General features: G+C 46.1%; 2 protein-coding genes, 1 non-coding gene and 1 pseudogene across 3 annotated transcripts; 2 read left to right on the forward strand and 2 right to left on the reverse strand.

Annotated features, from left to right (window-relative positions):
* The first annotated feature begins 3,752 nt into the window (after positions 1-3,752).
* LOC142570336 (uncharacterized) lies at positions 3,753-14,316 on the forward strand. The gene is made up of 2 exons (XM_075678725.1): positions 3,753-4,446; positions 14,233-14,316. The coding sequence occupies exon 1, from the start codon at positions 3,753-3,755 to the stop codon at positions 4,443-4,445; it is 693 nt and encodes a 230-aa protein (XP_075534840.1). The 3' UTR covers position 4,446; positions 14,233-14,316.
* Positions 14,317-26,136: 11,820 nt separating this feature from the next.
* Positions 26,137-27,765, reverse strand: LOC142570337 (uncharacterized; annotated as a pseudogene).
* A 10,803-nt stretch (positions 27,766-38,568) lies between these two features.
* Positions 38,569-66,118, forward strand: LOC142570865 (uncharacterized). The gene is made up of 4 exons (XM_075679174.1): positions 38,569-38,912; positions 40,230-41,005; positions 49,246-49,532; positions 65,052-66,118. The coding sequence occupies exons 1-4, from the start codon at positions 38,678-38,680 to the stop codon at positions 65,371-65,373; spliced, it is 1,620 nt and encodes a 539-aa protein (XP_075535289.1). The 5' UTR covers positions 38,569-38,677; the 3' UTR covers positions 65,374-66,118.
* Positions 66,119-89,676: 23,558 nt separating this feature from the next.
* Positions 89,677-89,749, reverse strand: TRNAR-UCU (transfer RNA arginine (anticodon UCU)). The gene has a single exon. It is a non-coding gene; the product is annotated as a tRNA-Arg (tRNA).
* Positions 89,750-144,179: the final 54,430 nt, after the last annotated feature.

Here is a 144,179-nt window from a genome sequence, read left to right on the forward strand (position 1 = left end):
GTGATAGGCGCCTGAAATATCGACGTAGAAGACGTGTTTCTAAGAGCCATAGTGGCGGTGCAGGGCATCCGCCCGCGCCTGACGCCGGCCATTATGGTCTTCCTTATTCATCTTAGTTGGAAGGGGTCGCACGTAGAGGGCGCGTCTCCACAGTTCGGGCACTCGACGCTTTCCATCGTATGGTGGTCATGTTTAATATATAACCAGTCTAAGAGGCAGTGACCGGACACGGTCTGGGCGAGAAAGCGTGTATTGGTTAACGAGATGCATCTCGCGAAGTTCCCGATAGGTGTTTACCACTCCCAACGCGAGAAGACGCGCGTTGGAAGTGGAGATCGGGAGGTCGAGGGCTCTCTTGAACATTTTGCGGAGTACTTCCTCCAAGCAATCTTCGTCATGTTTCCGTAAGCGTAGGTATGGGGTCGAGTACAGTACTTTACTAGTTACGAAGGCATGTGTGAGCCGCACCGCATTCTTACTTCGCAACCCCCCTCGCTTGTTAGAAACGCGGCGAACCATCCGGCCCACCTGGTCGCCGACCTTGTGGGGTTTGGCAAGAGTTGTGTCTGCCTTGCGGTGTTAATAAAGAGACCGAGTATTCGAATCTCCTCCACTTCTCGGATGGGGCCACTGGCGAGAGAAAGCTGAACTGAGATTTTGCATTTCGGGGAAGTTCGAATATGCACAAATTGAGACTTGGACGGGGAGCATTGGAGGCAGCAGTACGTGGCATAGTGGTCTACTATGCTCGCCGCTGCTTGCAGACATTCCTCCATCTCTCCTGTTGCCCGTAGTGGCCCAGATGGTGATGTCGTCGGCGTACAGGGCATGCTGAACACCATCGACACCCGCTAGCTGTGCCGGGAGGTGTGCCACGGCAATGTTAAAAAGAAGCGGTGATAACACAGCGCCTTGTGGTGTGCCCCGTGTTCCCATCTAAAATGGGCCGTACTCAGTCTATTGTTGGCGTATATAGGCCAAGTGGTCCGTTAAGAAATGTTTGATATAGTTGAATGTACGAGCGCCGCAGTTGGTCTCGCTAAGGTGCTTTAGTATGACGGCGTGCTTAACATGATCAAAGGCACCCTTGAGATCGATCACCCCTTCCCCTTCCCGAGAGGACTGGGAGGCGGCCCTACTCGGCTGCCAAGAACTGTCGGCCCAACAAGCCCTAGTTCGGCGGACCTGTGTAGCAGTCAACACCAACGGGGTCCCGGAATGAGACCCCGTTGGTGTTGCAAGGGGCGCAACCAACTAGAGGTCGCTCCCCGAGCACCTCTGTATATATAGCCCAATAAATGCTTTTCACCACCACCACCAAGACAGCACCGATTCCTTGGCCACTTGTGTCGGTGCGCACCTGTGTATGGGCTGAAGTATCAAAGTGGTCGAGGATAAGCGAGGTGGTGAGCAAGGTCGTGAGACGCGAGGAGGTGGCGGCTTGAGAGGAGCCTGATGCAGAAGGCACACCTGTTTTGAGGAGGTCGGTGAGTGGCAGTGTTATGCTGGCAAAAGCTTTAAGAAAGCGGCGGAAGAAAAGATGCCTACGAATATATATATATATGGCCACACCTTGCAACAGGCACCGCAGAAGAAAACGCGCGCAAGTCCACGCGCCATGCCACGGCACCTGATTGACGGACCCCAGGGAAGGTTAGAGACGCAGGCACAACGCTTTCACTAAAGGTAGCCGGTTTTCGTAGACACCGTGACAATATATATATATATATATATATATATATATAAATTAGCCATCTTTTTAAAGGCCTCACACTCTTTCCAGCAAGGGGTAAATTTAAGATATCTGAATTTTATCAGGATTTGGATAATTTTGCCAGAAATCTTCACTTGTGGGAATATTTTCATGACAAACTCAGCCGAACAGCCTTCCACGGGGCATCAGAAAAAAAATTGGTTGCCACCTGATCAGAGGGACAGACATTTGGACATATATGTATACCTGCCGTCCAAGAAGATGTCATGAGGGGATGCTCAAAATTTAAACCCTTTCGACAAAACTTCTCGTGCGAAAAGCACAAGCCGTTAGGGTCGCTGAGCCGCCGATCAAGTGTGGTAACAATATCTATATATACATATATTTTCTGTAGTGAGCACGATTCTAGCACCATCTTAGCTGAGGCTGAAGATACGCTGTAAAGACGTCGTTCTTCAAGCCCTCTACGCTGCTGTACCTCGACCGTGTGCACTAAGTCTAGAGAAGATCATGGAAGTATGGCGATATAGGGCAGGCGATGAAAGTATGAAAATAGTGCTTATTTCCTAACTTCTCTTGGATACTAGGCGGATATTTCAAACTAACGAAATTTGGCTGCCATAACTCCAGTCGAGCGCTGCGTAGTGCGAAGCACTGTTTTTTGGTAGTAGGAGGACACTCAAGAAGCGCGGTAATTTTTTGAAGCGAAACGTACGTTGCAGGTTGGGATAGCGAACTGTTTATATGACATTGCATTCTGCAACATGATGGTTATGCACATTGTTACGCATTGGCATCCGAGTATTTCCAAATGTACGTATGTATATCACTTGACATAGTTACTCAACGTCCATCAGTTCGCACATTGCAGTTATGACCGTGTCTTGAGCGCTGACATTACTGGTGGTTTCATTGGCGGGTTAACCAGTTAGAGCAAGCCCAATGAGCGCTGTTGCTGACGTCAGTCCGCACTTATGGAAGAACCCTGGTGCGCTATATGCTCAGAACCCGAGAGGGGATGTGTCGAGCGATAAGTGATTGCACATTCCCTAGTCGGCGCTCTACCGGGTCTGAAGGTTACATCGATGGCTATCTGGGCAGATAACAGCTCTGCGGTCTGAATGCAGATCCAGGTCATTGTTTGAGACGCTGTGCTAGGTTTCACTGCCTTCGGGATCGGCCTTTCGAAGATGGTAAGGTACCCGGTAGGAAAGACCGGTGTACATCTGACAGGAATGCTCTGCATTAAAAATTTATCAGCACTTTCACTCTGTGAAGAAGCACGAACAGCGAAGCTGTTGTGTATTTTACCTCAATCGATGCATCTATGTATATTATTATTATTATTATTATTATTATTATTATTATTATTATTATTATTATTATTATTATTATTATTATTATTATTATTATTATTATTATTATCGAAGGACGCGGACAACGAATGCATCTTTTGACTGTGGCGTGATTTATTCTTATTTTATGAAGTAATGACGTGTGCATGTACCGCTGCATGGCAGACGGGAATTCCTCAATATTTACATCTTCACTGCGAACTCCGTAATTAAGAAAAGTAAATGAAACTCGGCGTAATATTAGAGCAGTCCTAGCGGCCAATTTCATTATGAGTTTTTCCATGATATCTGCATTAGATTTATAGCTGTAAAGCATTCGCGATAAAGTGGAGACGAAGGCTTTTTCGGGTCGACGCGATGCGTAGACGGGCGGACATCGACCAGTGCCAAAGTGTAGCGATATGCAACTTTGCTGTAAACGGAATTACTCCTCCAGATTGTTGCAGCGGACTACTGCATAGTTAATCTTGGGCATGTATTCCGCAGACAATATTGAAATGTGTTTGTGGTTGTATGGACAGTAAATTTGAGTGTCCTGTGTTGCTTGCAGCTGACGCACCGCGCGTGCTGTTCGTGGAAGAGCGTCCTGCCGCCGTGTCGCCGTGGTCGGCGCTGATGTGGCGTTGCGTATGCGCGTGTGCTCTGCTCCTGCTGCTGCTGTTTCTCGTCTTCTCGTTCATGCTATGGGCGTCCAGGGAAGCGGGCGCTCGGCGCGGAACAAAGCCTGGGATCTCGATAGGTTTACCCTTGCCCAGTGTTTTGTCCAACAAGACCAGTGTGGCGGCCGCTACCTCATCATCCACCGCTGCGACCCCGATGTCGCCGCCCACTCCAGCGGCAACTTCGCCGACTTCTCCGCCGATCCCGCCGACTTCTCCGCCGACCCCGCCGATTCCACCGCCGATTCCTCCGCCGACACCACCGACCCCGCCGCCAACTCCGCTGACTCCACCGCCTACTCCGCCGATTGCTCCGCCGACTCCGCCGCCGCCGCCACCAACGACAACGCCTACCACTACTACCACTACCACCACAACTACAACCACTACAACTACTACCACTACGACTACAACCACTACTACCACTACCACCACAACTACAACCACTACAACTACTACCACTACGACTACAACCACTACTACCACTACCACCACAACTACAACAACTACAACTACTACTACCACTACTACTACGACGACGACGACCACAACCACCACAACTACTACTACCACTACTACTACAACGACCACGACAACTACGACTACTACAACTACCACAACCACTACAACGACCACTACCACAACTACAACTACCACAACTACTACTACAACTACTACTACGACGACGACGACTACTACTACAGTGCGCCCATATGACGTAAGTACTCAGATAAATATGTCGATTTTTCCGCTAGCAAGGTATAGGAGCTCTAGGGCCGAATTCAGAAAGCTTTTCGCTCGTCGTAAGTGCTTTTTGCCAATGTCCGGCTGCAGTAGTTAATTCACTTAGCACCGAGATTGGCTAAGCATTTTTTTTACGAACGATTCAAGCGTAAGACGTTCTTGCGAATACGTGAGCTGCTATTCCACGCTGGCAAGAAAATTTATCTGATTGAGAGTTAGGCAGCAATACCGGCTTTGGAGTATTGTGCAAAGATTAAAGAAAGCTTAACCTAATATAAAAAATGTAAGCACAAGGAGCCCTTTGGAGCAGCACATAGAACACAGGCTGACGAAAAGAGGCTGGACTAGACCAGTCTAATAAATGAAGTTTATCACTTGTGTTTTCATCGTCGCGAGTGTGGCAGAATGCCGTTTTCAGTAGTAATTATTACTTTTCTTGATCAACACCCCCGTGGAAGCACTTATACGTACTGTATTAAGCATGAAATACTTGCGAGCTCCTGTTGTCGGCGACCTTCAAGTCACCTTGAGCCAAAAGGCAGAGTCGTTATCTGGGTACTGAAACGAGAACGTTTGGGGCAAGTTGCAATAACAAAAGGAGATCATCCGATCAACTAGTCAAGACTGTATTACATACGCTAGTTACTTCCCAAACAAACAAAAAGTATTGCTTCCGAGTTCTTTCCATTGTTTGTTCACAATACCACTCAAGCTGTAACTTCTAGTACGGTGAAGCTTTATTGTCATGTGCGATAGGCGATGTTCAAAAGGCAGGTGCAGTGAACTACATACTTGATTGTCATCCTTTGGCGCTGAGTGCTCTGTTCATAGTGGCCGCTGCTGATTGGATGTAACTGTACGAGCGAGGAGACGACGAGCGGCCCTAGCCAATCAGGAACGACCGAAATGGGCAGTCCACTAGGTGGAATCTTACAGAAAACCTCCACTGGACGCTGCCGGCGCGTCACCCAACGCCAGCGGCACCTCTGGGAGTACTGGCGTCGGCTCGGCGGTTAAAAGAGCCCTAGAAGACGCCACAAGCGAAGAAGACAAGGTTGGCACGCGAAGCATCGAGGGACCGCTTGCGAAAACTTCAACGGGTAGGCGCACGAACCTCAGGGACAAGGCCTGGAGGCACGACGGACAGGAAAGTTGTCGACAAGCTCCTACCGCAGAGTGGTGAGACCGTCCTACCGGGCGGTCTCGGAGGCGTCTAGCATTGAGCTAGACGCGCAAAGTAAGCGCCATGCTCCGGGCCTACCTTCTCCAAAAATCAACGTTGGCTCCTCAGCCGTTACTCACACTCGCCACTTTAAATGTTAGAAGTCTGGCCTCTGGGAAAAAAAAAGAGTGAACTGTACCTATTTAAGGAAGAGGATCTTGACGTCTTGGCCGTGCAGGAGACGAAAGTGGAATGGGAAGAGGAGACTGCGAACATGTTGCGGAGGTTCGCTGCACGGTGCCACGCTGTTCTGAGCCGCGCTATTGGCAGGTCCGCAGGGTGCGTCCTCCTTGTTAGGAAGAATCCAGGACTGGCAGTGCAAGATTTTTCTTCATGTTTTTCCGGTAGATTTGTGGTGTGATGTCACTTATAGCTATTTGCATGGCGTATTATATTTGTTTATGCTCCAAGTGTGGCACAGGAACGCGTAAATTTCTTTTCTAACCTAAGCCAGTATATGTGCATCGATAAGCAGCTTGTTTTGGATGGGTATCTTAATTGTGTTTTGAATTCAAGTGATAGGTCAAGTGGTAGAATGGTTAAAGACAAAAGTAGTGATGGGTTATCATAAATGATTGCAGAGTATGAGCTATAGGATATTGTAGAATGCCTGGAGGGTTCCCGAGCTGTGAAGTACGCTCATTTTCAGGGCAGCAGTCATGCCTGCAGAGACCAACTGTACATGTTTGGGGATACGATCACAAAGTGGTCGCAGTTATGGTGTTTCGTCGATTTCGTTTACTGATATAACACTGTCTCGTAAAATGTCAAATCGGATCAAAGAAAGAAAGTAAGACTTTTGCATGGGAGCAATGGAAACTGAATTCAAAAATATTAAGGAATGAGTCTTTCAACGGAGCAGTGATGCACGAAATTAAGAAAATTATGAAGATAGCGTAGACAAAATAGGAGAACAGTGGTAATTTTTCAAGCAATAGATAAAAAAGCCAAAGGAAGATCCATCATTTCACTGTTTGAAAACAAAAAGAAAGAGAGAGGTCTTAAGACGACTCATGAAAAGCTGACAGAGCTTGAATGCGAAAAGCCAGGTGCGGATGCCGAAGATCTGCGTAGTATCAAACAAACTGGAGGTTTATGATGAGCGGTGTCGTGGAGCGCTGGTAAGCGCTAGAATAGACGCGATGGCTGTAGATGAGTGTCCAACAAAACGCGCCCTTTGACTCGACAAAAGTCGCGCCCGGCGGAGCCATATATATGTTATTGAATATAGCGGGGTAGAAATGACAATCACAGCATAGGACGTGCTTTTGCTCGACACTACGAAGCGCTTTTTGTTTCTAGACCTGTGAATGCAGATAGATTTAAAGAAGAATTTCTTGAGAAAAGGCCATGGCTGCACGATGACACTAGAACAGTGTTGGAATCGCCCATGTCACTAGCGGAAGTAGAAAAGCATATAAATAACCTGAATCTCGGCAGGGGCCCGACAGCCTGAGCGCTTCGTTTTACAAGACATTTAAAAAAGAATTATGTAATGTGCTTACATTTGTTTTTAATGAGGCACATGAACTAGATGTCCTGCTCCGGTCAATCGGGGAAGCACATACTGTACTAATACCAAAGACAGAATGGACAGAGATGTTAAAATTGCTTTCCTCATACAGGCCTATATAACCAACTAAATGTGATTATAAAATCTTGATGAAAGTACTATCGAGGCGACTACAGAAAGTAATTAAGGAGTTGGCTGGTCTTCACCAAACATGTAGAAGTATAGAGCGTTCAACTGTGATTAATGTACATAAGTGCGATGCGTTATGGAGTGTTGCGACACTTTGCAAACATAGGTAGCAATTCTACAGCTCGATCTTGAGAAAGCTTTTCATAGTGTACTTCGCGGTATTTTGCTTGCCTTCCACGTTAATGTCTGATCTATCGTCAGGTATGGGTAGCTTTGGCGTGCTGAAACTGCACTATGCGTTTAATGGTTAACAAGTCAGTGGGGGCTCCCATTGCCCTAAAGCGTTCTGTACGCCAAGACTGCCCCCTGAGCCTCCTCATGTCCAGTATATATAAAAAAAACAACGTGCCTAGCGATCATCGGAAACCACAGTATTCACGGTTTCAGATTACATGCATCGGAAGTTAATTCTGGCGTATGCGGATGACGTCGCAGACTGTTGCACAGATAAAGTGTAGCTGCAGCTATCGCAATAGTGAAGGATTTCGGTAAGGTAAGTGGAAGCCTGGTAAACTAGGGAAAGCGTCTTGGTTTCTGGCATGGAGAATAGCCTTCGACCCCAGTCGCTTGCGCCAACGTTAAGCGGCTGACGACGCCCGTTAAATATCTGGGCATTTCGCTCGCGTATCACAAAAACAGCGATGAGTATTGGCAAGAGCAAACAAGAGAAACACAGAGAAAAGCGAACCGGTGGAGAGGTGGGCATCTGTCAGTGTTTGCAAGAGATACAGGTTTGCAGTCTATATTTTGTCGCAAAACTCTGGTATCTAATGGCGGTATTGCATTGTTCAAGGGTAAATATACAGAAGCTGCACCGAGTCCTTGCAGTATTTGTGTGCGCTTCGAATTGGGAACGATGCAGCCGCACGAATTTGTTCAGACGAGTTAGAGACCGAGCTTTGGGAATGACGCGCCTCGTTATACGAAATCTCATGAACCGGTTCTTGATTTTCCTTGATTTAAGCGATCCTTTCTTGCGCACGGTGCGCCAAGTAAGGCTAAGGCGCACGTTACCTGGCTACGTAGTCTGTGCAGAGAATATGTGCGATCCTGTTTGTGGTTTTATTAAAGAAGTTATTTTAAGTGCGCGGTTCTTGTCCGTTAGATTTTCGAATGAATACCTTTTGTAAATCAAACGTAAGAAAACTACAAAGATGTATGCGATGTAGTTCTCCCTCTTGCAATGTACAAGGCCATATACAGTGAAGGCAAAGGGAAAGACGCGCTTAAGCGGGTGAAAATAACGCAAGCACCACTAGGGATGAAGTCCTTCTTTTATTAGATATTTATCTGTATAAAACCAAGATGGACTGCCGTTTGACCCTATTATGCTAGTTGGTCTTCACTGTTTATGGATCGCCCGTATGGCGGGGTTTCACTGCGATCCGGATGCTCTGCTCGCATGAATGTATTTTTCAGAATGCATGTACAGATTAGTAGAAATTCAGAAAGCCCAAGGAAGTGTACCTGCGTGGCTGTCGAGGATGGAACCCTTGATTGCATTCTAAGAAATCTAAAATAGTCAGCCCAGTAAGGTTGACACTTGGTGTTGAAAACTTACTATTATATCTGGTTTTCCCCACTGCCATTTGTTGTTTGATACAGTAGTACAAAACAGGCAATAAATAGAAGAAACTGTCCCTGGCGTAATGGTTTCCATATCGTGCTTCTGTTTCAGAGGCCCTGTGTTCGAATCCTGCCGTCGGACAGGTTTAATAACGTTTATTTAATTATTTATTACATAGTACTAGCATTACATAGAGCTATGGAAAGAAGAATGGTGGGAGTAACGTTAAGGGATAAGAAAAGAGCAGATTGGGTGAGGGAACAAACGCGAGTTAATGACATCTTAGTTGAAATAAAGAAAAAGAAATGGGGCATGGGCAGTACATGTAATGAGGAGGGAAGATAACCGATGGTCATTAAGAGTTACGGACTGGATTCCAAGGGAAGGGAAGCGTAGCAGGGGGCGGCAAAAAGTTACGTGGGCGGATGAGATTAAGAAGTTTGCAGGGATGACATGGCCACAATTAGTACATGACCGGGGTTGTTCGAGAAGTATGGGAGAGGCCCTTGCCCTGCAGTGGGCGTAACTAGGCTGATGATGATGATGACTTCATAGAAAACTACGGTTTTACAAAGTCACGAAGCCATTTGAAGCCAGAAGGACGAAGTTCAGTCAAATCCACGTGCTTGCCATAATTCTCATGCTGTCTGAACCGCCCAAAGCAGCTATTGTAGACACTAGCGCCAGAGTTCCCTCTATAGTAATTATTGTATAAAGCTCTGTGGTATAAGTATCACGTTATCTTAGACGTACGTGAGAAGGTATGTAAGATTAAAAAAAAGAATTGAGGCATTCCTCTCTTCGAAGTTGGTTCACCAGCGAAGCTGCTACGGTGGTATAAATTATGTTGGTATAGATCTTTGTGGGCATGTAACTATACACATAAATATGCATCTGTCATGCGAAATGCAAAGAAATATCAGGCACTCACTACCTCACGATCTACGCCACACATACACAGAGCTACTTCGGAAGGGCTTTTACGACGCCGCCCTAAAGACGCAGGCGTTGTCGACGCAGGCGGCCGTTAAACCGAGCCTCGACGCGAGCGACTATGTTCGTTGACCGGGGCGCAGTCCAAGGGAGTGCACGAAACAAAACATGTTTGTTTGTAATCTGCGATTGAGTATACTTCAGTTGAATGAAACCTGGAAAATAAGTTGAATGAAACCTGGACAGACTCGAGTTTTATTCTAGTGGACAAACACGGGGCTGTACGTTTTCCTCTCGTAGAAGCCCATGAATCGACAGCCGACGGGCATTCCACAATACATACAAGTTCACTGTGAACTACGTAATCAAGAAAAGTAAATGAAACTCGGCGTGATGTTAGAGTCGCGCTAGCGGCTAATTCTCATTTAATATTTTGCAGGATAGTTTTGATTAGTAAAACTAGAGTTACAGCCGCTTTCTATAACCGTACCCTCTCCGAAGATGCCCATGTACAGTGTAGGAGTTGAGGAGGACTTCGGGATGAAAACTTGGGAGGTTTATTTTACATTATTTACAGTGAGCGTATATTAACAGTCTTAGAGTCATTACGGGCCGGCAGCAACTCGGACGCTGAGGCCCGTTCGAAGGAGATGAATCAAGGAATGCTCTCGGAATGCTCTCTGCTGCTCCCGGTCTGCGTCTTTTAAGCCCTTCGGTGTCTCGAAGACACGTCACGTTCGGCCAATGGGCGAGCCCGCTCAGATGACGCCATTTTCGGCGAATCAGCGAGCCCGCTCAAGTGTCATTTTCGGCCAATGGTAGACGCCCGTGCCCCCAATTATCAAAGGGCTTACTTCTCCCTGCAGTCTTGCCTTGCTGACTTGCAATGCGCCGTCACAATAGCCGGATGGAGGTGACGCGGTCGTGGCTTCACGGTGCATTACAGCCGTCTTGCCTTGGGACCCACTTTAGCCGCAACAGTGCCAGGCTCTCGCTTCACTTTCGGGAAGAGTCAAGCAGTGAATAGCTCCACCGGCGGCACACGAAGTGGGGGCCGCCAACTTGTTTGCACGTGCCACGCCTCAGGAATGTGGTATCCGTGCTTCTGCGCTCCTTAATTAGTTGTGGTGCGATTCGATGTGGTCTGGGGAACTCGAAGTAGGCTCAGGAAACGGCCCCGTATCTAACAATAGACAGCAGAGGGGAATTCTGTAACGCTTACAACCTCACTGTGAACTTATTATGACAAGTAAATAAAACTCGGCATTGGCTGCTAAGTCGCCTTAGCAGCCAATGTCATTCTGATTTTTTTCCTGGATGCCTACATTAGATTGAGAGCTACAAAGCTGTAGCTACAAGCTTCCTCGTAGCTACAGAGCTACGAGGAAGTTGGCTTTGCCGCAAGACATTTCCTGTTCGCCGCCGAGATTTTCCCGAAGGGTAGCCATAGACAGCATCGCTGTAAAAACGAACAAACCATACAGGGTTAATAAAACTGTTGTGTGCATTATAGCCGTGCGAAATAGACCGAATGTTATTCAGGTATTGTATACTGAAGTAGGAGGCCAATTTCGTAATATCGCTGTCTAAGGTGCACAGTATTGCTCCATTTTGGTGGCGTAGTTTTCTTGGCATGACGAACAAACGAGCTTGAAACTGACAGCCGTTGTCCTGACGAATCTAGGCCACTATAAGCAATGGTCGATACGACGGAATAGTAAACTAGCTACCTCCTGCAGTAGAAACCGCCTCTACATGAAGCGCCGGCTGTAATTTCGGCACTGCAATATACATAACTTCTGTGGAATTAATCTTTTGTTTTCGTACTCTGAAGACTTCCCTCGTGCAAATTTATTAGCACAGTCTAGACACGTTCTTCTGTGCCGTCTATTATTGTCTTATTAACATTCCTTGGACTTGCGGCTTTACAGTGTCAACCGATTTCTGCTAAGTTCCCGCTGTTTTTCACCTGTCCGCTTCCTGTACCGTAGTACTGAAGTTATGCCAAATCAAAGTGGCTGACGAATTTTGTTTTAACGCAGGAAGTAGATTTCGCATAGATGAATGGTTGCGTGTGTAAGAAGAAAAAATAATTTTAGAAGGAACGGCCGGTCATTAAGTTCGCTAAATTAAATTATGTGGTTTTTCGTGCCATAACTACGATTGTATTATGAAACCCGCCGTAGTGGGAGAACCGATTAATTTAGACCAGCTCGGGGTAATTAACGGAAACCTAAATATAAGTACGCGAGCGTTTCTGCATTTAGCCCCCAACTGAATGCGGCCGCCGTGGCCGGGATTGACTTCGTAACATCGAGCCCAGCAACGCAACGTCATAGCCTCTCGGCTACTGCGACGAGTAAGAAGGAAATAAGAAACGCACCCACGGACTAAGCGGCATCTAAAACGCGGACTATGTAAAGTTCATCTTTAATAACGTTTATTACACTTGTACTTCTTGGTTTGTGGCCCTGGTCTGGCTCTTTTTGTTGTGTCAGAGGTGTGACCACTGAGTGCTATACATTGGATGCGGTGTGTAGTTTGGTATTTACGGTACGCAGAGTTTGAGTCATAGAAGCGAAAGCACTGCCCTTGGAAAGCCACTTGGCATTCAATCGCGTCAGTAGAAGTAAAGTCTGAGGGCCTGCAGCTCGTAGTGTTTGTGATTGTGCAACAGCAGGTTTTGGGCCTTCGGGGCCACGCCAAAAGAAGTTGCCATCGAGCTACTGGGCGACAAGTAAAAAAAAAAAAAAGAACGCTCACTAACTTAAAGCTTCGGACTCTAATGCCGGGCTAACTACGTACCATAATCAGTCGAGACGTGCGCGTTGCTCTCAAAGTGCAGGCTTCCATTGTATGGTCATCACCGTTCTTGTTAAGGTTGTTCCTTGTATTGTGGTTAATTGGTATTCCATCAGTCACTGCTACATTTTTGCAGCGGTGGTGCTTTAACAGTGGGCAGTTGGCTGGATTGTCATTTATCGGAGGTTGCAGGTTATATTCCAGTTTTGGTGCCTTAGTTTAAACGAACTTAATTTTCGCTTTCTCGTCATGACCTTTTGATGATCAACTCTTGCATTGTACAAGATACAGATGGACAGAAAGTTCTCGACATTGGCGCCTGTGCGTTGTGAAACGCGAAACTAAAGCCGTTGAGGACGTGGTCTCGCAGTTATATGGTGCATTTCGCGGTATATATGCATGTGCAGGTTCTAGTAAAGGAGCAGCCTGGTAAATTCTGAAACTGCTTTTTTTTTAAGTAAGCGCAGTTTTTAAGTAAGCCTCTCTTCCTTTGAATTGACAGTTTACTAACCTTCGCGAGTCCGTTACAAAGTAAAACGTGTCGCGGATAGGAGCTGCAAAAAATTGAAGGCACTTTTGCTACCAGTACTTTGTTTATGTCGTTTCTCGCATATCGATCTGCCTAGTAAAAACAATATTTTTGAAATAAAAAAAAGTTTTATACCGGTGCACATTAACTTGATATTTTCACCAGTGTTTTTCTGATAATTTCATAAGTGACATCCCTTCTTTGAAATATGCTTGAAATGCGGGACCAAAATCGTTAGATTTTACGAAACCCTAAGAGCCAAGTTTAGAATTATGTAACTCAATATTAAAAGGAGCCATCACGATTCTGCTACGAAGATCCAAATAAAATATGCCCAATCCTTTAACTACGCATAAACAAAAGGTTTGTGTAGAGCTCGCGTATAGCGCTTGACGCGCACCGACACTTTATGTGAGTGAGTGTGGCAAACTACACAAGCGACACCGAGTAAACAAAAAAAAACTTAACATGATAATTTCAGTCAAAACTGCGATATATTTCTTGTTCTAAAGTTATGAGCTGTAAACACGCCGTCATTTCTGCCGTTGACATTTTTTTACGGAATTTTTCTCAGGAAGCCTTGGCTGTTGCTACAATATAAGGTTGTGGTACGGCGCCCATCAGGGATCTTTACGGTTCGCGAAGTACGCGTCAAATTTTGTGTACCCACAAGCGGAGCCACTTTTCATACAAACTAAAATAAGTACGCTTTCAGTGCAACAGTGCGCATGGAAACCTGCTGCCAGCAAGGGTATCCTATAATGTCGACAAAGATAGAACAACACCGAAGTAAAACGGGCGTAGAACCTTGAAAGAGCGACGATAGGCACGATGTAAACTAAAGCTCATATGAAGTGATCACGTAGTCGTCAGCGCCCTTTATCTTTCTCAATTTCATTTTGATTGTGTACCAAAAAGTACCTTCGCGCTCCGCGTCGCTGGTTTCTCAGTCGCTTGAACTGCACGGTGCCCTAAGCCTTGCTGTTTTTGTTCTTTGCCTTGCAGTGCAGATACGATGCCGGTATCTATAACCTGTGCGTCAAGGCCAATTCTGGATACTACTACATAATGGAGGAAGAGAAGTGCCGGCACACAAGCAAAGATGACCATTATTTTTGCTTAGATTCAATGAACAGACATTCCAGCGAAAACATCTGCAATTTCAAGTGCGTGGAGAACAGAGAGCACGACTACTGCGACGTGTTGCCAAGTTTTTTCGAGTGCACCGACATGTACATTAAGAAGCCCTGGTGGTTCTTCAAACGAGACGAAGGACGGTGAGTTTTTCTTCATAGTATCGGAGCACTGGAATATTGACCAGTGATTCAATTAAATAAACATAAAGTCTTTGAAGATTTGTGAAAAAATAGTATTAATGTTGGTTTTTGCATAAATTAATAGCAACATTGAAGAATACAGTATACCGAATCCGTGGAAACGTTTCGCGATGGCACCATCAATGACAACTCTTTTAAAAGAGACTGCCTATTTGATAGACTGTTAAATCTTGCAAAAAACAAAACTTTGTCTAGACCTGGAAAATTACGCAGTTGAGGAGCCATCAAGAGCTTTCGTAAACAACAAAAAAAAAAATGTTCTCAACGTCGGTAAGCTGGGAAGTGCGCCGATCTCGAGCAAGGAAGTTCCAGTGCGCGAGGAGAAAATATATTTCGGAGATTAACAGTGGCCACTCCTACACTAGGTTAGGTGATGCAGGTTATCCTAGCGTATGAGTGGCCATTGTGGCTGAGCGCCTAAAGAAGTCGGTTTCGAGGGGGACGGACCTGATTACAGAAAGTAGTAATAGAAAAAAAAAGAGTAGTGGCTATTCCCTACATTCATTCAGTGTCGCACAGGCTTAAAAAAGTTGCAAGTAGATATGATATTAATGTTGCTTTCACTGCTCCTAATAAGCTAGGTAAGATATGCGCTGTCGTGCAGAGGAAAAAGAAGCAGGTAAAAGGCAAAGAAAGAACAGATATTTGTCCAGTGAAGCACAATAAGAACAACAGGTTTACTGACCGTCGTATGGGTGTGGTTTATAAAATTCCCCTTAGCAGTTCTTTGCCAGTTCTACGTAGGGCAAACGGGGCGGTGTATCAATCAAAGGCTAATGGAGCATAAAAGGTCTTTAACCGGTGGATCACCTTCTGATCTTTCCCTGCATTGCCAAGATTGTAACTGCACGCCAGAGTTAGGTGAATGCGCGATATTGTACAGGCATAAGAATGACCTAACGCGTCTTATGGTAGAGGCATGGCATATCTATAACGGTGGAAGTGCGTGCGTGAGTCAGCCTTCGAACACAAGGAAGATATTAAGTGCTTTAACAGTTATCTCTCACGCAGACCGACACATGTACCCGACTGACACGTGGTTATACCATTCCTGAGCTTGTGCAGATGAGTTTTGTGTCTTCTTTCTTTTTTCGCCTCAGTGCTCCCTTCAGTTGATAGTCGGCGTTCGTGTTGTCCACTTCTCGGCTATTGTGTCCTGTCTGCAAGCCTCACCCCTTTTTTGCATAATGCTTTTCCATGTCTCTTCGGTGAACCATGCGAGGAAGGTTATATTTTATTGAAATAGGAAGGATGTTTTGAGTGACGAACGATCAATGTTTAACCTAGCTGTGTAGGTTAACTACAGCCTTTGTAGAAAATGTCTTATACAAGCGTACCAGAGTGTCATATACTGTCGTTATCCACACTGTTTCCCAGTGTCCTAGGTCGACTCTACAAGACACCTTGTTCAAGTTCAGCGAAGTGTAATGCTTGGCGAAACATTGTTTGCCTAAATACACGTGCCGTTAATATTGTCACAGTCTGTAATGTGGGAAGGAGACGACGCTGATGGTGGCCTTGGAGATAACGAAGAAGAGTTTAGTGTTTCTGCTGTTTACGCTTGTTGGCTCCGCCACTAAAACGCCTCTGTGAATAGATGTACGCTTCTTCCTTCATGTGACATCATTGGTGGAGTTGCTGGGTAATCACTTGCGCAAGACGGAGCTCCGCAGCGGACGTAACCTGGCCGCCATGTCATCCGAAGGAGAGTTTTCAACCACGGCTCCATCGTCGCCACCGACGGTCATTCTGGCCCAGCCTCGCAAACCCGGCATGTTTTCAGGGATTGACAACGTCGAGGTCGACGGCTGGTTGCAGAATTACGAATGGGTCAGCGCACACAACGGATGGGCTAACAAGCGTATGGTGGCTAATATAATATTCTGCCTAAAAAAATAAACAGCCCGGGTCTGGTTCGAGACAAATGAAGAAGAGATTACAAGTTGGGATCAGTGCAAACAAAAGCTTAGAAATTTGTTCGGCAAGGCCGTTGGCCGCCAACGTGCTGCTAAGAAGGACTTTGGGACCCGTGCACAGACGTCCATTGAAACTGACGTGGCGTACGTCTAGTACGTCCTCGCCTTTTCCGCAAGGTGGATAATATGGCAGAGGCAGGCAAGATCAGCCACGTTTTAAAAGGCGTCGTGGACGACGCGTTTAACCTGCTTGTTTACGAGAATATAACGGTCAATGAGATCATTAACCAATGTCGCCGCTTTGAAGACACGAAGAGCCGCCGCATAGTTCAACGGTTTACGCGTCTACCCAAATAGCGCAGCTTCATCGACGTGCGAAGACATTTGTCTACCGCGTGAGACCACCTACTCCGAGAATGTCGTACGTATCGTCCGGCGAGAAATCGAAGCAGCGTCTCCTGCAACGCCAGTGAGGCAGTGCGTTGACGATCCTCGGCCGCTCGTGTCTCTCATTCAGTCGGTGATTCGCCGAGAACTTGCTTATGTAGGCCTTCCGTCCATCTGTTCCGCCAACCATCCTGACTTTGCTTCATCTGCTGCCTCTACCCCTGTTCGCAGGAGCCAATACGGTCCATTTTGAAGCTATAGCAACTCGGCCAAATGGCGCACTCATGATAGACTCATCTGCTTTTATTGTGGACGTGTGGGCCACATCTCTCGCCACTGCCGAAGTTCCTGGCCAGCCCACTCTCGACCAAGCTTTCCCGCCTACCGCCGCTCCCCACTGAATCCTCGCCCATCTGCACTCTCCAGTGAGGCTGAAGACGCACCGGACAACGCTCGAGCCACTGCGACTAGCCGCTCGTCATCGCCACACAGTCGCCGCTCCCGTTGGCCCCAGATGCGTCGCTCCCCGTCCCCAGCTTACCGTTGCCGCTCTCCGACGCGAAACTAACGGTAGCTTCTCGTGGTGACGCTGCTCTAGCAGCCCGGCCTGAAATTCCTCTGCTGATTCTGTCTACTGATCGCTACCTTCTTGACGCTGACGTGGATCATTTTCCTGTTACAGCACCCATCGACACTGGAGGGCAAGTTTCCATCAGGAGTGCGGAGCTTCGAACGTGCTTGAAGAAAGTACTTACTCCTGCTCCGACTCGACTGCTCCAGGTTGCGGACGGTCACGGACGGGCGGTACTTCGGCTGCGCTTAGAATGTGTACTGCACGTGTGAGTGTCGCCGGCCGCCGCACGTCCGTTTTGTTTAGTGTGCTCGAACGCTGCCCTCAAAATGCGATCTTCGGACTCGACTTTTTGACCGCCCATTTTGCTCTGATTCACTGTTCAGCCGGTGTTGTACAACTTGACCTACAGCTTCCCGTTGACCTACCTGATCAAACTCCAGCTCAGCTTTGTTCTGCAGATTTTATTCGATTCCCGTCTCTAGCAGCAACCTGCATCACTGCTTTAGCCTGCCCACCTGTACCTGACGGAGACCATGTCCTTCCTCCCGTGACTTCAGTCCTGCTTTCTCACAGCGTCTCCTTTCCCCGCACCATCGTTTCTGTAGCGGGCAATCAGACATGTCTTCCCATCCTAAATTTCGGACAGTGCCCACAAGTACTTCGTCAAGGCATGTCTCTTGCCACGTTGTCACTGTAGCGCGAGTGCGCTACGCTCTATCTACGCTCTATCTCTTGCGCCGTCTTCGACCAGTGCTCATTCTGCGCCTTCTGCATCGGCCCCACCCCTGTGACTTTACAAAGATGATTGCACCAGACCTCTCAATCCAATAAGCCGCAGAGCTCGGTGGCCTCCTCGAGTCGTACTCCGACATTTTCGACCTGAACGATCGCCCTTTGGGTCAAACTACGGTCGTGACGCATCACATAAATACCGGTGATGCAGCGCTTGTTCGCCCACGCCAATACCGGGTGCCACCCTCTGAGCGACAAGTTATCCAGAGCGAAGTTGAGAAAATGCTTGCCAAAGAGATTATTGAACATTCTTCCAGCTTATGGGCTTCCCCTGTTGTTCTCGTCAAAAAGAAGGATAACAGCTGGAAATTTTGCGTTGACTGTCGTCATCTAAACACGATCACCAAGAAAGATGTACATCACCTTCCCCACATTAACGATGCTCTAGATTGTCTCCACAGTGCCACTTATTTTTCATCGATAGACCTTCACTCTGGATATTGGCAAATTGCCGTGGAGGAAACGGACCGTGAACAGACCCCATTCGTCACACCAGACGGCCTATATTAGTTCAGGGTAATACCTTTTGGCTTGTGCAATGCCCCGGCGACCCTTGAACGGATGATGGGCATGCTCTTGCGTGGCTTGAAGTGGTTCATCTGTTTGTGCTACTTGGATGACTTCATCGTATTCTCTTCAACTTTCGCAACCCCATCATAAAAGACTTTCATTTTCTTTCTGTTTTTCGCACAGCTGGCTTGCAGTTCAACTCGTCCGAGTGCCACTTCGGTCACCGCCAAATAATCATGCTCGGACATCTCATCGATTCGTCAGGCATTCGCCCCGACTCCGCTAAAGTTCATGCTGTGCAGAATTTCCCCGTAACAACTTGTGTCAGGGATGTTCGAAGCTTTATTGGCCTTTGCTCTTACTTCCGCAGGTTTGTGGAACATATCGCCCATGTTGCCCGTCCCCTGACTGACCTCCTCAAGGAAGACGTTCCTTTCTGCCGGGGCTCTGAACAAGCGTCTGCTTTCTCGCAGCTCAGCACGCTCCTCACCACTCCTCGTGTTCTCGCCCATTTTGACGTTTCAGCTCCGACAGAAATCCGCACAGACGCCTGTGGCTACGTCATCGGCGCAATTTTAGCTCAACACCAATGTGCGCACAACCGCGTTATTGCCCACCCAGTTGCCTCCTATCCTAGCCTATCCTAGCCGAGCGCAATTACTTGATTACCGAGCTCGAGTGTCTTGTCCTCGTTTGGGCGATGGGGAAGTTCCGACCTTACATGTGTGGTCGACCATTTACAGTTACAACCGATCACCTCGCCCTTTGTTGGCTTTCTTCCCTCAAAGATCCCACCGGACGCCTCGGTCGCTGGGCCCTACAGCTGCAGGAATACGCATACACTGTGGCCTAAAAGTCAGGTAGTCTACATCAGGAGGCCGACTGCCTGTCTCGTCATCCCGTGGATGCACCGGACGGTTTAGTGGATGTCGCACTGGTCTGCCTTCTTTCACTCTCCGCCTTGAAAGACATTGTTGCCGAACAACGACGCGATGAATCGTTACAGCACATTATCTAACGCCTGCTCTCTGATCCGTCTGACCGATCCCTTCACATGTTCATGCTACGAAATGACATCCTGTATCTCCGCAACATGCACCCTGACGGGCCCCAGGTCCTAACCATCATTGCGCCTCATCTTTGACGGATTGTACTCCAGCAACTGCACGACCTTCCCACCACTGGACACCTTGTCGTCACTCGGCCCTATGACCGAATGCGGCGACGGCTTTTCTGACCCCGTCTCAACGACTCCGTCCGGCACTATGTTGCCGCGTGTGAGTCGTGTCAACGCCGGAGAAGACCAGCTGTGCATCTTGCTGGTCTGCTGCAGCCTTTGGATATACTGGCCGACCCTCTTTTTAGCGTTGACGTTGATCTTATCGGACCAATCCCTATATCAAATGACGGAAATAGGTGGATTGCAGTCGCTACGGACTATACAACCCTCTGTACCATTACTATAGAGCCCTACCAACCAGTTGCGTTAAAGATGTCACTGACTTCTTTCTTCACGACGTTATCTTACACCAAGGTGCACGTCAACTTCTAACCGATCGCGGACAATACTTTCTTGCCAGAATCATAGACGACTTACTTCGATCATGTGCTATTAACACAAGCTTACTACCGCTTACCATCCTCAAACTAACGGTCTTACCCAACGCCTGAACCACACATTAACTGACATGCTAACAATGTATGTTTCCTCCGACCATCGCGACTTGGACACTGCTCTACCATTTGTCACGTTCGCTTACGATTCCTCGCACCACGACACAGCTAGCTACTCATCCTTCTATATCCTCTTTGGCTGTGAGCTGACTTTGCTTTTCGAGACTCTCCTTTCGACCCAACTCGACTCGCTGACAGAGTACAATCGCAATGTTATAGCCAGAGTGACCCAAGCACGCCAGATTCCCGCATTCGTCTTTCTGCTTCACAGACACGCCAGAAGTGCCGTTACGACCAGCGCCGTCACGACGTGGGGTACGAACCAGGTGCTCTTGTACTAATTTGGTCTCAAACTCGGTGTGTTGGTCTTTCGTGGAAACTCCTCTCGCGATACTACGGCCCTTACCGTAGTATCTGGCACTGGCATTTCCAGTGACCGCTGAATTTCCTCTCAGACAACGTCAGCAATCGAATTAAGTTGGGGCTAAGACACTGGGAACAACTTCCAGAGTTCTCTCACTACTGCCCTTATCGTCAATCGCGAATCATTGGAGCAGAGTGCTTGAAGGTCTGCGTTGTCTAGTATCGAGCGGTGGTTGCACTGCCTAGTACGCATTTCGAGAGGTTTGTCAATCGTCGTGGCCTTTGTCGAAAACTCAGCTATACGATCTTGGGCGGGCTGAGGATCCGTCCAGCGAAAAGCTCTTGCTTCGCACCACGCATCAGGAAGCGAACTTTCTTTTCCTCAGACATGGCCCTATCAGCGTGGCGGAACAGGCGGTTCATCTCTTCTATCTGGATCGTAATGCTCACATTTAGGAGCTGCGCATGGAATTCCAGTATCCACCTAATCGTAGCAATTGCTACAAAGACAACCAGAAGGGTTGCTCGAAATAAAAAAAAAGACCTCGCAGTTCAAGAAAAATTAGTCATGGTCTGGTGCTTCTCTCCGCCTTGCGGATTTCCGCAGAACTATTACGTCATTCCAATATCGCTTCAGCCCTCTTCTTGCGGACGGCACTCGTGAAAGTGTTGAAGATGCTGACGCGGAAGAGGTCCCGCGTTGTCAGGGTGGACTCGCGGTTCTGAAACCACGTCCTGGCGGAGTCTTCCAAGCAGAAATAAACATGGCGCAGCTTGTCGTCGTAGTTGCAGTTTTTGAACGTAGCGACTCTTTCGTACGTTTTCAGCTAGCTTTCTGGGTCTCCAAATGGCGATCTGTAGAAGGTCGGTGGTTCATGGGCTGCTGCAACGCGATTTGTTTATGCGGAACTGTAGCTGTCATCGTGGCTGTTGTCGTAGCCATGCACTTCCTGGTTTCTCCGGTAGAAGTCAATGCTCCGGGGGTAGGTGGTATAGCCTGCGCTTGCTCGATGATCTGGACGACGTTGATGTTGTCTTCGCTGTCCGGGCTTGGATTACGGCTTGTCGGGGGCGTCCGGTAGATGAACGCAAAGCACCACCCCCAGATTTCACGGGGCAGTGACGCAGATGTCAGGTGGCAGCGACAGTCTAGGGCACAGAAACAAAAGTGTGAATGGCGAAACTAAATTTAATAGGCGGATCAGTGCCTAGAAAAACAGGCTACACTTAAAGCTCAGCAAAAGCGACGAACACAGTCGGCAATCGTCGAGAATCTATTCTATATGCGCGTCGACTTCAATGCATGAGTCATCGAAGGTTCCAGAAAAATCGCCGGTGCGCGCGTGTCTTCCAGAAAGTTCTACACAATACGCGTAGCGCATACAAGCAATCAGATTATACAAGGTTCAGTGACAACATACAGTGGATAGACCCATCGACAGAATTCGAGAAACTTCGGATGCATGCAGGCGCGTCCTGCACTGAGCGATAACATTTCTTAGACGGTGAAAAGCGGTCACCGGAGAAATATAAACAAGTACACGTGTCAATATTTACTTAACTCCTGTTTTTTTCGCCTCTAAGCATGTGTTATACGAGGTTTGTAGTGAACGTTGGTTGTTGTATTCTCCTTCGTCTTCGTTGTACTAAACAAAGCAGCTTGTTCGTATTTCGCTTAAATAAGGGGCGAATTTTTCGTTAATGTTTGCGCCAAATTGGAAATGTTCGAGTTAATTTGCTGCTTTGGCAAGGAATTACGTATTAAAGTGCTCTGGAGCATCGAGGGGGTTTTCCGAGCGCCGTAAAATTTAGAACGCTATATGGCCTCGCAAAAGAAGACAGGTCATTGAGATAAAACATAAATAGAAGGAGGGGGGGTTCTATATATGGGAAATTAGTACCTGAAGCTAAAATTATGTAGATCAGCTGCAGTTTTTACAAAAATTTACTGATCAGCTGTTTTAAAGCATCATACGGCCTTGAAGAAAACATTTACCAGCGCGAAGAAAACTAGTCGAAAGACCAGCAACACGAAAAAAAAAAAAATACAGTTGAGCGATCGTTTGTGTTTCTTCGTGTTCCTCGTCCTTCATATCGTTTTCTTCGCGATAGTAAAAGTTTGCTTCAGAATCGTGAATCCACTAATTCGCACTAAAGTCCTGCTAAGTCATAGGCCATTGTCGGCTGTTTCCCAGTGTCCCGAGAGCTCTGCGTTGCACCAAATTTATATTCAGAGAAGATGAGGTCATCTTTCTTAGATATAACCTGCAGCGATAGTTTGCTATTTTTGGCTTAACCATGACTGTCGCAAATAAGTACCAAACCCGTGTTTTTTGAATGTTTTCATGCGTTATGCGAGGCTCGCAGTATGGTTCCTCAGTGTTCTCGGTAAACTAAACGGGACAGCTTGTTTAGGTTTTGTTCAAGTATGGGCCAGGTTACGAGATGATGCGTAGGGAAATTTCAAAGTGCATGGGTTAATGGAAGGCTTGGCAATAACTTACGTATGCAAGCGCTCCGGAACGTTGTGAGTACGTTTTATAAGACAGGCGCACAATTTCGCTCGTTCGCCTAGTATAGACTCTTACTTATGTTTACAAACAGAGTTTTCAAAGTACTTCCGGTTAAGCACTCTGAATGCTCTGAAAGAAAAAGAGGTACAATAACCGATAACTATATAGAACTCTCCAGCTGACACTAGCTTTGCTGCAGAGTTAGATAATCTTTGAAAAGTGAATTTTACTGCTGTACAGCAAGAAAGCTGCATGCACGAGCTCGACACATGCAACACATTCCTCATATCTGAACACATTAAGAGCTTGTACCTGCAGTATACTGTAGGACAAAAAACTTAGATTGGCTTTATTAAGTTGAGTGTCAAAAATTTGTCACCGGAATTTTTCTAGGGTCAGGATCGCACTGCTGCTTGAGAGCGGGCAAAAAGGGTCGCTGCAGATTCCACCCAGAGTAAATTAAGCGAAAGAAGAGGTATCGACATGGCAAACTTGTAGCGAAGTTGGTCTGGTTGGATGAAATAGACTCTGCGAAAAATTCGTTAAGCAAGTGTTCGAAGGGATCGTACTGCCGTTCTCAGCTAAGCTTCCCAATGCCCCGAGATAATTCTACGCATGCGAAATTTATATTTGGTAATGGGGCCATGTTAAATGTGTCATATGCCAAAACGATACCGTTCCTGGCATATTTAGCAGCCGTGTAAATAAATAAATAACCTCACTTTTTTTAATGCGTGAGCCTTACTCTGTCTACACAACAAGGAAACCCGTCAGTCCGTCCGTCCGTCCGTCCGTCCGTCCGTCCGTCCGTCCGTCCGTCCGTCCGTCCGTCCGTCCGTCCCGTAAGACGATCGCTTTCAAAATAGGGCCCACAGCAGCGAACGAACTGACCTTGGTGCTGCCTCTCGCTTCAACGCGAACTGAGTGGCGAGAATACAGCGCACACGAAGCTGTCGGCACCCGGCGCACTTATACAGATGTACTATCCGCCAAGGTGGACATCATGCGCAAGAAAAGTCAATGCAATCAATTCACTAGACTAATTGCATCAACTACCATATTAATAAAACCGTTTACGGCGCGCGCATATATTGGAAAGTTAAAGCGAATAATCACTAAAGTCTAGCCCCATCTATTTACATTTAGAACTCGTCGCAGTAAGCAGAAATAACTGGCGTCAAATTATACGTCTACTTTACCCGATTACGCTTGCGCTGCAACCCACATGTGACTACTAGACGGTCGTAAAATAAAGTCATACCAGTGAGGCGGTCTAGTTGGTTGCTGTACTTCGCATTCACGTTTACAACACGGATTTGAAGAACACTTACACAGAGGGAAACAAGTAGTCCGGACGAGGGCTAGTCCAGTCTATTTGTTTTCCTGTCTGTAAGTGTTTTAGAGCGCATATCTTAGGCGCCCGTTCCTGCGGCGAGCGTTGGCTTTGTCCCTCGTAACCTAGCGAACGAGCACACCGAAAGGTGAAAGCGAACGCGGTGCGCAGCGGGACATGAAAGCCATCGATAGCGAAGAAGGCGCGAGGAGGAAAGCGGAGGAGAAGAGTGCAGCGGAACCACGAGGCGGATAGCGGAGGGGGGTTAGGCGAAAGCGTGAGAAGAAAAGCGCAGTGCTGCGCAAGACGCGCTCTCTGGAAACGATCGCTACGAGTTGGCGACGGAGTAGCACGCATCGTCTGTTCACCGATGACACCATCGATGCCACATACGTAGACAAAACGCTGAATGAGAGGTCTGTCAGCGGCGGCTGCTGCGAACCCATCATCCACGCGCTGCCTCTCCCGATATCCCGATCAGCGAGGCGTTCGCGCCACACTTCGCTCAGTTTGCAATGTGTCGCACGAGACAGATAGTGCGTGCCAGCTAATATATCACGAAATGAAAACACGTACAGAGCTGCGCTTGAATTTCGCATTAGCGGGTATTGTAATCCGCCCGTGTCGCAGAAAATCTGGTGTCAGTGGCAGCGGCGGAGTTTCCGGCCAAGAAAATCAGCTCGAACCATGCATCCCAATCCACGCAGGCCCTTCGCGTGGCGCATAAACGTTACTGAACTAATTGAAGTTCTCAAAGTAAAATGCGTAAAAAAATTCATAACGTACGAGTAACACGCAACCTACCAACATAATAGCGTGCGATTGTAATTTGAATATACGAGAAAATATAATTCTGTTACGTGGCAACTTAAGCACCTCTTCTAACGCGATAGCGTTTTCAAGCTGCCGTTTGATGTCAGTCTTAGTAGGATCGCCGTGGCCCACTCGGTTCCTTGCAACACCACAAAAAAAAAAAAAAAAAAAATGGGGGGACGTTTAAGCTTCGTCTTTAAGAATGTAACTCGATAGAATTCAAAGATTACTGGCTGCTTCTGACGCTTCCCGACAACTGAGCTTATGTAACCGTAATGTTTTCTTGGAAACGCTGGCGGCGAATGATAGGCACGAAGGCGAGCTTTGTGGTTTGTTTTTTGACTGTGTATAATGATTGTAAAGGGAAGAAAGGTGATGACTGGCGTAGGCACAGAGAAGCACGCCACATAACATGAAAATACATTATAGGATTACGTACCGGCTTTGCCAGAATGGTACATACACATTCTGAAGGATGGACCACGAATGTGTCCATACACAGTGGCAGACACCTATGAGTGAATAGCCGAAATAAATTTAAGCAAATGATAGAAGCCGTTGAATATGATGCGCTATTTCATTAAGAGGTCGCCGTGCTTTAGATGTATGTGTGAGCCTAAATTATACACTGAAGAAAAGTCTTCGTCAAAAATCTCTGGTTTCAACGACATGCCTTGTTCTTGGACATTGCCCTTCGTTATATGTACAGGTTGTATGCATGTCGTGATTTATTGCGCAGAGCCTTCTGCATGCGCTGGCGGTCTCTGGCATTGCAAGCTCCTGTCGTGTAGTAAGTACCCTGGTTCAATGCCAGCCTGCTTCAGTATGTCCAGGGTGCTTATGCTACCATTATTAAAGTGTGCAACAGCGTAATTCAAGGCAAACAGTATTGTAGGCAAGCTGACATACACCTCCTTGGGAGCCTGCTACCATATAATTCCACTGAAGTAGGCATTTGCATTTTGTGTCTTGCCATGAAGATACTTTGATAAAAGTTCATCTGAGCACAGATCGCTGTACACAGCTTTTACTCTGCTACGCTCATCATTCGGAAGTCCTCCTTTGTGGACGTACTTCCCTTGGCCGAGTGATTCTACCTTTTTGTACCCGCACCAGCTGTTCGGTTCTACACGGCACAGGCTGTGTTTTGTTTGCGCATCTGCAGGGCTGCAGTGGAAGAAGCTGGCCAGGGTGGCTCGTTTCATCTCTGAAAGGTTTCCCACGTTAACTCTTATAGCGATCCCACAGTAGTTTTGCAGGCGTTCAATAAGGGCATCAGTCAACTTTCCTTCCCCACCAAGCCCCCGCACTGTTTTCTTGAGTTTCCTGAGGCGGCAGCCGACACGCTTCTGGACATGCTCAATGCATTCAAGTTTCTGCACGCTGTTTTCTCCATACATGCCCTTTACAGTGGCATAGCTCTTTCAATCTCCATCACCATAGTACTCCAGCTACTTCAAGCCTCGTGTTACTTGTGATCTCTCAAATATTTTCTACAAACCAACCGTCTCCATACTACCTGTACTTCCTTAATGGTTTCCTTGGCAGGAAGTGTGACTTGCCTTCCAGTCCCCGTATGAAGCACTTGTTGAGTTCAACTTTCGTTTGGTTTTGCAAGCCATGCATGTGCTGGAAAGTGCCTCAAGATCAATAACTTTTCCTGTGTCCACAGAAATCACCGACACACAGCTTTTCAAAGAAGAATGTCCACGCTTCTGCCACGTTCCGTCACCTGAAACACCACACTCATCACTCCTTATGACAAGACAAACTTCTGCAGCAGCATCAGTCATCGACTTCGATGCTACTTTTTCAGCTGCTGTAGACAGTTGAGATGATTTTCTGTCGTAGGCGGAATGGCGCGCAGGGGGAGGCATGTTCGTCACTTTAGAGAACGTTGTCGCACCTTCATGCCCTTTCCCGAACTGGCGTATTGCATACACCAGTCGAACATTGTTCTCATTAGCAGGCACCGTTCTTTTCGATGTATTGAACGAATGCTCGAAGCCACACACAGCACACACAACCGCACAGGTAGAGCAAATCCCTTGATGAGAGCGTTCTTGCAGCTTCAGTGATGAATTCTTGCATACAGGGCATGCTAGCACTAAAAAAAAACTGAAGAAAGAATATCAAAGTCAACTATCCTGTTCCCTTGGAGACCAGAATCAGGCGATATAGCTTCGTAGCTTTTCTCGATGTTCCCAAGCTTATTTGCGCTTGCTGAAACGCCCGCGTCCACTAGCTCAGGAGACGGACGCTTCGTCGTCTCTTGGTTCCCGGCAAACTTACGTTTGCGTCTTTTCTGCTCTCTGACCTTTGCCATACTACTCAAAAAGTGGTCTAAGTGATCTACTTTTTATGTCTTCGTACCTGCGAGCATTGCGAAAACGCAATTTGCAATTTAAACAGCAGCTAAGCGATGCCTAACCAAGGTAAACAACAAACGTTCTTCGAGCGTCAGGATCCACCTTGTGGTCGTTTTTACAAAGATTTTACAAGAATAGTAAACGCATGACCAAGCATAAGAATACCATTTAATAATACAAACAGCTGATAATGAAAAATACTTAGAATAATAATTACAAAAAGGAAATATAACTGATTTCCGAAACCAATGCAGTTTTGTTTCGGTTTCGCAATACGAGGGTAAAGGTTCAAAAACACGCTGTAACACCCAAACTAATTGCGATAGGGACATACTGTATTTTGCAATATGTAGCTAATGTTTGGGGTATCTTAAAATATAAAAAACAAAAAATGTGATATTTGCAAAAAAAATTTACTTTTGTGTGTGGCCTCCAACAAGGTGGAAGTACACAATCAAAAATTTTTTCTTTTAATTCAGCAGTCAGGATTATAATATTATTTTGTCCGGTTAAGCACATTTTAAGTAACATATTTCACTATTTAAAGTGCAAGAAAGAGTTCAAATTTCTTTCAGGGAGTTAGTTATAGTAAAGAAATGCGCTAAAATTGGTAGATGGGGTGGGATCGCAGCCACGTGGTATTCATCATATTTCGCAGAGTTTATTTATCGGTCGAAAAAACATAGTACGCAATTAGTACGTCGCTGAAGATACCACAGTTAGATGTCCCTTGGCTGTGCCTACATATGCCTCATAGGTACTTTGATAATTATGATAGCAAGGCTCGTGTTCTATAATCACAAATACGTAATTAAATCCAAGTAGTGAAATAATTGCTGACAGCTTTTTTTTAAGTCTTGGTACATAATAGTTAATCGGGACACCCTGTATATACATATGACATGCAGGCGACGATGTTTCCATCCCTAAAAAATGTAAATTATTAGAAGTGTTTTTTTAATTAGTCGTTAGCTTTGCTTACTGGAAAGAGAAGCGATACTGAGACACATATTATTCACGTGCATTTCACACGCCGCTGATAAAGGGTTCTGCCGAAGGGGTCACGAAATTCTGTAGTTTTATTTTCCAGGGTAAAAAAAAAGCACGCAAAGCATTTTGAACCGAGGGGAACATACAGCAACATATTCATTCTCTAGACATAAGCTATGCATATATTTAGAAATAATTGTTGATTAGCTACCTCCTTCTCTTTAAATATACAATAAACTTTGTTCTGTGTATATAATTCAATATATTGTGTACGTGCATGGTGCTTAAAGCGGAAACTTAAAATAATGTTGAAGTGAGAAAATACGGATTAGGGAGCCGCCGTTGGCATTTCTAATCGGCTTGCTCTCCTAGTGCCAGAATTTGCCGAAATAAATCAAAGTAAGAATTAAAAGTTGTGTTTATCCGCGCGAACAATGATGCAGTAAGGCACAGTCAAATTTTAAGTGAGAAGGTCGAGGCAAGTCAAAAGAACCTCAAACGATGCGGGTGACAAAACTCTGGCAATGATAAGTTAGGTGGGATGGGGAGGGTTAGGCTTCGGCATCGCCGGGGGGGGGGGGATTTCAGCCCCGCCCCCCACCTGTAAAACTCCTGAAGAAGCTCGGCCCCCCCCTCCCCCCCGCCGTAGTCGGTGCCTATGGTCGTTCCGTTAACTTTGCACACTGCTTTGCATAACATCGATCTGCCGGCTTTATTTTTTCGTTTCGGTTTCCCTCCGTAGTTAAAAAAATCGTAATGTTGCAGTTCAGTTCCATTTCGACTAAAACTAATGCTTTTTCACGGTGTACGGTTCAGTTCCGGTTCGGTATCCTGGTTGCAGGTTAGCGCTGGACAATGCGATTTGTCGAGGATGGCTCTTTATCGCCTTTCTCTGCTGCCAAGTATTTTCTTGCCTTCTGATCGATGCTCTCAACATGCCCTATTCTTCCATGGGTAATACCGTTTGAATTCTATATTTCAACTTCCCCTATTCCATGTTTCAATACCATATTCTTGGAAACCTAGTTTCCGCTAGTTTCAGTATTCTTATGTCACTCAGTGATCGCGACTTCTGCAATACGCGAGTTTGATTCAGAAATTATAGTTCTATTTTTTTTTACTGCTAAAGAAAACCGTAGTGTGTGTAGCTATGCATACATGGTGGTGATTCTGTGATTTTCCTTCGTGTTCTTAGTGCCTGGTCTAATTGTTAATATTTTATCAAAAAAACAATATGAAGGTACTGTGATCACTTCTGGGAGTCAAATGTGCTTCGGAATAAGGGTGTATATTTAACATACAAATAAATATAACCATCTGTATATTTTTGCGATAGTTTACTTTCGTAGTTGTTCTGTACTTTAACACGTGCGTATGCTGTCGGTCGGGGTGCACCTATTGAAGTTCAACGCATCTTTAGCAGGCCTTATGTATGTGATCTGTCTTCTTTAGGGGTCGCATTTAGAACACCCTAGGTCTTGTCTGTCTTGTTTTTCCCTTTGCTACCATTCAAGTGCATGTATACTCATCCACAACTTTTGTTATACGCCATATAATAGCGCCGGCTGGTATTACAGCCTTCAAGGCTTCACGTAGTGGTAACACTAGATTGTCAAGGTGTCCATGCCACTTGCGTAATGAGATTTACAAAGCTTCTTTACTCCGTAACACTGACTTAGCCCGAGCAACAACTGCTTAGTCAACCAAACAAGCTTAACGGAACATTCCCTTCTGCTGTTCATATTTTTTTTCGGTGTGCAGCTGCGAAGAGTGGAGATTTCCGGAAGGCTCCTGTCCGAAATTGAGCGGCCAAGAACAGTACAGAAGCGAAGCGGACTGCCAGAGCAGCTGCAGTGGCTCGGATGCCAGTCAGAAGTCGTCGTGTCGATGGCCGGACAAGCTGGTGGCCTGCCCTCCGGAAGAGATGAATTTCCCTGTCTTCTTCGACAAGCTGTTAAAACCGCCGCGGTGTCATAACATAACGCATGATTATGTGCGCGCTCACCGATGCCATAAGGAGATGAACCTGTTCGCTACTGAGGAAGAGTGCCAGAAGCTGTGCTCCGGTCCGGTAAAATGCCACTACCCGAAAGGGCCGATAGCAAACGATAATCCCTGTTAGAAGCGTGGCTGCTGACAACCCTGATGCTGCGTTGAGGCTGATTGAGGTGCTGCGTTGCGCCTGCGTCAATGATTTACTCTGCCGAGCACTGCCTGATCTGCTGGGCTACCTTAGCGTACTATGTTTCATTTCTACACCATCCATGGATGTCGCCAGACTGTGCTCGCCGACTTTCACCTGAACAGATATTATTTCCGTGCTTCTGTACGCCGGCCTTCTACCGTCAAGGTGCATAAACTTAGGAGGACGTTTTACGTTTCCAGGACGCATAACATGGCGGATTCTTCGCGATTTAAGTTTATGATACGTCCGTAGCAAAGCTTGTGAATGGAGGCATTAACTCTGAATCTTTGAACCTCACAGTTTGTCGAATAAAACACGTAATGACTAGAGGGCTGCCTCCTTATTGAAAGTTTACTAGCAATAGCATTTTTGCTCGGTTGGTAGACCAAAAGCATGGCCACAGGCTGTTTTATGCGCAGAAACTGGAATTATCCAGCGGCCAAAGAGGGTATGCAGAGAAAGGTGTCATACAAAGGGTAGAAAAGGGGTAGATGTTCTCACACGCCAAGAAACGGGTTGGCATCAAAAAGATCATTCACTGTAACTGGGTCAAGAAAAAAAGCGCGAACGACCGGAGGAAACGCGTTTGCGTTTCTTGAACAACTGCTGCATCGCACTCACATATTTGCGGGCTGCATGGTGTTTAGCGTCTACTGAAAGTTTCCGACAACTTTAACGCAGTGAATCTTCAAGGGGTGGTGTGTGTTCCACAGTCCATGATGATGTGTGGGTTATGAGAAATTGTGCTGTGGGGGTTTATAGAATATTTAACGGTAGGAGACAATCAAATTGATGCTTTTTGGGGTTTTGTCATGCTCACCCAGGGTTTACAACATTTGTCCTGTAAACTAATTTGAGCGAAGTGGTGCGGTTTACCGAACAATATTTTTTTTTCCCTATAAGAGAAACACACATAAGGAAACAAACGCAGCCAGAAAATGCCACTTCCAACTTATAAATTTAGACGGTAATATGATTTTAGACGCAAATGAAATGTTAAATAAGGACTAAGCATTTTTAATTTTTTTCTCCTTTAGTTAGGCCAACCGTTCAGAGTAAGGTCAAAGTAGGCACATGATGTCGCGAGCCCGAGCCGTTGTCATGTGCCGTCCACCACTGGCCGATCCAGAGCATGCTGCCTTCTGCTGCTTGCATAAACATTGTGCGTTTACAAACATTGTCGTTCCTGCTTAAGCAGACGTGTGCGTAACACGCCACGGTGCATACAACGGTCTGAGCAAAATGGACCGTAAACTTCAAGCTACGAATGCTGTAGTTCAGTATTCTGTTACATGGCTTATTCTGAAGACAAAACGTGAAAACCGAAGTGATATGGTTGCTAGGCATGCGTTTGATGGAGAATTGTGGCGTTTGCTTTCTTCGCTGTGCGTGCGCTTTATTTTGCATAAAAGGAGCGAACACTCAATAAACGCGAAAGATGTTAGTTGAGCGCTTCGTTGCGTCTGCTTCTTGCCATCTATGTTCCCTCTTCACGACGTGTATTCAGAACACGAACGCTACAAATGCCGACGGTATTCAGCTAGGTCGCCTCTCATGCACCATCGAGGTGCGGCACCTGCAACGCCACTGGTGGCGCCCCTCCCCTTGCCAGCGTAGGGTGACTCGATGGTACCGCTTGTCGCTGCTATCGAAGCGCCCTACGTCAGCGTTTTGAGACGACTAACAGCCGCCAACGCGACGTTCCTTCTCTCGAGCAGCGGTCGCATTGCGGGCTGTGTCGCGCCAACCTGTCGCACCCACGTATAGTTAAAAACACCGTCCGAGGATTAAAAGCGCATCTTTAAGCCTTGCTATCGCGGTCAATGTTACACGCTTCGAAAGTGACAATTTGTTGGTCTTGCACCGTCTATGTTGTTGAAGGGCACGTGTGCAAGCAGCGACAGAAGTTGAAACGAAAAGCGCAACACAAATGCCAGCCAACTATCAACTGAATAGTCGCAGAATGGTAGAAAAGAACTACGAGACAAAACTCTTTTGCGCATGCTCGAGGAAGGCAGCGCCAAACGGTCAATCTAGGACAAGTGCTGCCACGCGCGAAAGATAACTTTTTGGTATGACAATCATACCTGTGGGAGATGACTGAGGACGAGGAGGAGGAGGAGAAACGTTTATTGAGCTGTAGTAAAATTTGATGAATTTCGCGGAGTCAGATGGTGTCTTCCATCTTCTTAGCAATGGCCGTCTGCCCCTAGTCCAGGGCTCTGCTGGATGCCGCTACCAGCTGGGCCCGTCGGATAAGCCCTAGTTGGACGTCCTGATGGTCGCTGGAGAGCATTCCTTCCCATTGCTCCGCACTCGGGTTTGGTATTATTGGTGCCGCATTTGTTTTCTGGCAGGCCCACGTTATATGGTAGAGCGTGGGTGCCCCCTGGCACCATAGGCATTTGTCAGGGTGCTGTGTGGGTTGTATTTTACTGAGTGTGTTTAAGTTCGGATATGCACCCGTCTCTAGCAGCCTCCAAACTGCGGAGTCCTCTCTAGTGAGAGAGCTATGCGGCGGGGGGTACCGCTTCCTGCTGCCCTTATGGTGGTTTAGGATAGTCGAGTATTCTCTGGGAACTGGCTCGGTTTCATCGAGGTCATTGGCGGAGGGTGCCCGGTATGTAGTGTATCCTCGAGCTACCCTGTCCACCTCACGGTTGCCTTCCACGTTCGTGTGCTCCGGCGTCCACACTATCGTGTGTCTAATTGGTTGTTCTTTTTCTGGGTTTTGTTTGTGGTGATCTTCAGAGTGTAGTATGTGGAGCGCTCTGTGACCTATTCTGCCTAACGTGTAGTTTCGGCATGCTGTTTGGGAGTCGGTTAGTACTGTTAAGGACCGCCTAGTCCGATAGCTCTCCGCTGCCGCCAGAGCGACGGCCGCTTCTCCAGCCTCGACTAGCGTGCAGTCCCGTAGAGATGCGCTGACGATTTCTTGCATGTCCGAGTTTATCACCGCCGCTACTGCGTTGGGGTTGGTCTGTCTCGCCCTTCTGGTATATGTGGCGGCGTGCACGTATACCGTTGTTGCTTGGGAAGCTAGTGACTTTTGGATGTATTCTGCTCTCGCCTTCCTGCGTTCTTCGTGTAGGTTGGGGTCCATGTTCTTGGGAATGGGGCCACCTTGATTGTGTTTCGTATTTTGTCCGGTATAGTCGCAGTTCCTTGGATTTCTTGCATCTGTTCGCTGCATCCCAACTTCTGCAGAAGCTCCCTGCCAGACGGAGTCTGTTGTAGTCTGCGCAGCTGAGCAACATGTGCCCTCTGAGTTCTTCGAAAGTGTTATGAAGTCCTAGTCTCAAGGGCTTCTCCGTGGATGTGCATTGTGGTAGGTGGAGCGCGGTTTTGTATTACTTGCGTATGATCGCGTCTATCTGCTGAACCTCGCTCTTGATTGGGTTGTAGTACGGGAGACTGTAGGTAACCCGGCTGATCACCAGACTCCTAACCAGCTTTAGCGTGTCTTCCTCTCGCATGCCTGAGCATCTGTGGGAAATGCGCGTTATCAAAGTCACTCAAGTACGATCTACCGCTATTAATGATGTGCCATGCCTGAACCACAAGGCGCACTTAGTTCTTAGGCCTATATAGAACTATATTTGCGCAAATATTGAAGTGCACCTGCTATCTAGACCGCGTAACTAAATGTCAGTGCTTCACGGGTCAACGAGTGTTTGTGTTCAACCTCCGTTCGGTCAGTACCCCTCTTGACATTCTGGAGCAGGTGTTCTCCTACCGCAACAGTGCTGCTAACCTCCAAAGTCAGTTTTTTCCATTAACGCCGATAAAAAGATTCCCTGGATTTCAGAATTTCGTTAGGTGATTCATAGTTGATTCATAGATAATTCATAGTTCAGTTTGTACTGTAAGTTTTGTAAAAATATTTGTTTTTGTTATTCATATAAACTTCAAACATGTAACTTAGATTTATTTGTAAGCTGGTTTTAAAATATTCAAGTAATAAAATATGATGTCACACTGCAAGTAGTTGTGCTAACAATGCAGCATCCTGCTTGAAGCCATATTCAGTAAGAATACTTCAGAATGTGTCTATTTTGTTCTAGGTGCCAAAGAAGTTTGGACAACAACAAAGCGTCCGGATTGCTTACGCATTTGCACGTTATTTCATATTCAAACATCTTTTTCAGCACAAGAAACGACACGGATGACAGTAAAGCACGCACGGACAGCGCTGTCCGTGTGTGGTAGTTCGTCATGCGTGTCGTTTATAGCGCTGAAAAAGCTGTTTGAAGTTGAATCAAGACCAACTTACTCGACATTCAGCTCTACTACACTTCATTTGCAGCAAGGTACGCAGATACAAGGTCAAATTCTTAAACTCAGTGTCAAAACTCGTCTCAACTGGTGACTACGGGAACCCTAAAATGGGACTCTCTCCAAGGTTGATGTGCATTGGGGCGGTTGCGGGTAACATTACGACCTTGTCAGCTGCGCAACGCCACGACCGCACGGTAGCCCTGAGCTCTAGGTATTTGTGTCCGTTTACGTCGATATTTGTCTGTGCTGCTTTGTTTGGGTAATAAATCGTGCGTTTGTAGTGCTTGCTACAGGTGTATGTTTAACTCAAACGGCACAAATAAATCGACAGCACAGCTGGAGGTCAAAACGCAATATTGCCATAGCTGTGCTCCGTTAGCGAACACAGGTCATCCAGGCCTTGTCGTTTACTTGGCGATATGAGTTCATTGTGCTGCAGTATTATTATATGACATACTTCTCATGCGAGTGCGAAGGTAATCTGTGGTAACTGAAAAAACACGCCACTCCCTCAGCAGTTGCACGTATAGGTCATCATGAAGTCGCAGTAGTAGTTTCTCACGTCCCTATTTTTTCATTTTTTTGTGGGAAGAATTCTTCACGCCATTCTATACTTCGTTTCACAAGCTGTTCGCAGCGCTGTGGAAGGTAGGGGCCTCTTAGCCAATCAGGGCTGCAGGAGCACCGCAAATAGTCCGTCAAATGTTTGAGCAGAATAGGACTAGGTATAAAACATTGAACACAATAATTTAAAACAGTTTGCAGTGACAATTTTAAAGTAGAGAGAGCGCTTTCAATCAGTCGCGAAACTGATAGCAATGACCCGCACGAACACAGCTCCTCGGAGGCCTGTTAAAAGGTGGTGATGCCTATGGTGATGCGTCGTCTTTCGGCAACATGGCGTCTCCCGATTCGGTTGTGTCCGCTCTGTGCCATCCGTCGAATGTGCGCTGTTTCCCCAAGCTGGCGAAGCAGATAGCTTTAAACGTTCTTGAAGGGCTTCGCGTCGAGTGCGCAGGCAGTTTAAGCTTGAATTCGCTTATCAAGAGTACTGCAAAACTCACCCAGATGAGTGAGCGAACGCTCTATCAGTGGACAATGGAGACGGAGAAGGCGGGCAGAGTATTGTCACCGAAGAAGCGCTGTTGTGGAAAAGGCGGTGAGTGAACAATGAAGCTGGACTCCGGATTAATTTTGGCAGCTTGTGCGTAGAAAAAGAAACGGGGCCGGTCCCTTTAGAACGAGCGTCGCCGTCCAAAAAAAAGAAAAGAAAACCAATCAAAAGGACACCAACGCCACAGTTACAAAAGTAAGCAAGCTATATATTAGTACACTTCTTTTAACATAGATGGAGTCACCTGTCATTATTATCACGGGGCGACAAGCGCGTAGGAACGCAATTTTCTAATGCGCTCCATCTTGATTGGTTAAGCTGCCCCTGCCTTCCACAGCGCTGCAAACAGCTTGTGAAACGAAGTATAGGCACTTTGCAGTAAGTAATTATGCTACTGTCTCGCCTCGTTTCAACAAAATGGAATTTGTGGCTGATGATGGAATCGAACCTCTGTCTTCCAGCACGGCAACCCCGTGCTCTAGTAGGCCACGATGGCACGCAAACTCCTCTCGCCCCAAAGCCACTAGCTCTATGAGATCCTAGGCCTGTTTCTCGAATTTTTCCTTCGTGTCAGTTTGCACTTTTCTGCGCTCGGTTAGACTGCATCATCTTCGGGATGGGTTGACATTCCCTAGCCCTGCTCTCGTAGCAGCTATACTTATTAACTGCGATGGTGTACCGCCTTTATGATCGGCCAAGAATGATCGTGGTTTAATGTTTCTTCGCTGGAGTATAAACGCCACCGTCGTTTTAACAAAGACCACGTGACATCCGCGTAGGTATCTACGATTCTGCAGCACTTAGTCGCAGATCAAATCACAGTACACTTTTCTCTCCCTTATACCCATTCAGTACCTATATGCAGAGCCCAGCAATCGGCACGTCGTATATATTCAGGTGGAACAGCCGCAGTAAGAATCGTGCCGTTGCCGTCATACGATTGTCGTCATCGTCTTGCTGTTGTCGTCACACTCAACCGCCCGATTTACACAAACTTGTTGGCCCCTCTGGTAACACTTTGCGGAATCCTAAAATATGCTCCAGCATTGTTTGGTAGCCAGCAAATGCTTCGCATACCACTGATTGTCACCGTGCATGGAATCTGTACAATCTTTAACGCGTTAGCATTATTAGGATTGTCTTTAAGATTGCCTGATTTTGCGCCTGTTTTTCTGGTTGAGTTTATAACAATAATTCTAGCTTTACGTAAGTTACACCAAACTACTAGAAGAGCTGTTACTATTACTGATTCACTATTTATGTGCCCCTCCCTTACCCCTACTAGTGATTCGCTCAAGGCAAAACTAATTCCCTTGCTAGTTCCTGAGGACATACAATGTGTTCATTTGATTTGGGTACCCACTCATAAATGTTTATTTTTCAATGAAACTGCCGATCCACTGGAAAAAGACATCACTTTTGGGGCCCGGTCCTTCCTGTTCTACCAGATATGTGAAAGCACATATCAATGAGGCCACATTTCGTATGCGAGCAGTTAGAAAAGCCTTATCAAACTCAGTTCTGACTGTTTCTTCAAATTATAAGCACCTGACATTTTACTGGAGTAATGAATCCTGTACACAAAGATGCTTGAGGCCTCGCTCACAAAATTACGTTGCCGCATTCCTTTCTAAGCTTCAACGTACACATGTCGGGTTTGGTTCTCTCCCCTCTCTGCTCGTTTTGTAATGAGGAAGAGACAGTTCATCAGTTCCTTCTATCTTGTTGCCACTTTTCTGCGCGCAAAAAAAAAAAGAAAGAATATTCGAAGTATTTCGAAGACTACGCCTGGACTTACAGAACTTCTTTTTGTATGCTTTCCTTTGGGGCCTCCGCTTAGGGATTCAGCCACAGGGACGCTCGCTTCGCTGCCCACAAATTTTTTATAGAATTCAACCGAATGTCCTGCTAAATTCTATATTTCCCTATTGTGTACTTCTAAAGTAACTGTTATTCATTCGCTCTGAATTTACTGATTTTATTTTAACACATAATCTTACGTTATACAGCGCTAAGTCCATAGATATCCGGAAATCCATTCATTATAACTTGGGATAATCCATTAATTCTTGGCCACTTACGTGATAGGAAGAAGAAGAAGATGAAGCGAAAGAAGGCTCGCGCGGTCACGCGCTCTGTCGAATGCAGCCAGCTTTCCGGTCTGATCTGTATCATCCGAGATTCATCCTTCGCATTAGAGTGCCGCTTTCAGGAAAGTTTTTCGCTGCTCCGCCTACCTATCGTCAACATAGGGAAGGGGACCTATCCTACAGCCTGGTCTGAAGATCCCGGAGATCCTGTCATGAATGTTGCGACAGAGTCGACCGCGCTCACGAAGGGCCACGACGCGAGCGTCCTGGGAACGTCGTCACAGTGGTCTCGACGCCCTGACTTCAGCGCGGGGGACACTTCCACCACGCAAACGAGGCGCCCTAGTTCGGCCTTGACGGGGCTGTCGGTCGCCGAGACGTCCATGAGCATCGAAGACACTTTAGGCGATGACTTTGTAACTTCGCGGACGGCTGCAACGGAACGGTGTAAGTGCTGCGGCGTTCTGCCACAATACTCAGTCCCGTCTGAAAAATATTTCAGCTAAGCTGAAGGCTCCCTTTAATTGCTATAGGAAGTCATACTTAGGGTGGTCGCAGGTGAGCGAAGCCTCTTTTGCGTAGTAGGCGCCTCCAACATGTCTATTGTGGCAAAATTTTACCTGCGATAGTAAGTGAAGAACGATTCGTGTTACATCTCAGGAGCATGCTTTGTGCGATATGTTTCAAAGTGCAAAAATAAATTAATGTGGTGAAAGCCGCCGAGGTGTGCACCATGAAGGAAGAAAATCTAAGAGGGAGCGTAGCGTGATAAAAGTGAAAGCAGATGAAAGTAGGCCCAACACGTTATGTCGTGGTTAGGTACTAGGATCTCCCACCGCTACAGCCACCCTTTTCAGAAAGCTGCTTGATTAAGGTGCAGCTGCCGCTTTTCAACGAAAAAGATAAGTGTGTACGTTACACGAAGCGACCAAAGCTGGGTACGCTTTTCAGAAGAAAGTGGCAAGCGACCCGAAGAAGTATGCATCGATTAAAAACCCCCTGGAACAAAACACACTCAGCGAGTCGGGCGCTCCTAGGGTGAAGTATTGGATAGATTTTTAGAGAGAGTACAAAATACTCTCTACTAGCTACGGACCAGTATTTACGATCATAATTTTACGATAATATTGCGAAACTATGCCGTAAAGGTGAATATTGCAGTTTATGTGTAAGTTTAGCAAATTTTCTCAATTACTTTAATATAAACACTACAGCCACTAATAGCCACATGAATAGTACAACACAATATTTTGGCGCGAAGTTCAGGGATACCGCTAGCTGAGACATAATGCAGAACATTCGGTAGACGCACATTGTGGCATACATTCAGCCAACAAATCTGACATAGTGTCAGACGAGCAACCTTCGTAAGTTGTTCATGTATGTCGAGCACGGGAGAGCGCTGGTCATATTCTCTTTCTTGTCCGTGTGTGTTTTGGCGCTGTTTAATATGATTGTTGTTCCTATATGTACCTAGAAAGTATATTGACATTCAAAGCAGACATTAACATTTTCTTGAGCGCACAATTCGTTACAAACAAAAACTGACATTTCGAGCAGCCATTTCGTACCTACAGCGATTAGTGGGCATTACACCGTTACGATTTTCGAAAGATGAGAAACGAAATGGCTCTCACCTACTTAATTGCAGTTGAGTACGGCCCTATCTTTACCGGCACTCAAAAGGCACAAATACGCATGTATTGCACATAGTGTGAATACATTTGTCGCCGAGAGAGTACGAGCAGCGTCTCTGCTTTCCAGCGTACACGCGACGCATGCTACTGACAGAAGAACTCGAGCGCACCGAAAACAGGAGACCAGGCGCGGCCCTGCTCTGGCGCTGTGGGTGCACGATGGCCGTGCTTCTGTTCCTGCTGTTTCTACTCTACACGGCCTTGTTGTGGGCAGCAAAGCAGGAACAGGCCCAACGACAGCCTGTACGGAATGTGTCCGGCGCCATGAGCCTCGTCATCACTGTCGCCACCTTCTCCGCTAGAACTAACGTCGCTACAACTACCACCACAACTACAACCACCACTACAACTACCACCACAACTACAACCACTACTACTACAACCACCACAACTACAACCACTACTACTACAACCACCACAACTACAACCACTACAACCACTACCACTACAACCACCACAACTACAACCACTACAACCACAACCACTACAACTACTACCACGACAACCACAACCACTACAACCACTACCACCACAACCACTACAACTACTACCACTACAACCACAACCACTACTACTACTACTACCACGACAACCACTACCACAACAACCACAACCACTACAACTACTACAACGACAACCACTACAACTACTACCACAACAACCACAACCACAACTACAACCACTACTACTACCACTACAACTACTACCACGACAACCACTACCACTACAACCACAACCACTACAACTACTACCACAACAACCACAACCACTACAACTACAACCACTACTACAACCACTAGTACTACCACAACCACAACGCCTAGAAAGCCACTCCCCGTAACCGTAAGTACATGAAATTTTTGCTGTTCATGATACGAACAGTCTCGAAGTCGAGTGCATTTCATTCCTGAGTGTCTGGACTAACCTGCTGAAATCTATCGAGTGTCATTCACTTCGAAAACGTTTCTGAATAATGTGAAAAAGAGCATTTAATTGCATCATCGAAAGGATAATAACTTTATTCAGTTATGTTCAAGTAGTGCTTAAAACAGCATGTGCTCCTAAAGTGCGAACATATTCTCATAACTCACGAGATCATTTTGACAATATAAATGTAGTTGAAGGGGCAATACACTACCATGTTCATTAATACCTCCTCTGTCGTCATGTTAAGGCTTCCTCTCAAAATGCAGTCTACATGGTGCATACATTACTTCTCTTTTTATAGTTTACTTGCCTCTGAAATGTGCATTGAGGTCTCATGCTAAACAAGAGTTACTATAATGTCGAGAACCCCTCGAAAACATAAGCGTAAACGCGGAATGATGAACAGGTCGTATGGTGTGGGCCTAGTCGCAGCTATTTGAATACCAGAAACTGTGGCAGTGACAATGGCGACATCTGATAATAGACAAATTTAGAATAGCGTTTCTCACCTTACGCACGTTAAACGCCAGCTCATTTGCGGGACGTTATGGTGCGTGACCCTTTAAGAATATTAATATAACGTACGAGAACGCAAACACAAGGAAGACGTTATAAGCCGGGCGCTGTCTGGTGTCTCTTCCGAAACGTAACCAACACAATGCAATTCATTAGCAATCATCCTGTTGTTGCTATGTGAACGCATCTTTTTAGGTCTGCGGACACCAGAATTGCTGAACGATCTCAGAAACTAGACGCGTTATGCGCTTACTATTCGGATCAACGAGAGCGAAACCGTAGCCATGACGACAATTCACGTTGGAGCGGAAGCCATGGGTGCCGCCATGTTCAACAACGTTATTGCTTAGCGTGCGTAAACGTCACAAACGTTAAACTCGCCAACAAACGTACGCAATTATAGCGCACTTTATTAAACCAAAGAAACCCAATAACATTCCAAAGCATGCACAGTAAGAGCAACGCTCTTTATTTACGTACGCAATGCAATCACGCTTGGTTGCAAACGGTATTCTAAAGCTATCTAATATCGTAAATGGAATACTGGAGTGTAATATGTGCGGTGTGACAACCCACTAATTTTTCATTGTTCACCTGTGCTATTTCCGAGGCGGCAAAGAAGCGCCTCGAGGAAAGACCTACGTTAGTGATTTGAAATATCGTTGAAAAGAAATCATTTGCCAAAATTCATAGACTCTGGCTGCGAGGACTTTAGCGGTGTTGTGTGTTCAATGCCCGGTTTTCAAGCGGAAGGGTAGGGCACACAGCAACAAGCTCGCTGGAAATTGTGTCGCTAATCTGAAAAAGAAAAGTTAAATTTTGGGGTTTTACTAGCTTGTAGCGCGATCCTAATAGTGGGGCACTCCGAATCAGTTATGACTGGACGGGGCTAATATAAAATTTTTCGAATATGAATCGAATATGAAGTGTAAGTATCGACTATTGCATGAAATATCGAATATTCAAAGGCAGACGCATAGATTTAGAGTTGAAATCTTTAATTCGGTAAAATTAAGTACCACGCCAGTACTGACTAGTGTAGAAAAGGGGATAAATACCAAACACAAGAATTAGTTTTAAACATATGATTAATCGTCATTAAAGGAATGCACGGTTAGCATTTGAACCTCTTTAGAGCCTGCTTTCCAAGGAGTGAATGGCAACTGCACGGAATGGAGCTTTCGAAAAACGCTAAATAAGAGGTAGACGAAAGAAAAGAAAAAGAACGCTAGGGCGCTATGGGAAACGAAAGAAATATCTGAGGGCACCTAAGCACTTCGTACGAGTCGCGAATGCGAAAGCATTGATGTGCAATCGAACGCCGCTGAGCGGTGCTTCGAGTTCTGCGCTGCGAGCGATGTGCCATAGCGGTATGTGCCGTCCGAGCCAGCAAGCGGAAGCGGCAGCAGCAGCAGCAGCCTGCGGTGCCAAGCCCGCATGCCACCGACGCCCTGCGCGATGAGAGACCGAGGAAGAGCGTCGCGCGACTGCCGCGCAAGGCGCGTCTCGCGCCGTGCCGTATAGCGCAGCAGCAGCCGTTCCGATTCAACCGCCCGTCGAGGCGCGCTCGTGACGTGGCGTCGCAGCCAATGGGAATTTAGGGGCCGTTTCGCTCCTGAAGACGCCGCCGTTTCTTTTTGCGCTCAATGGGCCGTTTCACGCTATTGCATAAAAAAAAAAGAAAGCTGCTGAGTAACTTAGTTGTGCGCCGTGAAGAAATCTAAGAGGGCCCCTTGCAAGAAAAACACCGCAGGTAGCATAGCTTAAAAGATAGAAATGTTAACTGTCTGCACTGCCGAAAACACTAAATGACAGAATACTCGCAAAACTCACAGTTGTCATGTAATCTTCTGCCGCCAAACCGGAAACAGGATTTTCATTATACGCTTTGTTATTGCATTAGTTCGTAAAGTTTTGTCCCTCTATTACTTCCGATAACTTGCGATGCTTTTATTTAGCCCCTTGACGGAGGACAGTAACAATACTTTGCCAGTCCGTTGTTGCTGAATATTTGGTCAGTTCCGATATTCGAAAATACCGAACAGTCCCCTTTCGAATACGAATAGTTGAGTAATATTTGATTCGCATTCAAAACTTCGACTATTCGCCCACCTCTAGTTATGACAATCTGGGGCTCTTTAACGTACACCAAATGCACTAAATGCACTATCATTCTTTAAGCATCAAATGCTTTTAGCTCCCGTTGTCAGCGACCTTCAAAAGACCTTGAGCCAAAATCTAGAGCTGTTATCCAGGCACTCAAGACGAGAATGGGGCGATAACGAAACGAGAACATCCGGGCATCTTTGGGAGAGCAGCACACGATCATCTGGGCAACCAGTATAAACTCAAGAAAATTCGGTATCTGGCCCCCAGCTCCCTGACCTCATTACATACGCTAGTTACTGCCTAAACAAGTTACAAAAAAAAAATTTTGCTACCGAGTTGTTCCAAATGATTGTTCACACTATCACTCGAGCTGTAACTTCTAGCACGCTGAAGTTTAATTTGTCATTTCCGATAGCGATGTTCAAAAGGCCGATGCAGTGCACCATACTCTTCATTGTCATCTTTTGGCGCTGGTTCACGGTCGCCTGTGCTCTTTTCAACGCCAGCGGTCCGTGAGTTGCGCGGCGCGCGTTTTTGCGTCGCCTCCTTCGAGAGGTGGCGCCATGCGTGACTAGGCCGGGAGCGTGCGGTGCACCGCGGATGGTTGTGAGATGGTGGTGAGTGATCATCGTAATCACTCCAACCAATCTGCGACTTACGTCTACTCTCGATTGCGGAAGAGCCAGCATTTTTTTTTTGTAGTTCGCCCGTATCGAATACGCAGCCGCCGCGGCCGCGATCGAACCCGCGACCTCGAGCTCGGCAGCGCAACGCCCTACAGCCACTAATCTACCGCGGTGGGCGCACTGTGACTTTGAAAGGTCACGGCGGTCGGCAGATATTTCTCGCAACCCCAAGACCCAGTAGGCGCTTCTGTTGCACAAGGTCTTCATTGTGCTTTCGTGAACAAAAGTAACGCATCCGTGCCGGTGCGAGTCCGAACTGTATTAACGCATCACCCTAATTGGGCTGGGCTGGAGTCGAGGCCTGTAGAGTGCGCATCTACTTCTCATGATTAGGGCTCAGTGTTTTCAGGTTTTATTTTTCCGAAGCTGAACGTGCTTTTTTCCCAATTTAATTTCAGGTACCCCAGAAAAGCGTTTTCTTTTGTTGGTTCTTGTTTTTTCTCGCGCCGCGCTTACCATATTAGTGTGAATATCTGGTTCACTAATTGAGATGTGCGGATTGTGTGGAATGACTGAACATACTCGACTGCAAACGCTGTAATTGTATCCAATACATGAATTAAAGTTTTTAGAATCAGTAAATAGGAAGGCTACAATATCATACGGTGGTGTGTCTATGTAAAAATTAATAAGTATTGAGTACAAATGATGTGAAACCCTATTTGTAGTGTCTTTTGGGGTATGAAATTCCAATGAATAAGGATAAAATGAGAATGTATGCTTCACGTTGCCATTACTGAAATTGTCCAGTTCATCTTTCGCAGTGGTCGCTGCATGGAGACTCCAAGGGCATTAGCCAGGGCTCCTTAGAACCCATTGCGTATTGTCCACCGAACAATTCCCCCCCCCCCCCGCCCCCTTCCCGGTTTTTGTTTTCGTCACTGCTACAAACAAAACTGACAAAAAAATGGGAAAGAAAATTGCAAATATTGCTGGGGCACCTGATTGACGCATGACCTTGACCTCGCCTGGCTCCTTTCATAAAAGTGCACGGAGGCATACAGCTGTTATGTAATCCTAGTCTGTCTCTGGTAAATTTGCTTTCACTGACCATTTTCGTCTAAAATGAAAAAAAAAACGCGAATAGCATGCTTCCATTGTCATAACAGCTTCTTTTTTACAGATAACTATCTGTCTATGTATCTAACTGTTCAGCTATCCACCCGAAAACTAACTTTGGCCGCTGAGTAGGTACCAGCTTGTATGTACCGCTCTGGAGTGAATGTCTTTGGCGTCAACTTAAGTCAGTGAATATGTGCTACTGGGTATGTTCCAGTCTCAGTAGCACTTACCAAATCATGTAATACATATCATCACCAATTACACCCCGCATGATAAGAGTCTCTGATAACAAAGGGTACAAAGCGTAAAACTGTGCGTAGAATATTAAATAATCCTTTCTGTGCCCGAAATTAATTTTAACTTCAAAAGGATGCTATTCGGATGCTTGAATAGTCATAGTAGATTAGTTCTGGACGAATTGGTTTTTTTTTCTCTGTCGCTCATAATGGGAAACGCCGAACCTGAATTACCCGCGGTCGTTACTTAGTGGCTTTGGTGTTGCGTTGTTAAGCGCGAAGTCGCGGGATCAGATCACGGCCACGGCGGCCGCATTTCGATGGCAGCGAAATGCAAGAACACCCGTGCATTTAGATTCAAGTGCACGTTAAAGAGCCCCAAGTGGTCAAAATTGATCCGGAGTCCCCTCACTACGACGTGCCCTCGTAATCGGAGCGTGGTATTGGCGCGTAAAACCCCATAATTTAACTTTTAATTATAACCTGAGTTGTAGGCTCCATGTTAACGTTCGCTCCCTCCGACGCGCCGTGCTATCGTTTGGCGTGTTTGGCACGGATGCCGGATGAATACGGTTCAGCGGCGTCTCGCACTGGATGCTCCGTCACGTCAAGGCTGGCGCTCCGACATCTCCCGGAGCAACAGCCGATGTCTTGCGTTGAGCCGCACTTCGCAGGTCGCGGTGGCACGCGTATACAACGGAGAAAGCAATCGCGTCGATCGTGGGATGAACCGCACGGTCAGTTTCGGAGAGCAACATTAGACAGAAATGGACACTGCGTGGGTCCTGGCCCCTGACGAGCCCAAGCGCCGAGTCGCCAGGTGTCGCGACAGTGCATTTCGGCTTAAAGCTCCCCGAATCTTCTAAACGTAGCGAAAAGCTTTGATCTCACCGCTGAGCTTCGCGATGGGAACTCCAGCGCGCACCCTGCTGTGGGCCAGGAGAAGCACGCAGACGACACGCGCCTCGAGCGCATTGCTTTCCGCACCCAGCAGGCGCGCACTTTTGCACCCGGACGTGTCCTTTGCTATAATACGACTTTGATATTAGGATGACTGCTCTCGCAATAGCTTGGTACTCCGCCGCCGTTCCCGATTGACCACCTAATGTCAAACAGCCGTTTAATGTCACCGGGTAGTAACGATCACGAAAACAATTTTTTTTTTCTCTCTTGGCACAAACCACGAGGTAATGCCAGCAGCCGTCACTGCCTTTATAATATCGAAAGTCTTTATTCCGGCCCTAATGTCCCTGTATATAAACCTGCTCCAGACCATGACGGCACACATATGGGTGCCTACCGTTGCCTATGGTGAGCTCGCTGGTACTGGCTGGCGTGCGGGATTCTGTTGAACCCCAGCTTTGTCTTTCTTTATCGTCGTACAGAAAAGCTACCAAAACCGTGGATCATTGCGGTCGCGAATCGAGGTGGCTCGACGAGAAATACAAAAAGTGCAACAATTTAAAAAAAAATATGTCAGTGCCCTTCCAATCTGTGAAGAACGATGACCAGCGAAGCTGTGTATGTGGGCCACTTAATGGCGAACTGCACCTCCGCCGCAGGTCGGCCCGGTGTTGCAATATCTTCGGGATCGGCACACGCATGGGGAGTGCTTAACGTCTGCTTCACCTCCGCCGCGGGCCGGCCTCGAATTGCACAACCTTCGGGATCGGGCCACGTATAGTTTTGTGTCTACACACGGACTTGATACTGGGGGAACTAGCCCTCAACAGCTTCGCTGTAAGGTCGGTTACGTCTTTGTGTATCTAAATAATTAAATAAAACATATAATACTTTACTACTAGTTAACCAATCAATGACGACGACGAACACAGGAGAATAGGCAACTGCTTTCCTTGTTTTTGTTCTTTTTTTTAGAGAGAGTTAGGTTTTTAACTGCCGCACCAGTTCAGCTACAAAACACCGAGTGGACGCCCAACAAATAGATGTCGCTAGACATCTCTGGTCCTTCGCATCCCACCTTTCTTGCCATAAAACCCTCGAGTGACAGCGCGCGCATTCCATTTTGCACTTACTCATAAGGGAACATCGACGAGGAAAACGGGACAGGAAAATGAAGGACCTTTCTGTAGGTGCTGACTGCAAATGAGTTCGTTTATTTCACACACATATATATATATATATATAGACCTGAAAGGACGGAAGGTGCTAAGAAACATCAACCGAGAACCGTGCGTACGTCTTTAAAGGAAAACAAAACAGAAACTATAGATAATTTGTCAAGAAGATAGCTGATCTCTATTTTAGACAGGGAAACTGACGGCGAGTCACGTGAAAGCCCACTGCAATGCTTAGTGCATGCCTCATAAATTTCGGGAGCGCAGGTGTCATTTTTTACGCCTATATTATTGTGGTCGCAAAATAAGCGCACTTGTTGGTAATGAGTGCCTGGTCCTGTCCTTTATTTATTGTCACGCTTTTAGATTTTTTTTCCCAGTCCCGAAGCCATTCCAACAGGCTTAAGCACTGACCCTTTTGTCTAACTTGTGTCTGCTTGTGGCACCATTCTATCTTCAAACAAAAAAAAACTAGAAGCTAACTTTTTTTCTTTCTTTACTATAGGGGAAAGTAGAAAGGTAACTAACTGAAAAACCGGAAAACAATAAGTGTTCTCAGAAGCGAATCTGGGGAGATCGCGCGAGGTCAGGAAAGAGGCACACTAGCGCACGCTTATGTTTCGAGTCTCGAACAATGTGCACTATTCTCTTAGTGGCGCTGTCGATTGGTCAACCGTCAGGAATTATCTCGTAAATCAGTCCACTGACGCGGAGCAGCACTTTTAAAGACTAAGTTCTTTCTTGGCGAGCTGCCCCCACTTTTCCGTATCAGGTATGTTTCTAGCCCCTACCGGAGGCTGATCCCGGAGATGATAGTGCAGGCTTAAAATGTTGGACGATATGTGCTGCTGGTTATGTGGCAATCTGCCCTTAGTACCACTGGTCACCGTTATATTCTGGATATATATATATATATATATATATATATATATATATATATATATATATATATATATATATATATATATATATATATATATATATATATATATATATAATTGTCCGACGGCCGGATTCGAACAGAGGACCTCTAGTATAGAAGCCGATAGCGCAATCATTATGGCGCAGGGGCTTTCTTCCGGGATCACTGACGCTTGCCTCATAATCAGATGATTGCTTTGGCATGCAAAACCCCAGAAAATGGGTCCTATCCTGGATACACTGTAATTCACGGTTGCATGAACCACATTGGTTGCGTGGTGGGGACTTTTGGCCCTGCTGATTGACCAACATGAATCGGCATGTTGCAATACCTGTTGCAGAAGATGAGCAGCGTTATATTGCTTCATTACCCGCTTCCCCAAATTTTCACACAGATTCCGAAATGCGCACTGGATCTGCATGGTTTATTGTTCTCGCTGTTGTTCCTATGCCTGTTTTATTCCGGGCACACCTGTAATTTTTCTCGTGCTCCACGTACCGGATACTGAATTACCTGCGACCTGACAATGACCTTCTCTTTTTTACAGTGTTCTCCTGGTGGCGATATGTACATCTACTGCCAAGAAACGGTATCCGGGTACTACTACAGCACAAGGATCCAGAAGTGCCGGCACACTAACGAAGATATGAACTACACCTGTCCGTATTCAGGGAGGCTATACAAGACCGGCACTGACTGCCAAGATGAATGCTTCCCTATGTATGCTGGAAATCCTGTTGAGTGCGAAAAGGCTCCTCTTCCACTGTACTCGCGGTGCCGGGCGATTGACATGATAGATGGCGCATGGTGGTTTTTCAGCAGCGACGTCAACAAGTGAGCTTTTGTTCATTGTTCATGGCTCATTCATATTGATTCATATTAAGGAGCAGCTGTTTCAATGAGAGGCTCCAGTGCGCTGTCGTAAAGCGTTTCTTTTTTTCTTTTGGACTAGCACCGTCACAGCTATCCCGCTGTGATCCACCATGGGTCCAGTCCTGCTTTTACTCTATATTATATATATGGTTAACATAAAACGTATGTCAATGACATAACCATCTATGCTGACTACACAAATCTTTTATTTACAGAGCACACCTTTGTCGTACAAGTTTCTTCCAAGGCTTTGTTAAATGATCTTGCACTGTGACCGCGACTAAATGTTGTGAAATCAAGATACCTCATATTTATAGGAAAGATAAGTCTGGTAAAGACATTCAGTCTCACTTATATACCCTACTTTGGCCCAAGAAAGTTCAGTGAAATGCCTAGGAGTAGTATTTGATGAGTATTTATTTTGGCGCCAACTCACTTAATATATGCGCACAAAAATAGCAAGGTTGGTCGATGTAGTGAACTAATGCAGAAGCTCCATCTCACCTTCAGTGAAAATGCAGTTATATTACTCCATTGTTTACTGCCACATACAGTACGAACTACTAGTTCAGGGAACCATATGTGCTACTAACCGTTCACTCACTTATAGCTTGTACAACACTCCGAGCAGTTGAAAACATACCCCTAGTAAAAGTACCAGTTGTTCCACATAGAATCTTACAAAATCACCAGTTACTTGAGTAAAAAGCTATCTATCATTAACTTAATATATTTCTATTTAGTTACGCTAAAACAGAGCTTGAAAATGATTACAATGTCGCGTGCCAATGCCTGCAACTTTCCATATACATATCGCTAACCTTAGAAATGAAGCACGAATAACGGTATACGAAAGCTTAAATTTAGTATACTTGAGACTCCGATTCAGTCATTCCTAAGCTCGCGCATAAAACCTACATTCCATACGCTTCAGCAAGTACAATCACGACACGTATTTAAGAGACTTAGTTTCTAATATTGCTTGCCTTCGTTTTTCTTATTTCTTGTTATGTTCCTTTATTACTTTGAGGTATTCTTCGATGTCAATATATATTTGATTTATTTTGATTCGCGTCTATTTTGTGAGCTACCTTGTAGCCAGCTGTAATTTTTTGATTTGCAGCACGGATTTTTGCTTCGAATCTCTATTAGACATGCCGTTTCTTACGGCAAGTGCCTCAAGTAGTTGGTCTTCTGCCTCTCTTTCTTGGTTTGCAGCCAATAAAGTAAAATAAACGAATTATTTTAGCAATGAAGGCGTCGCGCTCTAATACATGCAAGGATTCCTAACTCTTTCTAAGGTACATTAAAGCACATGTAAATAAATCGGTACTTAGAGTTGCTTAACTAGGTTGATTTTATGATTACCTAGTAGATGTCGTAACTATAACAATGTTTTTTTCATGGTGCCTACCATCGCGAGTTATATTCTTGCAACTAATTATTCCTATTGAGCGCATCAGCCCGGATACAAGCAATGATAAGTGGTTTTTCTTTTTTACTGTGTCAAAAGCAACAGGCAGCGCAAAAAAAAATGAAAAAGCGGATTGAAGCCAGAAACCGGTCACTACTCACTTAAAAAGATAGAAATTAAGGGAAAATTGCCATCTTGCTTGACAGATTGAAGTTGTGCAACGGAGGAAATCACTAACACAAATTACATATTGGATCGCTTCGAATATTCGAACGAAACACGGGGGAAGGGGGAAAGAAAGAAAGAAACTAAGGAGACGCTGTGACGTCACTTTCTGTAAAATCAGTGATGGTTCAAATTGGCGTTACTCCGCCCTCTTCTCGGGGCTAATTCTCCTCTCTTGTTTGCATTTCTCGCCTTCGGTGCGCAACCACGCTCGGCTACGTGAGCGTGAGTGCGCCGTAGTGGTCCAGCAAATGGTGACCTAGAATACTTATTCCTGGGTCACCCTATCTATGTCATTTCGCCCGAGAAAATGTGCTCTAACGTTGAAAGGAGCTCATCATGAACTCCGCAAGTTAAACTCCTAGGCCGGTATCTTGCTACTTTTGCCGGCTTTTCTGAAAATAAATCTGCATTCTCAGTGCACTGAAAGAATGGGCAGGCAGTGACCGGCAACACACTTTACGCGCATCACGGCCTATGGCTAGCCCATCTGCAGTTTATGAAAACAAACACGCATGCTGGTCATCACTTTATAGCAATCACTTTGCTCTGTTAAACAAGTTGTGGGCGGCCACACAACGCGGCGAAGTGACAAACCACAGTGCGCCGATGAAGAGGCCAGCAGAGGAGAACGTTGTTAGCATTTACATACACTGACTGCGGTCTGAGGCATACTGTTCTCACAATAAGTGAAGCTTCACGGAAGCAAGTTTCTGTGGTATACTCCGCACGGTGCCGAACAGTAAGCGCCTATGCGTGCGGCTAGCCCGTTGACCGAGCCTACGTGCGATCATCAGTCGTTTGGTGCGCGCGCAGGCGTACGTTCTCCTGTCGAGCCTTGTTCACTCTTGCAGCGCAGCCGCCAACCTTCACTTCCCTGTGCCACACGAGCACACAGATATCTGCGGCAAGGAGGGTTCGTCTGTTAGTTACTCACAGCAGCCGCTTCTTTCCCATCCTTCTACATGGTTTTCCTACGTGCCACAAGTACATCGTCCACTGTCAAAAGTAGGAACACTGCGCGCTGTCTTTGAGCTTCAAGGCGTTTATAGGCCATACCTTGAAGCCCAGTGATTTCAGACTGCGACGTGGTGTATGGTGTTGCATGCGGCCTCGCATCAGGCTTGTTGCTTCTTCCAGTCCCGCCTGGGCACCAGAACTGCCGGTACAGAACGGTACAGATAACACAGCGGAACATAACACTGAGACTAACGCAGTCCTGCACACACGACGCCTTTGTCATGGTACGAGACCTGTCATGGTACGAGCACATGTATGAGCACATACCAATACAACAAACATGTTGGGGCACCGCCAGGGCCTCTCCCCCGTTTTTAAAGCGCAGCTTGTATTGCCTTACTCATATCGGCGTCGGTGTTGGTGTTGCCATACAAAAAGACTCAAGCCGCGCAAAAATAAAAGTTGCTTGTCTGCCTGCGGATTACAACCACCGACCTCCGGGTTGCGAGAATGCCACCCTAACCGATTCAGCCACTGTCGGTTCATCGTACGCGCCCTTTAAAGCGGAGGTTTAAATGCATGAACTAGTAGACGCAGCACAAGGCGTGAGCCAATCACAGGCGCCCTTTCCCTCCGGAGGAGGGAAAGGGCGCCTGTGATTGGCTCACGATTGGCTCACGAGGGCGCCTGTGATTGGAAACACCGCCGGTAAATAGCTCGAGAAAGGGCTCGTCGTCGACGTGTCGACCTCGCCGTGAGGGAGCGCGAAGCCGAGGCGTTACGACAACGAAGAGCTGCAGATCCCGAGCTTCGCTTGCACCCTTCTTCACAGTAGTGGAAAGGCAGTCATTTTTTTTCTTCCTCCGTGTATCTTACCTATCCGTAGCGATCTTGGGAGCGTCAGTCTGTAGTAAGTGTCTTCTGCGCATGCAAGTTCGTCAAGGCTCCTGTATCACTGTTTCGTTTCGCCGTGACACACGCGCAGTCGGGAAGTGTGGGTGCAATACGCTGACCGCACTGCACACTTAAATTTCAGTGGGCATCAGTTGCTGCAATCAATCAAGTTACATGGCCAATGCATCCGTGGGGTTCCAACAAATTTTGAACATTTTTGTAAAGGTTTTGCCAGGCAGTGACGCCCAGTGTCTTAAATGCCATGCTAGCGGTTCTGAAGACATCAGCGGGGACTACAAGTCTGGCGGCGCACTTGATGTACCCGGACGTCTTCGTGGCTTACGAAAAGGAACGTTGGGCACGAAAAAGCGTGAAGAAGTCTACTGCTGCTGCTAATCTTGGCGCGCAACAGCCTTCATAAGCTCACCGCTTCAAGCCAAGACTAAAACACGACGCCAAAGGACAGCCAGTCATAAATGCTATTGCCGGATTCATGGTGCGCGGGATGCATTCTTAACAACGTTAACAACGTTTTGCCGTCGTGGACAACGTTATTTTGCAATAGTTCCAGATCTTTACGCTTCGAACAAACAAAACCTGATGAACAACCCTCACGAGGTCATCGTCAATGAAGTAGAGGCAATCTCAGTAATGACATGCAGTTGGGCCTTGCGTGCTAATGAACGTTATGCGTTGATAAAATGCAATGCCATGGACAGCTCATTTCAGCACCAGGTACAAGCACTGGCATGCACAGAAACTGCAGTTACTCACAATGCCGGAAACTTGGTAGCCTTTCTTGAAGGCGTGATGAATGAGTGGGCACTTATCGATCCAGGTATTGTACCAGTTTACGTTATTACAGGCAACGGGCGAAATTTCACTCGAGCAACTACTCTGTCCTCTTGGGAATGCATAAAATGCTGCGGGCATACGCATCACTTGTGCGTAAGTGATCTTAAGCGTGATGTATCTGGTTTTTCCCAGCTGTGCACGAAGGCCAAGGCTATTGTTGTCTGCTACAAGAAAAGCTCGAAGGATCGGGCGTGCCCTATGGAAGTTCAAATGGAAATGGAGCTAAAGGAAATGGAGGAGATGGTTGAAGGGGGAGGGAAGCACTGGCAATGGTGCACATGTTCCGACGCGTTGGAAAAGCTAGCATCAGATGATGACCAGGCTGCTCGAGCAGCGCTGGAAAGGTGCCGGAGCCACTTGCTCTAACCACAACAAAGCTATCTATCTGGACCGATATTCCACGTTGTATTAAGTCATTCCTCAGCTAAAGTGCGCTGACATTGCCCTTGCTCGACACGCAGCTCAGTCAGATGAGTCGTCGGCAATCGCTTCAAGTCTGGCTCGCAGCATCAAGGCAAGGTACCTTGGAGTCAAAATGTCTGATGACACAGCTCTAGCGATGTTGCTAGATTCAAGGATCTAAGGATGTCTGTTACATGGAAAGGCCAGATAAGTGGGCCTGTACTGTTCTCACCAAAGTAGCATAGGGAACGCTGAAAATTGTATGCTGTGAACCATGAGGCGAGAGCAGTGCAGGTTTGGATAGCTCCCGAGATGCTTCTGTGTGGGGCCCTTCGCAAGCTTTGCTTCAGATGTTTCTCAGAAGTCGGGCCCTCCATCAAAGATGACGTTCAGAGCTACCTGAGAGCTCCCCTCCTTGCTCGCTGTGAGAACCCACTTGAATGTTGGAAGAGCAAAGGCAGCCACCTTCACCCGTGTCTTGTAAAGGGGGGCCACAAGACACGGCAACACCAACAAGAAGTGAAAGGTTACTTTCAAAAGCCGACGTCATTGAAATCTGCAGAAAGGAGCACTTTCTACCTTAGCATGGGAAACAACTAGTTCTGCATGAGAATTTTTCCTTTGAAAGATTTTTATTAACTACAGAAAGAAGCACCTTTTGCTGTATGTAGAGCGGATATTCTTTATCTGTGATATTTGTTTACATGAAACACGTTACCAAATGACTTTTGTGTGTGTGTGTGATGTAGCCTTGTAACTAGAAGAAAGGAAACTGCTCCTTCACTGCGTGTGGAGCTGCTATTTTTTACATGTCATGATATTTTTACTGGAAGTATGCTACCAAAAGATTTTCTGTGATCCATTATGCGTGTTTCGATTTATTTATTTATTTATTTATTTATTTATTTATTTATTTACCTTCTAGCGCATACAGCTTCACAGAAGGAAGTCGAGTACACAAATATATACAAACCAATCGCGACAAAACTAACAAATGTGTATACATGTGCAGGCGCGGATGAGCATGGAATTTCAGCGCTCGCGCAGCTCGAAGAATTCGAATGCGATGCAAAGTGCGGCCCACAAACAAGCGAGAAAATGCAATAGCATTCGCTTCATGCACCATTACTAAATCGACTGTGATTCGAAGGAACAAAACAGTTAGTGGTCTGCTATATCTGAACACGATACGTGGTGGGAGCACAAATGAGTACAGAAAAGCGTTAGTGTGACAGTTACTGGCGTGTACCTTATGGCGGTGTACTGAGCAGGCCGAACAATAAAGCGGGATTCCAGTGAACTGAAACTTTCAAAGAAGGATGTTCGCATATCTTGTGCAAAAGCGCAAGGCGAAATGCTCTGTGGACGTGTTTCAAGTGACTTCAAGGAAATGTAGTTTTATTGATATGACACTGCTAGTGCATCTGTAGTTAGAAAAAAGTGAGACGTTCTACATTATTCGGTATCATGTGGAAAGATAATGTTAAATGCGATTGAAATAAATGTAAGAATGGAGGATTTCTATTCCCGTTTTGGTCGCTCAATATTGCTAGTTTCGCAGCCACGGGAGCGCATCTCAATATACACCGGACATAACCGATGCTACGGTTACCATCACAACTGACATTGTTTACGTGATATTTCAAGCCAAACTCAGATGTAATGTGAACCACCAGGTAGTTTACCATATATATATATATATATATATATATATATATATATATATATATATATATATATATAGTATAAAGTTTTAGCGGAAATGATTTCAACTGCTGCAATTCGAACTTTCCGGCAAATATATTGGCTTACGCTGGGGCAAAAGGGGTTCACATAATAGGGCCAAAATTCTCTAGGTATTGTCCCACATCAGCTTCCCTGTCGCCTTGAGAGAATATATCGGCGACTTGGTCTCAAGGCCGCATTCATGAATAGCTGCCTGTACGGCCTTGGACTTACTAACAAACCGTGTTGCAATAACTCCGGTGAGTTAGAAGCTGTAAAAAATTTTTTTCGAGTGTCCAGGCACCAGAAACGAGATATCTTTTTATTTCAGTAGAATGGGCTTTCCTTCCCAAGAACTAGTAAAACTAGAAAAAATACTCCGTCATGTGCCTTCCCCTTCAAGTCAACAACACCAAGCTTTAATTTTTTCGTATTTCTTGAAGATACTTTCCTAATAGACAAGGTCTAGACTGTTTACAAGAATTTTATCACATTTGTCTACCCTGCACATACCATGATCATATATTTCCTTTCTTTCCTTTTTATTTTTTGCCTGCCTCGCCATTCGCCTCCTAGGACATTTGTCTGCGATCCCCTTCTCAATGCACAGTAACACCAAGGAGCCAACTGTATTTTCTACAGCATAGCCCGCACCCTTCGTATAGTCCGCAGGGGCCAATTTGGGCTTAATATAAGAAGTTATTCTTGGCTAGTCCACACCCACTGCATAGTCCGCAGAGACGAACTTTTACAGAATATCGGTGTTTTAGCTTGTTTGCAACCAGTAAACATTAGCTACGCAAACATTTTATTGCGAACGAGTACAAATATGAGTAAATACTCAAAGCCGTCAAAATCACTGTCGTTGAGGCTGCATTAACCAAAAACAACTTAAGCATGTCGGATTCTGCGTTCTAACGACTCCTCGATGTCCTTGCGCCTTCGGAATCTTTAACTCTTACGCACGCTCTAGGACACTCAGCTCGAACCATACCGTGAACGTGCCATAACAACTGTTCTGTTTTGCGCACATATGAAGTCGCCTGTAAACGCGTGGTGCATTTTGCAACAAGGTTTTGCGCACGTGCTCACAAATCCAGGCACTGAACAGCAGCTGCTTTAGGTTTCGCGAGCAGCATTTACTTGCACGCTTGTTGTCACAGTGTTTCATATTTTATGGTGTATATTTCATACAACCGAATAATATCCCGACCTGCCAGTGTGAGGTGAATATATTTCACGTACGCTACAACGATCACTGTGGAGCCAATCTTGCTACGTTGTTTAGCACGGGAAAAGTTCGCAGGCGCTCTCTGGCCTCGTTATCTTCAAGCGTGCTTCCAATCTTAAAAAAAAAATAAAATGACGTATAGTTCGCACCTGAGATTGTCTGCACCACGAGAAATTTCAACTTAGAAACTTATGTAGTCTGCGAATTATAGTTCCAAAAAGCCGGTACACATACGATTGCAGAATTCTCTGTACATCAATAAATAACTCTCTCTCTCTCTCTCTGGGTGAGGACTAACTTTAGCAAAGACAGGCAAACTTCAGCAGGTTGCGCTTGTTCACTATCTTGTTAAGTAATATTGAGATCCGTTCATTATTATAGGCACGTTTCCGTACAGGACAGAAATAAGCAAACTTATGGGAGTTACTTGGTCACATAGCGTTTGTGTGGCTTTAATGGAATCTAAATTTCAAAAGGAGTGAGGCATATCCTGAATAAAGGTCGGGAACGTCGAGGGCATGTGTGACATGGGGTAATTTAGGAACATTGATAGTGCCTCAGTAGGCTTGTCGTCGGACACGATAGGCGCGCCTAACATTTGTGCGGTAGACAAATGTTCTTCAGAAACCTAATGAACTTTCGTAAGAAGGTAGAAACGACCTACTCGTTTATTGTTAGGCTTCGTAGCGCTAGGCAGAACATAATTCTCGGTTTAGAAGGTCCGTTGTTGTCTGATATATTATTTTGCTATATTCTGAATGTGGGCAAGATTTTAACTTCTGTGTATGAATGTCGTTACAGAATTGCTAGTAAGCCGTATTTTCTATTTCTTTGTCAACCATATTACAATACTATTGCCTTTCTTTGTTCGTTTAATTACGATATCCTTTATTCCCGAGATATCTTTCAATGTTTCGTGCGGTGCGGGATTTAAGTTTTCGCGCTTACGACCCTCTGTCGTTGTGTCTAGAATTTTTCTTGGGATTAGCTTGATGCAATCTATGGTTCTTGGCATTGCACGCTATCTGGTGCCCATGTGCTTGGCGCTCATAGATTATCGATGTTCATGCTCCCTATACGTCTTCTTTATAAAGAAAAAAAAAGGAAATCCTGAATGCGCGTGCGCCTTGAAATGTCCGTTATATCTTTGCAAAGTTTGTACTCATTTAGTGCGCTTTTTGTTATACATGGCGGCCGCATTTCGATGGGGGCGAAATGCGAAAACACCCGTGTGCTTAGATTTAGGTGCACGTTAAAGAACCCCAGGTGGTCAAAATTTCCGGAGTCCTCCACTACGGCGTGCCTCATAATCAGAAAGTGATTTTGGCACGTAAAACCCCAAATATTATTATTTTTGTTATACAGCGATGTAAAGCCGCGTTTGAGATCTATTTGACTTGGCTTTAAACGCTCTGATATCTCTACGATACTGCGACTGCGCTCCTGTGGTTGTATTGTAAAGACGTTTGCAAAATTTTCTGCAGTGCGCGTTAAGCCTATTGAGTTTCTTTGCCTGCCGTACGTCTGCGTAGCGTTTTCCTTGGCGCTGTTCTTCCAATAATAATCTGTTTTTCTACGTTCTGCAATTTTTGGTTTTTATTCTAATACCGATTACATGTACCCTTCAAGCAAACTTTCGCCCTCTGCCGAGCTGTTAGGCTCGGCATACATATTACGGTACGTATGCTGTATGCTTGTCCGTGCCGTTAAAGCGGGTTACGTTGCTGCACTATTCAATCATTGAAGTTGCTCATGCCAGCTCTTACGTTCCTGACTCAATTATTCCTCAGAATTCTGAGCATGCTTACCTCGCAGACAAATGTCCTTAAACGTAACATTCAGAGCGCATGCCTTTATTCTTATATCTCCTCTGGCTATAAAATAATAAAAGCACAAAACTGTATCAGTGCCAAAACATGAAAGTGATGTTTTACTGGCGCAAGGCTTTACGGGCACCGTAGTGGCCCATTCGCGATGTCGTTCTATGTCCCACATGGCGGGTTACAGCGTTTAAAGTTACCAGAAATTTTGGCGCACCCGCGTACGTCGCGTCCCGTTTCCTCGAACCCACGTATAGCTTGGAACGCCGTTAGAGAAGTTAAAGCCCAACGCTAAACCTTGCTATCCCTGTCAGCGTTTCACTCTTAAGACAAAAAATGGCAATTTTTCCTTCTTCCTATAGATGGTTTTATGTTTCTAGGTTCATCTTTATTTGCGTAACTTGATCTCTGCAATGTTTTATCAAAACATCTATTAACGACAAAGAGGAATTTTTTAGAATATTGTCCTACTTTAGCAGTTTAGGAGGTATAGGGTATACCAACGGCACATACGACCTTAACCACAAAACTTTCAGCGATTTCGTTTTTCGTTTTTGGTGTAGCTAGAGCATTTTCTAAGGTGCAGTATGTTGTTTGTTTCGCAGCAAGTGTACGGAATTCGAAATAGTAAGCGCGATTTCTGGTTGGATGTAGCTAACATTTCTTAGTAAATTGTGTTTGTTGGGAGCAGACATCCGAGAAGTACCGTGTGACCCCTCCGGCTTCTTGAACAATTTGACGTCCCTTTACTCCACGAGCCAGCTTGTCCTCCTCCTCCTCCCCCATTCTAGGGCGGGGGAGACTGAGCTAGGTATACATAAGACGACCAGAACGGCCCTTGTCAAAACGTGGCTTCAGCGACATTCCTTGTTCTACCATTGTTAGTTAGCATGGTACAATGTGTTTTCGGGTTATAAGAGGTAATTGCTAGCCAATTTATTTTACTGTTTGCCACAATGGGTGACATGCATAACGTTTGATCCGATGAAGAGACTTTTAAACCGCAAGGCAAATGATAAATGTTATTGGCATAATGCAACCAGTTGCTTGGGATCATTGCGGACAGATTGGGAAACATATTTGCAGGCGCTGTAGAATGCTCCCCTGAGTTTACGACCGTTTGAAATAAATGCTTCTTTTTCCCCTTCGTTTTATGAAAAGTGAAATTCACTATGATGCGTCGGCATCGGTTGTAAGTGCATTTACGAAGACTGTGTGGTCGATCTATTTATTCAGGTTTTATATTTCTGCCTGAGAGATCGCAACGGAGGTCAACGATTAACTGTCCGAGCGAGCGAATGTTTCTGCTGTATTAGTGCCCGGAACGCAATAAAGTATTAGCATATTTCGCCCCAACTGATGCTCGCCATTGCGTATGCTGTCAGTTTCGGCCTCGATAGAAGGCTGCGGTAATGGTTCTTTAGGTCGTTTAGATGTCTGATTAGGGACGGTGCCATCAGGTGTTTGGTCTGTTAGTTATGAGGTGCTACTGTTTCGTATGTTTTCAGTAGTTGGTGTTTAAGATACCTCTGAACTTCGATTCGAGTGACTGGTAATTAGTTTTTGCAATTCAACTAAAACGGCAATGACATCAGGGCTAGGCATAGATTGTACATCGCCATATAGTAAGAACAGGGACCGGGTTACATGAAACATCTCCGTCGCGATAGCGATACAACACGGTGAGCCCGGCAACTGCCATCCATCAACCTCAGCCTATCTTTATTACCACTGCAGGACGAAGGCCTCTCACTGCGATCTCCAATCACCCCTGTCCTCAGGCTTCAGTGTTGGGACCCTTATCATTTAACATGTATATTAATGATATCGTTGACCTTGTACAATCAGAAGCATTTATCAAAATATTTCAGGGTGAGTGCGTTATTTTTACTTTTGTTAGGAGCTTGTCTGGCAAGTATAGATTAAGTAAGACCTAAGATCGTTTAGCAGGATTGTCTGGAAAATGACATAAGGGATATCTAAGCAGATGGGACATCATATGGAATAAGTCAGGTGCGAATGCAAACGTGTATTTAGATAACTATAATTTCATGCTCTCATATCGATGACACATGCGAACTCAGCACGGCAATAACTCGGTGTTCTGAAGCATAACTTAGGAACTTACACTTCATCTTTTAAACTGATAGTCTATAGAAGATACATTGGACCCCTACTAGCTGCTTGTGGCATATACATATGATTCATAAGACGTGACTCCGCTTCAGAAATGTTTCGAATCAGCAGATTTAGAATCTCTGACCTAAAGACGAAGAACGGCCTGCCTAAACATTTTTCGGTTGGTTTCTTTATTTCCAATGACCATGTTTAAACTAGCAAGAATAACTACAGAATTATGTTGGTAGGATTACTCGTCACAAACACAGTCCAAATACAAAACCAAATTTTTCACCCACAAATTTCTGCAAGTTTTAATTGTTTCATAATTTGGCCAGACGGACTCTTATGCCTACAAAAATTCATTAATCATTATCATCGCTTCTTCCTAAAACTGTCAATGACTGGAACGCCCTTCTAGCGAATTATTCACTGCTAACTTCGTCTCCCTGATATTCCTATTGTTTTTTGTTGTTACACAATGTTGCAGTCTTGTGCCTACTTTTAATGCTTTATTTTGCACTTCTGTTCCCATAAATTATACTATGTTCTTTCTGTGTTACAAGCAGTGCATGATGAACGTGATGAACGTTCATGATGAGACTTACTCAAACACCCCTCTCATATTCTTGTCTTGATTTCGCGCAACTCAGTTCGAGCATGAAGGAAAAGGACAGGTGACAGAATTAGCGCTAATATCCAACTGGTTTTATTCCATGACCCCATTGCACGTTATATGGGCTGCTCATGCACACGTGACAAAAACAATCGTAATAACAGCTTCACAAGAAGCACAGTTGGAGCTACTGCTCTCGACACCAGCAGCGACGGTGATGAGAGCCACAGCAGCCAACGTAGCCGTGGTAACCATAAAGTAGCTCCAGCTACTGCTCTCGCCACCGGCAGCAAGGCTGGTCGTCGGAATGCGGCAAGCTCGCCTGGCTCTCTGAACCGGTTGCCCAATAGCAACATAGGCCCTTGAGGCTCCCTGAACCGGTTGCTCGCCTCGCCTGGTTCCCTGAACCGGTTGCCCAGCAGGAATACAGGCTCTTGGCGTCAGACAACGGCGTAGTGGTGGATCCCGGGTTCTCAAGGCCGGGCACCCAGCGAGAACGGCACGCCCCATGCGACATGCGCCACTCGAGCTCAACACTTTGTCGTCCTCCCCGCATGGCGACCACGACATTATTTCAAAAGCGGAGCTGTTCTAAGTCAAGAATTCGCCGTCCGGCGTCCGTTGTCACGCAGGGGCGGTGCGGGGGGGGGGGGGGGGGGGTGCGCTTCTATCAATAAAAGAAGAGAGTTCGGTCATTTGACGCAAAGCTTGGTTTCCTGCAGCACCACCAGATGGCGCTGGACTCCGTGAATCACGGGGCCCAGAACCAAAGGTCAGTGGGTCGCCTCGCATTGGGCGCTCACGGGAAGACTACAAATGAAGCTGTGCAGGGGGATATGGGCTAGACTAGTTTTGAAGTGAGGGAAGCTGACAGTAAAATTGATTATGAATAACGACTGATGAATACTGAAGAAAGCAAATGGGCTGGGAGAGTGTTGATGTATCTGTACAGGAAAAACATTGATTCACAGTGAAGAAAAATAACTAGGAAGCTTACCAGCAAGCATTCGCCTGTAGGGTGAGCAACACAGCAACAAAGAACGTCAAGCTGAAAGTCAGAGAGGCTGAAATAATATTATGGGCGGCGGCAATGGAAAAGAAAGCTGCCATGAGTAATTACTTTAGAGGAAAAAACGAAATCAGGAAAGAAACAATTTATGAAAACTAAAAGGGAAGCTCATTACTTTTCGAAGCGAGATCAGGATGCCTTAGAACAGGCACCTGAGATATAAGAAGGAAGAAGAAGCATGTGCTTGCTGCGGTTAAGCTAGGGAAACGATGGAGCATGTTTTATTAGAATGTGAAGACATCTACCCAGCGGTGGAATAGGCACCGCTGGCCTCCTTGAAGCACTTGGGTTCAGTGAGAGCAGGGGAAAAGTAAACATGACCGCAATAGAGAATAGTAAGAGGCGATTGGAAGATTGGTGGAAGAAAAGCAGGGAAACGACAGAAAACGAAGTTCACAACAGGCGGTCAGAAAATTTGGTTGTGGGAGTTCATGTTTTTTTTTTCTTTTCTTTTTTACCCTGGGACATTAGGCCGTATAATAGCAAGAGCTTGGTGGCGCAACCCCCACCCCGTTCCAAAGCGGACGCTCACAACATCCATCCATCCGGGGCACCGCCGGGATGGGACCATAGGGCGCGCCGGGAGAGGGGGAAGGGTGGTGGAGAAGTGGACCAATCAGAGCGCTCGCCGGGATAGGGGTGGGAGAGGGTTATAGGAGGGGATGGTTCGCCGGTGCGCCCAGGAATACCGCTCGTCGCGTGCAGTAGCGGGAATTCTCACGAAAGCGGCAGCGCCAACGTCGCGCAAATCCCGAGTTTCTAGAGCGAGAAGCGCAAGCAAAGCGCCAGCGGAGGGAAGCCGCTACCGCCGAGGATTGAGAACCGGAAGCGGAAGCCAAGCGCCGGTGTAAGCCCCCCCCCCCCCCCCCCCAAGCCAACCCCCATTTTCAAGAGAAGTAAAGCGAAGCCAAGCGCCAGCAGAGGCAAGGTAACTGCCAACTTCGAGAGTAGGAGGAGGAGTAGGAGTAGGAGACGTTGACACAGAGAGATTCCTCCCACGGAGGGTGCCGATGGCCGGTTCAAGAGAGAATTCCTTGACCGTGAGTGCGGCCACAGCTGCAAAGTGTGTGATAGACTGTGGTCTGATCCCAACCTCACGCAACTGAAGAGTGTGCGCAATCCGGAACCGAAGCTAGCTTGAATCTAGCAAGACGACGGCAAGGAGACAAAATACTTTCATGATAATCACGCTTAACACGAGTTCAAACTTAAGAAAACGACCACAAGCTTCGCTGTTTTGACAGCTTTCAATTCGTGTAACTGGCTTCATTTGTTCCGCGCGCTTCTGTGCATATAATGACAGGAAGCCATCTAGTTTAGACTAAGATCTCATTTTGTTTCTCCTTGTTTGATTTCATGCGATTCTTGTATCTGGTTTTCCATGTTTCTTTCGGAACTATGCATACTGTCACTCTGATAAAGTAAACTACTTGGAATTAAGCGCTCGGCTGTTGGTTTCTTTGTACTCTGTTGCTTGTTCTGTTAATCTGTTAAAATGAGCTAATAGCTTGCCCGAAACCAGCACATTTCGCTCTTCTTCTGCCTTATGATGCATAGCGCACTTTCCTGTTGTGCTACGAGGACTCCTCTAGCTCGGCGGGGCCTTGCGACAAAGTGTCATAGTCATTTGCGTCATTTAGCCGGTCGTCCCAAAGTTTTTGATGAGAAAATGATAGCTTGAGGTGCCCTGTGAGAACCAAATAGGATAAGTTCATGACGTGGCTACGCGCTAAACACACGGGTTAGCTGGATATCTCATTTTTTAAATCGTGCAGCATATTTCACATAGTGTGGTTGCTCAGCTAGAGTTTTTTGTTGTACGGCTGTGGCTCGTAGAACCAAGCTAACTGTTCCGTACGGTGCACATGCGCGAACCTGCTTGCGGTTACACAGAATGAAACGACACATCGGTGGTATTAAATAGTCATGCATATCGATGGATTACTCGTACATTCTCTTTAATAGATAGGCTACAATAAAGTCTTTTTAATAACTCTAAAATGTACGCGTGCCTGCGCGGCGACAATCAACGTATGATTTTTACGTTAACAATATTTACAACTATCAGGAAATCATAACCGAAAAAAAGAAAAAAAGGAAAACGCTAATAACTATTGTCCTCCTTTGTACGAATCCGACCTTGAATTGCAGGTGCGCGGAATGGGACTTCCCTGAGGGCTCCTGTCCGCACCTGACCGGTGAAGAACAATACAGAAGCGAAGAGGCATGCAAACGCAGCTGCAGTGGTCCGGACGCCACCCAGAAGACCTCCTGTCAGTGGCCCGAAAGAGAAGTCTGCGACAAAATGTACCTGAAGTACCAATATGCCATGGCGTATATGGGATACCCAGCTTGCGTTTCTTCGAGCGCTCAGAGTGTGAGGTTGCATTGCTATTTAAACCAAACGGCACTCTACAGCACTGAGGAGGAGTGCCAGAGGAGCTGCATGGGTCCCGTTAAGAACTTGGCCTGACGCAGAACATAACGCCGACGTTAGGACAACCACGGGTGGGACACAACTCTGGCGCAGTACTGTGAGCAGTGGTTTTGTTCGGGCGCTCGGTGTCTTGCGGCAACCCATCTCCATGGGTCACCGCGCACCGCAGCCTTTTCTGTGGAAATTTCGCCGTGAACTCATTTTTTCCTTTCCCTTTTCTTTCTGTTCCCTATGATAGACTCTGCGCTTTTTCGATGCCACCTATTTATGCATGTACCGTCTTTCCGAAGCATTGGACATATTGTTACTATAACGCGGACATTTTATACTCGTGTTGGATCACGTGCGTCCATTCTAGCGAATATTGTACGTTAATGCTAAACACCATACGAGACTCATATTAGGTGCAGTTCACTTTACGAAACCTTTCCACATGCACGTTTGCATACCATAGTTGATTTTGTGGCAGCGCTGGATGTATAGGACGCCAGAGATGATTGCACTTTTGGCGCGGGAAGGGCCTACGAGTACATTACGTAACAGGGAATAGGACACTACTTTTTTCCTGCACTTGGCCTAGGAGTACCTCATGGCTGCCTCTTAAGCCACAGCGAAGTGACGTGGTCGATAATATAAACAATTACCTGAATATTTTTGCATATGTTTTGCGACAGCGATCGACAACTGTGTGTCCAAGCAGCAGAAGGTGCCTGAACATTTTCGGTTAAGATGCATATGCATATACGTTTGCTGCATGGGCAAGTGATACTCGTTATGATGTAATTTCTTCAACAAAAGTAAATATTTGTTCTAAACGGCCCCTTCTATTAGCTCTGCTCACCCAATTTTGTGCTGCTTTGTTTTATTATATTGTATATTATTTTATTTTTGTTATATTGTTAGTGAAAGGCCTGCTAATTAAGCTGTATGGATGAACTATATTTCTTTACATCGCCGGTGAAGCGTCGATTTTGAATCGTCTGAAGTCTTCTCGTTCATTCTTTTTCTGAATAGATACCATGATACCTACGCCACCTTTTCTCTACCAATGTTCACGAACGGGCTCGTGAAACCCGGAAATGTTCCACCACTTTCGGTTGTTTCTTCCAGGACAGCGGGCTAAAATCTACTCCCTTCGCAAAGCACATAACCCTCTTGCGCGTTTTCGTAGTAGATTTGTTCCAAAGCCTATAATTAAGCTTATAATTAAGCCCCTCCCTCCACACGCTAACACACATTTTAAGATTTGTCTCCAGATGATCAATAACCAACCCGATGAGACTACGAGTTCCTCGTACAACGCATGAAAATAAGGAGAGAACGAGGATTCCGTAATTATTCACGAAGCTCATAAGCAAACAAGAACCGTTTTAATTTAGGCAGAATCAAACATGCACCGCATTTTAATCAAATGTGAACTCGGAGCGATGTAGTGTTCTGGGGCTTTAAGAAAAATACTCTTTGAATAACGGTCCTGTAGTGCTTTCAAGCAACTGCCTAATTTTCTACAAAGCCCGTAATTATTGGCCTTTGAAATGTCTCCCGCAGGTAATCACAAAAGTGCTTCGTCTGAGCTCAGAAATCAACTCCGTAATACGTTGCATCCTAGTACCCTTCCTGAGCTCTCAAGAGCTTGCGTAAGATTTCTTTAAAAAGGTTTCAAATAACCTTCACAGTTATGTCGTACATCTCCCACAACACACCTGTCTTCCTTACGCAAACCGGCTGTCTATATCATGTTTAGCTTTCCCTGGACACAGGGCAAACAACATTGGTGCATCGTATAACGCCCCTAAATATGCAGAAAGCGTCTTATTCAGCAATTGCTTGCAAAACTAGTATGAAGCAATGTATTTCAAACACCAGGTCCGCATCGCCTAAAGTGTAAGCCTCATTTTCTTTAATATTGCTCTAAATATAACATTAGGCTGAGGCTGGAAAGCTAAGATGTCGTCGGTTGCTGTACGCGTGGAGTGAGGGATAGTTCACGCGTAACTTATTCACGCACGAACCTTTTAATGCACAGGAAAAGATAGGCGAGGTTGCAAGAGCGGATGAGGGATGCGAGCACCTCATTTACTTCAGGGGACACCGGGTGATATGCCGATTGCCAACGCACTTTGTCAAAACTTTGATATGCGTCACTAATCTTGATGACAGTGCAAAGGCTTTTTGAGAGCAGCAACTGGAATACAGCTTCAGCAATACCTTTCATAACGTGCTTGATTTCACTTTCCTCATTCATCGACGACACACTTGAACAATTGAGTGACGTCCTCTATGTAGCTTGTGAATACTTTCGGCGTGCTGCTTGAAGTCGGTACGCAAGCGTTGTTAGCACAAGGTTTATGACTAATGGGTGGCCGAATACTTGCGTAAAGCCAGCCTCCAAGGCCGACAAAAAGGAAAATTCGATTTGTGGTCTGGGCGCCACATGCTAGCCACATAGGTGATATAGGTTCCACTTTTGTGCGCGCCACGCATTCGTATTTGGAGGAGCAGTCGTAGACATCGTTGTCACGAGTAGGGCTTTTCGATTTGTCCTCCGGGACGGTTCAGGACTGCTCGAGGTGGTGCTATCAGCCAATGAGCGTCGCGTACGCATCATCTTGGGGCAGTTCTGGACAGCCCAGGACGAGAAATGGCAGAGACCCAGTGCCGCTGACGTTGGCAGGGTCCCTTTGACGCGGTGCACTGCTAACAAGAAAGGTGGTCGAATCCGGCGAAACTTGGAGTCGCCATGCATGATGCAGCGTAGCGTCCGCCTGCACAGTTCTATACTTAGTTCACGGCCGCTGGATAAAAAAAAATATATATATATACGGCGGCCATGCTTAGTTTGAGGCATAATGTGGAACGCTGTGGAGCCTAGAGAGACTTTTTGCAATGGCAGCGTTTGCACATAGAGAAAGGAATATAACAAGAGCGGACACTCCCATAGAGCCCAGCGGCCGAATTGACTGCAGCACACCAAGGCGCCGGCGTTATTACCTGAACCAGAGTTCCGGTGTCTGTTTTGGGCGTGCGCGTTTTGAACGCTAGCAAATCACGCCGGTTGTAAGTATTCTTTTTTTGCTTCTACAGCTCAACCGTGCGCGGTCTTCAGCGAAATCGGTTTATTATAAAGTAAAATCGATTGCGCAATACAAGCCTTCATCGAATATGTTCCACGTGCAATTTCATAAAGACGCAAGACGCCTTGTGAAACGAGGAAATATTTGTTATTCTATATAAGTGCTCGTTTCGGGCTTTTTGTGCATTCATCCAACGTTGTGGCACCATGTAAGCAGCAGTAGTTCCCGTAGGAAGCTCCACCAGACGACGTCAGCTGAAAAAAAAATTAAAAGCAAGTGTCACTTCGGTATTAACACGTAAGAATACGTGTAGAGGCGAAGCGTGCGAAAATGGTAAATGGCCGGCATTACAAATAAAAGCAGTTCACTATTACATACACTGCGTAGAAAATACCGGACTCATTCCAAACGCCGTACATATCACGAAAACATTCTATTTCCAAGCATTCGCCTCTTCCCGGGCATTATTTCCTGCACTTTAATAGCACGAATACACGGGCAACTGTGCGTTTCCTGAACTTGGCTACAACTGACGCGATAGTACGCTACGAATACACAGAGGTGGCCACAACACGGGCTCTCAATCAGAAAATGCTGGACGCTCGCAGAATTCCTCCTCCTCGCACTCAAGGCAAATGCGTGGGTGCAAAGCCTGTCTTCAGCCGTTCAGAAGACAGAATTTTCGAGTTACAGATTCCTGGCGTTGGAGCTCCTTGGCGTTATCTTTTGGGCGTTCTGCCGGCGCAAGCAACACACTCCCGCTTTATCACTCTTGGCAATTACTTGTCGCGTTTCCGACAATCGTGAGTGCCGTATGAAGGCTTAAATTGTTGCGGGGCCATAAAAATTGTCGCAAACTTGTCGCAGTAAGATTCAGTACGCGCCAGACTAACTTTGTCACCACGGCCGAGCTGCTTTTCGCTGCGTCATGACAGGCGCGGAGAGCGTGCCTCATAAGTAACAAAAAATAGTACCGACAATAATTTTCAACAATGTTGGGCGTCAGAGAAAGCGCCACGAACTTGTCAGTGCATGCATTAAAGCGCGAATCTTAACTGCGCACCACGACCGAGCTGGTCTTCACTAACCGCGTCACAGCGCCAGGCGCGCCCACTGCGCTGGAAAAGTACCCCAAACAGTAAGGAAATTACAATATTGTTGGGGGTCAGCGAAAGCGCCAAAGCTTGTCGCAGTAAGATTCAGTACACGCGAAACTGCGTCACAGCACCCTGTGCGACTAGCGTGGCCAAGAACTACCGAAAAAAAGTTAAAAATAATTTTGGGGCTCATAGAAAGCGCCACAAACATCTCCCAGTACGATTCATTACTTCAAGTTAACCGCGCCGCGACGGCCACGCTGTTTTTCGCTAACTTCGTCATAAGTCTAGCCTAGATGCCGTGCCGTAAGCCTAATTGCTTGAAATGCGTCGCAGACTGTGGAACAACGTTTCTCACCTGGCCGTAATTCAATACTGCAGTGGTTCCAAGTCGAAGTTCAGAAGGAACGCAAGAATTCGCCGGGAGCCCACCAAACCAGGCTAAATCCAAAAATAGAAAAACAGGCAAACGGGTGACCCAACAGGCCAATGCTCAAATACGCGGCCAGTCTCTCTCGATTCGGCGGTGTGTTTGACGAATGACGCATGCATCTGGCTCGTCATTCGCCGATTCGCCTGTCGCTAGGCAACGGAAGTAAGCCGCAAAGTTTAATTTAATTTATACGAAGATATCTTTAATTTTGCCGGGAAAGAATAAAAAAATAAAACAATTTCTGTAAATCTCATTTCACTTCTTTTTTTCGATGCTCGCTGCAGCAAACGGTCGGCGTTAATACTATAGCGTGACGTATTTCCTGTTACCACTTTTCGCCGAGTGTAACCTCTTGTTATATTCCTTTCTCTATGGTTTGCACTTAGAACTGAGTGGACGTTTTAACGCGACAGCGTTAAGCGCCCCGTGTCGCACAAAATCCGGCGTCGGTCGAACGTCGTTGCGGCAAAAAAAAAAAAAAAAAAATTGTATCACCCATACCCAGGCCCTCCATGTGGCGCAAGGAAGCTACTGAACTCATTGAATACTGAAGCTAAAATACGTAGCAAAATGGTAAAGTGAGACTTATACACAACCTACAGACATGGTAGCGCCGGAATGTAATTTGACTATGAGAGAAAACATAATTCTGTTAGGCGAAAACTCAAACCTCCTTTCCAGCGTCTCTACCATTCAAAGACCGGCCACGGAGCGGAGCGCCCAGTTCCTTGCAATAACTCCAGATGGAGCTCGCATCGCGGTATACGGAAGAAGCCGCGTTTCTACCAGAAAGCCTGACTTCGTGCATAGCGTTCGCGGCCAGTGTTACCCGTTAAACATTATGGTTACATGCGCTCCAGTTAGCGGGAAGTGTGAGGAGCTGTCAGGGATCTTTGAATGCTATTGCGTTCCACTCTTAAGAGGAAGCTTTAGCTCGGGCGCTCCCATCTAAATTACATGTAAAATGAGAATTCGTTTTTCTCGGCAACCACATGGCCAAATTTGACGAGGTTTCTTGCATTTAAAAGAAAAACCTAAACGATAGTGTCCGTTGGTTTCGAATTTTTTATTCAAGTTGTCAATATTTTATTTAAAAAGGACAATAAAAATTTTTTTAAAACGAAGCTATCAAGTTTAGAGCTCTGTTACTCAGCAATGAAACATTTTAACGCAATTCTGTGAATTGCACCTAATAGCACATCTAAAGCGGTCAAAATTGACGTGTTACACATGGAACTGAGAAAATTTAGTAATACGGAAATACAGCTTTTGGAGAACCCTTGTACACAACATAACAAAATCACGTAAGATATAGATTGACCTGTCGAATTTGTCTGCTTTGAATGATCTAATGATGCCTTTTACAGAACTGCGATATCTGTTCTTGATGCAGAGCTATTAACTTTTAAACTTCGTGCTTCTATTTTCTTCAACCTTTCGAATTTTGGAAAATCTTTTTAACAATATCCAGCCTCTAAATCTAAATTCCGCTTCCAACTGTCACTAGAGTTTCACTTTCTCTCTCAAATGCAACAAATTTGATTAATATCCGTCCAGGGGCTATCTCAGGAAAACGTTTTTGTGTTTTACGTCAATCAATCAATCAATCATTCAATCAATCAATAAATCAATCAATCAATCAATCAATCAATCAATCAATCAATCAATCAATCAATCAATCAATCAATCAATCAATCAATCAATCAATCAATCAACTCTATTTCCTTTGGATAGGAGCAGTACGGGACTAAAAGCTTGAGCAGCTTTACGAGGTCCCGACCCCGTTACAGTTGGCAAAACAGCAGGATGACGGTCAGTCATGCACGAAGAGTTCAAATAAGCCGACGAATATTACCTAAGATTGAGTAACAAAGAATTTGTAACAAAGCGCGAAACAATAGAACCCATTTGCAAATGCTTGAAATGGCATGAACATGAAAAGCAGCGATCGACAAGAAGAGGGACAAAAGAATTCGAAAGGATGTCGGGGTATCGTGCAGTAGCGTACAAAGGCGAAGCGGGGGGAGGCATCGCCGCCTTAGTTAATAAGAGTGTCTCCTTTGTGGAGCACACCGTTCGAAAATATCGTAGCGGACTAGAAGCACAACTGATCGAGCTCGTGCCCAGTAGATCGAGCAACGCGAATGTCTTTATTCTTAACGTCTACAGTTCGCCTGCAGATAAGAACAGAGACTTTAATGCACTATTCCATTCCGCAATCAGGGCAGCCAGAAACGCGCCCCTCTTAATTGCGGGGGACTTCAACGCTCCGAACACGGAATGGAGATACGGCTTTAACAGCAAGAAGGGCGCAAACTTAGCCGGATGTGCAGCCGATTTTAACCTCACGCTTGTTACAGATCCTAGGTTTCCCACTAGAAGGGGTAATTCGGTCAGTCGAGACACAACGCCAGACCTCACATTCTTCCGAAATATCGAAGGCACGTGGGATAATCTCCAGGAGGACTTGGGTAGTGACTACTACGTTCTCGAAATCGCGGTGCAGGTCAAACCTAAACCTCCGGTCAAATACGAATACGTCGATTGGGATCTTTTCCGGAAAATTCGAGCCGAAACCGCCCCCTCAAGCGAATCCTTCAAAGAACTAATTGCCAATCTTAAACAGGCCGTCAAAAACGCGACCAAAGAAATCAGCAGAAAACTTGAAGTCCCCAAAATGGACTCTCGGTTAGCGCATCTCCTGGAGGCTAAACACGCTCTTGGAGAGAGGTGGAAAATACAGAAATTAAATCGCCGACTGCGAGCAAAACTAACGTCACTAAACAAGGAAATAGAGTGCTATTCCAAGCAACTGGCCCTGCAACAGTGGGACGAAACGTGCAACGAAATGGACGGTCGCATGAGAAGAGGTAGTAAGTGGAATCTGCTTAAAAGCCTCCTAAACGATAAACAGTCCCGGAATGCGCTAAATCTCGCCGTCGATAGGCTCATACATAAGCAGGTCACCTCGGGCCTCACAAACGATGTAATTGTCAACGACATGGCGCGAACTTACCTACCCGTCAAGGAAGGAGATTCTCAAGGCATAGGCGCGAGAGCGGCTTACACGGGGCTAGACAGGCCAGAATTAGACGAACCTTTTACGATTTCAGAAATCAGAGACGTACTATTCAACCTAAATGGAAGATCGGCCCCCGGGGCCAGGCTCCTCCGGAACCTGGACGACAAGGCCATCGAAACCCTAACGGCAGAGATAAACGAGGTGTGGAGCTCGGGGCAGGTCCCGTCAGAATGGCGCACCGCCAAGGTGGTGCTCATCCCCAAACCGGGGAAACCTCCACCCATAAATAACCTGCGTCCCATCTCTCTAACATCGTGCATTTGCAAAGTGGCAGAACATGCAGTACACAGTCGAATCGTCGAACACGTAGAAAACCACGAGCTATTTAGGCATAATCTAATACGTTTTAGAAAGGGACTCTCCACACAGGACGCAATGCTTCCCCTGAAAAGATCTATATTCGATATCGAGACGCGGGACGTACGAGGTATCATTGCACTCGACCTCGCTAAGGCCTTTGACAAGGTGGCTCACGAACACATCTTGAACGAAATTTCCCATCTAAACCTGGGGCGGAAATTCTTTAATTTCACTCTCTCGTTCCTATCGGAAAGGAAAGCGTTCCTTCGACTGGGCACGATCTCGGGCGGTCCGTACGAACTGGGCAACTGCAGAACCCCTCAGGGCTCGGTCCTGTCCCCGCTACTATTTGATATCGCCATGCATAAGGTCTCTGAAAGGCTGGCCGCACTCCTAAAAATAGGCCACGCGATCTATGCAGACGATATCACAATCTGGTCCCCGGGGGAATCTTTGGCCGATCTAGAGCAATCTCTCCAGGCAGCCATAGATGTAACGGAAGAATTTCTTACATGCACGGGTCTCAAGCTGTCACCGACGAAATCCGAACTCCTCCTCTACAGACAATCGAGGCAGGGCGTTAGGAACCTCGAGCCTCTGAAAACGCTGCCAGTCGAAATTACAACACGAGAAGCGCACCCCATTCCGAGGGTGAACTCCATCAAAATTTTAGGACTTTTAATTAACGCCAAAGGCTGTAATGCAGAAGCTCTAAACAAGCTGGGCGCGCAGGCGAAAAATATACCAAGACTCATAACTAGAATCGCAAGCAAAAGGGGGGGGGGGGGACTCAAGGAGGACAACCTACTCAGGGTCTTCCAAGCTTTCTTCATCAGTCACATTACTTACACGACACCTACGTCAAATGGAGCAAAATTGCAAAGAACAAACTCGACACGCTCATCAGGTCCGGCGTCAAAAGAATACTCGGTATTCCACAATCCGCTAGCACATTAAAACTACTTGAACTCGGAATTCACAATATCACAGACGAATTAATTGAAGCACAGTTTGTTGCACAGATCTCCAGGCTTTTGTCAACTAAGCCGGGAATCAAGATTCTTGATGAAGCTGGTCAACTCCCTATACAGGCACCGCTCAACCGACAGCCCCTGTCTAAATTAGCCCGTGAAGGTATAAAGGTTGCGCCCGTGCCGAGGAACATCCACCCAATATGTAACGAAGGTCGCAGAAGAGCGCGGGCTAGAGCCATCCTTCGACGAATCGATCCTTACGGGGCAGATGCATTCTTCGTTGACGCCGCCAAATATGGTAGCGAAGACAGGTTTGCAATCACGGTCGTTGACGCGCGCGGAACACTTATGAGCGCCGCATAAATCTACGCTAAACACGCGAACGAGGCGGAGGAAACCGCCATAGCCTTGGCTGTTCAAGCCGCAAAAGGCCCTGCGTCCATTTTCTCCGACTCGCGCACGGTGGTCAGGGCTTTCTCGTCCGCTCTAGTTTGTAAACACGCAGCCGACATCGTTAACAGATGCTTTCGTATTAATACGCAAGAAGAAACTGCAGGTCCTACCATAGCATGGTTCCCGGCACACATGGACGATGCAACTAACCGAGCGGGTTGCAACCCTCACGAGCGGGCCAACTGCCTGGCGCGTGAATTCACGAACCGCGCCCGAGCTAGCGGTCCGGCTCTCCTGCAGGATTGCCCCTTCAAAGATAAACTTACAACCTTTCACGAAATTACGTCACATTACAGACACAGCAGGAGAAAATTCCCTCCCCACAGCCCGAAACTGAACAGGGCTCAGGCTGTTACTTTCAGGCTTTTACAGACGAGATCGTACCTCACCCCGAGAGCGCTTAGTTGGATAGACCCGAACTTTCCGCAATCGTGCTCAAAATGCGGTCACGCGCGCTGCTCCTTCGACCACATGCTCTGGCTGTGCCCGCACAACGCGGGCTCCGACTTTCATAACAAGTCCAAGTGGGACGCCTTGCTGAAGAGCTCGGATTTCCCAAACCAAGTACAGGCCGTCCAGAGGGCCCGCGACGTCGCAGAGATTCACCATCTCCCTGTCCCGTCGTGGGCGGAGCCACCAACTTGATTGGGGAGCCTTCGGTTCCCCCAAATCAAGTTCCTCAGGACACTCTAATAAAGTTCTTGTCACTGTCACTGTCATGTGCTATACCTTAAAATAAATGGTCTGGGCGAAGCCTTTAATGAAACAATTTTGATTACACGAAGGGTCAAAATCTTCATCGTTTAATAAGCTTATAAGGGCAGGTAGCTTGTAGGACAAAGATTGTTCATCATAAGTAGTTCTAGGGATGGGTACAGTCCACATTTCTTTGTGCCTGGTTGGATGAACACTTGTGTTTACTTTTAACTTAGCAAGATTAATTATGGTATCGGTACCATACTTAACAAAAGCTTTATAACACAACATCCGCCTATAATTATATAAACAGAACAATGGAAGAATTTCGTACATGCATATGAATAGGCCGCGTCGGAGTTGGGCCCGAGCTAAAGCTTCCTCTTAAAGGCGAAGCTTAAGCGTCCTCCATCTTTTTTTACCGCCATTATGTCAAACTTCTTTATATACACTCAGATATGAAAAAAGTTTCAATTTATGGAAACTATCAAAACTTTGGTACACGGCGGCAAATGCGTCGTTTTATATAAATTCCATTTTCGCCAATATGACCAACGCTCGCGAAAGAAGCGCCACGTAGTCATTTCAGAAGAACTGTATAGCGGGGCAAAGGCACCGCTATGCAGTTCTTCTGACATGACTTTGTGTGCATCGAGGGCAGTAGTCACACCTACAGCGAACTCAAGGTCGACCAGTGAGAGTACGCGGTGAATATTCGCCTCCACCGGCTGATACAGACACTGAATTACCTTTGCTACCGTCTAGTTTCACGTATAGTTACTGGATATAGCTCCCTGCAGGAGCCATATACAGTAGCTCTAGTTGCACGGCCGTGACAGCGAGCCGTAGTGGTCCTCTGGGGCAAGAAGCCAAGAATGATAGAGCCAGTGAAACCAGCGACACAACAGGCATGCAAGGAGATGAACATAATTAAACGCAAAGCAGCTGGAAAATGCTGAATTACATGGTAGAGTCGATGTATGTGATTCCCCGCAGTCTCGAGAATGAGGCCGCCAGAAGTGCCTTGCAGCTGCTCGCCGTACTGGAAGCGCTTATCGCACCTCTTTAAATTCTGTAAAGCTTTTGCTAGGCGCCCGTCCTGCTCCCGTGGGAGAAGCCGACACAACAGCTTCGTCTTAACGCCTTTATCTGAAGGTTCATTTGAACTAGTGACTACAAAGATGTTGAACCCGGTAGTGGCTTCATGGATGTCATTTCCGAATGTTTATCAACAGAATGTTGAACTTGCTTTCGCCATTGTGCATCCCTCTTTCTATGTCAACATCATCATCCCTCATCAAACCTTTATGTCCCCGTTCTGGCTACCCCTGCGCAGAATAGCAGGCTGGCTCAGGCCGACTTCTCTGCCTTCTTTACAACAAGGTATTTACCTCGCTTTCTCTTTTCCGTTGTCGTTGTTTACCTTTCGGGTATTTATTTGCAGCCCGTCGCGGCAGCATAACGTGTTTGCTCGTTCGAACAAACGCCGTTGGCGCGCAGCGAAGGACAGACGGAATGCGTGGAGGGATCAATTTTCATGACCGAACTTCTTGCGTAGCTTTACAGCGTTGCACGTACGGGGGGTATTCTGTAAGTGTCTGCGTAGTGGACATCTCCGCTGCGTCTGCTGCTGAAATTCTGATTGATGCGCTGGGGTACGTTTGAGGTAGAGTACCTGTATATGGCTCCCTGCACGAGTCATATCCCTGCGGGAACCATATATAGCAACTCTAGCTTGAAGAGGTGAAGGGCGTCCCCAGCCAAGCAGTACTTTAGCCGCGAACAAAATTGACATGCCCACTATGTGTCGACACTTACAGGATATCCCCTATGTCCGAAACGGTAGCATTTTTACCAAATAAATGGTATTTATTGCGGCACGCAGGCTTGCCTGCGTGCTGCAATAAACAGGCTTGCCTCAATGTAGAAACGACTTTGTATTTGGTTGCAGTAGCGACGAAGCCAAGTGGACGCACCGTCATGCATCCCTCAATCGGCTCTGCCAAAGCTAGGGCAGCTTTCTGCCTTCCGCAGCTGTCGCAAGCGTGGAGCACATAAACGGTAGCGTTCCTGCGGTGCCGCTGCACGCATATCGCACCGCGGCGCACACATTGGTTTGAGCGGAATGGACTGCACATTTCAAGCTACAAAACTTGGCGGTTTACCTTGCATCTCAACTCCTGCAACGTTAAAGTGAGAGGTCCACAACGCTGATGGTCACGCCCCTCATCGCATCAGCGTTGTGAGACACTGAATATCTGCCAGGGCGCTATCTCTGCTCAGCAGTTGGCTAGCGTGCGGCTACGCGCCAAGGTGTCGCTCCCGCGTATTCTTTGAACACCGTGCGAGGAAATTTCAGTGCAATGCTATTACCTTGTTCTCGCTGTCAATGCTTCACGCTTCGTGCGAAACAGTCAAATACGTTACCCCTAATTAGCGCACATACAGGGGGGCGCGGCTGGAGAGTTGTAGAAGATGGAAAACAAATGACATCACAATCAAACAAAGATGGAGAGGGTAAAAGGAAAGGAAAATCGGTGAAATAAAAGGCTTTGCCCCGCACTTAAACTCTCCTCCTCCTTGCATCAGTAGGAGGAGGGACGGCGGGAAGGGTTGATTTGGCTTTCTCCTGTTCTATGATAGTCATCGCTATTCCTTTTAAAGTGTGCCGGTGCCGCGGGCTGCAGCACGGACAGCGCGGACCACACAAAACGTGCGGCACATCAAACTTGGTGCTTCCATTACCGTGGCGGCTTCTCCCCACCAATGACAGCGCTTGTGTGAGGGGCAGCATGCGACGCGTATTTGTCGGGCGCGCCCTCCAAAGTGCAGACGCGCCGAGCTGGCATTTGGTGCAGAGTTTCGGAGTGGAACTATAGTGCAGCCTTTCATCCAATTCACCCTCCGTGCCGGAGAATGGAGATGGCCGCAATTCTGCTCCTCCTAACTCCTCGGAACGGTGAGAGTTCGACAATTGCCACTCCTGAAGTGGATGAGCTGGTCCAGTCCATTCTTTTAATTCCAATAAATGAAATGCTCTCTCTATATTTGAATACTATTTGCACTTGTGTGACCAGCGGGAAAAAAGCATTTTTGGATTCTAAAGTATTAACAGCGTAAGAAATAACGCTACGTTCAACTTTTTCGCACCAAAACAAACATGCTTCACGGCATCTTGTCCCTTCCGGGAGTTGTTGCCTGTGATGTTTCTAATTACTAATCATCTGACTGAAACAAATTACAAAATAATCTTACACCGGGCCCTCAGTAGTGGGTAAGCGCAGTTGTACAAGGAAAAAAAGCAGGCAAACAAAATCATGGTGAGAAAACGTTGCTGTCGCAGTAAATAAGTTCATAGCCGAAGAAATCGCTTAAGCCTGCTGCCATTTCTTTTTATAACTCTTGCTGGCATATTAATGGGCGCCCTTTTTAAACATGACGCGCTTTTCCACTCTCTGGGTTCTCGCGCAGGATGGAACCATTTGCGACGTCGGCGTTTTTTGCTTGCATCTTTTTGTCGATGGTCAAATATTATTTAGGGGGTTAACTCTACTAAAATTTAATATGTTTAAGTGCACTTCAAAATTTGCAACGAAGGAAGGTTTCCCGGTTATCAAAACTATAGAATGTGTAGGATACCCCGTTGTTTATAATTACCGCGTTAGAAGTAGTCATTAGTGCTTGGAAATATTCGTCAAACTGGCTATCCGGTTTAGCCGGAGGGAAGTGTTTCGAAAACCGAGCAAAGTGTCTCGAGCGAGGGTCTCGAAAACCAGTTATTCAGTTTATATGACTGGTTGGCCGTATATTCAATATTCGGACACGAACATTTGGTGTTGCTAATAGCTAATCCAAAATTTCACTCCAATTGCATGTATAAATATTGCAAATATATTACAAATATATTGCAAAACATTCTAAATATAAGAATACAAGAAAGAAAGAGCGGTAATTTCGGTACAAAAGTACAGAACGACAATTATCCCGCTATTCGATTATCTGAAGATCTGGATACTATTAATCAAACAACTGATTACTCCAGTTATCCGGTTTTAAAATTCGAATAACCGGTGAATCGAATAACCGTATAACCAGTCTTTCCGCAAAACCGGTTTGATGTTGCTGCTCTAGCAGTCACCTTTAGGTAGATACCGAAAGAACCTTCTTGATTAAAAATTGAGAAATGTAATAAATTGAGCAAGTCTAGTTTTGTTTAATTGGCAGATTTACCGGTGCTGTATACTCGCCCAAAATGAATGATTAGGGCTCAGGGACTATGCGCAGATTCCATTTCAACACCATGCCGGAATATCTGGTGAGTCCCATTACATTCCAATCCAATCTGACCCAGAATGGCGCCATCATTCCATTTCCATTCCATTTGCATCCAGAATGTTACCATCATTCATGCCCATTACATTTATCCCCACCATTTCATTACCAATTCATCTGCTCACAGAGTGGTGCCATCATTTCATTACAATTCCATTCCAGCTGTTTGAAAATGTGGAATCATTACAGAATCATTTCAACTCAGTAGTTGTCACTCCACGACTTCCATTGGAAGCGTTGGTCGGGGCCCGGCGGAATAGAGAGCACCAGTTGACCAATGCCCTGAGTTTGGTACAAAATTACTTGGCAGAACTCCGGTGTTAGTGTCTACGAGAGCTACACGCATGGCGGTTCCTCCAGAGTTGAAAGGATAGGTCTAAACACAGTCTATGCGTGAGCCCTAAGTTTGCTTCAAGTTCGCGGTTCTGGCTTCAAAGGGCTTTGGGACTTTGCGAGCTGATCATACTCAACAAAAATATCGTGTTATAAGTGAAACAATTCGCATTGACTGCGCATGTGCGCACAAACTAATTGCTTTGCCATGTTTAAGAACAAGTGCTGGAAAAATTAGAACGATAAAGCGTAATGAATAATATCACAAGAGCATATCGAGTCACAAGCACAGAGATTAGACAAACCCATGCACGAATGATTATTCTGTGCAGTATAACGAAAAGCTAACAGTGTCAGAGCCCCTAATAATAATAGTAGCACTAGAAGGCGTAATCATTCTTTAGCGAGTACACCATCGAAATCTGTCCGTTCCGTGGCGCCTTATATCCGCAAAATAAATGAACAATTCGACAAGCTAACATAAGTAATCGTTATAATATTCTTATAGTAGACAATTGCTAGCGTTACAAAACATAATACTTCTGAACGGGATTTGAACCATGGACCGCAGCGTACGTAAGTATTCTTTAGCGAGTACCCCAACAAAACATATGTCCTTCGATCCTGTGACGCCTTATATCTACAAAATAAATGCATAATTGGTCAAGTTAACACACGTAATCGTTATGATAGTGTAATAGTAGATGATTGGCAGAATTATAAAACAAACAAACAACAACTGGTGACGTCGCCGCGTCAAGGTCGTAACAAAAAATAAAGTAAAGAAAACAGAACAAAGAAAGAAGGTTTTGCTGTGGCAAAAAAAAGCGGTTATGACGGCATTTCGGCTCAGTTGATGCGATGTATGCGCAAACTAATGGCATAATTAATCAAGTTAACACATGCAATGTTTATAATAGTGCAATAGTAGATTATTGGTAGCGATGTGCACATGCATAAGCTAGCTAAGTAAGTAAGCAAAAACGAAGTGAATTCAAGAAGTGTTTGCACAAATGTCTTTTCGCGAGGCGTTGTACCTCACACAAAGCAGGTCAAAGGTAATGCAAGTGCTCGAAGTGGTGGAAAACGAACAGACGTGACGGAAACGCGTGGTGCATTGTTTCCTCATCTTCTAGTATCCCAGTGTACCAGCCGCTGTCACTAACGCTTTCTAAACTACGTAAGGCAAGCACAACACTGTTAACCCTTCGAAAGCCGGAGAATGGAGTATGTTGAAGTTTTTTTTTTTTTTTTTGTAGCGCAAGATAAAACAGGCATGCATCTTCAGCTGTACATTAGGAGGTACATTAGGTAAATTAGGAGGTTATTAGGAAGTCGCGGTAAATCCTACTTGACGACGTGTTTTCAACCAAATTCGTTTTCTGACCGGGCACAGCCTTAGCACAACAGTTCCTCCATTCAAACCTTTTTTGTGGCCTCGAAAAATCCCATCTAACCACCTCGCGCACTGGTGACCCCATTCACTTTTGCTTTCAACTTCAGCGAGCAATAACTTTCGTTCAATTGAAACTACATACCGTATGTCAAGAGCAAAATACGAAAAATTTAGATTTATAACCTTTGGTTCGCAGGAACATTCATACTTAATATCACCTTTGGTTTTTAATTATGGTTTAATCTCATTGGGCAGTCCATTGATTTCTCACGTCTAAACGCCAGCACCAGAGCTCCACCTCTTTCCTTGGCGCTTGCTTTAATGCTTTAATAGACAAGATACTCTGTTATCAGCTTTACCAATTACATAACAGGCTGAGCGCCACATGTTTTTGTTGTGAACTAAAATATCAGCTCAGAAATCTGTATTCGTGCACTGCTAGTATGGGCACTATAGAAGAACGTAATAGTAATGCTTCGTGCATTCATCTTCGGAAAGTGCTTGGTCTTTGGGGTTTTACGTGCCAAAACCACTTTCTGATTATGAGGAAAGTGCTTGGTCTGATTTGACACAACTTTAGTAAATGATCAGGCAGCGATTCGAATACAAACTACTGAGGATATTTCTCGTTGTCCTTCGTTGAGACACGGCGTTCATGTAATCTGGAACTGGAGCATTATGTTGCCTAATGGGCATCGCCAACAAGCATTCTATGAGGCCTAAGTTAAAGAATGTATTCCTAGGAACAAGTTCAAAGCGAGAACACTGGTTCGATTATAGTGCCCTTCAGTTCTTCGCCTCTGTTCCCTCCACAAATGCTGCGCAAGCTACCCACGCTAAAGAAGAGAGCGAGCGTTGTCGGAAGCACTGCACGGTAAAATGGAAAGACAGATATGACCGATTTGCGACACAGTAAAACATATTTCTCGGCTTGTCGCTATTCTTCCTTTCTTTTTTTTTTCTCACTTCTACTATCTTCAAAGGAGCGAGGTCGGCTTTCCCGCATCCCTCTCACACCTTACTCATAATTCGCTTTTATTTTTACCCGCGGACGAAGCGTGATTCAGCTCGAGCCGTTTGCTTGTCCCCCCTTCCTCGTCCTACCCCGCTATGTTTCAGAATCTGCGCAGATTCACGTTCACGCTTTTGATAACGCACATTACACAGCAGGGGGAGCTCAGAAGGAGTACGAGTACATGGGGGCGACGTTTCGAATAGAACGGATGGTGAGGGGCGGACACGAAATGGGAGCGTTACGAGGACGAGCAGAACCCGAGCTACATCCCCTACATACACCCTCCCCACCTCACCGGGTCCTCTCTTGGAAACGAGTTACGAGTGCGTAAGCGGGAACCCCTATCTTTCCTCAACCATGCGCGACTAAAGAGCTTGTGATTCCGCGCACGTGTTGCCTCCCGTAAGTCGGGGTTGCAGAAATCGAATAATCTCCCTTCATCTATGGCTTTCGGCCTCCCCACGATTTCCCTTGATTCTTTGCGAGGCTTACTCTCGCGCTGACAGATGTTGGTACAAGATGGCTGGAGGGTGCGAATGAGCGACGACGAGTACCGCCTTGTGCGGCAGTTGAGAGATATTTTTTGTTCTTTTTTGCAAACGAAAGACGTACGCTTGACCCTTTAAATGTGTTTGGTGTGTCATGCTTACATTCTGGATCGGCGAGCAAGACCGTTTCAACAAGAAACGCATCTGAAATGAAGCTTTACCTTGCGTCTCTCTCCTTCTAGTCGAGAAAGCGGATGAACGGAGAATGCATATCATTTGGTTCATATTTGGCTAATTTATGGTTCATATTGTGGCTCATATTACGGCTTTTATTCGGCTCATCTGGCTCATATTAGCTCTTGTTTGGCTGACTTATAACTCATATTTGGCTAATTTTGATAGGATCAATTTATTTTCTAGGGATCATATGCCTTCAGGTCCCCGTACTGACGGTCATTGTAAGCATGTATGTACCAGATAATACCTCTTGCAGCATTTCCTTTTTAATTTAAATTTGCGCCAAATTAACGAAACTGGAGTGAGCGTCAGAGACCTCGGGCATCGGTTGCTTGCAGCCCGTAGGGGGCCATGATGCTCGATGAGTCGCCGCTCTCTTCATTCTTCTTTGAATCTCATTCCTCTTTTCCTCTTGGGGGCGCAGGAAAGCAGACTTTATTTTGATTAATCTCTGATTCTGTCCTCTCTATCATATATCTTTCGCTCGTCAGTTATGGGGAGAATGTACTGTGTATCACAGAGAGAACGACAGTTTTGCTGAGAAGCTGCTTCTGCCACTAGAAGCGTTCGAAAACGCAAACGAAAATGAGAGACGCATAAATGCAGACGGGTGCAAGCACGAACACATGCAGCCAACAATCAAATGTCACAGCGTGCTGAAAAATTCAACCAAATGAAGGAGTGATGAGGACGATAGCTGGGCGATGTTGAAAGCAGGCGGGTCTGTGTGTGTGCGTGGGAGAGGGAGGAGGCGGCAGGCACCCAGGTACGTACGTTGTAGGCAATTTTCGATTTCGGTAGTGACTTACTCTAGTGCATTACTCTAGGCTGTACATAAACTTTGATTTTAATATACCATACTCTAGAATGCTCTATACTTTAGTAAACATATTTATGCTAGTAAGCATAAGTATGCATTGTGTGTAAGGAAATAATAAGTGTATACTCTAGGCCGTATAGACAAGCCAAAAAGAACTACTCGGTGTGTCGGACAGAAGCCGTGTATGAATAGAGCTTGTACGTGAGAAAACATGCGGGCAAAGTTTTTGAAATATTTGGGGCAAATAAAAGCCAGTATAGGCTCAATTGCGGAGCGCATTTCCGGGTGTCGATAACGCCTACCGTGTAAAAGAACTGCTCAATGTTTCGTTCGGAGCGCATTATTACGTAAAAAATAAGCAAGTAAAACACTATATGAATGGTTGTATCTACAGGCGCAGATGTAGCATTGTTCCAGAACGAAGAGATATGATGATAATCTCGAACCAATGGCGCGTGCCCATTAAAGGGGATATGGTGAAAGTCGAGTGGGGCAGGCGAAATGCAATAAATGAATATACTCGAATAAATTAAAGGAAGAAAACGAGAAAATAAGGAGCGTGATTGAGCCACCAGATGTAGATGATATAATTTGTAAGTTTTTATAAAACAAAGAGAAAAAAATAGATTTTCCAAAATGATAAAGAGAAACAAGCAAATAAGCATATAGAAACGTTAAGAATTCAGTCGGCGAAACTCACAAATGAAGTTTTCTGTCGTAATGGCAACAACACACGGAAGATTGTTGTTGTTGTCGTCATCCTCATCGTCGTCATTGTCTTCGTGCTTACAAATATGGTAGGCATGCATTTCCTGAGTAGGAATACAATATGCAAAAACAGAGTAGGTTGCTTCCATAAGTTTGCTGTATTCTTTTCATCTTCCTGTCACCTCAAGCAACTCAGCTGAAGTAGCAATCCCTGCATATAGCAAAGTTGACATCTTTAGCTTAAATTAAAAACTCTCTCTCTCTATTTCTCTCGTTATTTATAAGCATGCTTGTAAGATTCAAACATCGCTAAACAATAATTGAAGTCAATATAGATACAGAAAAATACCGTTTCGAATAATCAAATAACATTAAAATTGTCGTTGTAAGAAAACGCGTACATATATCGAGGGGTAACTGTGCGCTGGCATATTGCGGGTCTTGTATGTACTGAAGTTCCTTTCGGAGTTCAAAGACGTTCAGAGGTTTTGCAACTGAATTCACTTTCAAGGTCGCGCCACCGTACAGAAACCCCAGTGGTAAAAGGAAGAATCACGTACGTTACCGGCCAGTGTCAGCTACGAGGACCAAAGACAGTGATTTGTTTCCTGTATGACCAACGGAGCCGAAGGGATATCTCGCCACAAAAACTGAATAAACGTATGGACACGAAAACCTTGTGTACCGTAAAGTGTAGAATGGCCCATTGGGCGAAAAAGCCAGCGTCTGTTGGCTGCAGTAGCGAAACGGCACCTAAAAGCTCACTGGATGCGACGTCACGTCACGAGCAAGCCTCGACGGAGCACTGTGGGCGAAAGTGTGTGTGTGTGTAGTGATTATAAGGGTGAAGGGAAGAGAGAATTAAGTGCAGTGCCGTAACTGTCTCTCAAAGGAGGACACCTCAACAGCACTGCACAGGGTAGGGGAAGTGGGAAGGAAAAGATTAAGAGAGAATGAAAGAGAGCGGAGAAAAAAAAAAGAAAGAAAAAAAAGTTAAGAGGGTTGAAAAAGAAGAAGCAATGCGGGGCTTATAGTGAACGCCTGCTGCCGCGCTAGAACGTCAGGTGTTGCGTGAGGAGAAATGGCAACGCCGCGACGCCACGCCACCCTCTCTCTCGCTCTCTGTAGCCGGCGCGTTGTGCCTGGGCCAGCATAGCAGGCTGCTGCTGCTTGCTGGCTTGGCAGCACGTACTGCTATCGTCTACCGGCCTTGGTGGTCGCTGCTGCTTCCTGGGTCTGTCGTTACACAGGACACAGGATGCGGGGTTGGCACTTCAGGTGGCTGCTTGCTGGCTCGGGCAGCATTTACCGCTATCATACATTACTTGCCGCGCAAAACTCGAAGGACCACTCAGCAGCGCTCAAATGGACAATAATGCTCTCGCATACAGAACTCATCAGAAGAGATTAGGTGTCCTCGAAATCTTTCTTCTTATTTCTTTATATAAATCCGTAGACTCCATAATTATGGCAGATTAAATTTTTCGCGAGAGCAGCAAAAAATTATGCAGATCCCACGCACTGAGAGAATCGATGTAAGCGAAGCTTTCCGTGCTGGATACTTTGATTGAAGATAATTAGCGGTGATGTTGACGGCTAAAGCTTAATTTATTCAGCGTTTAGTCTGGCACGAGAGTGGTGAGTTGATGTTAAAGGTTACACTGCGTGCACCACTGCTCTTTGTCTGCGTAGTACACAGCGCACACAAGGAGAGGTGTTTTCTTGAGGCGTTGTTGTGCGCCATATTTCATAACCTCTGAGAGGGTTGATAATTGTCACTGTCTCACATGGCACATCCCACCGGTGTAGAAGTATTAAACTTGAATTGGATTACGGGGGTATACGTGCCAGAACCAGAATCAGACTATGAGACACGCCGTAGTGGCGGACTCCGGAATTTTGACACCGTGACGTTCTTTAAGGGGTCCCAAAATCTAAGTGCGCATGCGTTTTCTATTTCGCCTTTACCGAAATGCAGTGTCGCGATTGAGATCATATCCACGACCTCTAGCAATGCCATAGCCGCGAAGCAACCGCGGCGGGCACAGAAGTGTTGATTTCCCGGTCGACCGCTTCCGTTGTGTCGTCTGGACCTTGTGGCGCGCTTTAATTAATGCGGCTCTGCTTCTGCACGCCATGCGTAGTTTGTCCGCTTGACATATTTGCATGGTGTTTTTATTTTTTCAGAAATAGCATCAACGTACTGTACCGCACCTTGAACTTAAGCTTATCCAATTTCCCCACAACCGCTGTCATATAGTAATAGGGTTTCCTTGCATACTCACATCACCTCCACTCCCCCTCCCATTCCTTGTATGGGAACTACCTCTTCTCCTCCCTCCTCTCTACAGCTCGATGTACGTCCCCTCTGGACTCGAACGTTAGTAGAAAGAAAAGCGCTGCAGTTTCGGGCTTCTGAGGGGAGTCACGGATAATAGCAGCTGTCAAGAGGCGAATGTGGCGACGCCTAGGGAGCTCCAGAGGGCATTGTGCATATTTGACGCGCGGGGGGGGGGGGTGAAAACGAGTTTCTCGCGTCGCTTTTCATCTCGTACTCGCTCCTGTCATGTATACACTCGCTCTGAACCACCCTCTGACGCGGTGTGCCAGAAAGCCGCAGCCACAGCAGCAGCAGCAGTGGGAAAGTCGAAGGAAAAGGCAAAGAAAGCTTCGCTTTAATAATTCATTGCCCCGCTTTACAAAACACGCACCAAGTTCAGCGCGGCCTCGCGTCACCTGTAGCAGAGATGGCGGTCACGCGGTATCAGAAAATATTCAAGCGCTGGCCAGTGATCCCGTTGCTATAGCGCCTAGGATATGCTCGCAGCCATGCCGACATGCCGATCATGTGCCAACCACCGTGTCTGGCTCGCGCCGATGATGCCTGGAGGCCAGGGCTCCTACGGGCAACGCCGTCTGAAGGCCGCGCACGGTAACAACACAACAAAAATACCCCGCTCAAGCGCTCGATACAGATGGTTGATCAGCGAAGCCCAAACGTGCCGCCCCGGTGTTTATCACTGGGTTAATCCCGACGGTTCGTTAAAAGATGGCTTGGTAGGTTGCCGGATCCTCGGTGCGCTATTGCTGATTGCGCTCGTCTGCACGAGCCTGTGCTTGTGTCCGGGCTGCAGCATCGGCGTGGCGTAGACGAGCTCGTTCTTGGTTCTGCTCATGGCGTCGCTGATCGAAAGCTACCTGCTCTTCAGGAGTGAATATGAAGTATGGCCTACCTATTTCGGAGCGGGAGAGAAACCGCTGCGCGCGCGCTCGGTTGCTACGGAGAGCAAGGACGTCACTACTGGCGCAGTCAATCGCGCGCCTCTTTTTGTCTTCTTTTTTTCGCTTATGCGCGTGGAGCTGCGCCGGATGAGTTTTCGGCGTACAGGCGACAGACGGACGGACGAATTGGCCAGCCACATACAGCTTCGCTGTAAAAAAGTGCCTCGGTAGAACGCGGTTAAACAAAGTTTGTCGAGCGATAGCACAGTTTTGCTTGCTTTGGAATAAAATACACACATTGCTCCATGCCATTGGCAACTACCGCATGTGCAACTGCACCAGAAGGCAACAAACAGACGCTGCTGGGCGCGGCATTTCCAGCGAGCGAATTGACATTCATGCTGCGTCTCACTTCAATGCGAACTAAGCGTCGAAAGCACCGCGCATGCGAAGCTACCGGCACTCGGCGCACTTTGTACACGTCGCAGATCAATTTGAAGGTATGAACGCCAACGCGGCGTTCGCAGGAGGCACCGCTAGTGGCAGCCTAAGTGCTAGTTTGACTTTGGCTCCGCTTGAAGGTCAGATTTACGGAACCAGGGGTTTTCTGTGTTTGTACCTGGAGTAGTAGAGCTATCGCTCTAAAACGCGTGATCATTTGCTGCTGCGAAGACGACGTAGTATAATATTCTTATTGAATAATCACGTAATTATGTGAAGAAACGGAAACAGAAGCCAACGTTTGCGCAATGGCACGTCGTTGCAAAGCGCGCCGCGAGGAGACCCGCTTTTTGTGCTACAGTACGGGAGCGTGCCTCCGCCGGCGGCATACATCATTATCGGTGCCAACGTGGCACCTGCGCTCAGCCCGCTACTCAGTATATTGCAGGTACCATACTGATTCACTGGTCTGGGCCCTAGAATGATCTTATCGCTGACAGAAACTACAGAAATGGGTCATTTCAATCGTGTGCTTCCTTTGGAAACGCAGGGGGACTGTCTCCGCTCTTGTCCTGTGGAGGGCTGAATGGAATCAGCTTTCAGCAGCACGGTCGTGACATTTGTGTACACATCGGTGGTGCCTGGTACCACAAGACGCTCAAATCAAGCTTCAGTAAGGCGAATGATATCCTGCTTCACGCCCGAAGCCGCATTGAACGCGCGTTCCTAAGCTGCTCGTATTAAAGAGTAACGTCGCACCCTTCAGAAAGTTTCCATGAAATCCGTTATTACTGGGATGTCAACTACCCAACAAATAAGTAAAAACGAGACAAAATTTTATATCAGTACTCCTTAAGCGTTGAGAAAAGCACTCGAGCGACAGCGTTCTTGGCACTAGTGCCGTGTGGCACAGAGATTCCGTCATATAGAATGGCAACTTGGGCAGGTTGAGCTAACGTAAGTGGCTCCTATGATTTTAGGTAGTGATTCTGCGTAGTCGAATGACTCTACCGATGTAAATTAAATATCCAAATCATTATATCAGCCACGTCTCTTTAACTTACATAACGATCCTTTTGGCCACTAAGCCACTAGGTCGACGACATCCCCACCCCCATTCCTCCTCTCTAACGAAAAATGAGAAATTAAACCAAATTCAATTTGTGTGCACGAGGCACAATTTAGCGTGCCAGACTCTATGTACGCACTTCCGGAGCAGACAAAAAAAATAAAACCTACGTCCCTGCCGGGGGTCGAACCCGGGACCTTTGGATTAGAAGTCCAATGCGCTTTCCACTGCGCCACAAGGACGGCGCTTCAGCGCGTGATAAATGAAAGTGAAGTTTTATTCATTACAGGGCACTTCGCCAATGGACGCGGCTCGGTGTGGCGTGCGCTTCGTTCACGTGGGAAGAGACGCGCTGAGCGTTCGTAAGCCGGATTACTTGCCCGAAATTGTGCTCGAAGCTCCTTGGCCCGGTTACCACGCACGCGATCGCCGCGACTAATATATGTCGTGGCTATCTAAGGCAATAACAAAGTATATGCTAAAATAGCCTCGGCTTCACGTTGGTGGTAATAGTAACTGCGGCTTGCACCGTGGATGGAGGAGACAAAATTAACCCGCACGGTATCGGTTTCGCATCACAAATAGAATGTGAACTAACTTTAGGACTTTCCGTCCGGTGCCTTACCTGAGTGCATTTCCTTAATGGAGGAAGACGAAGAAGTGGCTCTTCTGCGGAACCTTGTTTTCCACGGCTCTCATATTACGAGTATTTTTACGTGCTCTCTGGAGACGCCGCTCCCGAGACCTTTGGCAATGGAAGCGGAGTCAGCTAGACGTCCGGAGGAGACAGACGTCACAGCGTCAAGCACTCCGAGGAAGCGCAACCACCTCATGAGCGACACAGGCAGCGAGAACACTCTGCTGTACCACTCTGCTTCATAAAAAGATCTGGTGGATGACGGCGATTACTTGACAGTTGTAAGGCAAAAAGGAAAGAGGAGAATCGTCACTACTTCCTCGTCTTCAACAAGGACGACGGCGACGCCAAAGAGCAATGACACGGCTCATACCATCCTCTTCTTGCTCGAGACGCCGACCGACGACCTGAATTGGATAAACAGGCAAACCATATCTGTCGCCCTGGAGGCGCTTGTTCCGAATAAGATTATAGAGGCGAGAATTAACACCCGTAAGAACATTCTCGCGGTCGATGTCAAGGCCAGAGCAGCACTGGCTATCTTGAGAACAGTCAAAGTGCTGGGCAAGATTAATGTTCGCACCATAACACCACAGGACAGTGATACTTCATCAGGTGTGATTTACGATGTGGATGAGTCAATCAAAGACAACGATCTGCCTACCCTATTTTGGTTAAACCCGCCACAGCAGATGTCACTATTACTGAAGTCCGTCGCCTAGGAGAATCACGTTGTGTCAGGATAACCTTCAAGGGAGGAAGCTTGCCCTATCACGTGAAAGTTGAAGTTTTTTGTTATCCAGTGCGACTGTTCGCTCCACGACCACTTCAGTGCCGTAATTGTTTGAAGATAGAGCATGTCAGCGGCATATGCAAGAATTCGACCATGTGCCCAATATACTCTGAGCAGCACAGCGCTGATGCTTGCCGTGCGACTGATTTCAAGTGTGCGAATTGCTCTGGTCCTCATGAAGCATCATCGAAAGACTGCCCGAGACAGAAGACAGAGCTGAAAGTCCTAAACAAATGGTGAGAGACAACTCAACGCACAGAGAGGCCGCTGTCAAAGTGTGACGGCGTCGCGCCCGCCACAGATGATCATTGTCTACTAGAAATACTGAGACCGTCGTGAGAAAGACGCTACTTCCAACAGCTGGAGCTCCCAAGACGCTCACCCACACTAGCAGCACGGTGTCTGGTGACGCATTGAATACGTCTACTGCAAATGCCTGGCCTGTACTTCCGACATTAAGTCCTCCAGCAGAACAAAGATCGACGGTGGTCTACCAACGCACCATTGACGGCACAGGTCACGTGTGAGGTCAAGGCAAGCAAGTAATCTCTATAATCAAGTCTCTAATGAAAGTCATTCGCGCTTGATCAATGACACGCAGACGCCATCTGCTCGGTTTGCACTGCAAGTGCTGGACGGTCTAGATCCGGTTCTTGCAAGCCTCGAATAGCAAGCACAATGGCTCTACCGCGTCAGCCGTTCTTCAGAGAAGTCAGCGAAGCGTCTATTATGCAATGGAATGCCCATGGACTGAAATCCCGTATTGCTGATTTTTGCCGTTACGTTTTCACCAATTGATTCCCCATTACTATCGTTTCTGAACAGAACCTACAAAAGTCCATCCGGATCTCAGGCTATGAACCTTATGCGTCATCGACTTGTAATGAAACTAGCAAGGTGATCATTTACACACGGTGTGAACTGACTTGCATTGTTCATATGACAGCATCAGTATGGCTGTTTGGCCGTGAAAAAGCACAAGCTTTCATTTACTTTAGAGGGCGCTTACCGTTCTCCATCGAGTCGTTTCCACAGACAGAGACTGAGTGAAATTATAGATGCCACTCCTGGTTTACGGATTGTTGTTGGGGACTTTAAGGCACATCATTCACTTTGGGGAAGCATCAAGATAACTTCCAAAGGAAGAAACCTCGTTTCCTTTGGTTGCGACCATGCACTTGGCTTTCTAAACGATGGCAGTCCCACGTTTCATCGCGGCCCGACGTATAGTAGTTGTTTAGACTTGGCTTTTGTCTCGCGATGCCTCAATCGCCGCGTCCTTTGGTTCGCAGATATATAAACCCATGGAAGCGACGACATTTCTACCTACTTGAAAATTAAAGGCCTAACCAAATCCGTTCCATCCAATTTTAAACCAACAATAGATTAGCCCGTGTTAAAATCACTTATGGAAGATGCGTGCCACGAAGGTTTTTCGTCCACACTAGAAATTCAGATCGCCAAGGTTATGCAGGATGCTATGGGTTCATTTCGGCCATTGGAGAAATACACAGATTTTGATGCGGAAATACAGAGCCCCCATGCAATCCGCCGGCGAGCGGAGCGACGGTACAGACGGACTAAATCGGTTTACGGCCCTTAGACAGGCCAGGCGCATTCAAAAGAAAATTCAACGTCGTGTTGCTGTGGTGCAAAATCAATGCTGGAAATCCTTTTGTGAGTCTCTTGATGGGCGTGAACCTCTGTCAGTTGTCTGGAGAACCGTCCGAGGATTTCGAACAGCTCCTCAACAGCGCCGGCCATTTAAATCTCTAGCCCTCAATCAGGGACGCCGAGAAGTTGACGTAGCCGAAGATTACAGCACTAGGATCACGGGTCCGGCGTTCACGTATTCACCTTGCGCACTTATTCCCCATTGTGCCCCCTTGCTCCCGAGATCCTCTTATGGGTGCTCCTTTCTCCATCGAAGAACTGGAGGCCGCGCTTGTTGGGTGCAGGCGACCTTCGTCACCAGGACACGATGTCATGACATAAGCTGCGCTAGCAAACGTTGGTCAAGAGGCCAGAGATGCACTTATTGGCCTATACAATGCATCATGGCGGGACGGCCTGGTACCTACCACGGGGAAATCCAGTAGCCTTGTTCCACTCCTCAAGCCTAACAAATGTCCACTGAAATTGTCATCTTACCGTCCGATAACACTGGCCGGCTGTGTCGGCAAGGTAGCGGAGAGAATGATCCTTACACAGTTAGAATGGTGCTTGGAGATTTACAACGTCTATCCAAAGGTAATGGGTGGCTTTCGAATCGGATGCTCGTCAATAGATAGCGTTATTGGCCTTGTAACGTATGTACATCACCAGAAACATCTGAAACGAATCCCTGCAGCGTTATTCCTTGATGTTAAAGGTGCGTACGACTATTTCGATCATCATGCGATTCTTGACGCTTTAGGAGCTGTAGGGATTGGTGAACACGTCTTTCGCTGGATACGCAGCTATTTGAATGCAAGATCTTTCTTTATTTTGACTGATGACGGATTAACGCTGTCTAGCTATAGCAGTCGTGGTGTACCGCAAGACGGAGTACTCAGCCCGACCCTGTTCAACCTGGTGCTCGTTGGTCTCGCCGATTCGTTACCGCAAAGCGTTCAGCTCTCCGTGTATGTAGCCGACATTTGCATATGGCTTCAGGAGTGACACGTCTACAAGTCCGCGCATGACTTCAGAAGGCTTCTACGGCCGTGTCTACATACCTAAGAAGGCAAGGCCTGGAGCACTCCCCTGAGAAGTGTGCACTCGTTGCTTTTACTCGCAAAGCGATGGCCCCGTATGCTTTGCGAATTAATGACCAAACTGTACAATACAGACGAACGCACCACTTCCTTGGCGTCATCATTGATAGGGACTTGTCTTGGAGCCCTCACATCTCGTACATGACAATGCGTTTGGCCGCCATCCTGTACCTTCTTGCGTTTCTTGGCGGGAAGTCCTGGGGTGAAACAGTACCATCCATATTGCAACTATATAAAACAATATTTTCCGGCTTCCTGCGGCACAGCTTACCTGTACTAGGAAATACTTGCACTACAAATATCCGCAAACTCCAGAGCTTGTGCACTCAGAACTTGTCTCGGTCTCCCAAAAAATACGTCATCGATTGCGACAGTGGCCATTGCCGGAGACGTTCCTTTGACACTCTACATAGATATAAATGTCCTGAGAGCCCACGTGCGACACCTGACTCGGATTCCGTCACACCAGCTTGCTTGTTTGCCAGCAAAGACGCAACATTCAACTTTTGCCAAAAGTATTGTAAGAGATCAGCTTACTTGCCATCACAATTTACGCCTGCCACACGATTATAAGACCCATTGTGGTTTCTGCACCGGCGGCAAGTACAATTGACAATTCCAGGCATCGGGAAGAAAGCTAGAGCGCCATTGCTAGCTTTCAAACAAGCCAACTTTGGCACACATTCACAACGTGCACAGATTCCGGCAATATGTCTATACAGATAGTTCGGTAAAACTGAACAGCTCAGCTGCTGCAGTCATCATCCCGGTAAAATCTGAAGAAATCAAATTAAAAACTTCATGTGTGACCACATCGACGGGTCCTGAAATTGCAGCACTCCGTGCTGCACTTGATTTCATTAATCAGGAACCATCACAACAATGGACAGTCTTTAGGTACTCCAAGAGAGCACTTAAATGCATACAAAGCCCAATGTGCCACGGACCCAGTGAACAACTGGCCTCGGAAATTCGACACATGTATTATCACAGCCATGACAAGGGACACAACATAATCTTTCAATGGCTTCCAGGACATTGCAGCATCAGTGGGATTGACCACGCCGACGAAGCGCCCGATCTGCTCATGAAAGGGGTCAACGTGTTCTGATTCCGCTTTCGCGAACAGGCGCTACGGCTGGGCTGCGATCGATGTCCCGTGAATGTACTTTGCCTCTGTGGGAGTCGAACGCTTTCACCATGTGTCTTTGCGTTCGTTGTCTCAGGACATACGGATGCACCTACCGCCTGGGTAACCACGACGCGAACAGACCATGCTGTACCGTTTGTGTCTATGCGTTGCATTTACGAACTCATATGCTTTGCTTATTGGAATGGCCAACAGCCCCACGTGCGCCACATACAACATCGATGAGACGCCCGCACATATTATCTGTGTCTGCCCGCGATATAGTGATTAGAGACAGTGCTGTGCAGAGTACTAAACCCGTTGGACAATCGTCCACTATCACAACTCAAAGCTTTAGGTCAGTACTCTCACATAACATCCGCGCTGTAGCCTACGGGGCTTCACGATAGACATTAAGAACGCCGCCCCCTACTACTCTGTAGTGTACGCGCTTTGTTCGTGCTCGTCTCTTTTTTTCTCTATCTCCCCCTTCCAATCTCTTTCTCTTTTTATCCCCTTCACCCTGCCCCCCGCGGAGGGTAGCCAACCGGAACTGCCTCTGGTTGACTTCGCTGCCTTTCTATGCATAATTTTCTTTCTCCTCTCTCTTAACGGATTTCCCGCCAAGCCGACGCAAAAGTCTCGCTTTTATTTTGCACGCGACATGACTAGGCTACAGGTACACGAAGCGAGCGGGTCGTGTCAGAAATTTGACCAAGTGAGCCCGATGTCAGCGCGTTTACATGAACTCGCTTCTGACGGATCTGAAAAATGTCGGCACGCAGCGTCGAGCCGAGACATCAACGTGCTCGTTAAGGCCTTGGGTTCCGGAAGCCGCCTACAACAGCTCTATTTCATGGCTCTTATCGGTATAACGACGTTGCACGGCGCAGTGCTTGTCTTTGCCTTGTTCTGATACCATTACCGCTGCGGACGCACAGAACGCTGACGTCTCGGTGGTCTCGCCCAAAATTTAGCGGTGACTGGCCCAAGCCATCCTCGCTTACATGAGCGCTGCATAGCGTCGGGGTGGTTCAACCTGCTTTTTACAGTCAGGCTGGCTCAGACCTACTCAACACTCGCGCAACGTGACCCGGTGGACATTTACATAAACTGAACAAGCCGATTCCAGGCACACAAGCGAACTCGACCCGCTTATGTCGCGTTCATATAAACGCCCTGGTTGAGATCACCTGACATCTTACCGTATATCGAAAGCATGAAAAGTACGCTACTTCAAAACATTTTGCAAAGAATAATCGAAAGAGTCAAGACTTCTGTAGTTGGTTTGTATGCAAAAGAGTTGGATAGGCTGAAACTTGCAGGCAAATACAGCAAGCGAAATTGAAAGCGGGCGCCTATGCAACGGGGTGCGCCGACCCAGGGTGTGCTGCCGATATTACGACACAGAGACGTTACTCGCCTTTGGTTGGAAATGCTTAGACCAGAAAGACGCATAAATAAAAGGGATAACAAGTATCTTGCGCAGACATCTGGTATCTTCCTTTTCAGTGCTGCTAATGTTAATTGCGACTTGATTCTTAAGCGGTGGACGCATCGTCGTATTCCTAATCAAACTCGAACGGTTGCCTTCGCGTGCATCGTTTTGTGTGAAGCACGCTCTTCCCTGAGATTTGGCATGCAACGAGAAACACCTCTTTAGGAAAGAAGAGCAATTTGGCGTTTTCCATATGGGGGATTTCTTGACTTCTCTATTGAGCAGGGTTCGCGCAGTGCACTCCCCGATATAATATCTTTCTTTTTTTGGATATTTATCCCATGTTGCTTCAATAAAGTTCATTCGTTGTTGCAGCGATTTGGTCCCTGCCTGACACTCTGCGTCCTTTCATCGCGCTGCTTTCAATTATTACAAGATCTGTCCAAGGAGGTATGGATCTTCCCATGGCCACGCGCGTTCAAAGGCGCTGGTGTGCTCCTAGGATCCTGTGCTCCTACCTTTCCCTGGGTATGGACAAGATTACTCTTACGTGCATTGCGTCTACGGTGCGCATCCGCATATTAGACAGCGTGTATATAGTATCTCATTGTACCATAACATAATCACCCGCCACCTACCTTTTCGCGTGCGATGCTCTACCAATTGAGCTACCGCGGCGTCTGTACATGACCGGGGTTGTTGGAGAAGTATGGGAGAGGCCTTTGCCCTGCAGTGGGCGTAACCAGGCTGATGATGATGATGATGATGATGATGACCTACCTTTCCGTGTATTTCCCACTTTCCCTTTCTCTAGTCAGGAGTAGCAGGCTAGAGACACGCTCTCCAGGCCAACCTCGCCTCCTTTCTGTTCATTAAAATCTACTCCCCCTCCTTCTAGGATCCCCCTAGGATCATGTATACTGGTATTCAGGATCCTAGGATATGCCCGCCGGTGGCCAGTCAGGGCAGACGCTGGACGCGTTTGCCTCAAAAGGTGCGGTGAATTCGATTAGGCTAAATAGCAGCGTACCGTGCTTAAAACAATTTCATCCGCTCGCTAAGCTGTATGTTGCGTTTGACACATGTTGGCATTTGGTGTTACACGCGAAGGTTCAGCGCTGGTTGCCCCGGCGGCTCTTCCAGCCCGGCCAGGGTCTAGCATAGCACGTTGCGTCCAAAGCCACGCTTGGTGTCTCCTAGCTTATCTGAATAGAGGGCGCGGACTTCGCACTTTTATCAAGCGTTTTAAATTCGGTATCATTGTTCTTATCTGTCACGCATAATAACGCCTCATCTACCTGAGCACTTAGATAAGTAATACCTTAAGCTTCAGTGAACTATTTGACCAACTCTGAGTTGCGTGTCACAGCTGAATCCAGCACGCGGCAATGTTATAGACATCCCTGCGCATCTAACTCCGCACCAGCGCGAACGCCTCTAGCGGCGGCGAGCGTGTCCGTGGCGAGAAAGCGACCGCGCCGGCTGCCTTGACAGTGCTAGCTCAGTGGAGTGTGCATTGCTGCGCGCAATGTTATAAAAGAAAGTGTTATGTCTTGATGTGTCGGAACAGCTCCGGAAGTCGAAGTCACAACAACTGTTGCATTGCAGGTTGCAACATGGGGCAACGTCTGCGAGAATGGCTGCGTCGACTACAGCCGTCAATGCAGCCTCTCTCTCTCTCTATATATATATATATATATATATATATATATATATATATATATATATATATATATATATATTTATATATATATATATATATATATATATATATATATATATATATATATATATATATATATATATATCCCTCGGAACTTATCCAGCCGCCAAGACAGCGTGCAAACCGGTTGTTGCACGATTCCACGAAAGGACCTCAGCAGCCCTTCACCTGGCAGACTGAGCGAAGAACGGAGTGGGCAACAACAAACGAACCAGATGTCGCCGGAGGATTTCTTTCTTCCACAGATCCCAAACCATATTCTTCGAGGCGGAGTTACGGCGGGTTATGGATAGCATGGGCGTGGTATCGCAACACAGTCGACGATGGTGATTTGCTGCTGGACAGTCTTCAGATTCCCTAGTCGACTCGCCTAGGGAAGACGATGGTGTTAAAAGCAGACTTTTTGAGAGTGAGGACCGAGGGTCCTGATGGGAACTGAAACATCTAACTGGCTCCTCCAGGGAGTGGGCTTCCGTTCTGGAGCTGTGTAACTAAGCCAACAAACCCTTTTTCCTTCATTTTCTGAAGCATGACGTAGTGGTGGATTCCATGCCCTAAACGCCACCCTGTGCGTGCGTGCGTGCGTGTGTGTGTGTGTATGTGTGTGTATGTGTGTGCGTGCGTGTGCGTGCGTGTGCGTGCGTGCGTGCGTGCGTGCGTGCGTGCGTGCGTGCGTGCGCGCGCGCGCGCGCGTGTGTGTGTGTGTGTGTGTGTGTGTGTGTGTGTGTGTGTGTGTGTGTGTGTGTGTGTGTGTGCGTGCGTGCGTGTGTGCGTGTGTGTGTGCGTGCGTGCGTGTGTGCGTGTGTGTGTGTGTGTGTGTGTGTGTGTGTGTGTGTGTGTGTGTGTGTGTGTGTGTGTGTGTGTGTGTGTGTGTGTGTGTGTGTGTGTGTGTGTGTGTGTGTGTGTGTGTGTGTGTGTGTGTGTGTGTGTGTGTGTGTGTGTGCGTGTGTGTGTGTGTGTGTGTGTGTGTGTGTGTGTGCGTGTGTGTGTGTGCGTGTGTGTTTGATGCACGTAATCCTCTGGTAGTTGGCAAATAATTGGGCAATGGAAAAGAGTGGACCAATCTTCAGTGCGCCAGGATTAAAAGGACAGCAATATCAGCGATAAACGGCTGCTAGGTCTACATTTTATTGCTCGAAAGAAGTGATGCACGCCGTCAGACTGACCATTGCACTGGTGTATGAAGTAACAAGGTGCTCACAACGAGGAAACGAAGTATGTTTGCAAATTGAGCGCTTAAGTTGATCGCGCATACAGTACACTCATGTGGCAGCTCGTTCTTCAATGGCATGCTATCAGTGGCAGCAAAGCAGCGCATGCGCTCGGCGCTGTGAAACCCGATTTCCTAACAGATCTTTTTTTCTCTTTTTTTTATCAACCCAAACCACCCCATTCGTTTGCGTCTCCTGGGAGGGTTTTTTGACTGCATAATGAAACGATTCAAGCCACGCGAGAGGAAAGGCCCTCGCTTGCTTGCCTCCTCCCGCACTTGCCAGGAACAGACCCCTAATCCCTTCCCAAAATCGCCAAAAACGCGAGCGCTATTTCTTCGCGATATCCCCGGCCTGCACCCCTCGCTGTCATAAATAATTCTCGTTGTTCTCGAACAATGCTCTTCTCGTGTTTCATACATATTTGCGCCGCCTGCGAGGGGAGGCGGACGTTGTCGGAAGATAGGCGTCGCTCGCGGAATGGGATGAGTGAGGCCGCGCCTTCTCGTTCCCCCAAACGCTGCTCCCAGGCGGTGGCTGCCAAACCGGGCGCACGGTGACGACTGCACTGTGCTTTGTCTCATTGGTTATGTGCAGTGCAGAAAAGCACGAGGTTCTACGGAACTCGCGCATTGACTCGAGAAGTGCCCTGCCGCTGAACGACTATAGCGAGTAAGCAGTGCGAAATGCGAGCATGCGAACACAGAATGGACACATTACCTAATCCGCGTCCTGAAAATTTTCGGCTGTCGTTCTGACTGTGCTTTTTGCCTTCGGCTACTTACCAAATAATTCTGACCCGTGTATGCCTTTCTTCGACTGGAGGAGGTGAAAAGTCACGCGTTCTTCATCGAAAGATGAACCTGAGTATATGTAATGGTGTTCGACATGGCGTAGCTTAATTAAAGAGCTCCATTCGTGCGGTCAACGCCTATGCTGCTCCACCTTAAGATATGCTGTTTGTCCTGCTGAGAACGGTTAGTACAGCTGTTTTCCTAAATTAGCGGTGGTTGGCCACATTCAATGCGGGAACAAAATTTTTGGCTCTATTCAGATACGAAGACATGAGAAATTTGGGTGGCTTTCCATTTTAACCATACGGCTGCCTATTCTCCTCGGGGTTCATTCGCTGAGAACGGCTTCATAGTTCTACGTGAAGGGAGACATATGGATCCGCTCTATTTTTTACACATAGGGTGCGTACAGGATCGCATTTATTTTCTCCCATGAATGCAAGTTAAACACGCGTAAAAACTGACTGCTCTTCTTTTTTCATCTAATTCACTTCGCATTCTAACCTGCGCGGCCGCCGTAAGATGTCAGACGGCGACTGTCGTTCGTTCACGGCGTGTCTACATGTCTGCACTTTCACTGTCCTTACTGTACTGCACACAATTACGGACGCCGGGTACAGAGCCGGTCGTTTTAACTGGCGCTAAATTTTTCATTTTCTCATCTTCTACGATCATCTAAGCTTACATTTTTTTTTTTACTTTCCGTCAGCAATTCGCGCCGGCTCATCGGTGGGGGTCGCGGGCATGCGCGCACATTTTTATGACAGGCACGTCCAAAAGCTGTCGAGCGCTCCGCGGGCTTACAGGAACTGCACCGAGTCGCTGGCCGATCTCCTCCCCCTGCCAGACTGCTCGCATTACGCGACACCTCACTTTAAATCGTTCCTCTTGCCCGCTTTCTTTCGTTGATCTAAATATCAAAAAAAGAAAGTAAGAGAAAGACGGAAGGGGGAGGCATCAGCGATTGGGTGGTTGGGAACCGAAATTAGAGGGGCCAAACCTTTCAGCACAATAAAGCAACGTCACTCCCTTAGCTTGTAGGAAAAGAACGTATGAAAAGCCAGGGAACGGAGGTGTTTTGCATCACGGTGCTTCGTAATTAGGTAACCTCGTCGAAGAACGACAGTTTGCGCGAGACTCGCAGATTGCGAACACCCTTCGGCGTATGTTAGTAGCGTCTGTTTGCAATTTCGCAAACACAACGCGCGAGTTCCTGACACACAACGTGTGCCCTGATTGCGCCCCCAAAGTGTGACTTAATTCGCGGTTCCATCGTGAGTCACGTTCGCAAGCGTTTTAATGCGGCTAGTGTTTTTTTTTTCTTTCACAAGTTGACAGCGTGATTTAGGGTGCGCATTATTAAAGAATGTTTGACTCATAATCGTTGCACTCCGAGTCGAGACGCTTTGTCACATGCCTTTGACGGCCTGTTTCGTAGTTGGCCTCAAGCTATAATATGTCGATTTCTCTTATACACCCATTCTATCATTAATTTTTCCTCCTCTTTGCATATCGTTTCTGTGTTGTTACAATTTATGACAGAAAACGAAGAAAACAAGGCGATATTTTTCTTGCCCCCTTTGCCACAGCTGTAAATTGTCGCCTCCTACAAACACCTCTTATGCATTCGGCTTAGGCAGCGCAAAGTGTTACGTATTACTTGGCCACGTGTGTTGACGGGATTTCCCAAGTCTTTGAACCAATGTCACATTTACCTTCTTTTCCTTTTTTTGGAGCGAATTAGGTTATTTGAAATACTGTTTAAATTATTTCCCTTTTCTTTTGCAGGAGGCGGCGTTGCTCTGAAAGTGACAGTTTCCTCCACATCTTTTCATTCAGACGTACCGTTCTGCAATCCTATGTCTTTATAACATAGTCTTTATTTCAATGCCTCTTTAACGTCATATTCTTTGTTTTTCTACTGCTAGTGTCACAATTTACTCTTGTATTTGCCCTTATGGTCGATATAATCCTTACGCAATGAAACAAATCAATCGTGCAAATTATCTTTTTCTTGCAACATGATGATGATGGTTTATTGGCATCTCCTTTGAAACGGGGTGGGAACAAATAGTCCCTTACCTGCCTGAGTTACTTAGGCATGCTGTGCAAGCTTTTCAGTCTGGGATGTTGTCTGCATTTCCTTAATCGCTTTTATCTTGCTTAAAACTTCTACGTGCACCTTGTACTGTTTACCCATTCCTGTAATGGATCCGGTCATATTAACCTCTTCCATGCTTTCCTTCCTCAAGAACTCCAAACGTCTCTTCCTCATCTCAACTGCTGACAAGCTAATGCTGTCATCCACTTTAAATCCCGGGGACTTCTCGAAAATGTACGTTACCTACGGGTATCACTGGGTGAATACATTTACATCCCATTAGCCTGTGCTGACTTGTCTCCGGATTTTTGCTGCAGCACACACATGCCTCATCCAGTGGCGCATATTTCTTCCGGTATGGTTTTGTCCTCAGGCAGCCAGCCCTGGCCTCAAATATCAAGGCATAGCCTTTAGCGTTATCATACAGATTTCCCCTCCTGATTTCTTTCTTGCCATTTTTGTAAATCGCAAAGGCCTTTTTTTGTTTCCATCTTATGCATCCAATTTACGATTTATGTTTCTCTCACTTGCTTTTTTTAAGCCTTCTGGTTGTCAATTTACACTATCAGTCACCGTGTGCTTGGATGCCAACTTTGCTGAGGTTGACGTTTGAAGATGAAGTTTATTTGTAGCGCAAAAGGAAACAAGCATACCTCCTCAGCAGTACATATAAAGGTCCCAAAGTAGAACTGTCCGGGGGACCTCCTGTTTTATAATCCATACATGATAATGTATGCACTATCATGTATGAATTATGTATGTATAAACAGCAGTAGGGTGCATTCAACAAACCATTATACACAGCAGATAGTTATATAAATACAAAATAACAGGATAAAACATCGACCTCTTCCTCCATTCTGTGTCCACGATTTTGAGGTACAGATATTTGTGCACTTTAGCCAGCCATTTCGTTTCATCCATGTCCCTCAGTCTCAAAACTAATTTTGATCTGCGCTTTTCCGACTTCAAATGAAGCCCAAACCATGTGAGCTCACACTGTCTCATTTGTGGTTTTAGCTTGGGCCCCCGAATTCAGTTTGTCCACTGCCCACTGGCTAACTTCCAACCCCGATAAGATTTCTTATTTAAATCACAGAATCGAATTTGCAAACGTTAGTGCTGGCACTATGATACTTTTCCAAACTCATCACAACACTTTGTATTAATTGCAGCCCCATAGTGCTCTATGTTTCATTCTTGTTGCTTTCCGCTTCCCTTTAATTTTTAGAGTATACTGCATACGTATGAGTAGGTCTCTCGCTTGTTTATGTATGTACCCAGGTATTTATATTGTTTGACTATGGGTATGACTTCTTGCTGAACTGATACTCTGTCATTACTTGTATCTTCCTTAAAGAATAGAATTCCCAATTTCTCAGTGCTTAAGGCCTACATTCGTCGCTGCATTTCCACTTATATTCACAAGCCTCGGCAAATTCCGTCCATTGTACGTTAGTAGCACTATGCCGTCAGTATATATGAGCCCAAGGACCTTCTGTTACACTTTTCCCTCCTTATAGATGTAAGAAAGATCAAATCCTAAAACACTGCTTTCCAGGTGTTTTTTTCTATTCCTCTAACATCTTTCCGCAACGAGCCGACGCCTCATGTGACAAAATTGAAGAAGTAGAAATATTATATCACAGATTAGCCGAGATGCCGCTGACTCACCGCCGATCTCGACCACCGTGCAGACAGTCACCATTCTCCTTCTACATGTCGACGGTCGTTGCCACCTATGCGTCTCCAGCCACCTACTGCCGAGGGAAACTGACTAGTGCAGTTCTGGAGGCAAGAACTGCAAGCTCATCGAACTTTCTAAAACCTCAATTTTCACCGCAAAGTGTCACTGACGTCCATGTTGAGAGAGCATCCACAGAAGCGCTTGTCAACACCGTGGCCGCCATCTCCGTCATCCATGAAAATCTTTGGCGCAAGCTGAAAAAAGTTGCGATATCTTTATCGAGCATGGCGCTCTGCATGACTAGCGCGCAACGCATTCATCGTACAGCTTTATGCACCGCCCGTGTGTTCATCCAAGACGCTTTGTAGGTCATCGAGTTTATTGTGTTGCTATCCTGTTCTCACGATCTCATCATCGCGGGGACTTCCGGTCAAGTCATAGTGCTACCATCATTTGTTATCGGCGGCAAGTGGTTCTTTCGACACTGTGTAACTCACCATCGATTGGCGCCGACCTCAGCGTTCGCAAAGTCTTCGTTGATGCTGATACTGATCTACCTCCGGAGACGTCAGTGCCTGTGAACCCGTCGTGTGTTGCCGTGCCATACTCAACTGTTGCGTTTACGATACATGACATGCTTGCTCTCCGCAATGTCTTACTTCGCTCGTTCACCGTCCTCACTGTTAGATCTGAATCCGCTTTGATATCTACACATATAATCTTCACCGGTATCTAGTGAGCATACTTCGCGGCGAGACCTTAGGATATGTGCAAGCTTGCACGTGCATTAACAGTGTCATGTACGTACGATGCAGACGCGTCCTCGCTGGACCTGCAATAAAGTTTCTTCCCTCACTCATGTGCATTGAAGACCTTTGCGTTCACGATGGCGCCACCCGTTTACATCTGGACGTCATAACTTCTGTCTCATGAATACCGCTTTCAGCTGTTTTCGACTGCTGCATCGCCGCAGACCTTTCGCCGTCTCTGCGCATCCAACTTGTTACTCTACTTAAGGAGTTCGTTTCTTCGTCCGACCACATCAATAGGGTAACTGGACTCCCGTTTGTTACGTTCACACATAACAGCGCGATGCAAGCGACCATCGTTTTCTGCCTTCTTTTTCTCTTTAACGGACGTGAGTCTTTGTGTCCACTGGATGCCATCCTGCCTTACCAACCTGACGCCTCTGAGGGCACTACAATTTTAGAAGTCGCCCGATATGCAGAAGATTGCCGCCACCTCGCTCGTACGCTGACTAGCGCCGATCAGGGGCGTCAGAAGACAAGACCTGACAGTCATCGAGCCACGCCCACCTTCCCTGCAGGTTCCCTCGTTTGGCTATAGATACCACCTCAACCCCCGGCTTTTCTTCTGAACTACTTGCTCGGTACCACGGTCCGCACCGCATCAGCGACGCCACCTCACCGGTGAACTGTATTGTTGAGCTTGTCATATCATCGCCGGACCTTCGTTGTCGAGGTCGCCCGACAGTGCATGTTAGCTATATTACGACCTCCTCCTCTTGCCCGCTCCCAGATTCGCCAGGAAGGTGCGTATGCGGCTAAAAGAAGAAAAACTAGATACACGCCATCTGGGACTCGGGTGCCATAAACCTACTAGATCAGTTAAATAACATCCTGCAGGAGCCCACATGCTCGAAACCATGGCTCTAGGATCCTTACTCTAGAGAGCGGCTTCTCCTGCAGATGACTCATGTAATACATTTAGCGAAAATTATAGCCGGCTTTGGCATTTATCTTGTCAATTTCCTGACAGTTCTACTGGTGACGGTGGTGCTAGGCTTAGAGCCCAGGTTTAGCCCTATTTTCCTGTAAAGTGCACTTATAAACGCTTGAGCCGCGGTAGAAAAGAGAAGAATAAGCGATTGACACAGGCATCGAAACATTGCGGGGCTACAAATGATTCCCGAGAAAGCCCATCGCTCGTGGGCAGAACAAAAAAGGTCCGCAATCCCCGCCAACAAATCGTACAAAGCGCCGGCACAGGAAGGAGTGGAATCAGTTTTACAACTTTTGATCATCTCTGTCGGAGCTGTCGGGTCGTGAAGAAAGGTTCTGTGTAGAAAACACACACACACACACACAGAGAGAGAGAGAGAGAGAGAAGGGGGTAAACAGAATATCTTAGTAATGAACAAAGGGGGCAAAAAAAAAAAAATCTAACGATAAAACAGGCGCCAGGCTTGTTCGACATCTCGGTTTTCCAATTTCGATTTCTCTCTCCAACGCGGTCGCCTTTAAAACGTAGAGTCATAGCCGGGAGATTGATTGCAAACCTCGGGAATGGAAGCGAGTTAAAAAGAAAGAAAGCTGCCAGCTAAAAAAAAAAGAAGAAAATATGAAATCTCGAGCGGATTGTTTCACTCCCGTATCGAGCCAGTTTTCTTTTTCCCGCAAACAACCAAAAAGTTATTAGTGCCGAGTGCACACAGCGTGTTCCCCTTCTATAGTACGACGCTGTCCTTGTTTTTAATATGTGTGTTAACGGACACTTGTTTTTAGTGAGGTTTAGCGAGTTTTAGCCAGCTTATATTATTTTGTTTTATCCCCACTCGGTTTCCGAAGGTAAGATACAACCACCAGTGGGTTTTAGAGAAGGCGCGACAGCTGCGGGAAATTGCGAAGCCGAAACGAAGAGTCGCGCGGCACCCTGCTGGCGGATAGAAACTTCTGTTTGTAGCACAGTACCTCTTAAAGTTTTCGAGAGAAACGTAAGAAAGAGAGAAGGGAGGCTTTACATCGCTGCCGATGCACAAAGTAACATTGGAATCATGGGTTTGTTACTGAGTGTGCCGAAGCAATGCTCGGCATGTAATGGAGAGATTGATTCTGGACGGATACCTCTTCTCTCTCGCCGCTCCGAACCTTCACTTTAAACACACCCAATCTCGTGTAACAGATGGAAGTTTGGGCTTAACTTATTCTGGGCCTAGTGTCTTAAATAGTGGCAATATATACGTGCTCGAACTGGAATGCCACGGATATTTTTCGTCAGGCCTAAAACTTGGCGCCCGTCGCAGCGAAATTTACATTAGCCTCATGCAGGGCTAGGTGTTATGCTACTATGTCTGTAAGACGACGCCGAGCTGTAAAGTGAAGCGTGCATTGCCCTTGTATATTTTAACAACACACATGCTACTGCCTCCATAGTTGCTGCAGATTAACCAAAACATTCAATCCCGCGTGGTTTCCTAAGCTTCAAAATTGGGAAAATGTGCCCATGTGTAAAATTTACTGTGCTTAGAGTGCATGGGGCGGTTTTGCTTGTGTAACGGCAGCATTTCAAGGGAGAGCGCAAAAGGGTTGCGCAATGACAGAACTGAGGACGTGAAGCGTTTAATGTACTACAACACGTACCGCACACCGCACACGTACCAACACGTATACCGCACATTACGTGTTGTACAACACGTACAACACGTAATGTACTTCAACACTTGAAACATTAAACTGCGAACTTGTACGTTCAATTATTTTACGCTTCCAAGCTGTTATTTGAAAAATACACACCGTACTATCAAGGGCTATTGCTTCATGTGATATATGCTCAAACTCGTCGACGCAATTACGAGTATTTTCTCTTGTATTTACGCTAAGTAAATTTCATCCGCAACTTTAGAGTCTGTTCTTGTTCGGCCATGTACCTACTCCCTCTTTAACGCCCCAAAGGCGCTTAGGTAAATAAATAAATAAATGAATAAATAAATAAATAAATAAATAAATAAATAAATGTTAGACGAAGCTTATAAAGAACAAAGAGACGGCGTTTTGAGCGCCACTTCTGCTATGGCAAATTTTCTGCAGCCTTAAGCCAGAACCTGTAGCTGGCTTAACAACAACAACAAAAAAAATTAAAATAAAATAAAAGGCAGAAAAGAAGCTGGCTTAAAGTTTGGTAAGTCAACCTCTCTGAAGTAAACCTAATATCAAACACTCGCTCCAGTGCTCCAAATTTTGCCTTACAATGGTCAGTATTATGCTTTTAGTATTATTAGTATTAGTTTTTGTATTATGCTTAAGCCAAGAGGCTCGTCTAGAATGAACTTTTTAAAGGATCGTAGCAGTCATACCAACAAATAACTGACGAAAAGCAGGCGAATAATTCGCACGTGTGGCCTAATTCTAAACGCACACATCGCGAAACATATTCGCGAACTTCCGCCGTCCTTGTACTCCTTCCGATCTCTGTCGTAGTTGACCTTTAGTTTGTGACGCCCTATGATGCACAAATAATTTTTCTTCCTAAGCATAAGCGAAACGAGAGAGTAGTCACGATGGAAAAAGCGCTACTAAAACGGAGACTTACAAGAACACAGGGCAAAGTGCACTTGAACAAAGCGCTCTTAGGTTCTTGCTAAGTCGCCGTTTCAGTAGCGCTTTTTCCATCATGAACATTTACCAACACGCCCTACTGGCAGTTATTCGAAATAGTAGTAATGTAAATCTGTGATGTAAATCTTCTTTAATGTAAATCGTTCCTTCTCAATTTTTTCATTACTAATTGTGTGCTGTAGGAATATAGCTGTTGCCTTCTAAATGGCAAGAATGATTCCTACACTTCTTTTCATTTCACTATTACAAATGAAAGAAGGAAAAAGAAAACGGCCGACTTGCTTTCTTGTTCACAACATTTTTACCGGACATGTGCGGATTTATGCGTGCATTGGTTGCCAGTACATAAAATAAAGGTCCATATTTATGCATGTGTAGTGGACAGCACTCATAGAGCTCCGCGGTGGAGGAAGAAGAGACTGGACCAGCACAATCAGGCATACAGGCTCGACGATGGTAGCCGCGACATCAACGCATTAATCTGTTTAATAAATGGCAATTCTTTCTGCGCTTTCTGTTCCTACACACGTTTTGTTGATAATGTTTCTGTAACTTTCTACCTTCCTTTTTTACGCTTTTCTTGCATATTCATATTGCTGTGTATTAGACCCACCACCCGTGAGGAACTGAACAACAACAACAAAAGAACTTGTTTGCACCCCGCAGCCCATTTTTCGAACAGCAAGTTCAAATCCTGCGATTACACAACGACGGTGCGGATGCTCCTGCATGCGCGTGATGGGTTTCGGCGATCGTCATCGCTTTACCGTCCTCATTTACGGTCAATCCGGCCGGCATAAATTGAGTTTTCCCCGCGGCTCAGCGCTCAGGTGCAGGTATATCAGCCCTCGCATCTGCCGCCAGTTCGCCTTCGCAAAACGGCCGCAGTTCGTTAAAACGGCCCGTTGCCGCCCGCGCTTAATTGCGAGGCCCTCGTTGATCAAAACTGGGCTGGGAAGTAGGGAGGAGTGCGCTGCGGGATGGCGGGAGAGCGGCGGAATGGGTGAATAGGTGGGCTGGAGTGCTTCCCCGACCATAACGCGGACTCCGAGCGGCAGTGCGCGTGCTCATTAAAATGCCGCTCTAAAACAACGCGCCCCGCAAGAGCCGCTCTCTCGTCAACAACGTTGTTAGCAGCGATTAACGATCCGCCGGGCTGACAGCCTCGCTGGCCTAGAACACCGCGGTAGCTACCACAAGCGAAACTTGTTCTAAATATTTCTGTTTGCGCCGCACGCCAGTGAGTGAACCTTTCCCTCAGATTGAGTGTCTCTCACTTGGCGTGTTTGCACAGCTGCGCACACTTGTGAACGCCGCTATTTCGAACAAAGTAAACTATATCGCCTTTCACTGGGCTCGCGTTAACAGGAAAATAAATTGCTACGCCGGTGTCAAGGACCATCTCGTCCAAAAGCTTCGCGTGGAATATAATGAAGACGAAGCAAGCTGGTTGATTAATGGCCTCGTTCGCCATGACTCCTCGACCATGATATGCGCACGAAGAACGAAGTAACAGCAGCGTGAAGGACAGGGAGAAAGCATAGACGTCGTACACAGCGCTTAGGAGGCCGTCTCTGCTTTCGTCGTGTCCTTCACATTGTTTTTACCCCCTTAATCTTGAACCAACCAGCCCGATTCAGCACACTCCTGCATATGTGTATACCCTTCTTAACACTATACAAAGTAATTTCTGCTAAAGAGAGAATGAAAAGACTCGCAGGTCCTCATGCAAGACCTAAGCGGCTCCAGTAACATAGTGAGGATCGGTGTGCCTACGCCTTTGAAAGGACTGCATCTGAAATTAACCCGCTTTACAGAGCACCTTAGATGATGAAACCCTCGCGAAGGTACAATATTCTCTAGTATATGAGATCGGCCTCACCGACGCCTTTGATTACTCAGCCTTCAAGATTGACCCCCTCAATTTTACGTCGATATCAAGAGCTAAAGCTGGCGTTAGTGACGTGCCCCGAAAATTATAATGCCCAAGAAAACGAAAGATCCTTATGAGGAGACCTTTTTACAGCGAAGCTGTTAAAGGTTAGTCCCTCCAGGATCGTGTACATCTGTAGACACGAAACTATCATCCTCAGGATTGGCTCCAGCGTCGTCGTCTTCTTCCACAGCTGGCTCGTTGGCGCACCTCTGCGCTACCGCGCGAACGCGCAAGTGCTACTTCTCCCGCGTTCGTCGTGGTCAAAAGTTAATTATTTAGACATTAATAAGATGGTGCAACACCGGGCCGACCCGTGGCGGAGGTGAAGAAGGCGTTAAGAACTCCCCCGTACATGCGCCGATACCGAAGATAGTGCAATGCCGGGCCGACCCGCGGCAGATGTCCAGTTCGCCAGTAAGGGGCCCACATACACAGCTACGCTGGTCATCCTTCTTCACAGAGTAGAAGCGCGCCGAGATTTTGTGTAAAAGTCATACGTCATTCGGTTTTTCTTTTTAACGCCTTCGCCGCTGAAACCACACGTACTGAGTATTTATAAGTACAACGCGAGATATTATCGCTTCTACAACATATTTATTTCTTATTATAATATTATTATTTCTTTATTTCTTTATGTTCTGTTCTTCCTGTAGAACGTCATGAAATCGAGTAGCCGAAGTACTCTCTACCTCAATCTCTCCACAGCAACCGATTCAAGCAGAAGGGTACAGAACGGAGCTCGAGGTTTTTTTTTTTTTTTCTTTCTTTCTTCTTTGTGCAAAAGACGATTCTTCTACATCAACCAGAGATGATTACGCGGAACTGTAAAGGAAAAAAAATATGCTGGCCCTCCCGTAATCGAGAGCAGATATGAGCATGAAATGCCTACCGGCAAAGCCGATTGGTTAGAGATGATACCAGCCACAATCTTAAAATGTGTGTAGTGCAAGTTCGCAACGGCCCACCCCACCACACCACACCGCAGCACGCCATACTGCGCATTATTTTTATTTTATCTTATTTTTTATTATTACCCTCAGGGCCAAAGGCACTGAAGAGGGGAGTGGGTTAAAGCAAATGAGCAAAGAAACAAATATAAGCAGTTAGAACGTTTAAGTACAAAGGTCCTGCATGAATATACAGTTTTAGCTAAGGTTAACAACGTCTTGATAAATTGGTAGCAAACTAAGATAGTAAAGCGGTAAATACAAAAGCACTTAGGTTACAACTGTACAGTAAAAAAAAAAACTGCTTATTTTACACAATGTTAGCTAGAGCTGCTCGAAATCTTTGGTTATCGTAAATGGATACGACATCACCAAGAAGAAGGTTCCTTTCCATGGATGACCGCAGGAAAGATGACTGCAAAAAAGTTCTTAGTGTGACATGATTCAAGACCAACTTTATAACACCTGTCGATTCGAGGCGATACGTATTGTGGCTGAAAAATTAAATTGTTCCGAAGCGTTGAATGGTGGTATAGTTTATGAAGAAGGACTGAACGTGTGATTTTACGACGAGGAGAAAGTGGGGTGAGCGCAAGGTCGGTTTTCATGGCAGACACACTTGCAGTTCTGTTGTAGTTACGTGAGATGAAAATAACTAGATTATATTGCACGAGTTCTAATGAATTAGTTTGTTAATGGCAGGATCCCAAACAGCACATGCATATTCAAGTTTTGGACGAATAGGGGTAGTATAAAAACATTTTTAGGGATGAAGGGGCAGTTGAAGAGTTACGGCGTAGGTAGCCAAGCATGCGGTTAGCATAACGGATTACGCAGTCGGTATGAACATTCCAGGACAAATCAGTGGAGGTATGCACACCTAGATATTTATAAGAGTGAACTGATTCCAAGGAAAAATTATTTAGGTAGTATGTATGCATGCTGTTAGTTATTCGGGATACACGCGTCACTTTACATTTGCCAACGTTTACTTCCATTAGCCAATGTTTGCACCAGTTAGCTGCACTAATTAGATCAGACTGAAGGTGGTTAGGAGCCTCTGCATTAGTTATTTCACGAAAGATAACACAATCATCAGCAAATAAGTGAATGTCAGATGATTGTGAGCTAGGGAGGTCGTTGATATGAATGAGAAAGAAAAAAAAACCCCGAGTACTGAATCTTGAGGTGCGCTGGCAGTTACGCTTCGAAGTGTAATTGAGAGCCACTATAGATAGGAAGCATTCAATCCACTTCAGGATGTTAGAGTCAAGGTTCAGCTGACTTAATTTATAAAGTAGAAGTTTATGACAGATCTCATGAAATGCCTTAGCGAAGTCTAAAAAAAATGCAGTCTGCAAATGACGAACGATCGAGAATCCGATGCAATTTGTGCGTAAAGGTTGAAAGCTGAGTTTCACAAGAAAATGTTTTTCTAAATCCATGCTGAGCTGGTGTGAAAAATGCATTGGATTCCAGGAAGTTAACAAGATGTTTCAAAATTATATGTTCGAGCAATTTACAGCAAGTGTTTGAGAGTGAGATGGGGCTATAATTAGCTGTGAAATTTTTGTGATTTATGCAGTGGAACCGCCTTCCCGATTTTCCATTGGCTAGGTTGAGTATCCAGTGATTGCTGAAAAAGTTTTGTTAGTATAGTTTTCCCCTTTCCTCTCTCTCTCTCTCTCTCTCTCTCTTTTGTTAGTATAGCAGAACTAACGGCCTTGGTACTTTTAAGAAATTTTGAGTTAATAGAGTTGTAACCAGGCGATGAGTGTTGGTTCAGGGAATCAATTAGTTTCGCATTGCCAGCCGTACCCATAATCACTGGAGGCATAACTACATAATCGTACTGGCGAGTAGGAGCATTGTAGAGGGGAGAAACATTTTGCACAAATCCGTCATTGAGGGCAGCAGCGCCCTGTTCTGTAGGTATAAGGATGCCGAATGGGTCTTCCAGAGTTAGGTGCTCATCATGCAAGGGGTTGATTACACCCCAAAACTTTTTAACGCTAGTCTTTAACATTGATGAAGCACGTTAGATAGAAAGTTAGATTTAGCATTCTTTAGTGCTGTGCATACGTGTCGAATGCGGACTTATAAGCAGACCAGCGTATGGCAGTTGGCGAGTGTTTTGCGGAGTGATATAGTCATTTTTTGCGGTTACATAGGCGCTTAACATGGGTATTGTACGTAGGAGCATCAGAATTGGAGGCAATGATGCGGGATGGGATGTACTTTTCAGTTAGTTCCTGAACTTTAGCGTCCGATATGTCCCAATTGTGCTGAAGCGAACGATTTTCAAAATTCGGTACGAAGGTGTCGAAAAATGTAGTTAATTCGTTATGAATGGTGGTAAAGTGAGCGTTTTCTTAAATATGTATAGCTTTTTTATTTTATTTGTCTGGGCGTTAAAGTGTTATTGAAGAAGCAAGAAGGCAGTGATCGCTCATACCAGGTAGGTGTGTAACTTCCGAGATTGTATCATGGTAGGATGTCAAAACCAGGTCGAGGGTGCTTGCGGCATTAAAAGCTACACTTGTAGGCTGTGTTACTAGTTCTGCAATGAAAAAAACTGAGCACAAGTCTAAAAACTCTTTAGCTTGTGCTGAAAAGGAGCAGAGTGAAGAAGGTTGGTCGTTCCAGGTTATGTTTGGAAGATTAAAATCGGCCAGAAGTACGATGGGAGATGAAGGAAATTGCGTGCGAATGAGGTTTATACTGTCATGTAGGTCATAGAAAAACGTCACGGAAACGTAGGTTGTACAGAGGGTGAGCGATAGCACACGCCTATGATTAATTTCTTGTGACCAAGTGTTACGGAAACACAGAGAGCTTCTAGACCGTCGCTCGTATAGACAAGAGAAGACGGAATGTCACTTAAAGTTGCCAAAAGGACATCACCTCCTCTGCGCGCAGTACGATCGCAGCGATAAACACGAAATTGTATAGCACCGTGAAAAACTTCTGTGTCAGTGACATGAGGAGGCAACCACGTTTCAGTAAGATTTTTGCAGAACACGTGTCAGTTGCAGAAGATAAAGAATCGTAATTGTTGGAGGTGCTTCTGACTTTAGAATGTAAAACTGAAACTTGAGGAAATGAAGAAACTGAACCATTGCCCCTCGCGCTTTCCCAGATCGGAGGACGTGGCGGAACAGCAAATGCACGCGCTACATTAGCACTACGTTGCTTGAGTTCTTCCATTCGATCTGAATTGGCATTGTACACGTATGATTTTCCGTTCAGGCTTAACTTATCATATCGCAATTTGAAAGGCTACAGAAGAGGCTTGGCTCTTGCCGAACGCTATCAGTTTTCTTCGCGCGTTTCGTCTAGCAACGGAAAAACCTTTACTTAGACTGATGTTCTTATGCTTGAGTTGGCTGCGCAGAGACATTAGTAGCCACTCCGTTTATTCCCACCCCTATTTCCGCACAATGACACTACAGTAGTTTTTCTTTTGGTTTTGAAGTTTGCGAACTTCATAATAACAGGACGGGATTCATTAGGCGTATACGAACTTAGGCGGGGCGCACGTTTGATTGCGTCTGCAGGAAGTGGGTGGGTAATACTACTAATTAATGTGGTTATATTCGACTCTGTTTGCTGCCATGTCACATTATTATCAGAGAAACCATGGAAAATTAAACTGTCGCGGCGCGACAGACCTTTCAATTCATTTAAACGAGATTCAAAAAGATTATTCCGAGTGCTAACTTCTTCAATTGTTTCCGTTATGCTAGAAACTTTCAAGCTGACATAATAAACGTGTTGCTACTTTTCTTCTAGTGCGTCTAGCCTTTTCATAATACCAGAAACTTTTGATTCAAGTAATTTTTGTCCTCTTCTTATGGCCTTGACATCAGCAGTAATCTGGGCCTGGAACATTGACGTTTGTAAGGAACGCGTATGCATGTCCTTTATGGGCTTGAAGATTATGCTCATCTTCTCAGAGGGTTCATCATCTGGCAAGGACACAATTCCAAGCGGAGATTCAGAGCAGGTGCTAGGGCCAGAGTTCAATTCAACAACCCCCGAGTACAACAAAAGAAACGCCATATAAAAACACTCACAAACGATTTCACAGAAAGCTCTTGGGCACGGGAGCAGAAGCAAAGATGGGTCATCGCCTTTCCTAGCGTACACAGAAAAGGAAGCACAAACCTGCGAAGTCAATATGGACGCAATAGTTTCCTGTCGCAAACAGAACCTCATTGCAAGTATCGCCTCGGTTAAACAGCCACCTGCGATGTGCCGGACAGCACCGGCTTGGAAACTGGTGGGCGCTACCGGCGCTGCCGGCGCACTGGACGCGCCGCGGAACTCACGGACCGCTGGCTACGCTGACATTGAAAAGATGACAGGTAACTCTGTCTCAGCGCCAAAAGACGACAATCAAGTGTATAGCGCCCTGCATCTGCCTTTTGAACGTCGCTATTGGAAATGACAACACTTTAGCTTACTAGAAGTTACAGCTTGAGTGATATCGTGAACAAACATTTGGAAGAACTCGGAAGCAATATTTTTTTGTAACTTGTTCAGTCAGTAACTAGTGTATGCAATGCGGTCTTGACTGGTTGCCCGGATGATCTCGTTTTGTTTTCGCAACTTGCCCGGATAACGGCTCCGGCTGTTGGCTCAAAGTCACTTGAAGGTCGCCGACAACTGGAGCTCAAAGCATTAAGCTTAAAAACTTGTTTCGAACAACTGAGCTGCAAGAGAAGCCTCCTGTTGCTTTTACAACGGTACCTGACAGAGATGCCCGCCATGCTGATGGAAGCGACACAGAGACCAGGTGGAGGCGAGGTTGTTTGCACCAAATAAAAAAAAAGAATTGGCCTATTAACTTGAATCTTAAGCGCTACCTTTTTTTAACACCCATTTTTCGCAGGCAAACGCGAAGTGACGTGGCACAGTATCAATTTCACAAATTTGCTAGCATATAGTTGACTCGGCTAACGCAGGGATAAGCAACCAGAGAAGAGGGAGAAAGAAAGACGAGAAGGTTAGATCTAAAAGTGTAATCAGATTTAATTAAAGGTCATAATTAGTCTAGCAGCAGCCTAGCAGCCGCGAACAGCCCGAGCTCTCATGTAATCACAGCACGGGTCGTCATCGTCGTCTTCGAGCTGCCACAGAAGACACGAGGCTAGTCTGCTTCATTACATTGAACCCGGATGTGAAACGGGGCCATCCTGGCGACTCGGGGAGCAAAGGTGAGTGGGTCGCAATGTGGCTTCAGTCGACTAACATGCACTGTCGCGCCACCCCGACAACGAAGGTCCGCCGATGTTGTACACGGGCTCAACGATATAGTTCACAGGTCAGGTGGCGCCAATGATCCGATACGGACCGTGGTACCACGCAAATTCGGCGATGTCCTTGTCTGTCTCCCTTTCGCCTATGTTTCAGTTCAGCTGTACAAACCCGCCTTGTATAGCGCCGCAAGGCACGCATAAGTGCCGCTACGGTTCCTTATGCATGCCGATCGTTGCTATTGGATGTGGTTCAGCGCAAACGACTGTAGGGTTTAGCATGTTCCTGTTACTTCTAATTCAGTGAAAGTAAAGGAAGTCTGTTCTACCTGAAAAGTTAGAGGGTCAGTGGCGAAAGTCCTCGCGTTACCTTGAAACGGGCTATTGATGGGCGACCGTTTTTAAACATCACGTAGATAACGCATGCGTGTCATGTAGACAGCATACGCGTAAGTAGCAATTGTTCACTCGTTCCTGCTTTTGTTTTCTTATTTGTCATACCCTTTCCCTCATCTTTCATGCACGTATTCTCCTTCCCCAGGATATACCGGGTGTTTCAGTGAACACTTTCAAATAGATTTAAAGGTTGCCTGTGGCGGGTAGCACAATTCTAGTTCATGATCTGGCCTACTCGAAGAGGTGGACAATAGATGCGCAATAAATTGAAACGCATAATCGACTAATTAAAAAATCCCTAATTAAGTTATTCACTAATTACCTTATGGCCCATATTGAAATTTCCGAATTCTAGATAGGAGTTCGCAAGGCGAATGCACTTGTAACGAATTCGCAGGATGACATCAGTTTCGAGATATTAATTCCCAAACTTGTGGAGAAATGCATAGGCATTCCAGTTACTTTCTTAATAAAACGTCGTTTTATGCATTGAAGAAAACCAGTAACTGGAACGCCAATGCATTTCTCCGCCAAGTTCGGGAATTAATATCTTGAAACTAGTGTCGTCCTGAGAATTCATTCCAAATGGATCCGCCTTGCGAATTCCGCGGCTAGAATTTGTAAATTGCAATATGGGTCATTAGCTAACTATATAAAAAGTTAATTAGCTAAATTTTATTAATTAGTTGATTATACATTTCAATTTTTGTGTGCTAGTAGTGTCCGCCGCTTCGAATATAGGCACTTTATGAACTACAATTGTGCTATCTGCCACAGGCAACCTTTAAGAATTTTTGAAAGTGCTCGTTGAAACATCATCTACAGGATAGCTAACTGGAGATATCATTTTGTGGACCATGCTGTATTTCCTTCAGTCTTAACTCTCTTTCCTGTGTGGCAGCGAATCGGATGCCGACTCTGTTAACCTCTTTGCTTTTCCTTTGCCCGCCTTTCTATCTCTGTATGGCTCAAAGATAAAAGCTAGCAGGTTGTCCTACTTTCTGCTCGCAGCTGTCAAATAGCTGCGGAACTAACTCTTTGTTGACGTGTAATTTGCACATTCATTTATAGATTTGTTCTCACTGAAAAAAAGTCGGTGTAACGTCTTTAAGCTGGGCTTCATTATATTCACAGCGCGCTCTCCAAGGTTAAAAAAAAAGCATGTGCAGCAAACGCTAGAAAGCACGCTGTCAGTGTTTATAGAGAAATCACAATCGTGAAACAAGTATAACCTAAAACGCTTAATGTCGCGTTCCGTTAGGGCTGTGTTACTTTCGCTATACACTACTTCGAAAAGCAGCCGCTACACTTTGTTGCTTCTTGCCAGGACGCATGTTAATCTGGTTACGCTCCTAGTCTTAAATTACGCGCAGTCATATCCGGTATCGTCCAGCACTAAGAAGGCAAACTTCCTGTCAAAAGGCAAAATTCCGTGACATATAGATACCGGGTTGCTTAGAGGTCGCTCTTCAATCTTCGCAACTGAAGTTTCAATGCCGATGTCGAAGTGAACAAAACTCAATGCGCGGTTTGATAACTAATACGAAGGTTTCACTGTTCAGTTTATTTGAGCGAGTGCGCAGCCTTGCTTTGGCGGTGGCAGCTACGGAACCTCGTAGCCACCAGACTTCAGAAAGTTTGGTCCTGGGAGGCCTACAAATTCGTTATCGACGCAGCCACACAAGCGTGAAAAACTTGGGACTCCTTCCTTCACACGATCCCAAATTAAGGGGACCCTGGCGGAAGCGAGGACTACCAAGTGGGCGGGATGGGTGTGGCGTGTGGGGCGATGAGTACAGAGGAGCGGCGACTCCGGTGTTGGGGCGATCCGGTCCAGGTACACGGTGCGAGTGCTACAAGACGAGAGAGAGACAGGGAAAGCAGCACGTTGAGCGTGAGCAGCACAAGTTACCGAACTATAGGGAGGTGGGGAATGACCCCCCCCCCCCCCACATTTCCCTGGTGATCGTTAAAAACCCATCAACTGCAGGGCGCCACACTGCTGCTTTCTCCTCCCGTTTCCTACCCTAGGCACGCGCAACCCCTTTTCTTCGCATGCGGGTCCACTCGGCAAACACTGGGTTCGCGCGCGGAATGCAACGAGGGAAGTCCACTCCCCGCTCATCGTCGCCGCGGCCGCGCGCTGAAAGGAAACCGCTGACTGAGCTAGCCGGGGGAACGGAAGCGGGGAAGCAAGGGAGGTGAACAAGCGTGCCGAGAAAGGAAGGGAAAGTGCGCGTGACTAGGCATGCAAATTGGGCTGTTGCAAAAATTCGTGCAGTGAGCTGCATGGGAAACGTGCCTGGCGGCGACTGTTCTACGACGAAGCCATCGTCGTCCCGTCTTCGCCGCTGTCGCCTGTCGAATTATCCTTGGTGCCCGTGTCCCTTCGATCGGTTGGGCCATTGTCCACGCGCTGTGGGGCTTGCGCAGTCTCGTTTCGTGCACAGTGCGATTTTGATGGGAATGTATTACCTTCCGACTATTTTGCATAGGCTAGCTGCGTGCCGGCATTTTTGACTTGGAAAGTGTCCGTGAGGGAAAACAGCACTCCCCAGAGCGTTTGCACAGACATCGGGATAAGGTAGGAGGTTGCCGTTGGGGTGGAGCGGAATCACTATATGAAATCAAGTAGGATTTTTATGTTTATGACAACGTGCTATCAGAGTTACCTATTTTTTTATGCCAAGCGACTTTCGAAGCAACATGGCAAAGTGAAAGTGGACGGCATCAAAGCACAGCGCATGAAGCAGCAGAAGAGCATAGTGTATACGTAAATTTATAACTACAATAGGAAGCATGGATTGGTCGTTAGCTTCCACGCCTTTGCTGCGACGACGTTCTGCCTCTGTGCACAGCGACAAGCTCAGGTGTGACTGCTTGATCAGCAAGATATTTTCTATATTGTTCGTATTGAAGCAAATGCAAACGAATTAAATTTGGTGGAAGAAGTACTTCTTTCTACACGTTTCGTAAAATAGAGGCTAAAGCCTAAAAGTAATTAAGAATAATAAAGTAGTTTATACAAGTTATCTAGATCCAGCAATAAGTGTCCACTGAAGTGTGCTCATAATAATGATCTAGAACCGTTGGATAGCGGAAAAAAGAAAAAAAGAAAAGGAAGTTATGGATGTTAGCTAGGAGATCTTCCGGTTGGCAACACGATCCTGGGAGGAGCAACAAGAGAACAAGGGTGAAAAAAGGACGTTTTGTGCATTGAAGTGCTGGCCACGAAAACAGACTTTCGGTGGCTTAGTGATATTCTAGGTAATTTGTTGTAGTCGATAAGCTCGCGTGCGGAGCTACTCGAAGCGCAGCGCTCATAGCGCAGCACTCGACGCATTGACGCAATTGATACGGCCTTGCACTTCTGAGCTTGACGGAGCGGGTTCCATACTCGCGCATTTTGACGAGAGGCTGCATACGAAAACGTGCCTATGCCGTACTTTTAGTCCATGTTAACGAACCCCAAGCAATCATAAATTATTTCAGACCCCCCCCCCCCCCATCCCCCGGCTGATAACATCATAATCCATTGAGCAGTTTTGGGACAGTATACAGGGTGATTTAATTAAGAATATTTTTGACATTTTTCCTTGGTTAGGTTCCTGTTATCCACAGGAAACCGAAACAGGGTGTCTTACTATAACAAAAAGGGCAAGAAGTGCGCACCTTTGGCAGTGCATGCTGATCAATAACCCGAAAGATGGAGAGAGAAAGTGAAGTAAATGTGACGTATAACACCAGTTTATGACTGGAGGAGCGAACAAAAAGAAGTGCGTGCCATGGTACGTTTACTTCATTCTCTCTTTCTTGCGTGCGCCATCTTCGGGGTCAGGTAAGCACGCTGCGTTAAAGAAAGCAAAGAAACAAAAAAGAAGACAAAAAGAAAGGAAGACTACAAAAGCTTTTTTTTTACTGCTCTTTAATGCATCAGCGCGGAAAAAGATATCACTGTCCATAAATATAACATATATTTCGCAGTAGCAAGCCGTGCTTTCGCCTCCTCTCGGCTTGTGTCGCGTGCGGGCGCGTGAGGTTGTCGTAAAAACGTGTCCCGACAGCAGCAGCAACCCCATTAGGCGGGCAGAGGGAAAGGGGAGCGGGCGGCGGGGGAGGAGAGGAGTCTACGGGCTGCGGGATGTACGAAGGCTGGCGCCCCGCGCTTGCGTGAGCGCTTTATAATCCTCGTAACAACTCGGCGCCCACACCCTGCAGTATCCAGGGTGCCGGGAGTTCGGGGGGGGGGGGGGGGGGGGGTCCGAGCGACTCGTGCGCCGAGAGGAGGCTCAAACGGCGCCTGCGTCATTTGCCAGGCGTTGGAGCCGAGCCGCGTGATTTACAACCAGGGGTCGCAGAGAAAGAGAAAGAGAGAGCACTCAAACAACTCCCTTTCGTGCGTCTGAACCATTAAAAAAAGAGAGAAGCGGAAAGAAAAAAGTGACGGGAAGAACAGTAGCCCATGTGGCAACCCGATAGCGTTTGCCGCGTTCAGTATACGTGCACTTGATACGACTACGTGCTCTTTCGTGCGACGATTGGCGGAAACGTTAACGTAAGAGCCACTTGAGAGGTCTGCAAATCTAGCCTCACATGACTTTCATGACAGAAGGGACACCACCCTTACATTTATTAAGGCGAAAGCCTTAGATGGCTCATGAGTCCAAAAATTTACCGTCTGGTGTTATCGCACGAAAGTTCAACAGCACCAAAATTGGGGATCGTACCCTCGGCCTTTGGTGGGAGTCGAGCCCACGAACGTTGGTGTCAATTACGGCAGTACTAATTAAGGTACAGTTACTTATTACAGAGTTAATTAAGGCACTCGAAATCACGACCTTTGGCGGGAGTCGAAGCCTCGACCTCTGGCGGGAGTCGAACCCACGGCATTTGGCGTCATTTTTGTATTATTTAAATGAAAACAAAAAGGGACGTAGTCACCCTATAATGGTGACGGCTACTCCTTTTCGTATACCGGAAACAACAATATAGAAGCTATATGTAAGAAAATGAAAAGAAACCTTGTCATAGAGTCAGAATTCCACAGTGCACAGTCCTATACACCCATGAACAAATAAAAAAGGCAAATGCAAGCTGCACCAGTATGAATTAGTAAACAAAGTCATAAACACACACAAGCGGCCGTCCTGTAGACTGCTATGAGCACGTAAACAGATGAGGAATTACAAAGAGTTAATTTAATACACACACAGAATACAAAAAAAAGTATAACACGTAATATACAAGCGCTAATAATTACAAATAATAGAAGTTATGGTAACATCCTGTGGCTATTATGTGCGATATCTAGCACTTGTTAAGGATGCCAGTCACTTCATAACAATGTTCAAGTTTCTTCAATGCTTTTCGCTGTGCCGTTTTCGATGGCCATGGGGCCAGCAATTTTGCGAGTGAAAAAGGCCGGTGAGGATCAATAGAGTGTAGCTCTTGTTCTAGCTGCCGTCATTGCGTCGCGTATATCGGGCATTCGAGGATGGCAAACATCCTCATCATCATGGCCACAGAAGCAAGCCCGGGAAGAAGCCCAGCTTGGAAATAGGAAATGTGGTGTACGCTGACCCAAGACGCAGTCGATGAATTACTGTCTCGGTTGTTTCCGAAATTTCTACATACAGCTGGTATTTGAGCTGAGGGTACACTTCGTAAATAATCGATTCCTCAGTATTTTCATTGAACCAGGTTGATATACACAAGTTCTTCTCCAGTACTCCTAATATGCGTTACGTCTCCATTGCTGATAAATGAATGAGTTGAATTTCTGCATCTCTATGGGTCGATTTTGCCAACAAGTCCGCTAATTCTTTGCCTGCTATACCAAGATGTCTCAGGGCTCACTCTAATATGACTTAATGTTTTCTTTCAGTAGCCTGAGTAGAACTGTTCAGTACTGCATATGTTATTTGTTCGTGTGGTAGGCTGTTATCAATATTTTTAAGACATGCTAAATAAAGCCTTTAAGGAGTCCGTACAAATTACCCACTTTTTTAGTGTTTCATATGTTTTGATAAAATAAGTGGCATGAAGAATTGCCACAAATACTGCTATTGTTGGTGACGACGTGCGTCCTAGTCGACAAGCATACTCTACCTGTAAGGACGGTATAGCATAAGCTGCAGTCGTACTTTATTTGATTGCAGAACCATCCGTGTACACGTGAATAAATTCCTGGCACTTGTCAAATAGCTGTGCTAATAAAGGCAACGTCAATTAAAGTACAGTCAATCAATATATAGTTAACTAAGGCACTTGAGCCCACGACCTTTAGTGGGAGTCACACCATGACTTTTGGTGTTAAGACAAAAATAATTAACGTACACTTAATGAGGATAGAGTTATTTAAGACACTAGAACACACGGCATTTGGGTTTTATTAGGACGAAGTTAATTAGGTCACAGTTAATTAAGGTAGAGTTAGCGCACTCGAACCCACGACCTTTGTTGGGAGAAAATAAGTAATAGGAAGTAACAACGCATTCGAATGACAATGTCAAGTAATTTAATCGCTGTCTTGTGAGTGCACAGGCTTTCACCTACATCCTCTTTAGCGTATGCTAGTGATTGACAGCTTTTCTTACCTGAATTTGTTCTGTTAGCATTTAACCGTACAAAATATTCCGGAAGTGTGAGAGAGGGAGAAAGATAAACGAGATGCTAAAGGCAGGGAGGTTAACCGGAAGATAGATATCCAGTTTGCTACCCTGTACTGGGGATGGGGTAAGGGGAGACAGAAAGAAAAAGAAGAAATACACACACATAATTATAGGCAGGCGAAAAAAAAAGAACGAACACACAAAGGATGGGGTAACAGTCGTTCAGACAGGTCGCCTGACCAGAGGAACTTCAGCAGCATGTTTGTCACTTCTGGCGTGACGACTGCATCAGTCGGCACTACAAGATCGTCTGCTCAGAAAGCGGCCGGTCGTCAAGGCGCGCCAACGCAGCCACGAGTGAGTGTCTCTGGGAGCTGCAAGAGCGAGGACAATAACAGAGGATATGCTCGATTGTGTACTCGCTGCCGCAACCATCACAGCTAGCACGGTCAGCCATTCCAAGGCGCGAAGCCAATGCATTCGTAAAAGATACTCCAAGCCACAATCGGCAGAGAACAGTCGCCTCGATTCAGGATAGTCCAGATGGAACGCGTGGTCAGAGGGATGGGTCCAGGCAGTGCAGCCGAGTATGCCGGAAACCTGGCGTGTTCCACAAGGATAGTGTGGCATCACGCCGAGTATACGAAGCTTTGTTGCAGCATCGGTTCTTGGCAGCGGGGTGCATTCCTTCCAGTACATTCGTGAGCCCTCTTGGCAGCAGCATGTTATTGCCCATGATACCGCAGTGGCCTGGCGACCACTTAAGAGTGATGCGATGTCCTTTCTCCGGGAGTGAATACATAAAGCGCAAAGGCGATCGGGCGCCTGCCTGAAATATAAGGCCAGAGTGACACACGCATTGACGTAACTTTTGTGCTGAAAAGAAATCAGCAGCAGCTTTTACAAGACAGAAGTGCATTCTATCCGCCTGCACTTCTTTCAGGAGGTGCAGCACCTAGCTATCCGCTACACCAGGGCAGCATGACGACGCCTGAACGCCACCATTTGTTTCATACATGTGCAGGATGCTTGAAGAATGAGTTCACAGCATGCCTTGCACTCGCGGGAGGATCAGCGCAAGGCTCGTGCAGTAGGTGCCAGGCCAGTTATATACGAGCACTCAACGGGCACGGCGTCACAGTGAATAATAGGAGGGTTTTCATTGACGCCATCGTAGCCGCCATCTTTGGACACTCGAAAAGCTGCGCAAACATAAAAGGCAGCAGCACGACAGGCTCGTCTTACACTGAACGACAATTCAATAACAGCTGGGATCCGGCGAAAAAACGGCCACCGTGAAAAAGTGAAACAACGCACGCGCGATATGACGTCACTGACGTCATCGTTGCCAACACATTCAGGTAATAGCGCAGTAAGAAGCTGTGCCCCTGGCGTCAGACGAAAACGATTTACGCTCGATGACAACTTTCCGCTGCTGTGAAAGGAAAGCCGCGCGGGTGGAATCTCGCCCATGTGTTACTGCGCGAAGTAGTCCGGTCTGGCTTGACCCCGCCTGCTTATAATCTAACTAAATCGGTGTAGATCAATACTTGCGACGGTTCCGCATACATAGCGAAACGCGGACGAACAAAGCGAGGACATGAAAGTCAAATTTAACGCTATTTGGTGTAGTTCGTCGCATCTCAATGTAAGTGAAGAAGTAAATAAGGAGCGTATGTTTTCTGTTCCCCAGCTTCACCAAACGCGAATGGGAGATTGGGACACCTTTACCGGGAGCGCTGTCTCGACAGCCTGTTTTGCCTCCGTATTCAAAACCCTTTCACCCACCCCTTTCAAAAGTTGTCTGCAAATATACATTCACGAACAGCAGGGCGAATTTAATGGGTCTCACAGCCCCTTTTATTGTCTGTCTGGGTGCTCGGAGGTTTGTTAACCCTGCAATGCCCAATGTGTCATACATGCTACGCGGCACCGCAAAATACCGCAAAATTCTGATTTAAGCACGGCAAAGTTGACAAACAGCGTATAGCAGTGTTTTTAATGTGCTGGAGACAGTTATAAGCTTTTGATATAACTTAGAAGAGCAATTACTGAATAGAGAGAGAGAGAGAGAGAACAAATGATAAATGAAAGGTAGGGAGGTTAACCAGGACTGAGCCCGGTTGGCTACCGTACACTGGGTAAAGGAAAATGGGGACGGAAAGATTAAAAGAACAATTACTTACTGTACTAGTCAGGTTATAACTCATATAGCATTTTATTTATTTATTTTTACTCTACAAGTGTACTCACCATGGCCAGAAATAAAGGGGAACAAGTTCTAACTGTCAATAAAGAGCGCTTGTACAGGATGGCAAATAAACAATTTCAAGTTCAAGTTCAAGTTTCGTTCAGCTAAATGAGACTCGCGTGAACGTAACGCCAACTGCTTTATTGCCGTAGCGTTTTTCCTATTACCTCATGTATCGGTCAACAGTTTATAGTTTCTGATTGAGCCGGTGTCACAATAGTTGTCAACATTTACAATTTCCTCCAGGTTAATAGCATCACGACAACATGTCTTCTACACTTTGTGGTGAGTCGGGGCGGGTCAGGAATGAAAGACTAAAAAAATCAGACGGAAAAGAAAGAAAGAAAACAAAATGAAGAGGGCGAGTAGCGCAAAATGATCGAAAATAGTTCAAACCGCGTGGTACTGCCTGGCTCAACCTGCAAGCCTCGTATGTCATCCAGGAGTAAAAAACAAACCCAAGACAGCACGTTGCACTTTTGATGACGACGGTTCGCGTCCGTGGCGCGCACCAACACGCTGTGAGGCCATCAAAAATGAACTTAGTGAACTCCATTTCTCGGAAGCCGCGCCAGCCCGATTGCAGGCGCACCAGCGCTCGTAAACTCGAACTCGGCTTACCTGTGCCAGCGGCACACGCTCCGTCGGGTTGCGGCACCAAATGCGGTCCAGCGAGAAATATCGATCACAGCTGGTTAAATAAAAGAGGCAGAAAGAAAGACGCGACAGCGGCAACGAGAAAGGCAGCCTAATAAAAATAAAAAAGAAAGAAAACGTCCGACCCAGCGATGCGTGATCAGCCTGTTCTGCGGCCTTTACTCGTAAATCCTATGCAATTGGGCAAAAGGAAACTGCCCCATGAAACAATAGTCCCACGTTTCGAGTACCGCGTGTGTCTCTCCTTTCTGGGTTTTCAAATTAATCCAGGTGACTCGACCGCTCCGTGCGGCCGAGGCAAAGACAGGAAAATTGCAGAGTAAGAATAAAAACAAAACGACAAAAGAGTGCGAGAGAGGGTGAGAAGGCGTTCCCTTCGCTATAATTGGAAACTCAAGAGCGGATTTGGCTAACTGAATTTTTGACGCGGAAGTCGGACGAAAGCAGAGACGAAGTTCTATTAAATTTTAAACCGAGCCGCGTATATTGGCAGTGGAGGCAGCAATCATCACGACCACTATATAATTTTCTCTGACAATGGTGTCCGGGAAAACGGAAGAAGCACGCTTCACTTGACTCGAAGGCAGCTTCGAGTCTGGGAGAAATTGTCTTTGACGAGGAAGAGACCCGCATATACTGAAGCGGCGGGAAACCGGCCGCCCACTTTGGTTTCGAGATGAGACTGAAGCTTTTGTATCCGGGGCAAGAAAAAAATTGAAGATGTTGAAAGAAGAGAACACAGTTGCCGAGAACGTCAATTTCGCTTATAATTAAAACATTAGACGTGCTTCACGGATCTCGTTGAAATGAGAAGTTTCGCGCGATAAGTGCCTTCCGATCCGATTTACCTTCAACGAATCGGCTAAGACGCGAAGGATCAAAATGAAAAATGTCGTATTCACCAGGACCCATGTGGCCGTATAATGAACGAACTCAATAACGAACAGCTTTTCAATATGCCGACTTCACTGACGAGGCGCATATTAATTTCATGACTTCACCATGGACGTGGTCGAGTATATCTCGAGTGCAGGGGTCTCTAATGGCAGTTATTAGAACTTGCAGTTCAATATAGACTTTTTTTTCATTTTGCTTGCTTGGAGCTCTCCTTCTTTTTGAGTCAAGTAGCCGATTTGAAGAACTAAGAAAACGCTCGAAGTAATTCATGCCGCTAAGTGATATATATTTGCATAAAAATAGATCTTATTTTCGGAGCTTAGAAAGCCCCGATGGTTTAGTAACGTTAGGGTAAAAAATGATGTCTAATATTAATAAGAAGAAACCAATAATATGCGTTATGGACTGTACGAGACATAATGAAAACACCATTTTAGGTGCATGCATCAACTTGGAATGTTCGGCACGTCGACTGCTAGCCGCTACTTATTTGCATGCGCGCGTGCTGCGCACATAGTCTTTAAGTATGTTTGCTCCGTGGTTGAATCGCAGTTTTCATAGATGGTGATTTGCATTTTTTAGCCATGTAGAGACTTATCAGGTTCTGCAATAGAAATTGGTCACTGCATGCGCCGAGAGCGAAATGTGTGAGCTTCGCGCTCTACGCTCTTCACACACAAAAAAAAAGAAGTCATTTTGAGTCGTTTTAAATAAGTTAATTGGTCGCGGCGATATCCGAACGCAACCCTTTGGGAAATCCTTGTAGCGGTGAGCGGATCATTGATCGTGATATCACGAAACATAATCGAGGTGGCTTGAGATCACTCAGAAGCTGGAAAGAAAATCTTAAACGCGCACATGATATCGCAGAATACAATAGATCCTAGGTGTATGATCGCATGACTGTCACTTAGGGGTCATGCGACCATCCTTGGCTGTTTCTGAGGTGCCCTTCTATTATGCGGATATCTCATTGCGCAGAAATAATTTTGCATTGCAAGTGAATTTTTGGGCTTTGGTACTTTGATTATCTGCTATAAAATGGAAGCGGAAGTAGAGTATTACAAGAGAATCATGCGTAGCATCGTAGTCGCTATACACAGGACGTCGCAAAACTGAATTGTCTGGCGGCTTATATACCGCACTCTTTAGGGTGGTGTAGTTAGCTTGACGGAAGGTAGTGACCATTATTCTTTACAAATATAGAAAAGAACGCAAACATCATCTGTGCCTCTTAAACATAACTGAAAATTATTGGTTTAATTCTCACGTGCGTGATAATTCAAAAATGCAATTCGTATTAAAATACCACGTTTTGAATGATACCACGAAAAAGAAGAACTCTTGTGTATACACGGCGATTCTGCGAGCGCGCAGTCACTCATACTGACTCACCTTGTTTAACTAAACTTAGCAAATATGTTGTATTTGATACAGAACTGAACATGAAGTAAAAGGTAGTACAAGTCCGAATGCGTAGAAGTGGTTAACTACAGTCACGAGAACTAGCCAATTTTAAGTTCATCGTACAGGAATGCAGGCATTTCTATATAACCAGTGTGACAATCGCAGAAAGTTGACTTGCGCAACAGCAGCGCCAGCAGAATGGGCAGAACAAAAGCCGAACAAAAAGCACCGTGGATGCACCAGAACATAGACTGAGTCTCGCGCTCCGTTCACCAATAATAGGAATGTTCAGTGCGTTTTGTGCAAAATATGTGACATCGGAGGGCAATATATTAACATTTCACGGCTGTCAGTGCGTTTCATTAGCAAAGAATTCGCCCGAATCGCCCACAGCGAAGCGCCGCTGTGTACATTTCACTTCGCGCCGCCGACCGCCCATCCACACTAACGCGACGGTGCTGCCATCTATAGCCCGATCTCGCCGCCAATACCCGTTTGCTTTTTCTTTGTTAAAGAAAAAATTAATGCTTATTTCATCATGCTTTCTTTCTTTTTTGCAAGGCTGACTACTCTATTACGCGTTACCCTATTTGAATTGTGAATGATGAAAGGTCTTCATTAAATGCTAAGGAAATATGTCCTGAGACTATAGGTATGAATTGGCATGAGTTTCTCCGTTGAGCGGTAGCCAAGTCGTTGTCGTGTGAGGTCGTGAAGTACATTTTGATCGGTTTCTTTAAGTTTATATTTATGTCCTTGCAACAGCACCAGATGGTTGGCCTATGTTCCACAGTTGGTTTGGGCCATTTTTTTCAAGAAAATTTTTGTATCATCGGGGCCATCACCATCATAATCATCATCAAACAGAAAGTTGTAGGTTAATAGTTGCAGGTAATAAAAAAACTAGTAGGGCTTCTAGAGCAACTCTGGTTGACATCGGATGGTACTAGGGTCAAATAATCTTGTTTTCAGTAAGAGTGTGGCTATAAAGTTTGTTGAAGGAGGAACAGAACGCTTCTTCTTATGAATTGATACGAGGATCAGCACGCAAAAGAGGCGCAATCGTTTCTAGGAATGCCTAAGCTTCGCATTCTAAACTTCTTAAGAGGAAGTCCACATTCCTAAGAGAAAAGAGTAATCATTTGTGAATGATGCACTAGGCCATAGAAAACGTATGAGAGTTACGCCACGTGGTAGTGAGAAAGTGCTTAAGTGAAAACACATCGCTATGTATGCTATGCGTCCCAAGTTAAGTGCTGATGCTGAATACAGAGTCAAGTAGCGGAGCAGTCCTGACACAGCCATGGTCTAAAATTATGCAGCAGCCTACATGCATGTCCTAAAGCACAAAAGTAGTTCACGCAATCATTTTTCTTTCTAATTATTTGCGTACAAAGAAATAGTTATTCTTACTATACGAGTGTACACTAATCTGTAATGCTACTAATTTGACACCCATAAACATCTGAAAAAAAAATTGACGCTAAATCATTCGGTAATTTCCTTGGAAGATTATAAGTATTACTCATGAGCCGGTACTTTGCTAACTAAACTAACCGATGCCATATTAAATAATAGCCGTTTTGAACTCGCAACAAGGGTGCGAAGATCGGTCACTCCGTAAACATCCACATTTACGAGCAACTCGAAACGGACGATTAGGTGGCAAGAAAACAAGCCAGCGCTATACTGTATTCATCGTACTTGGCTATCTTACGCTGTTCATTTAAAAGAATTTTCCAGATGACCTATATATTCAACAAAAAATAACTAGTTTCTGCTGGCGTCACCTCAGGGGCGAAGATCGTTGTTTTTTGGCTCAGAGTTTAAGGGTAGCGGACACAGAGCTATTTTTACAGCGGCCAACCGTATATTACTGAGCTGCTGGTGTCAAGAGCTGACAGAGACATAATGGTTAGCACGCAGTCTGTTTTCTTTTCTTTCTTTCTTTCCCTTACGACAACACCGATGCAACACAATCATTTCTAACGCTTTGTGCTAAGACAGAGCGTTACAAGGTGTCACAGGCTATGGTCGTCCCGTTTCTTACAGACAAGCTAAGATTCAATGACAAGTTCGTAGAGTTTACCTAAAAAAAAGAAAGAAAACTGCATGAATTCGGCCTCGTATCTACGAATAGGTTTCTTAAACATGGAGCACCAAGGACGGCTAATTTAAGCCACCCTAAAAGCACGATGCGAATAGAATTCCCGGTCAGAAAAGCGAGACAGAGACAAAAGCCGATACCAGAAAACGAAAAAAAAAAAGGCCCATAAATCGACGGCCGTTTGCATCGACCGAGCACCACCGCGGCACATCGAACTCGCACGCGTAGTTGACCTGGCGGCGAGCGAAATGCCATCGGGGATCAAGCGGCGCACAGCCAGAGGGCTAGCCGGGCGTAATGCGTTCCCGAAATCCATCAACCGCTTCGTGCGACGAAGCCAACGCTCTCGCGTCGAGGGAAACGCACGCGCGCTCGCCACTAGGTGCCAAGAGGAACAGCGCTCTAATCCTGCTCGGTGAGTCGTACAGGTAGAATGATTACGACAGCGCCCCCCCCCCCCCCCCCCCACTCTCCGCGTCCCTTTCTCTCCTTCCTTAAAAAAACGCCAAAATAATCATTCGGTAGATGGCGCGGAGCTGCAGATCGCACTGAGCACTCATACGGCCGCGCACAAGGCCGTGTATATGGAGAATCGATTATGCGCAAGAAATGAACCCGCCACTCTTCTCCGGAAGAAGTTCGCATTCCCCATCGGAAAACGATCAGGGCGGCAGGGACTTCGGAGCTCGCAATATCTTCTCACCTTGCTTTTATTCGGGTCGCTTCACTGAACACCTCTCCTAAGTTCGACACTCTCCCTTCTAATATATATATACATTTTAATTATTATTGTGTTGAGTAAACTCCTTGCGTACGCTCGCCGCCCGGGGCGACAGGCCGAGAGAAGAGTGGTTTGAATCCTCCTTGATTTTAGGAGTGATTTTCGATGCGAGAGCTAATGGTGGTCAGCGGGGGGAGCAGTCTCGATGGTTGCTCACTGCAGGCGACGTTTATCTGTTTCTCTAACGCTGCCCATACTACAGATGTAGTGTAGCTTGCAGACAGTGGCAAATGACCCTCCGATGCACTATAAGGTGCTCTTAGGGCCGTGTGCGTCATTAATGGACGACCGTCGACTTTTTTCTCTCATTTCTATCGCGATGTAAAATGACGCGCAGACATTTGCGTGTTAGGCCGCGGGGCAAGCGTGGGTAGCCCAACTTTTTGGGTTCTCTTAGGGCGGGCTCCACAGAATAGGTGCGTCTACACTAAACTGCTCCTGTCATGATAAAGCTTTCTGGTTAATTGAATGTCTTCCAACGGAATATCTGCCAAGAATGAAATAGCGCGACACAAAGGGAGCAGAGCAACACGACACAACTCGAGCGCTTCTGGTGTCAAGTCTCGCTGCATGCGCTGTACTAACTGTACTATATGCCGCACTAACTGGCCTGCGCTTCAACTCTTCTGGAATGGCTTCATTTAGGATTATATGCAAACATAGGAGCTCGTACAGTTAGCTACTGAAAAACTTGCTTATTATAATTGTGGCTTGCGAGATCCCTATACATGAAAGGTGGTAATTCTGTTACGCAGATGAAACAAAAGGTCTCCTTAACCTCTGCAAGACGGTTTCCACGAGAAGTGGTATCAAAACATTCTGAGATGGCTCTGTATTGAAGGAAGACATTTTTTATGTCCACTCTTGCATAGCAACACAGCGCTCTCAGCCTTCTTGCCGCTTTGGAAATATGTCCTGGAAGTCATTTTTTCGGAACGAGTCGAGCACCCGTCTGCGATTCGAGCTTGACTTAGGCAATCGTGCCAACATGACGACCTTTGCGCTTCGTTTCTATTTCGGAAAAAAAAGTAAGATAAGTTGAGGTGAAACTTGACAAATGACCCGTCTTATGCGTAGACGATCATCAATAAGTACGAAGCTTAGATGTAAAGGTACCACTCATAGACGAAAAAACAGCTTTTGCAGCAGGTAAAGTCCAAGGCTTCAGGACCAAAAAAAGAAAAAAAGGCTAGGCATGTCCGTAGCTCGAAAAAGTGCATGTTAATTGTGCTTTTTTGTATTCACGGTTCTGTGGATCGGAAATTCGTCACGAATGGCACGACTAGGTACAACAAGTTTTACTGTTGATTTTTTTTTTTCTGGCTGTGTGAGCTTGGTTCACACACCCTGAAACGGACCCTGAAACGGAGGCGGACCAGTCTGGCGCGCACGAAAAGTTGGATGCTCCACGGAGACAGTGCATTCAGTAACAAATCACTCAGCACACGCGAGTTTCTCACCGGAAACAGCGTTGTTTCTACCCTACTCGTCAGATTTGACCTTCCGCTTATTTCGCTCTCTTCTCAAAGTTTAAAACCCAGGTGTAAAGCGACCCCCCTCCCCCATTTACGTGATTTCTTAAATCAAGTTCGAATCGCAGAAGAGTGTTCGACGCAGTTCGGAAGCAATACTTCCAGGACATATTTGCAAAGTGGCAGGAACGCCGGATGCGCCCTTTTACTGTGCAAAGATGTTAGTGAAACGTCAGAGTGTTTGAGTGCACATAAATAAATTACTTTCTTCAAAACAGAACCTGCCTCGAAACGTTTTGAAAAAACCTCGTACTGGTATGTTTTCATTTTTTTTTCTTTATTAGACGTGTGAACATTCTATATTCAGCATTTACCATGACTATACGTGTCCACGCGTGCATTACATTCACAAAAAAAGAAAGGAAAAGAAAGCGCGTGCCTTGGGATGCCAGCTTTTAGCTTCAAGGCCGGGCTACATTAAGCACTCGCGAAAAAGCCTTCAGAAAACATGCTGACGGAAGAGCAAAGGTAAGCCCGCAATAATCCAACAGGAGTGGTAATGAATATTGTGGTACCGTATTTCGCGCGTGTGTGTATTAATGTCTGCGCGTGCTTCTTTTGTTTTGTGTTTTTATTCTTCATGCGGTGTTCCTCGAGGTCTCCCATAGACTTATATTCCACGGGAACTGTGCCACCACCCAACATGGCGGCGCCTGGCCGGCCCGTTTCCAGCCGGATGCGTAGCAGTTTGTATATCGTTCATCCTATTCGCAGGTAGCGAATGATGTATAGATTCGTTAGCCTCCATCTCGCTTCGGCAGCTAGTTTTGTGCGTTATCTCGGCGGTCTTCTTGGGGATTGGTCTTCTTGAGATTGATTCTCCATGACGAGGGAAAAAGGCCTAGCCTACGGCAATACACAGGCTGCTCGCCATTGTAACTGTATTGGACTGCCGTTGCTTCAGGCACCAGGAGCTATCCGTTCATGACAGCTTGCGCCTTGAAACAATTGAAACGCATACATAGACCTACACAAAAGCACGAACGCGTCAAGCGCTGAATGGTGTGAAATAAACAATGGCATAAAAGCACACGTCCTGCATTCTCTTCGTCTCTGTAGAAGCGCAAAACGGTTAAAGAAGCCGACGTCAAACACATGAACAAGTTTTACCTTTATGTCTCCCCTTTGCTCTTGGCACCTCGCGACTTGAGACGATTCAAATACTTTTTTACGTTCACGAATTCACGAACGTCTCTAACTATTTGCTTTTATTGACGTTGCTTGAGGCGCCATAGGCGAGTACATATGCTTCCTATGCTCGTGCGTCAAATTCATTTCATAAATATTAAAAGCGAACTTTTCTTTGCCAACCTCGCTTGGTTTCATCACTGCGGCTGCGGCCTGGCTATTCTATTGCCGAATAGGCCAGCCAATCAGCAGAGTAGAAAAAGAAATGTGGGTGTTTTACGCGCCAAAACCACTTTCTGATTATGAGGCGCGCCGTATTGGAGGGCTCCGGAAATTTCGAACACCTGAGGTTTTTTAACGTGCACCTTAATCTAAGTGCACGGGTGTTTTCGCATTTCGCCCCCATCGCAATGCGGCTGCCGTGGCCGGAATCCGATCCCGCGACCTCGCGCTCAGTAGCCCAACACCATAGCCACTTAGCAACCACGGCGGGTCACAGCAGAGTACGCCACCGCGCGGGCCGCTGGGTTCCTTGCACCACCGCCAGATGGCGCTCGCCTCCGCACAGCCGCGCCAGCGGCGGCGCCGGCCGTGCCAATGAAAGAACCAAAATGAACCAGAAAGTTAGCCTTCGCCCATCTGCGACTGCACGGTAATGAGGAAGTAAACGCTTCTTGTGGATAGAATTGCTTCGAATTGCGCTAGACACGTATGCGCATGCTGCCTCTGAAACCATGATGCGTCCAAGGCGTCCATCGTACTCGCTAGTAGACAGCAACACCACTTAACAATAAATTTGGAGGATGCTTAAGCTTCGCCTTTAAGAGTGGAACGCGATAGCATTAAAAGATCCCCGAATGCTTATTACCCTTCCCGGCAAATGCATCTTATGTAACGGTAATATTTACCGGGGAACGCTGGCGGCGAACGCTATGCAAAAAGGCGAGCTTTTTGGTAGAAACGGGGCCTCTTGCGTGGGGCGCGATGCGGTGGAGGGGAGATCCACCTGGACGCATCAGAACGGCAAGTTGGGCCAGTTGGTTGGGATTCATGGTATGGGTTGTAACAGCGCACACAAGACAAGGACAACAGAAAGAATAAAACGACGACACAGCGCTGTGTCGTCGTTTTATTCTTTCTGTTGTCCCTGTCTTGTGTGCGCTGTTACATCCCGTACCATGAATACCACCTGGACGTGTTGCAGGAACCAGGCGCGCCGCCCCGCGGCCTCTGAGATATGCGCGCGTAAATGTCAGACGCAGTGACCGGTCTATGAATGGTAGGAACATTGGAAAAGGGGTTTGTGTTTAAGTTTCCGCGTAACTGCACTATGTTTTCTCGCGTATTCAAATTACAATCCCACGTAATCATGTCTGTAGGTTGTGTGTAGGTCGTACTTTATGAATTTTCTAACGTATTTTACTTTGAGATATTCTATTAGTTCAGTAACTTCTTTGCGCTAGACGGAGGGTCTGCGTGGTTGGGTTGGCGTAGTTTAGAATGATTTTTGCCGAAACGACGGTCGATGTTGGCCGCCGACGCCGGATTTTCTGCGACACGGGGTCCACTACGCTATTGCGTTAATAGGCTCGTTACAGTTAGTGTGCGCCCGCGAGTAAATGAGTGTGTGTGTTTTTTTTCTTTGTTTTGTGTATTCGCGTTCCGACTCTTTATGCAGTTACACAAAGCTTCGCTGTATGTAGATTCCAACACACGTTGGATCTGCTGCTTTTTTTTACGAGTCGTTAAAGCACAATACCTGAACGGTTTTCTTTATCGTGACTAAACTTCGTCCTACGCAAGGTGACGTGAGCGACAATCCTGCATGCCTCCTTCAGAAAGCATCGTCAGTAATTGTTCAATAACTATCTTGTGAACTTCTTCGCCATGTTGTGTAACTGTGTTCTTGAGCATTTTTAATTAATAATTCATAACCATAGTCTTCCTGGCCTAAACAAATATTTTCATGCCTTCTGGTCCATGCTTCCGAAGTGTACTGTTCTTCAATGAGTAATACATATTTTAATGTCATATACTTGCCGATGCGCGAAAGGACGATACAAGTAAGAACACGAGCGAAAAAGTTCTGTCGTTTGTGTTGTTGCCTGTCCCGTACTTTCGCGCTGTTTACACTACGATGTGTACCAGCCAGACCTAGTCAACGCTCTAGTTCCATGTACTTGCAATCATATTTGTTGCTATTTTCACTGTTCCCATGGTACTCAGCCGCCGCAGCTTTGGCGGTAACTTAGTTTTGTTCAGAAATCAATTAGTTTTAATTTTTTTCTCACTCGGTTTCTTTCATACCTCATCATCTCACTTGGAGTAGTATCACAAGGCTGTCTCTATAGACTAACCTCTGCTGATAACATCAAACATTGTCTCTGTCAATCATGACTGTTTTACTTCCCTTCTTTCCTCTCACCCCTGAAGAAGTGTGTTCTACAATCCTAAATCTAAACGAATTCTAGCGTCGGGATAGATAATATTTCTGCTTATCACTTAAAGCTTGCTGTCTCATATTTTGCAGAAGTATTAAGCATTATAACTAATCTCATATTTAAATGCTGTGCCTTCCCTTGTTCACTTAAGAAGGCCAAGTTAATCCTGGAGCATAAAAAAGGTGATATTACAGAAGTCCTAAACTATCGCCCTATCTCTATTCTGTCTTCAATCAGCAAAATTACTGTAAAATTATTCCTGAAACGTATTAACAAGTACCTTGATAAATTTAGGTTGCTAAACATTTTCCAAATCGGTTTTCGTGCAGTGTTAAGAGCGGCCAGCTGCAGTGCAAGTTTCGCCGGCCAGTTGCGACTGTGGCGGCAACTTTCCTGGAGCGTCGCCGCACACCTCTAGTCACGGCGTGACTAAGTCGACTGTGTGTGAACAACAATACGTGCGTCCTCGACTCTCCGTCACTGGAGCGGAGTTTGACGAAGCGGGCTCGGCGGACCAACTATTGTTACTGAGCTCGCGGGGACGTCTACTGAGACCCCTTCCCACGCGCCTACCAAGACGCCAAACAATGGGCAGCCGGCGGGCGCGCTGCAGCTCGGGGAATAAATGCCCCTACGGTGCCGGGTCGTCTCCCCTACGGTGCCTCGTCTCCCCTACGGTGCCCCGTCAACTCGCCTGCGGTGCCTCGTCGTCTCCCCTACGGTGCCTGGTCAACTCGCCTACGGTGCTTGGACGGCCGTTTCCGTCACCTGAGTATCGGGGGAGGACCGAGTGTTTTAAAACCACTGTTGTGTGGCTGCTCAGGACACTCTCTCTCAAGCAGTCATGTTAGACTGATATAAATACTGTAAATAAACCCATATTCCTCTTTCTCAATGAGAAGCAGTCCTTCCCTTCATCAACGTCCTCAGCGTGGATAAGTTGGACGACGGCATGGGCCAGCTACCTTCTAATTCATGCCCGACTCCAATCTTGACAATGGATCACGAGCGATGGGATTGAACCCCCAATCATAACAGCAGGTAGTTCAACCACCTTAGCTTTACTATCATTAACCGATTTCTTAAAGTCTTCCAACGACAACGGCGATTTCGTCAGTTCTGTATTTATTGACTTTACTAAAGCCTTTGACACCGTTAATCATAATATTTTATTTACTAAACTAGAATCATTAGGTATAACTGGTCCATTTCTAACTTTTTAAAAGGTTACTTACTTGATCCCGAACAATCGATCTGTAAAGGTGGCGTTTATGCAAATGTTATGGTCATTCATCAAGGAGTACCGCAGGGCTCAATACTTGGGCCTTTATTGTTTCGTATCTGCATTAATGATTTACCTGATTGCATTAATCTTCCTAAAGTTGTCCTCTACGCTGATGATACTACCATTTCCATGTTAATAAATTGTTAACAACCCTAATCACTAAGCTGAACTACGAATTGACCAAAATTATTCAATGGTGCTCTCTAAACAACTTAATTTTGAAGCCACTTAAAACTCAGTTCATGATTTTTAAAACATCTTAAAAAGTTCTTCCTAATTTACCGCAAGTATCCATAGGCCATCATTTAATCTCAGCGGCTGATTGCGTAACTTTCCTTGACATAAAATTAGACCCTAACTTGACGTTTAATATTCGTAATGCTTCTTTTAAACAAAAACTGCTTCTGGTATAAGATCACTCATTAAATATCGTCCATTTCTTTCTGGTAACGCCTTATCGTCTTTAAACTTTGCCTTCATTCATACTCACACCGCATATGGCATTACTTCGTGGGGAAATGCATATAACTGTCACCTTTCGTCCATAGAGCACATTCAGAACCAGGCAATTCGCTTTATTACCAACAGTCTTTTTTTTTTAGTCTAGTGCTTCTCCGCTCCTTCAGGTCAACTTCATTCTTCCTATATTGGCTCGTTTAAATTTCATTTATTTATCACTCTATTTAACTTACTTAACAAACAGCTCCCCTGTCAATTAATATACTCTAGGTTGCTCACAGGTGCGAATAGCAGTAGGTTTAGCCATAATCACAACTTTTTATTACCGAAATGCAACACAAACTATGGCAAAATGACTTCCTCCTTCTCGGCGATTAAACTGTGGAATGACTTACCCCATGTCCTTAAATCGTCAACATCTTTGCATGCATTCAAATATGAACATAAAAAATTCATTTTACATAACTAGTTGTCCTGATTCGTTTACTTTATATATAAAGCGTATACTTCATATGTTAAATTGGTTTATACAATTTAGATTGATAATGTGCGATTTTTTTTAAAATTTTACGTGTATGACTCCTTGAATGAGAATCGAATGTATCCCTTTTCACTACTCCGTTCACTTTTCATTTACTTGTAGATTGCATAATTTTACACTGTTGTATGAATTATTTTGTACCAATCTTCTCGTTCACCGAGGGTCACGGTTAACTATGTATGTTGAGTCAACAATAAACTGAAACTGAAACTGAGAGTACACCCAAGTTAAGCAATTCTGGACAACTGGGTAAGTTTCTATCCTGTCCTTATTTCAGCATGGGAAGGAAAACACTCCCGACCATGCTATACGGAATGTTCAACTGTGGTTTTTCTTAGCAAAGAATTCTCGGGCAGTTATCCTGTCGGCGTCTCAACAGGCGCTTTTATGGCTCCTTTTTTTCTTCTTTGGGGCTAACGAATTGTGTGACAGTTTATGCCACTTGTCAAGTTACGTCATTTTCACACTTTCACGCTCTAAAGTTCGTAATTTTATTTTCTCCGAAACTTTCAGTCCCTATATTTCTTTCAGTGGTAATTTTTATTCAGGGGAATTCTACTCTTGTCACACTCACCGTCTTCTGCTATGCTTAACTTCTATTTCTATCTATTCAACGCGCGTGCTTGTTAAATCAACTTTAATCCATCCTAATATTTACTTATCCAAGCAACTGTCTGCCGTTGTGCCGATAGTTTATTTTTGTCGTTACTGTTGTATGTCTTGAAAAAAAGTGGGGCGTCTTATTTAAAAATCTTTCTTTCTTGAGTTTCTCGATGGATGTGTCAAAACTCTTCTCTCGTAGTACAAAGCATTTTTCATTGTTGCCAACTTGATGCGCGTCTCATACTTTTGAGACTGACATAACAGCCAGCAAGTTTGCTGCGGATAAATACTATCTAGGATGCGTTCACCGTACTTGACTTGAAAGTCATGGTGACCCCTCATAGCAAAGAACGTCCTAGGGCTGATTACACACACGTCGTCGCGAGAACACGAAATCCAATCTCAGACGGAAATGGCTCGACGGCAGTCGCTTTTTCTCGCTCCGTGTGAATTCTGTTTGACAAGAATAATTGCTGCCTTCGCGGCAAACTTTCGACGAGCTCAATCACACTAGGCTTAGGAAGGGCTAGGAAAATAATCAGGGCGGATTGCGCACCAACTTCACTAAGCGACCTATACATACGTTATTTTTTTCTGTGTCTTTCTTTACTTCTCCTTATGGAAGCCATCGTATCTCTGCAAGACAACTTATAATATAAATCAAATTCGTATTTACATAATTAACTCGTAACTCGTGCAGACTTCTGTAATCGCGCAAAGGAGTGAAATAGGGACAAGGCAGACAGACAGACAGACAGACAGACAGACAGACAGACAGACAGACAGACAGACAGATAGATAGATAGATAGATAGATAGATACACACACAACACATACATACATACATACATACATACATACATACATACATACATACATACATACATACATACATACATACATACATACATACATACATACATACATACATACATACATACATACATACATACATACATACATACATACATACATACATACATACATACATACATACATACATACATAGATAGATAGATAGATAGATAGATAGATAGATAGATAGATAGATAGATAGATAGATAGATAGATAGATAGCGAGGGCGGTGTGTCTTCCTTGTGTGCATGTAGTGCTTAGCAACGACACTAAGTATAAAGAAATGCGCAGGGCCAAATATTGCAAAGGTCGGCTGACATTATATCCACAGCAATCAACTGCTCGGACCAGTAATTAATCGATCGTCTGATGTTAACTAAGTACTACTTATTCAAAGGTCCCGCCGCTTATGGTTCGTTACCAGTATAAATAAGAGTAGGTATACTTCATATAAATTCCCTAATAAGTTATTTTTGTTGCTGTAAATTATTGGCCATATAGCTCCCCCATTCACCCTTTTCTCCTTTTTTGTAAGTCTTGCGTTCATCTGGAAAAAATGTTCTGCATAAAGTTCGACCACATGGGGTTCTTAAACATCCATACCGCCATGTCAGCAAAGTTGTCAATTCCCACTCCGCCCTTGTAGAAATCGATCCATCATGAGCGCGAATCGAATGTCCACGTTCCTGCGTTCAGCGGCAGAGTGCATACGCCACAGTATTGCAAATTACGAGAACTATAGGAGCCGACCATGAAAGCAAAGAGGCTAGATTGGCATGCTTACTTGGATATGCGGTCAACGTAATTGAACCAAATAGAGGGATGGAAGAGAAAACAAGTTAACGAAAATCAGTACTCAAGCTCAAGTTATTTTCTTTCGTACAGTTATTAGTGCGATACACGAAAGGTCCACGATTATTTTTGTTGCTAAAATGCAGGAATTTGCAGCAAAGTGTGTTGACAGAACAGCATTCGGTAGCTACACGGTTAGTTACAGAACAGTTCACCGCCCTTGTTCTCTGACAGTCCAGTGGCTCGTTCACTGGGATCGCCACCTCGTTTAATCACCCGTCTACACCGAAGACAGCGAACCCCATCGCGTTCCGTCAGTTCGCCCAACAAACTAAGTCGTTACGTATACGCCGCGCGCTTGTCTCCCCGAATATAAACAAACAGGGACTGTTTGGAGGTCGACATACTTCCGCCTGCTGAAGCGTAACGCGCGATGTCACCGCCCTAGCCATCGTCCAGCGCTCTGTGTCCCCCTCTCCGTCAGCCGCAGAGCTGGAGTAGCTCGGCCGTAAAAAATCGACGCGCATTCCGAACGCCCCGAGTTTGGCGAGCTGAGGTCGCCGGACCGTAAGGACGCCGGCGAACGCATGCCGTCCTGACAGGGTGTGCTCCGTTATGCAAGCGTGCGTTCTCCGATGGACGTCCATAGGGGTTGGGAGGAGGCGGTCCGAGGGCAAGTCGCTGCCGTGCAAGCTGGGCTGTGTGTGTGGCCGCTTGCTGCGAGCAGTCAAGCTGCCGCCCTTTCCGCTCTCGGGGCACGTAGCCGGGCCTAATCAACCGTCCCGGCCGACCGGCCGCCCGCTGAGCTGAACGCACGCGCTCACGTTCGAGAGCGGAGAGCAACCCTCGGAAGTTCCTCCCTGAGCTAAGCATCTCTCTCTCTCTCTCTCTCTCTCTCTCTTGAATTTTTTTTTCTGGCACGTGCCTCTTTGGAAGGGCACGACGTAACGAGCAGTGCGGGCGGGTGCAGGCAGTCAGAGGACGTACGCGTGTAAGCGCGGGAGTATATAGTTGGGGCGGCGGTGCTGAAAGTTGTGCGACACCCTGTCGGGGGCTTGTCTTCCTAAGCGTTCGCTGCTGCTCCAGCGGCTTGAACAACATGCTTCCTTTCTAACGCCCTAGCTGCTGCAAAAACAAACCCAACTGACGAAGTTTGTTTCGCTATACGTAAAGCTGCCGCGGGAGCCCTCTTGTGTTCGCATAGATAAGTGGGCTGGTGTGCAACCCTGTGTAAGCGTTAAAGAACGAGGGTTAGCCCGAAGGCTCGAAGGCACCGGATCTTCTTCTCTCATAGTTGGGCTAGAGAGGGAACTCGCTTTTGATCCCTAGTCGGGAGTGGGACTGTTTTAGCTTCAGAGACACGACGCAATGCTAGCAAAAGCAAAAGCCGCAAGGAAACTCGCGAAACCAGCCCGAGGACTCGCTGAGGCGGCAAACTCGTAGCACTGACAGTAACTCTCGTTTCTATCAGGAGGAGCCATGGTAATAACATGCTGGAGGCAAAGCGCTTTCTTCTGCTTTTTAACCTTTCCATTGAGCTCTTCAAGAGAGAATGCTTCCTTGCATCGCTCTCGACGACTGTGTTTGCCAGAGTATCTTTCCCTTGCCGCCGTACGGCGGCGCAGTACGCAGCTGCGCCAGTTGCCCCCTAGGCGCTTGTGCATCCTGCCGGCTACTTATTAATTAACAGAGTAGAGGGCGTAGGTGGGCATACTCACTCATACGTATACTAAGACATAATCACTCACCCTCATGTTATAGTCCTAGGTGACAAAGAGCGCTATTGGATGTGAGTATATGAACGCCAGTGAATACCAGTGGGGATGAGTACGAGCAAAATGAGAACAAGGTAAAAGCGGAAGCCAACGTTTCGACTAGTGAACTTGTCCTTTTCAAGCCAAGGACTTGTCTTTTTCAAGGCACTAATTTCGACAAGTCTACTTATCCAAACGTTGGCTCCCGCTTTTACGTTGTCCTCGTTTTGCTCATCGTCTTGAATTTCCATCTCCCTCCTTCCCGATGTTTTCAGTGGGGATGAGTAGGTGTATAAGCGTGTAAGTGCAAATCGGTGAGTGCGAGCGGGTGTAAATACGAGCGTGAGTGAGTGCCGTTGAATGTGAGTGGACGTGAATATGAACGTGAAGGGGGACCGTGCCGTGGTTAGTGGACATGAGTATGAACGCGAGTGAGTGCCGATGAATCTGAGCGTACATCAGGGTTAGTCTGAGGGAGCCCGTACACTGGAAAAAATATGAGTGAGTGAGTGAGTGAGTGAGTGAGTGAGTGAGTGAGTGAGTGAGTGAGTGAGTGAGTGAGTGAGTGAGTGAGTGAGTGAGTGAGTGAGTGAGTGAGTGAGTGAGTGAATGAGTGAGTGAGTGAGTGAGTGAGTGAGTGAGCATCTATTCTGTTGGCACTTCTTCGTTACTACGGATTAGTGAACGCTTATCAGCTTTAATCGGCTTCGTGGAAAGAGTTAGTCACGTGGTGTAGTTATAGGCACAGATTGCCGAGCTAAAATTACCTTAAGCAAAACTAGCACAAAACCCTAAACAAGGTGCTTCATTGGAGACCCACATCGTGAATTCGCCGGTAGGTTCTTGCGTCACGATTCCCGTTCGCCTCCAATAACAAAGTGTGCGACCCTTTTCCAAAGAAAAAACGAGGTAGCGTGGCATGATCCGCCACCGAGAAGCTCAGTCCTTGTTCTTGTCGAGAACAGTCAGTTGGTATATGTCATCAGCATCTAAGCTCAAGCACCTTACGCCCATTCATGTTTGCGGATAACCACAATGTCTTTGTCACTTTTCCCACGTAATTGGAGGGATGAGCGGAGAGATGCAAGTAAAGTCAGGCCACGTTATCATAGAAGAATCACCAGTCGGGGAGTGTTTATACATTTGCAAAAAGCATTTGTTCTTATAGGTTTCTGTGCAATGACTCAGCAAGCGCAAGTATCTCGCCATGTTTACCATAAAATGGCATTGCTTAAGAAAAAAAAGCGGAAGCAGTGCATTAGCTCTCGCGTCACGCTCGCTGATTTATCGCGGTCGGCTGAAGCATCAAATTGCTGAAATGAATCCCCGAGGTTCGATACCAATAATGGTTGAACCTTTTCTGTATAATTATAGTTACAATTTATAGTTGTCATGACGACATTAACGTG

This window comes from Dermacentor variabilis, chromosome 2 (genome assembly GCF_050947875.1).
Source record: "Dermacentor variabilis isolate Ectoservices chromosome 2, ASM5094787v1, whole genome shotgun sequence".
In the NCBI taxonomy this organism is placed as follows: Eukaryota; Metazoa; Arthropoda; class Arachnida; order Ixodida; family Ixodidae; genus Dermacentor; species Dermacentor variabilis.

Coding starts and splice junctions, on each gene's coding strand:
- LOC142570336 (XM_075678725.1), top strand. CDS start 3,753: ATGGGCGTCCAGGGAAGCGGGCGCTCGGCGCGGAACAAAGCCTGGGAT.
- LOC142570865 (XM_075679174.1), top strand. CDS start 38,678: ATGAATGTTGCGACAGAGTCGACCGCGCTCACGAAGGGCCACGACGCG. Junction 38,913..40,229: donor GACGGCTGCAACGGAACGGT/GTAAGTGCTGCG, acceptor TCTGCTTTCCAG/CGTACACGCGACGCATGCTA. Junction 49,533..65,051: donor TTCAGCAGCGACGTCAACAA/GTGAGCTTTTGT, acceptor CTTGAATTGCAG/GTGCGCGGAATGGGACTTCC.